This window comes from Canis lupus, chromosome 13 (genome assembly GCF_003254725.2).
Source record: "Canis lupus dingo isolate Sandy chromosome 13, ASM325472v2, whole genome shotgun sequence".
NCBI lineage: Eukaryota > Metazoa > Chordata > Mammalia > Carnivora > Canidae > Canis > Canis lupus.
The window spans coordinates 59,573,329-59,705,907 of record NC_064255.1 but is presented as its reverse complement, the minus strand read 5'-3'; the positions used below and the strand labels follow the sequence as shown (position 1 = coordinate 59,705,907).

The window sequence follows — 132,579 nt, the reverse complement described above, 5'->3', positions numbered from 1 at the left end:
TGTGTTTCAAAGACCAAAAAGTTTTTTTAATCTTCAGAATTCTAGTTTCTCAATTCTTCCTTTCATGGATTGTGTCTTTGGTGTCATAACTAAAAAGTTATCACAATGTGTAAGGTCGTTGACATTTTTTTCCTATGTTATATCCTAGAAGTTTATACTTTTCATTTTACATTTAGATCTGTGATCCATTTTGAGTTAATTTTTGTGAAGTGTTTAAGGTCTGTGTCCAGTAGTTTGCAATTTTAGAATAAAATTTATATCATTATTCAGTGATTTGCTTTTCCTTAGAAATGGTAGGTGTCTTCAAGTGTTTTTTAACTAATCTCAATATACTGAATAATTTTTTTGGATTAGTATTTTGCAGGTATATATATATATATATATATATATATATATATATATATCATCCTTTTATTTCTAGTCTTACCATTCTTTATGCTTTATGTATTTTCTTGTAAAAGACTTTTGCTACATCTTTTTTCCTGATCTAGTCATCTGTATTTTGATAGTAAATTTAATCCCTTTTTATTATAATTGCAAATACATTTGGATTTGTTTCTGCCATTTTATTTTATGCTTATATTTATTCTTTCTCATCTTCTTTCTCTGTCTCCTTTCAGTTTCTTTCCTCACTTCTTGCTTCTTTTGGATTGATTTTTCCTTATTCATGCTTCCACTTCTACTTGCTTCAAAATTATATGCTTCATTATCATTATTAATTTAGTAACTCTTCTCAAAATTTTTCATGCGGTAATTAACAAGATTTAAACATAATCAAAATCTTGAACTTTCCCCTCCAACTAATATAAGGAACTTAGATCCTTTTAAATTAATATGCTAATTTTGTCTTGTATTTAAGTTTTGTTATATAGTCTTAATCCTATAAATCCCAGATTGTTTTAGTTTTATACAATTAGGACTTGTTTATAATAACCGTCATGCTTTCTTAACATGCCTTCTTGAACATCTACCAGGATTGCTTTCTCTCTTTAATTTTACTCTTTAACATTTCTCGTAGTGGAGTTCCACTGGCGGTGAATGCTTGGCTTTTAAAATCATAAAATGTCTTAGCCTTGCTCTTAAAAATTATTTTGCTACACACAATTCAAATTGCACAGATATTTTCTGACAGCACTTCAGTATGTTATTCTATAGCCCCTACCTTTTATCATTGCTTGTGAATTTAATTGGCAGCCCAATTATTATTCCTTTATGTGTCATCTTTTTTTCTTGCTTCTAAGATATTTTCTTCCTTTTGATATTTGCAAGTTCACACCTGTAAGTTTTAAAAATATGTATCTTTTCTGCAACATGTTGTGTATCTTGAGCCTGGGAAGCCACATATTTCATTATTTCTGGAATTTTCATCCACAATTTCTTTAAATAACTTATCTCCCCTATTCTTTCTATTCTCTCCTGTTCGAACTTTAATTACACATATGTTAGAATTTCCCATTTTATCCTATTTTCTACATCTCTGTTCTTTTACTCTTCCTTTTCACAGGCTCTCTTGGGGTCATTCTTTTTTAGGACTCTTCAGTTATTTAGTGTCGTTCTGTTGTACTGTTATGTTGTTCGACAATCCATTGAATTTTTTATTTCTATGATTTTAATTTTTAAAATTAGTTTCAGTATTTTCTTGCAGCTGCAGAGTAATTTTGATAGTTTAATGTTTATTGATATCTTATTTCTTAAAATGTTTTATCTTAATTAGTTTAAACTCTGATAAAAGCAACACTGAATATTATTGAAAAACTTAGATCTTTCCACAAATCTCTTTTCTGTAGTGGATTATTTCCTCCGATATTACACAATTTTATTGTGAGGTAATAGTTGGACGAATTTTACAGATTGGAATCCAAAGACACTCATACTAAGACAGTATTCTGTAGAAAATATTTGTATTTGCAGTTCTCAGGCATCAGTAGCCACTACTAGCCAGGAGCTAGTAGTGCAGCTTAATACTAGGGCTTCCATTTGCAGGTCTGTGTAGACAGTGCACATTTGATCACAGACCCACATAGAGGCAGGCTTCTGATAACAAATCCTAACAAGGTACTATTAATATTATCAACTCACAGTCTTACCAGAGAGGGGTATCTTTCATTGCAGGGTTTCCCTGACTTCATTAGCTCTGCAGTATCTGTTGCTATAAAGGTTTTTCTAAACGTTAGTTTGCCACAGTGCAAAATCCTATTTTGTGTTTTCATTCTTTCCATCTGATTTCTCACGACTCCTGGTGACTAGAGGTTACTACATAATGGCACAAAATAAAATGTCTTATGTATTTTTTTTGCCAAAAAAATGAAAGAAACAAGGACCACATAAAAATTTAGAAATGCAGTTTGAAGAAGCACTGGCTTTGGCACTGTGGAGTTTAGGGACACTCCTCATTTAAGGAAATGTCAAAAAAGAGTAACATCTGTGCCCATACAGTTCTGACAGTCAAATAACTTGCACTGATATGCGTGATCCACTCACATTGCCTTGTTAGATATCTGCTAAAGATTTTAAATGAGACTGATATATCAAAACCATATTTTAACTCAGCAATCCATGAGGTACTTTTCTTTGGAGAGTGAATACACTCTCAATAAAACAGAAGTTATAATTTTTATTGCTGTGTCTTTCATAAGAGCCCTGTCCAAAGCACTATGAGGGCTTCGGAATTCCCATAAGCAATTTTGGTAACAGCAAATGTGAACAATGTGGGGAGCAGTGGATGCCTATAGTGTCTGAGTTTGGGGGGTTTGGCGGTTAAAAGAAAATAATAAGAAAACTAGAGAGAGGAAGGATACAGACAACCACTGACACCTTACACTGCCCATATAAGCACATAGTAGCAATCCCAGGTGTCCTGATGGAGCTTTCTGAGGCAATGGAATGGAAAACTTAAAACACAATTTCTAAAGCCTGCTCTCTAAAGCAAAGCAGATTTAGGACAGTTGAGACGGAAGCCAGTTGTGGATGACAGTTTCATGGGAATAAAGTTACTCTTGTTGTGGACAAAACTCTGAGCATAACTGCATCTGGCTTATTAAAAATTCAGTGAAATAGCTAATTTCTGTCTGTCACTGCTCATAAACCATATCCATTGTCCCAACCTATCCTGCTAGTGAATTAGAAAGTGAATGCTGGATGATTAATGATAAGAGTTCATATTTGCATAGTACTTCCTACCACTAGAGAATGGTACTAAGTGCTTCATGAACACATGTTGAAGTTTGCATAATTTTTATGAATTTAATACATTTCCCCTTTTTATATGAGACACGGCTGAAACAGAGATAATATGCAGCTTCCCTAATGTCCAACAGAACTGGTATTTGAATCCAGGCAATACTGCTTCACTACACAATCCTACTTCATTTTGAACAAAGTCAGTGCTTTATAAATTAGAAAATTGGCACTGGACAAATTAAGGAGTGTTTCCCAGACTATGCAGATAGCAAAGTGACAGCCACAAGCTTAGGAAATACCTTCAGTTCTGACCTTCAGCCTTAAATCTCTAATATAATTGGCTGAAAATGATGCAGACCAGATATTAAAGGGGATTTTTTTTATTTTTTTCAAAGACTTATTTTATTTATTTGAAAGAGAGAGAGAGCAGGGGGAGGGGCAGAGGGACAGAAATCTCAAGCAAAAACCCCACTGAGCACAGAGCATGATACAGCGCTTGATCCACAGCCCTGATATCATGACCTGAGGTGAAATCAAGAGTCCAACACTTAACCAACTATACTACCCAGGCCCCCCAGTGAAGAGGATTTAAAAAAGAAGTCATGGCATAACAAAACAGGTTATATTCTGGACAAAGGAGACACAGATAGTGTGAGTGAGGTAAGGTATGAGTTATAATACACCATTCTACACTTTCTATGCCTTTACCTCCTACAGATTTTTTTTTAAAGATTTTATTTATTTATTCATGAGAGACACAGAGAGAGAGAGGCAGAGACACAGGCAGAGGGAGAAGCAGGTTCCATGTAGGGAGCCCGATGTGAGACTCGATCCCAGGACTTCAGGACCACTCCCTGGGCTGAGGGCAGATGCCCAACCATGGTGTCACCCAGGCGTCCCTACCACCTACAGATTTTCAGTGGAGTCAGGTTGTCTCAGAGAGTTACAGTTCTTTAGGAAAAGTTAAAAATGATACCAAGAATAGTAAATACATGAGCCATGCATATTTACAGAAGTTTGAATCACCATTCTGTGTTTCTTTCCTGGTTAAATTTATTATTTTCTGGATACATTGAGATATTCATAGGGTGTATATTCAACTTGCCACATCAATTAATATACCGTATAGTTAGGGGACATGATGTTAAGCTCTTTATTTCTTTAGAAGTATACAAAACCATTCAAAGATATCAAGTGAATTTAAACTTTGTAAAGTTCAGTAACTATAAGACATAGTATCACCCTGATTTTACCAAAAGCAAAATGAAAAATTTATTATTATACTTTCTAAAGGAAAAAATTTTATTTCATGAAGGTAAAATAAAAGCAACCAGAACATTTGTTCATTAAGCAAACATCTTAGACTACTTGCTCTGATATGTTTACCTCATCCAGTTATGAAAGTTAAAATTCTTAAAAGCACTAATACAACTTCTTCTAAAGCAGCAAATAATGGCAATTATTTGCAAAAACAATTTGAGTAAAAATCTAGAAGGTAGGTGCCTAAGAGGCAGCAGAAAACTTTTCTAAGAACTTATTCGGCTATGAAATTACAATTTCTAAAAATGCCTTTAAAAATTGACTAGTATAGTATTTTTGACTCACTTGTTGATGTATGTCCAAAGAACTACTACTTAATCTAAAACACAAATTATTAAATATCTCTTTTATAAAAAACTTATACCAAGCAATGTATTCAATATTGCATTCCCAACAATGCATTCCCTGAGGTTGAGAGTGGACAAAGTTCAGATATGGGGTGGGTGTCTCAGAAGCCATAGAGATCAGAGAGGAAGAAACAATGGAGCAAAGGTTGAGATACTAAAGTTCAAATTAAATGTTAACAGAAACTGTCATTTCCATGTTTTGCTGAGATAGCTATGAGGTCTCAGGCCAAAAGTTTACTTCCTTAAGGCAGCTTTTGTTGTTTCTTTTTCAGGAAGTGGAAACCACAGGCAGAAGTATGGAGGGTGCAGGCAGTTGTTCTGCATATGGAGGGTGCAGGCAGTTGTTCCGTTCCGCTTTCCTAGGTCTGCTAAAGGAGAGTCCACCTGTGTTTCTTCCCCCACTTCCATCAAGAGGAGGGAAGGTCTCCAAATCAAGCCCTTTAACATTATAATGAACAAGGATGGGATCATGCTCTTTGTATCTTTCTGAATCAGACTGTGTGTGTGTGTGTGTGTGTGTGTGTGTGTGTGTGTGTGTGTGTTGGGGTAGGGTGGGATGGGGTGGGGTGTGAGTAAATGGGAAGAAGTTCAGGTCATCAAGTAGCAGGTTTTCTTATTTCCTTCTCTAAGGCCAAGAGAAGGCCGGGGGTTATACAAAACCCACAGCTATCAAACAGGACTTTTTTCCATCGCAGCTAAAAAAACCAACACTTCTATGGCACCCAAGATTGCAACTTTTGGTACTGAGAAATTCACATTCACTATCTATTGTTCTGTAAAATCACTGTAACTAACAAAGAGAAAGAAAAAAAAAAGAATACATATTCATATACACAACCCCAAGAACCTTGTCTTGCCTAACCAAAAAACCTCCCTTTCTTGAGAAAGAAAAGAATATATTTGATTGGTGGAAGTTATATATGAGAATTGACCTTTTAAAAAAGACTATTTATTTGAGAGAAGGATAAAGAGCATGAGTGGGGGGAGGGGCAGAGAGAGAAGCAGGCTCCCCACCGAGCAGAGGCTGGATGAGTGGCTCCATTATGGGACTCTGGGATCATAACCTCAGCCAAAGGCCAATGCCTAACTGACAGAGCCACCCAGAGAATTTACTTTTGTGCTCATTGTGGTTTCAGTAGAGTTTATCCAACAAGTGACAAACAAGTGGAAGAATTTGAACTTGTTCATGATCTTATCACTGTAGTATGTTCTTTTTATTTATTTTTGTTTTTGTTTTTGTTTTTGTTTCTGTTTTTGTGGTGTGTTCCCACTGTGTTCCCAAGGCTGATTACTTGGCCTTTGGACCAAATTAACAATTAGAGGTAAAATAATTGTAAGATTAATTACATGTTAGTATTTACCAAACACAATTGTCTAAATAAAATTAAGATACTTCTTATATTTAAGACTAAAAACTCCTATTACTATATCATATAACTATGGTTATTAACATAAATCTAAAAGACTTTCATTCATCAAGACATTTAGCAAGTGCATTCTAAGGGTCATGATTAGTGCTAGTCTATAGCACCAGCATATACATTGCGTATGTTGTGCACTCTACAATTCCAGGTCATTCATGTTGCAGTACACAACCTGGAGTCCCTAAGTGAGACCCTGAAAGACAACTGGCTTATGAAAAGGAATAAGACTCAGGTTTTGCCATCATCAAAGGACTTTGAACTACTGTTGAACAAGTTGACTCTTTTTCTTTCGAAGACATCTAAAGAAAAAAATCCAGATTCGATCAGCCCACTTTTGGATATTTTCAGTTAGTTCCCAATTTAATAACTTTTATTTCTTGTACATATTTCTAATCCAATAATGACCCTTCACTGCTATCATTCTTCTTGTTCATTAAAGATGACTGAGGTAAACAGGGATGTCAATATTCAAATGAGGGACTTCTCCAATTCTGAAGAGGGAAGTGAGGAGAAAGAACTTTGGTGACATGTGTCAGTGTAACCTGCTCTCAGACAAGGAAGTAGATTCATGGCTGTCCTAATCCCTGCCTTCTCACGTAAATGAGCTATGATGACACAAGGAATTTCAAGGAAGTGACTCTTACCATTTTTTTTTTTTTTTTTTATCATGGAAGGAAAGAGATGGCCTTATGCTCAAGAATTGCTGGGGAATTATAGGGAAACAGTAGTTGCACAAAAGATTGACTTCTTCTTCAGATTCACACATTCATAAGAAGGGTAACTGAGAAAAAATATACATGCAGAAACCACTGGTAGAAAAACAAAGAAATTTGGAGAATGTAGATAGATATTAGAATATTAATTTGCACACTCTTAAATAAGGAAAATAAAAATAAATGTGGTCAAAATGTAAAAGGGACCTAGGAAAAACATAATTTGAGAAAACTGTCACTGAATGAGTTAAGTATCACAAAATAGCACTTCTAGTTCTAACATTTCCTCTCACTTTCCATTTTTTAACTAGCTGTTTAAAACTTTTAGGACATGGGACACCTGGATGGCTCAGTTGTTGAGAAACTGCCTTTGGCTCAGGGCATGGTCACGGGGTCCTGGGATCAAGTTAAGCTCCTCAAAGGGAGGCTGTTTCTCCCTCTGCCTATGTCTCTGCCTCTCTCTCTGTGTCTCACATGAATAAATAAATAAAATATCTTTAAAAACCCTTTAGAATGTTTATACAGTATTACTAAGTTTACAATTTTATAATGTTATTTTTATAAATATGCAGTAAAAAATACCATGCACTGCAGTCATTATAAGCATGCATGGCTGCAACTTAGAGCCTCTTTTCCTTACCAATGCATATATAGAAAGCAAGTATGTATTCAGCATTTCTTTGTAATTGCCTTTCATATGCCATTTTTTAAAGTATAAGATACATTATTTGTCTCAAAGGAACTTACCTTCTTATAAAATAAGTAATAAAAAAGTAAAATTTAAAAAAAAATTTATTAATAAATACTAAGGTATTTTGCAAAGGTAAATTGCATGCCACAATTCCTTTTTTTTTTTTTTTTAAGATTTTAATTTATTTGACAGAGAGGCAGAGAACACAAACAGGGGGAGCAACAGGCAGTAGGAGAGGGAGAAGCAGGCTCCTGGCTGAGCAAGGAGCCCCATGGGATCATGACCTGAGCCAAAGGCAGACACTTAACCAACTGAGACAGCCAGGTACCCCTGAATACCACAATTCCTGTCAAGAAAATAAACACAATTAAAATGACAAGTTTGGGAAATATTTTTTTCTATTTATGGAAGAAAAATTATTATTATCCTTAATATATAGAGTTCCTAAAATGATTGGAACACAAATATTTTAATAGAAAAATAGGAAAAGATTAATAAGTTTACCCACTTCCTTAAAAACAACATTAAATCAGGATAGACTGAAAAAAAGTCAAGCTCAGACATAAGTAAGGAAATGCCAACTAAAATAAGGAGATGATTGACAGTTTTTGCCAATATGATTATACAATCCGATAAAGTTTGCCATGTCAAATGTTGGTCACTAGGATAGATAAAAGGCGCATTGGTATTTTGCTGATGAGTATTTAAAGTAGTACAAACTTGGGCTCAAGGCGTGATCTTGGGGCCTGGGATGGAGTCCTGCATTTGGCTCCCTGCAGGGAGGCTGCTTCTCCCTCTGCCTGTGTGTCTGCCTCTCTCTCTCTGTGTGTCTTATGAATAATAAATTACTTAAATTAATAAAAATAAAAGTAAATAAAGTGGTACAAACTTTACAAAATACATAACTTTGATTAGCAATTCTGCTTCTAAAATTATTTCTGAAGAAATGATTTTTGTTTATAGTAAAATTCAGGATGCCTGGGTGTCTCAGTCAGTTAAGTGACCAACTCTTGATTTTGGCTCCATCATTATCTCAGGGTCCTGAGATGGATCTCATGTCAGGCTCTCCACTTAGCACAGAGTCTGCTTAGGATACTCTCTGTCTCCCTCTGGCCTTCTCTTCCCCACTGGCATGTACCTAGGCTCTCTGTTTCTTAAAACAAAAACAGGGACGCCTGGGTGGCTCAGCGGTTGAGGGTCTGCCTTCAGCCCAGGGCATGATCCTGGAGTCCTGGGATCGAGTCTCACATCAGGCTCCCTGCATGGAGCTTGCTTCTCCCTCTGCCTATGTCTCTGCCTTTCTCTGTGTGTCTATCATGAATAAATAAATAAAATCTATAAAATATTAAAAAATTTTAAAAATTAAAAAATGAAACAAAAACAGCAAAATTCAGTTTAAACTTCTCTGTATAATATAATTTCATGTTGAGGGGAAAATATAAAGATTTTTTAGAATATTCTTTAAATACCCCAATTTTTTTTGGCTTTTTACCTTTCATTTTAATTTTTATTTATTTATTTATTTATGTATTTAAATTCAATTAACATATAATGTATTAATGGTTTCAGAGGTAGAGGTCAGCGATTCATCAGTCTATATAATACACACTGTAAATTACATCATGTGGCTTCCTTAATGTTCATCAGCCAGATATCCTATCCCCTCACTTCCTCCCCTCCAGTGACCCTTAGTTTGTGTCCTGTAATTAATAGACTCTTATGGTTTATCTGCCTCTCTAATTTCATCTGGTTTTATTTTTCCCTCCCCTCCCCTGTGATCCTCTGTTTTATTTCTTAAATCCCATATATGAGTGAGATCATACAATAATTGTCTTTCTCTGATTGACATATTTTGCTCAGCATAATATTCTCTAGGTCCATCCACATCATTGCAATGGCAAGATTTCATTTTTTGATGGCCGAGTAGCATTCCACTGTGTATATATGCCACATCTTCTTTATCCATTCATCTGTCAATGGACATCTGGGCTTTTTACTTAGTTTGGCTATTGTGGACATTACTGTTATAAACATTGGGGTGCAGGTGGCTCTTCACTTCAGATCACTACATTTTATCTTTGTGGTAAATACCCAGTAGTGCAATTGCTGGGTCACAGGGTAGCTCTATGTTCAAGTTTTCAAGGAATCTCCATCATGTTTTCCAGAGTGGCTACAACCAAGCTTGCATTCCCAAGCATAGTGTAAGAGGGTTCCCCTTTCTCCACATCCTCTCCAACATCTGTCCTTTCTTGACTTATTCATTTTAGCCATTCTGACTGGCGTGAGGTGACGTCTCATTGTGGTTTTGATTTGTATTTCCCTGATGCCAAGTGATTTGAGCATTTTTTCACGTGTCTGTTGGCCTTGTGTATGTCTTCTACATGTCTGTTCATGTCTTCTGCCCATTTCTTGACTGGATTATTTGTTCTTTGGGTGTTAAGTTTGATAAGTTCTTTATAGATGTTGGATACTAGTCCTTTATCTGATAAGACATTTGAAAAAATCTTCTCCCAATCTGTCAGTTGTCTTTTGGTATTGTCAACTGTTTCTTTTGCTGTGCAAAAGCTTTTTATCTTGATGAAGTCCCAATAGTTCATTTTTGCCTTTGTTTCCCTTGCCTTTGGACACATATCTAGCAAGAGGTTGCTGCAGCAGAAGTAAAAGAGAATTGTGCCTGTGTTCTGCAATTTTGATGGATTTGTGTCTCACATTTAGGTCTTTCATCCATATTGAGTCTACTTTTGTGTGTGGTGTAAGAAAATGGTCCAGTTTCACTCTTCTGTGTGTAGCTGTTTGATATTCCCAACACCATTTCTTGGACTGCCTTTTTTCCATTGGATATTCTTTCCTATTTTGTTACAGATTAGTTGACCATAAAGTTGAGGGTCCATTTCTGGATTCTCTGTTCTGTTCCATTTATCTATGTGTCTGTTTTTATGCCAGTATCATACTATCTTGATGATTACAGCTTTGAAATATAACTTTAAGTCCAGAATTGTAATGCCACCAGCTTTGGCTTTCTCTTTCAATAGTTGCTTGGCTATTCGGGGTCTTTTCTGGTTCCAAACAAATTTTAGGATTTTTTCTTCCATATCGGTGAAAAATAGTGATGGTATTTTGATAAGGATTGCATTGAATGTATAGATTGCTCTAGGTAGCATAGACATTTTAACAATATTCATTCTTCCAATCCATGAGCCTGGAACATTTTTCCATTTCTTTGTGTCTTCCTTAATTTCTCATGAAACAGAATTTTTTCATAAAATTTCTCATGAAAGAAATTAAGGAAGATACAGATCCTTTGGCTCTTTGGTTAGGTTTATTCCTAGGTATCTTATGGTTTTGTGTGCAATTGTAAATGGGATTGATTCCTCAATTTCTCTTACTTTTGTCTCACTGTTGGTTCTAGCAATTTGGGGGTGGAGTCTTTTGGGTTTTCTACATTGAGTATCATGTCATGTGAAGAGTGAGAGTTTGACTTCTTCCTTTCCAATCTGGATGCCTTTAATTTCTTTTGTTGCCTGATTGCTGAGTCTAGGACTTCTAGTACTATGTTGAATAGCGGTGATGAGAGTGGACAACCCTGTCATGTTCCTGACCTTAGGGGAACAGCTCTGTTTCTCCCCATTAAGAATGATATTCACTGCAGGCTTTTCATATTTGGCTATTATGATATTGCTGTACATTCCTTCTATCCCTACACTGTGAAGAGTTTTAATCAAGAAGGGATGCTGTACTTTGTCAAATGCTTTCTCTGCATCAATTGAGAAGATCATATGATTCTTGTCCTTTCTTTTATTAATGTAATGTATCAAATGGATTGACTTGTTGATGTTGAACTGCCCTTGCAGCCCAAGAATAAATCATACTTGGTCATGGTGAATAATCCTTTTAATGTACTAGTGGATCCTATTGACTAGTATTTTAGTGAGAATTTTGGCATCCATGTTCATCAGGTATATTGGTTTGTAATTCTCCTTTTTGGTGGGGTCTTTGTCTGGTTTCGGAATCAAGGTATTGCTGGTCTCATAGAGAGATTCTGGAAGTTTTCCTTCCATTTCTATTTTTTGAAATAGCTTCAGAAAAATTTCATTAATTCTTATTAAAATATTTTGTAGAATTCCCCTGGGAAACCATCTGGCCCTGGACTCTTGTTTTTTGGGAGGCTTTTGATAATTGGTTCAATATTCTTGCTGGTTATGGGTCTTCTATTCCTCCTGTTTTAGTTTTGGTAGTTTATGTATCATAGATACTTGCTTTTGCAACTCCAGACTTATCATCCCTTTTTAAAGGTAATATTGAAGATCTTCTAACAAAAGATTAAGGTAAATATGAGCCTAGGTATGGAGAGGAGGGCAAGTTCTGAAGCAGAGCCCAAATCATGTATGCCAAGAATAAAATTTTTTTAAAATATCATATTTCATCTTAAAATCTACATAAAGCCCTGGGATGGAATTCCATATTGGGCTTCTGGTGGGGAACCTACTTCTGTCTCTTCTTCTCTCTGTGTCTCTTGGGAATAAATGTATAGAATCTTAAAAAAAAAAAAAAAAAAAACTACATAAATTTTAATTCTACATTATAATATATATTTTAAAATTAAAAGAAATGACAAAGGATAAAATTGTATGCAATTTATTTCAATCCGTTGAAATACCATTGTATTGAGATATGACTCATCTCATTGAATCTATTTTAGAATTTGGCTGAATTGAATTGAAAAAGAATACACAGCAGATTCAAACTTCCAACCAATTTAACTTCTATATTTGGGCATAATAATATTTTGATATTATAATACATGTATAAATACATGTATAAAAATTAAAATATAATTTCTACTGGGATATATAGTGGTTCAGTGGTTGAGCACCTGCCTTTGGCTCAGGGTGAGATCCTGGAGTCCCAGGATCGAGTCCCACGTCAGGCTCCCTGCATGGAGCCTGCTTCTCTCTCTGCCTGTGTCTCTGCCTCTCTCTCTCTCTCTCTCTCGTCTCTCACGAATAAATAAATAAAATCTTTAAATATATATATAATTATATTTATATAATTTTATATAATTATTATATATAAATATATAATTAAATTATATAAAATATAAATGTCCAGAATTTTCCAGAAGTGGTGCATGAGTATTAATTGGAGACTCTTCAAGCATGTTTTAATGTTACTAAAAGTTATCTATGGGTCAGTTTTTATTTTCTTTAGAAATATTCATAAAAAAATTATTTTCAGAAAGTGAAGATCGTTGATGATAAAGTTCTTCATTTTATTCTAAATTTAATCTCAAACTTCTTATAGCTTCCACAATCAGTTTTCTTCCAAACCTGTAATTTAATTTGTTTTACAGCAATTTTCCCATAAAAAACAATGAAACAAAGACCATTTAGGTTTGCATTGTAGCAGTTGATTGAGATTTTATTCTTTAAAAAAACAATAAAAGTTCAATAAACATGCTTTGTAAAGACAAGTTAATTTGTTGTCTTAGAAATTTGTTCTTAGTTCGAACATTATTTTTGTGTGTGGAAAAAAACCCAAACAATTGAGAATTCATCCCAAATAAAGAAACCCTTACCAAATGAACATCAGTGTACTATAGTGTCCATGGTTTTGTTATTAAAGAGCAACACTGAGAAGTAGGGAATGCAGTGAATGTTGGTGCAGTGTGAAATGGCTTTGATGAGAGGTCTCATTCACAGTTTGTTTCTATACAAAATCTCATTAAATCAGTGCATATGCACACACACTTATTAGTATTTACACTTTTTACAAAAGCAAATAAACAAGAATAATAAAAGCTTTCTTTACCAGTACTCTTTTCTTCTTGTATATTTAACACAACAAACTAAGCTAGTTGGCACACTTTTCTCTTTGCAGCCCCAAGAGCCTGGCCCATGTCTACAATATGGAGCCTCACTTTCCCTTGTAATCCTATGATGCATGAACTCATGAGCTAATTCTAATATGGATTTCAAGTAATACTTACTCACTTTTAATTTGTTCTTTTAGAATTCATTTTTTTCTTGTATTGATGCTAAACCCGAATTCTTTCTTTCTCCTCCTCCTCCTTCTTCTTCTTCTTCTTCTTCTTCTTCTTCTTCTTCTTCTTCTTCTTCTTCTTTCTTCTTTCTTCTTTTTTAAAGATTTCATCCATTCATTCATGAGAGACACAGAGAGAGAGAGGCAGAGACAGAGGCAGAGGGAGAAGCAGGCTCCATGCAGGGAGCCCAATGCAGGACTTGATCCCGGGTCCCCAGGACCCACACCCTGGGCTGAAAGCAGGCACTAAACCACTGAGCCACCCAGGGATACCCCCTCTTTTAAGCACAAAAAATTCAGGTGATATTTTTTCTTTAGGTTTCATATAACTAGATTTTATATGCTACTAGTAGTATGATTAGGTTTTATTTAGAGAATTTTTACAGGACGGATACCAAGTTTTCAAGGTCTCATATCTCTGTAATAACAAATACTAAATTTTTTTTTTTTTTTTTTTTTTTTTTTTTTTTCTTTTTTTTTAATTTTTATTTATTTATGATAGCCACAGAGAGACAGAGAGAGAGAGAGGCAGAGACATAGGCAGAGGGAGAAGCAGGCTCCATGCACCGGGAGCCTGATGTGGGATTCGATCCCGGGTCTCCAGGATCGCGCCCTGGGCCAAAGGCAGGCGCCAAACCGCTGCGCCACCCAGGGATCCCCCAAATACTAAATTTTTAACAAACATGTTAATAATAATACAGTTTTTTTTAAAGATGCCATTGTCAGGCTATATTATAAGCATGTTGTTTGTGTTAACTCATTTAATAATCAGAACAACTCTATAGAGCAATTAGAACTCTTAGGCATTGTTAGTGGGAATCTAAAATGATGCAGATGTTATTGAAAATACAGCAATTCTACTTCTGAGTATATAACCAAAAGAATTGAAAGCAGAATTCCAAAGAAAAATGTATTCACCCATGTTCATTGCAGCATTATTCATAGCAAAAGACAAGAGCAGAACAAGTGTTCTTCAATGGATAATTTGATAAACAAAATGTGAATTATACCTCCAATGGAATATTATTCAGCTTTAACAAGGAAGAGAATTCTGATACATGCTACAGTATAAATGAAACTTGAGCACATTATACTAAGTAAATTAAGCCAATTTAATATTGTGTGATTCCACTCACATATAGTATCTAGAGTAGTCAAATTCATAGAAACAGAATGAAGAGTAGTGCAGAGGCTTGGGGAGGGGGAAGTGGAGAACTATTTTTTCACGTGTAGAGTTTCACTTTTATAAGATGAAAAAGTTCTGGACTTTGTCATGCTGCAATGTGAATGTACTTAATACTATTGAAGTGTATATTTAAAAATGGTTAAGGGGTGCCTGGGTGGCTCAATGGGTTAAGTATCAAGACTCTTGGTTGTCTCAGATCTTGATCTCAGGGTTGTGAGATCCAGCCCCACAATGGGCTCTGCTCTGGACATGGAGCCTGCCTGAGAGTCTCTCTCTCCCTCTTCCTCTACCCCTTCTCTCTCTCTCTCTTCTCCTGTCTCAAAAATAAATAAATAAATAAATAAATAAATAAATAAATTTAAGATAGTAGATTTAATGTGATGTGTATTTTCACAATTAAAGCTAAAGAAAAAATAAAGCTAAAGAAGATGGCATCATTCATATCAATGGTCAATGGAGGCATATAGAGGTTAAAAGTCTACCCTTATTCACTAGGCTGTTGGATTACTGATTTAAAGCCCAAGGAGTCTGGTTCTGTAGACCATCCTTTTTCTTTTCCCACAGCTTTCAATATGCTTTGATTATATAAAGTTTGGCAGGAAGGGAAGGTGATTTGTGGAGTCAGTGGTTTTATGTGTCATCAAAAAGAAAAGAAGTCCCAACCTTAGTTTACAGAGTCACAAAACCATACAAAAAATGAACAAACTAACTCAGAGAACATCTCAAGAAAAGCAAGAATTCTAGGATCCCCAATCAAAGATAAGAGAGCCAGATTAGTATTACTATGATCAATCTCGATGCTTTCCAGATTTGTGTGCATGATGCACTGAGGATTATGGTCCATTATACAGGCAACAAAATACAACTATACCATACCCTGAAGAGAAACATTTTTTCTCCATGTTCTCTCACACACTCCTACCCTTCATACAAACCAAGAATGAAATAACTCCAGCTCTCCAAGAAAACCAGGAATCTGTTGGGAACATATTTTAAAGACACAAATGCATTTTTAAAATGAACTTAAAGATCTGTAAGTAAAGTGGAGGATCTTAAAACAATTTGGATTAATTGAAATTCAATTCAAAAATTGAATTTCCCAGATCTGCAGAGGTATAATCTCCAGGGGAAGGGCTTGGTGGTTATAGCCATATCTGACTTGTTAAGAGCCCTTAGCTAAAGGATTGAACAGCAACTGACCATAAAAGAATCTCACAGGTAGCTGAGATAACAGGGGTAGAGAACAGGAGCATATTTCTGGGGCAAAGTTTCTTCTCCTCCATACACAAGCTTCTTGTTTAATCCTTCTTTGTGTGTATATGTGACTCAGCATGCAAAAAAAAAAAAAAAAAATACTGAGAGGTTATAGAAATGATTAGAGTGACAGAAACAATGGATCTCCCCTGTTTCTGCTTGCTAAAATTATTTAGTATTATCTTTAGTAAATGTTTGTATATATTTGCCCTTTCTAAGACATTAGAACTTAGGTTTCTTCCAGATGAACACACACACACAATGACTTTTCATTGTTAATAGTTAAAAGACATTCTTATAAACTGCAGAGGAGCAACAGGCTTCCATACACTGATGCTTCAGATTCTTCCCCTGTGCATTTCTCTCAGACCCTTTGAAGCCTTCTAGAACCTTCAAATCCAGGCAATCTGACTGTGCTTACTACTGGCCACCACCCTGATCCATTTCCTTCTCAGTGCTTCCTGGCTCTGCCAGCTGTTGAAACAGCAGTGCCTGCCTCTGTGTGTACCTGTGTTTAGTTCACACTTTTTGTGTCTTAACTGCCTGTCAAGTCACCGAGTGCTGCATCCAGATCAAATCCTGAACTTACTCTTTTTCCTGGAGATAGAATTGAGCCTCCTCAGATTCCCCTGGCCCCGTCCTCCTGGGACTACCATCAGCTCCCAGGGTTCTTGTCAACACCAGCACCATTGACTGAACGTGAAAACTGAAAAAGGAAATTAAATTGTGAGGTAAAATTTGCTTTTTAAAATCTCTTTTCTGGAAGTTTTTGTCTGACATCTGCAGAGCATTGGGCTTCTCCCATGATTCCCATTTTGAACACATGTTTGCAATTTAAATGTTTTTGCCTAATTCCAGTTTTCCCAAAGGAAACTTGGTATTGTTGTTTATGCTATGCACAATCTCTCAGGCTTCCCATGATCACTTTTATTTTTCTAGGTTCAATTGGACTTTACTGAAGCATTGGGGGTCTTCTTATGAAACTGTAAGCTTCATAAGGGAATAAAGCTGGACTTTATTAAGGTGAAACTAATGGAAGAAATACTTTTTTCATTAAAAGAACCACTAGGTTTTAATGTCCGATATTTCAGTTAGTTTTTCCTATGAAGGATGTTGCTTTTCATTTTTTTCTTGTTTACCATTGATCTTTTTAAAAGCCAATTCTGGACATTTTAATGTTCAGCTAGGAGGACCCGTGGTATCATGTAGACTATCATATATAACCACATTATATTGTTACTTTTTGGTAGAATTTGAGATTTTTTTAAAGATTTTATTTATTGAGACTGAGAGAGCACAAGCAGGGAGGAGTGGGAGAAGCAGGCTCTCAGTGAGCAGGGAGTCCTATGCGGGGCTGGATCTCAGGACCCTGGCATTACCCTAAAAGACTTTTTAAAGAGATTTTATTTAGTTATTTGAGAGAAGAGAGAAACAGAGAGAGTGGGCAGAGAGGGAGAGTGAGAAAGAGAAGTTAACACCTCTGAGCAGAAAGCCCAACATAGGACTTCATCCCAGGACTCTAAAATCATGACTTGAGCCAAAGGCAGACATTTAACCAGTTGAGGCACCCAGGTGCCTCAGGATTTAAAAGATTTTTATAAACTAATTTTTATAATTTTAAATATCACTCATAAACCATCTTCCAGGGTATCTGGCTCAGTGACATTAGTTATGTTATGTCTTATAGCCTTACCCGTGGGCATCCATCTGCCCATGTAATTCTGAACTCATCATCATCCATGGGTCAAAATGAGAAGTGCAAGTCAGGATTACTACTCCTAGATTCCTGAATTGGTTACACCCTTTCCTAGATGTGACTAGGATGTATTGAGAATCAGCTGCCTTATTTTCATCTTGTTACTCACATCCATGCTTCTCTGACAACATTTTTGCAGCATGAAAAGTCAGGTTTTTGTCAGAGGAAGTTTGCTTTGTCAAAGTAAAACTTCTTTATGAATTGCGAATGTCCTCATTTGGATAAGAGAAAATCACGGAGACTTTGACTCAGTTTCAGGCCCACCCATGCAAGATTCATGGTATGAGCAAATAAGTGTGTAGAGCTGGGAAAACTCGTCTATTTCTAGTTACCACTCACTTGTTGTGTATCTCTGGGCAAATTCTGAACTTGTTCCTTAACTTCATCCACAAAATGAAAGTAAGACTTATCATCAGCGTGGGTAGCCCAGTCAATACAATTTATTTTCTAGAAGATGTAGATTCATTTTGATAAATCACTTATACACACCCTATATTGTTAGAGAGCAGATGAAAGTGGTCTAAAGTCATGCTTCCCACATTTCCTTGTGTATACAATTACTCGGGGACTTTGCTGAAATATAAATTCTGATTCTGGATTGGGGCCTGAGATGCTGCATTTCTAACAAGCTCTCAGGTGTTGTCAGTATTACATGATGTTTGTACATGAACTGTATTTGAATAGCGATTGTGAATTAATCATATAAATATAAAACTATAGTACAAATAAATCAAAATTAATAAAGAAATAAAAAAGGATGAGTGAAGACATGAATGGACCCAGGAATGATGTTATAAATGTATAAAATAATGTTAACCACCTACTAGGTGGGGAGCAGATTTATTCATAGGATTTGTAGCAGACAGTATAGGAGATGGGGTGAGTTCAGGGTGGTGTGGCCATACATGAGTAGATAGTATAAGAAGGGGAACTGTGTCCTCAATATTTATTTGCTTTTCCCTATTAATCTGTATGCATTATAAGAATTGGTCAGTGCACCACAAAATTTTATATTCTGGAGCCAGAGAAGAAAAAGAGAGCCTCACTTACTTTCCTCAATTAATTTAGAACATATAAGCATTCAAATGTTATTTGGGCTCAATATTTACCTTTGTATAATCTGGGAAGAAACAATTAGGTAAGAAATTAGTAGACCAAAATGTTTCAAAGAAAACTGTTTCATTTATTGTATGTAACTCAGGTCTAATATCCACATATACCATGTTGACTTCCATTGTCACTCATTCCTATGTATATATCCAAACTGGGAAGTAACACTATCCTCAAGGTCTTAGAAGATTCTGGACACTTGGGTGGCTCAGCGGTTAAGCATCTGCCTTTGACTCAGGGTGTGATGTCAGGGGTCCTGGGATCAAGTCTCGAATTGGATTCCCCTCAGTGAGTCTGCTTCTCCCTGTGTCTCTCAGGAATAAATTTTAAAAATATATTTTTAAAAATTAAAAAAAAATGTATCTTAGAAGATTCTAAGTGGGACATGCAGATTCAGTCATTCATTCATTCAGTTCATTCAGCATCTACTTCATTCCCAGAGCAGAGCTTACTGACTCAATTTCACTTCTTTCCACTTCCTGCTCCTTACAAAATATTTATGGGATAAAATTATTTATAGATATACATTTAAGAATGTCTGGTTAAAAAAAAAAAAAAAAAAAAAAAAAAAAAAAAAAAAAAGAATGTCTGGTTAGCAATGTTTGAAGTCTAGAGATAGATTTTACTAGCAGCTGTAAGAGTTCATCTAAGATACTATATAATTCAGATTGTTGTTAATTCAAACTCTATTTGTATGTAGTATATATTGTGTGTTATTGTTAATTGACAGATTCTCAAAACTAAATGGACCAGTAGGTTATAAAGGATCCTATAACTTCTACATTTTACATTTCCTTCTATTTCTGGGATGTTTATATTCTGTGTTGGGAAGGGTGAGACGGTTGTGAAATGAGAAACAGTAGTAAAAGCAAAGTTAGAGTTTCACATCAGTGGAGATGAAGTGGAAAAAATAAACAATGAATAGCTCTCCAGGATCGTCAATTTTATGTCAATTTGATTGGGCCACAGAGAGCCCAGATATTTGGTCAAATATTATTCTACATCTGTGAGGGTATTTTTGGATGAAATTAACATTTAAATTGGTAGGCTGAATACTTCAGATTGCCCTTTCTAATGTGAATGGACCTTATCTGATCTGTTAAAGCCTGAACAGAACAAAAAACTGACCTTCCTGGGAATGAGGAAGAATTCATCCTGCCTGACTTTGAATTCAGACATCAGTTTTTTTCTGCCTTCACACACAAACTGAAGCACTGGTTATTCTTGAGTCTCAAACTTGCTGGCCTTCAAATTAGAACTAAACCATTGAGTTTCCAGTTTGCTATCTACCGATCCAGGGGCTTTTCAGCCTTCATAAAAATTGCACGAACCAATTCTTCATAATAAATTCTCTCTCTCCAAATATGTATATATAATATATATCAGAGAACTGAGAATAATGATATAGTCTCCTCCCAGGACTCAAAATTTTTGGAAGACTTAGCAGAGCAAGAAGATTCTAATTCAGAGATAGTATTATTAGTATAATTATGATTAGAAGAGTTACTAATCAAAGAGTTGGCAAAGCAATTTTTATTACAATACATATGTATATTATATAAAATATATAATATATATAATATATGTGTATGTGTGTGTTCTAAGATGTGCAGTTTCATTTCTTTAAAAAGCTTCCAGTAGAGACCTTTGTACTGCTTGTCACTGAGCCAGTTGCTGCTCTTGCAATCTACAGCTTTACACTCACAAAACTGCCCTTTGTATTTAGATCTCTGCATGCTGAGTTAAAGGCCAATTTCACTTTGTATGGAGTAGCAGTGTTTTAATAGCATTAGTTACTAAGCTGCTGATTTTTATTTTCTTTATTTTCCTATGATCAGATTGTCAGAAAGTATTCTGTTAAGTATTTGTACAATTTGGTACAAAAATGATTTCGCCAAAAGATTTTCTGAGAAAAAATCTGAAGATGATTCACGGCTATCCCATAATCTATACTTTTGCAAACAACTGGGAAAATATTGAACAATTCCACAGCAGACCAGATGATATCATAATAGCCACTTACCCCAAATCAGGTGAGTTTTGTGGTCTGACAGATGCAGATCTGGCTTCAGTATTAGTTTCCTGAAAAATCAACTTCTGTATAAAATCAGTAGCATACTAAATAAAATTAATATTCCTATCAGCAAGTCTAGTCATGTATTTTGAATATATTTAAAAAATTTTTTTTTATTTATTTTATTTATTTATGATAGGCACACAGTGAGAGAGAGAGGCAGAGACATAGGCAGAGGGAGAAGCAGGCTCCATGCACTGGGAGCCCGACGTGGGATTCGATCCCGGGTCTCCAGGATCACGCCCTGGGCCAAAGGCAGGCGCTAAACCGCTGCGCCACCCAGGGATCCCTATTTTGAATATATTTAAAATGAGCATTTGGGGCACAGAAAGGATAATTGCAGAATTAAGTTTCTAATAGAATGCATTCAGATGGCAGACTACCTGTAGGTACTTTTCCCCCCAGATTCAAGTGATGGGTACAAAAACGTTGTCTTTCACCACAGGTACCACCTGGGTTAGTGAAATTGTAGACATGGTTCTGAATAATGGAGATGTTGAAAAATGTAAGCGGGATTTTATAACAGTTAAAGTTCCAATGTTGGAAATGGCTGTCCCTGGACTAAGAACTTCAGGTAATTTTAAACCACCTGGGAATTACAATTTTATAATATTATTTATACAGCATATGAATTATTGTATTTGTGATTTTCATTCAAAGAAAATAGAGTCAATTTGGTAATAAAATAGAAGTTTGGAAGCAGTACAGTCACCAAAACGTATTGATAAACTGTAGTTTAATTTATGCATATCCAGGTATGATGACCTAAGATGAAAGAGTTTTGTTGTAGAAAATAACTAAAAATTTGGATGATAATTTTTAAAGTGTTCTTATCTATCAAATTCTACAGAACAAAAGTCAATAAAAGATAAAGATATCAGGAAAACTTCATTTAAAAAATGTAAAAGTTCATGTCATGGGCATTGAGACATAGTGAGTTGTGGAAGACAATGATTTCTCATTTCCACATGCTGGGTAAAGTGGCTGTAGCTACCAGGTCAGAAGTGGCATAATAAAATAGTTGGTGGAATTTTATAATTAATGTATAATTAATGTTTCCAGATAAAATTTTTCAGAAAAAATTCAAGATACCAAATTAAATTTGAAATTCAGATAAGTAGCTATCTTATTTAGCAAAAGTATATCCTAAACATTGCATGGATGATACTTACACTAAAATGTATCTGTTGTTTATCTGAAATTCAAATTTAACTAGGATTTTTTATTTTTATTTCCTAAACCAGGCAACCCTATCCACATTATAATTAAGAAATTCTTCCTAATACAACTGCGTGCTACACATTGTTCTCTACAGAACATTGATTGGTAATGAAATGAGCTACACCCCAGCTCTTGTGAAATCTCCATTCTAGTGTGTGTTTGGGGTGCAGGTGGGGATGGAGAAGAAGCATGGGAGCTGACAAAAAACAAAAAATAAATAGACTATAAAACAAAAATGAGCATTATATAGAACATTGTCAAAAGATGTTTTAGTAGAGACTGAGTGGCTTTTTGGCATATGTAATAACTTTTTGTGAATAAGTGCAGTATAAGATTGTTTTGAGTGAGTCAGATGCAGTTTTAAGCAGGTGTGCCTTTGTATGCAAAAGGTGGAAAGATAAAGTAGGATTAACAGGTAATCTAGATGTTAGACTAGATGTAAGTAATATTGCAAAAAAAAATGCATAGGACACTAAGAGTTATTGGATATGAAACCTGGAGGAGATTTTAGGTGTTGGTGACTCTATATCATATAACATCATTAAGAGATATATCTAAGATATAATAAAGGCTACTGAGTGCATTAAAAGAATAGTAAATTAAAATGGTTGGTCCCGCTCATCTAATCTATGTCAGGAATTCTGAGTGTGCCTTTATCCCAGAAGTGCCTTCAGACTAACCAAGTCACTTATATATTTGTGAGATTCGGGCCTCTGGAATCATCCTAGCTCTGAATAGACAAAATAAATGGATATTCTCTGTCTCGGGGAAGTTCACATATCCCTTATCCAAAGACTTGATTTGAAACAAAGTTCTCCCACATATTAGTTGTATGCCTTTGGTGAGTTCACTTAACACCTAAAAATTATACAACATTTTTATTTTGCACATATGTACACATGGCACATAAAGGAAATAATGAAAAAATGCAGGTGCAGCAGCTGATGCTCTACAGATGCAACACCATTTATACCATAACACCAGATACAAACAATAGCTGATATGAGAAAGAGTAGGAATCCATATCTCTTTCATTTGAGATACAGAAACTATTTTCATGATTATTTGTAATAATTCAAGGTATGATAAAACTCCAAATTGCTAAAGCTGATACTATTACTCCTCATTCTAGAGGTGGAGAAAGTGAGATACAGAGACTAGCAATCTTTCGAATGTCTCACAATGAGTAAGTAAGTGACAGATTTAGGATTTGAACCCAAGGAGGCTAACCTCACAACCATGCCCTTAACTATTATGCAATATTGCATCCTCAAATCCAGATAAACACTGTGTGATTGGTTCAAAATCTAGCAGCATTATATACTGCTCAAAAATATTTTAAAAGGTTAGAGAAAATCAGGAAATTGCTGGCTCCTTGAGAACTCTAATGTATCTATATACCAAACTAAAATTTTCCCAGGAATAGAACAGTTAGAGAAGAATCCATCACCACGGCTTGTGAAGACACATCTACCAATTGCTCTTCTTCCTAAGTCTTTCTGGGAGAACAACTGCAAGGTACACTCTACACTAGAAGTCTTTTTTTTTTACTGTGACCCTCTCTATCCCTTTACTCATGCATGTAGTAAGTGATTGTTCACATTTTTGTTTGTTGAGAACTACATAAGAAAGTGTTTGAATTAAAAATATATATTTCAGGCAACTTACATAATCAAGTTTGCCAAAGGTATATAGCAACAGGATCCCCATCTTAGCACTGTATTGCTACTGTTTTTCCCCAAATATCCCTAGATATTCTGGCCTTCTCTGAAAACTCAATATAAAGATGTCAGTTCTTGTTTGATAAAATTCTCCAGTGAAACATTTGTGCCTGATTATTTGCTTCTGGGGAACTTTTAAATGTGAAATTGAATTTCTTCAGTAATTGTGGGGCTATTCTGATTATCTATTTCAACTTTTGCTGTTTTTGATGTATGAGGAATTCTAAGCTGTTGAATTTTGTTTTTGTTTTGTTTTTTAATTTTTTATTTTTATTTATTTTTATTTATTTATGATAGTCACACAGAGAGAGAGAGAGAGAGAGAGAGAGGCAGAGACACAGGCAGAGGGAGAAGCAGGCTCCATGCACTGGGAGCCTGACGTGGGATTCGATCCTGGGTCTCCAGGATCGCGCCCTGGGCCAAAGGCAGGCGCTAAACCGCTGTGCCACCCAGGGATCCCTAAGCTGTTGAATTTTGTAATGAAAAGTGTTTCATAACTTTCTCCCTTTTTCTAAAGATTTTATTTATTTATTTGAGTGAGAGAGAACAAGGTGGGGAGGAGCAAAGGGAAAGAGATAAGCAGACTCTCCACTGAGCTGGGAGCCTAATGCAGGTCTCCATCCCAGGACTGTGGGATCATGACTTGAGACCAAGGCAGATGCTTTACCAACTCAACCACACAGGCACCCCCATATATCTATTTTTATTCTTTCTTTGAACAGACTATTTTTACAACAATTTTACTTTTAGAACAGTTTTAGATTCACAGCAAAATCGAGTGGAAGGCAAAGAGATTTCCCATATATCCCCTGCCCCTACGCATGCATAGTTACCTATCAACATCCCCCACCAGAGTGGTATACATTTGTTAAAACTGATGAACCTACACATCATTATCACCTAAAGTTCATAGTTTACATTAGGGTTCACTCGGTCTTGTGGGGTTTGGACAAATGTATAATGAAAACGTAGACCATTATAGTATCATTCTGTGTAATTTTGCTGTCCTAAAAATCTTCAGTACTTCACCTATTCATCCCCCTCTCCTCCCAACCTGACAACCACCGATCTTTTTAATTGCCTTCATGGTCTTGCCTTTTCCAGAATGTCACATAGTTAGAAACATACAGTATGTAGTTTTTCCAAATTGCATTCTTTCACTTAGTAATATGCATTTAAGTTTCCTCCGTGTCATTTCATGGCTTGATAGCTCATTTGATTTTAGTGCATAATATTCTACTGTCTGAATGTATCCTAGGTTATTCATTCATTTACTGAAGGACATCTTGGTTCCCCTCACATTTTGGCGATTATGAATAAAACTGCTATATATATCCACTTGCAGGTTTTTGTGTGGAGCTTATTTTTCAACTTTGGATAAATGCTAAGCAGTGTGACTGCTGGATTGTAGGTAAAACTATGCTTAGCTTTGTAAGAAACTGCCACAATGTCTTCCAAGGTACCATTTTTGCAATCCCACCAGCAATGAATTAGAGAGCTCCGGTTGCTCAACATCCTCACCAGGATTTGGCGCCAGTTATCTGGATATTGGTCATTCTAATAAGTATGGAGTAGTGTCTCACAGTTGCTTTAATTTTCACTTCTCTGATATATGATGTGGAACATCTTTTCATACTCATTGTAATTTTAGTGGCTATCAGATTTGATGTGAAACCTATTTTTTCTTGATATTAGTTATTTGTGTCTTCTCTTTTTTCTTTGTCTTGCTAGATGATTGTCAAGTTTGTTCATTTTTTTTTAAAGACAGCTTTCTGTTTCATTAATTCTAATTTTTCCTATTTTTAACTTTGTGGATTTCAAATCCACGTGGTTTTCTTTTTTTTTTTTCTCTGTAGATGATTTATTTGGCTCGAAATGCCAAGGATGTTGCAGTCTCATATTATCATTTTGACTTAATGAATAATTTGGAACCTGCCCCTGGTCCCTGGGAGGAGTATTTGGAGAGATTCATGACTGGAAATGGTAGGTAGGCCCGGGCTTGAAATTAGTAAGTTTTCTTTTTAATAATACTAATAACTATTATGGGTGTGACTTTTCCTACCAAAACACTTTTCTGGACGCCTGGATGGCTCAGCAGTTGAGCATCTGCATTCAGCTCAGAGCATGATCCCAGATCCAGGGATCCAGTCCCTTGTCCGGTCCCCTGCAGGGAGCCTGCTTCTCCCTCTGTCTAGGTCTCTGCCTCTCTCTCTGTGTCTCTCATGAATTACTAAATAAAATATTTAAAAATATATATTTAGGGGAGCCCTGGTGACTTAGTGGTTTACACCCTGGGCTGAAGCGCCACCTTCAGCCCAGGGTGTAATCCTGGAGACCTGGGATCCAGTCTCATGTCCGGCTCCCTGCATGGAGCCTACTTCTCCCTCTGCCTGTGTCTCTGCCTCTCTCTCTGTGTCTCTCATGAATAAATAAATAAAATCTATCAAAAAAATAATAAAAAAATAAAAAAATATATTTTAAAAACCCAAAACACATTTCTAAGCCAGTAAAAAGCACATTTAAATAACATTTAAATAATTAGATCAACTATCTAATATTTTACTATGACATTAATACATAAATTTGGTATTTAACATGGACTTAATGAAAATATTCTCAAATGTCTTTTTCAGTTACTAGAAATCCATTCTCATTTCCTGCTTACAATGCAAATTGTTTAAGTTGTCCAAATCTTGGTTAGATCTGTTATACATATATTTATAATATTTAGATAAATAGTTAATACGAGTACTTAGTAGAATTGTTTCCTCCCATGTGAGGCGAAGTAAAATTCATATGGAGGCCAATGTATTTTCAATTGAAATGCTTCCTTTGTACTTTATTATTTTTTTGTACTTTATAGTTTTTAATCTAACTACATCCATAAATGGTTGATTATATACATTTTAATTGGCCTTATATATTCAGTTTCCATGATTATTAATTCTACAAAATATTTGTACAATTTGGCTTACTATTTAGAAATAAATATTCAATTTGATGAATGCTTACAGTAATAGACTATTTCTCTGGTTTTAGTGGCCTATGGTTCCTGGTTTAATCATGTTAAGAGCTGGTGGAAGAAAAAGGAAGAACATCCAATACTTTTCTTGTACTATGAAGATATGAAAGAGGTAAAATGGTAGAAATCATTTTGAGTAATTGCCCCAATACATCCTGGGGTAAAGTGTTAATAAATATTTCCATTTAATCTGTGGAGTTAAAAAAAAAAATGTTGTGATTATTTTGCCTCTTCATGCCTGCATATCCAAATCTTGCTAAGATCGTTAGTGATTTCTAATGGTGAAATCCATGACATTTTTATCTTCTTATACTTTTTAACCATTGTGTTTATGAGCACCTTCTGTTGTTGAAATTCTTTCCTACATTTAATAGGTTATTATGCTCTCTTGGCTCCTGTAGATTTCCATCTGTTACTTAGCTTTCTTTGTAAGCTATTTGCTACATTTTGGAGATCATACCCATGCCTACAGTTACAAAAACTCTTTGTGTGCTAATGACCCCCCAAAATTCCATTTTATTTATTTATTTATTTTTATTTTTTTTAAGATTTTATTTATTTATTCATGATAGACACAGAGAGAGAGAGAGAGAGAGAGAGATTGAGAGAGAGAGAGAGAGGCAGAGACACAGGCAGAGGGAGAAGCAGGCTCCATGCAGGGAGCCCGACGTGGGACTCCATCCGTGGTCTCCAGGATCGTACCCTGGGCCAAAGGCAGGCGCTAAACCGCTGCACCACCAGGGATCCCTAAAATCCCTTTTTAATTTCTACCCTAATTCAGACCCAGGCTTTTATTTAAATGATCCTTAAATTTAACACATTCAAAACTAAACTCATCTTGCTTCTCTGTCTCTAACATGTAATCCTTTTCTTCTTTTATTCTCTCTTTGGTTAATGATGTTATTCGTCCATTAATTTTCTTTTTTTTCCTCTAAATTTTTATATAAATTTTGGTTAGTTGACATGCAGTATAATATTGGTTTTAGGTGTAGAATAAAGTAATTCATCACTTACATACATATTCATTAATTTTCAAAATCTGAAAATACATTGTCTTCATTGACTTTATACAGTGGATATAGCTCCACTATCTTATGGACATCTCATTGGTTCACATGCCCTACTTATTATAATTTTCTTTTTTTAAAATTTTTTTTTAATTAATGATAGTCACAGAGAGAGAGAGAGAGAGGCAGAGACATAGGCAGAGGGAGAAGCAGGCTCCATGCACTGGGAGCCCAATGTGGGATTCGATCCCGGGTCTCCAGGATCGCGCCCTGGGCTAAAGGCAGGCGCCAAACCGCTGCCCCACCCAGGGATCCCTATTATAATTTTCAAATGTGTTCCTCTCTTTTATTCTCCTACTAGTTTGGGGATTCATCAGCATTCATCTGTTTCCTACATGACCTAGTAGCAGTTCAAATACTTCTGCAAAGTTCCAGGCCTATTCTGAGGCCATTTTACTTAAATTTGGCAAACACACACACACACACACACACACACTCCTGAGAAATATCATTCTTGTAACTACATTCACAGTACAGAATATAGCACCTTACACATGCATCATAGAATCACTTGTATGAATAATTAATTGCTTGAAAGAATAAATAAATGAATGAGCAGTAACAACAAACATTTTAGAGACATCAATCTTACTTTGCATAACAAAAATCATGTCGCAGGTAAAATTTCCATTGATCCAAGTATTTCTGAGAAACCCCCAGGACATTCTCACATTTTAACAAAAAGAGTCTATGAATTTTTCTGCCCTGCCCAGGATCCCATCTTCCATCACACTTGTTTATAGCCCATAGAGAATCTACGGCCTAAACTTTACTACTGCCCATTTATACAGGGCTTGAGGCAATTAATTTCCAATTTGCTGGCAATATGCAGCTGTGAAACAGAAGAGGTTTTCTGAAAACACTTTTTATAAGTGGTAATATCCCTTGAGTATTTGATTAGCCAGAATTAAGTCATGAATTCTTCATAAGGAGAAAACTGTCCTGTACTATCTTTCTTTACTTCCTAGACACAAGAGTAGCCCTTAATAACTTTATGAAAAGAGCAATTTTAGCTTCTAGGTATAGTCCCTTTCCTCCATAGGATGGGGAAATACACTTTCTGGGCCTACTTGGTATTTGCATTCTGTTTCTGACATCATGCTATCCCCTATGTGACACTCATGTCAACCATTTCTCTCCTTATTCAGCTAAAATGCATTATTCAAATCCACTCATTCATACTGATTTACAGTCTGGCCCAATCAGCTTTATAAGCATATCTAGATATTTTGAAACCCACTCAAACCTGTTAAGTTCATCATACTTAATAGATGGTCTTTTTCTCCTGTCATACAGTCAGTTTTAGGCAATGTTATATAAAGAAGTTTAACAATAATAGAATAAGATTATAATTACATATCAATAATAAAATTCAAGGAGAACCCTAATAATTTACATTGGTTTATGAGCATCTGCATAATTTCTCAATCAATGCAGTGAAAGAGAAATACAGCAGAAGGAGATTCAGTAGTCACCATACTCTACTTTCATTTCTACAGCTCTATAAACTAACAAGCATTGATACTTTGGCAGTGGCCATATTATTCTCCAAACACTTGGAATCCCTAATAGAAATTGTTCTCTTTTTGCCTATCTGTGGTTTTCCTAATACCAGTATTAACTTTTCTTTGGCTTTTTCCCCACTATCATCATTTCTGACCTTTTACTTATTCCAAGCACTGACGTCCCTTAATTAGTCGGCTCATTCTGCTCTTATCAAGGTCTGAGACATAATATTTTGCCAGAACTTTCCTTGTAGGGAACTCCCTACCAAAACACACATATGTGTATACATGAGCACACACATAGTTAATGACATATTATTAAATGATGTTTCTTCCCTGAATAAGAGATAAAGCCCAAATCCTTCACAGGACATCCAAGGATTTTTCTCATTTTTACCCCAACTTATCTTTCCAGTTTTATAGCCTCTCTTACTTGTATGAACAACTCAAATCTAACTTCAACCACTTTGTGTTTTTTTCCTCCCTTCAACATATTATGAGACCCTGTACCTCCAAGAATTTTGACTATTTCTGTACTAAAAATTCACTCTCCAACAACTCAGCAGACTACATATCGTGGTAAATTCTGACTCACCTTTTTCAATTCAGCTTAGATATCACCTTATCAATATATTTCTAGACATATCCATATAGAGTTTAGTTTAACCTCCTAAAATTTACAAACATCAAGTTTATGTCATTTGAATCTGGAAAATTGGGGCACTTGAGTGGCTCAGTGGTTAAGCATCTGCCTTTGGTTCAGGTTGTGATCCTGAGGTCCTGGGATCAAGTCCCACACTGAGCTCCCTGCAGAGAGCCTGCTTCTCCCTCTGCCTATGTCTCTGCCTCTCTCTGTGTGTCTCTTATTATAAGTAAATAAAATCTTAAAAAAAAATAAGAATCTGGAAAATTATTTATTTCTCAGATTTTGTTCTTTTTATCCCCAACAGTTAATGAATTACTTAGGTCTTTATATCTTTGCATCTTTGTTGGAGTTTTTTAAAAAATATTGTTAATATTTAGCCCAAGCTTTGTTCTTATTCTACTTTTGATATAAGCTAAAAATATGAAACTTGGAATAAACAAAATATTTCATCTATTTTTGCCAAATATAAATTATGGATGTTTTCAGTTTTATGATTAATTTTTTAAAAACTATTGATGACCCAACAAAATATGGATTGGATATTCAGAACCAACATTTAAGAAAACAGATTATAAATATTATAGTTTTCACAATATGCTAATGATATGTTAATGATTTATCGTTTTCTTGGGTATGTCTCTTTATCCACTGATAGAATCCAAAGCGGGAAGTCCAGAAGATTGCTAGATTTCTAGAGAAGAATTTGAATGATGAAGTCTTGGATAAGATAATTCATCACACCTCATTTGAAATGATGAAGGACAATCCTCTGGTGAATTATACACATCTACCAAGTACAGTGATGGATCATAGCAAATCATCTTTTATGCGTAAAGGTAAATACTTTGCCTAGTTTAATTTCCCTTTTCACTTTCTTCTGAATTACTCTAAAATGAGGATTAGTTTTGTGACCTCTAACAATTACTTAGCCAGTTTGGGTACCAATTTCTTCATCTCTAATATAAGGACACTAAAACTACCTACCACAAAAAGTTGCTGAACTAGATTAGAAATGACTAAGGAAATAATGCATTATGAACTTGTTATCTGAATACCTTGAATATTTGATGCATGTTTATTTTTCTATTTACTGTGCTACTAAATGAGAGTAGTTTTGTCAATTCTGATGTGAGTCATTCCAAAATTGTTATTCCTAAATCTTAAATCTTTGCCTAAATAAGCATAGGCTTCCCTCTTCTCCTCAGTGATAAATTAATGTCACTCAATACAGGAATATTTCCTTTAAAGACTTCATATCACTTAGAGAACAGTGGTCACTTTGTTAAGGATTCACCAGGAGAAATCACTTTTTTTACCCTATTTTGCTCCCTAAAAATGCTGTCTGAATTATAGGAAACATGGAATCTAAATTTAACTTAAAAAGATAATAGAGGAATATGGCATTTGATATTGATTCCACTGATGCAAATCCTGCATATTGTGGCTTATTGTGTATGATTTGTGTCAACAATGTTTTATTAATGATAAAAATAATACATTTAACAAATTATTAACTTAGAAACAAATTTGGGAAGTTATCCATCTAATAATGTCACCCTCTGTTTTCAATATTCTTTATTGAAGTAGAGACAAAAGGGATAGAATTTCAATTGGTGTGCTACAAAGTAAACATAACCCTAAAAATGTACTGTACATATGAACATATGGCTGAAAACCCTTGATTTTCTTTTTTTTTTTTTTTTAAAACCCTTGATTTTCAAAAAAAGTTATATGGTTAAATTTTTTCTAAAATATTTTTCTACATTACTTCTCAAAATAGCAAACTGCCCTAGTGCTTTCAAATTGTTCTTTATTTTCAAAAACATTGCACTTAACTTTTCACAACTAACCTTCAGTATAAGAAAGTAAAGTTTTCATTGTAAATGGTGTCTAAAACAAGACTGATGCTCACATGCACATATTTTGCTGGTAGAAAAAAATCAGGGAAAAAAAAAAAAAACCTTTATTAAATAAGGCAAATTCTCATTTTGTCAGATTATCTGAATGTAACTTTCAGAAGGGTTTCATTCCCAGTCATGTGAAAATTGATACCACTCCATGATATTTCATTAGGGCATAGAGTTAGATGAAACAAGTTCAGTATCTGGATTCTATGGTTTCTTAAACTTCAAGCAGAAAAGAGTCCATTTGAGTCTCATAAGAGAGACAGTCTCTACATCCCCTCCAGAAGTGGAAAAAAAACATACCTTTTGTAGTCAGATTGATCTGCAATTTGTCCAGGCTGTGCCACTCCCTGAATCTATGACTTTGAATATGTTTATTCAATCTGTCAAACATCTGCTTACATCACTGAAAATATGGAGAAAGTAACAAGATCTCTGGCATAAGTTTTGGGGGAGGATTATGGTAAATAACATGTAAGCATTTCAAATATTTTTTCCCACCATAAGTAATACATTAAAAAGTAGCAAGTCTTATTAGTCTAAATAGTTCGAGATTTGTTTACCCGTTTATTCATTCATGCACTCAACAAACATGTAAAGAATGGCCATTTATTCATTCATTTATGTATAGGAAACACTTCATGAACACCTGCATGCAGCACATATTTCCTAGAACATGCAAGGATGAATGACACATACATTTGCTTTAAGAAGCTCGCAATGTAATGAGAGAGGCATGCATGTAAATGGATGCTAACCAGGGTTCAAAGTGATATATGAACAAAGGGCTGGGTACACTCAGTCTGGAAGGATGCCATGTTGGCTAAATCAATGTCATAATTTAGTCACACAATAGTAAAAGTCGTAGGGAGAGGATAGATGATGTCCAGTGTTTATACTTATGTTCCACATTGCAACAAAACAGAAAAATCTAGGCTTTAGCCAGCATTTACTTAATCAAAAAAAAAATTATACTTCCCTTACTCTTGTGAAGCAAATGTGTTTGTGTATATTATATAATTAATAGAAAATCATTGGAATACTTCATATATGACTCTTGATTGTTTAATTTGTGCTTTTTGTATTTACTGACATCTTTACAGATGGACTACTTCAAATATACACTACTGTCACATTTCAAAGAGCTCTTACCATCTGGTAAACACAGAAAAAAATATAATAACCAGGAAACAACATTGTTTATGGGGCTGTTTTTCATTAAAAGATTTGAAATCTTCATCAAGCCATCATGGATTAATGAAACTTGCAATTCAACAGGACATATTTTATATTTCATAAAATAACAAAACAAATGTTTATCTCCAGGCACACTTGCAGTGCATTAAGAATTTTTCAAATATTTATAAGCATCCAAGTATAAGAAATTTTTTTTTTCAAGTATAAGAAATTAAAAGCAAATCTGTTCCCAACAGTTTTGGTTTTGTAGAGATGATTCAGCATTGTTATATGTTTGACTTTAAATGCTATTCATCTCATCTAAAATGCAAATACAGTATAAAAGTCTAGGGAACTGAAATAAAATGGTATCCTTCAAGTATCACACCATCTTTACTAATAAATTCATGGGAAATGATACATCAATTTCCTAGTCATGTATTAATTGTGCTGATGACCAGTCCATTGTATGGTTTTTAAAACTAATTCGTGAAATAAAATCTGTCCTGATCACTGATGGAGTGTCCAACAGTAATCCTATGACCCATGACAAACAGGAACACTAAAACAATCTCTTTCAGGAAACTATTGTATGGTCCATAAGTTTAGATAGGAAAATTAAGCCTTCTCAGTATGTATCTTTAAAAGTCCATCAAAACCATAATGAGAGGGATGCCTGGGTGGCTCAATGGTTGAGCGCCTCCCTTTGGCCCAGGGCATGATCTTGGAGTCCTGGGATGGAGTCTCACATGGGACTCCTTGCAGGGAGACTGCTTCTTCCTCTATGTCTCTGCCTCTGTCTCTCTGTGTCTCTCATGAATAAATATATAATTTTTTTAAAAAAAATTAAAATAAAATAAAAACTTAAAAAAACATAATGAGATATCACCTCCAACCTGTCAGAATGGCTAGTATCAAAAAGACAAAAATAGCAAGTGTTGGTGAGGATGTGGAGAAAAGGAAACACTTGTGCACTATTTGTCCGATGTAAATTGGTACAGTCACTGTGGAAAACAACATGGAAGTTTCTCAAAAAATTAAAAATAGAACTACTCTATAATCCAGCAGTCCACTATGATAACAAAAGTGAAAACACTAATTCAAAAAGATATATGCACCTCTGTGTTCACTGCAAAATTATTTATAATAGGCAAAATATGGAAGCAACCCAAGTGGCCATTGTAGATGAATGGATAAAAAAGATGTGGTATATACACACAAGGGCATACTACTTGCCATAAAAAATAAATAAATAAAACAAAATCTTGCCTTTTGCAACAACATGGATGGACCTAGAAGGTATTATGCTAAGTGAAAGACAAATACCATGCAGTTTCATTTATATGTGGGATCAGAAAAACAAATAAATAAAATGGAAACAGACTCCTAAATACAAAGAACACCCTGATGGTAGCCAGAGGGGAGGGGGGTGGGGAATAAGCAAAATAAGTGAAGGGAATTAAGAGGAACAAACTTCTAGTTAGAAAATAAATAAGTCATGAGGATGCAGAGTACAACATAAGGAATATAGTTAATAATACTGTAATATTACAATATTGTATATCAATTATATTTCAAAAAACAGGTTCTATTTAGCTCTAAGCCACCTTCCTAGATGACAGGAATGACCAATAAAGGGGAAATGACATTTTATAGTATTCAAATACAAGGGAAGTCCTTCTTTAACTCTTTGAAACTTTTCTTTTGGTATACTAGGCTTCCTTCATAATGGAAATATGTTATTCCATATATTTTCTTATTTATTTTTAGGGATTGCAGGTGACTGGAAGAATTACTTCACAGTGGCCCAAAATGAGAAATTTGATGTCATTTACAAGAAGGAAATGTCTGGAACCACCCTTCAGTTTCGCACAGAGATTTAAAGATCCTAGTGACCAATCTGAAGAAGGAAGAACAGAGCTGTAATTTGTTAAAAAGGAGGCCATTAGGCAGTCAAATGGATTTATAAAGAAGGAGAAAATGTGCTTTTAAAATGAATTTGTGTGTGTGTCATTAATCAGGTCTCAATTTTGCTCCTGACTCTGAGCTTCCAAATTCCGTAGGGGTAGGGCCAATTGTTATGTTTTTGTAGGATATTCCTACCTTTTCCTAGACTAGTACAGATAGCAGAGTAAGCACTTATCTTACTCAACCTCTATGTGTTATGACTTAGAATGAAGTTCCCCTTCTATTAACATGGTCCAAGAAGTGTTGTTTACACACTGACACTACATTTCCTAGCTCTGCCCCAATTCCCTTTGCTGAAAACTTGACCCAGGACACTCTGATCCCTGCTGTCTTCTGGGTCTCAAGCTGTTCCCTGAGTCAGAGTTCATCTTCTCGCAGTGCCACTATTTGGATAACACAGCTCATGTCCCAGATGATGGGGCTCAGATTTTGGAAATGTTGTTCCTATATCTAATTTCTAAGCATCAAATTTTTAATTGCTGAGTGTCTAATTTCTGGGTCTCCACAGGTTCTTCTACATTGGTCTCCTGAAGGTTCTTCCATAGGAACTGCAGCTGTGTCTGCTCTGAGAGCCTGGACTGAGGTTGCAACTTGCTTCCTATGGAGAATCCTCCCTGATCTCAACAGCCTCTTCGAAGATTCTGAGAATCACCAATTCCTGTGGTCTGTTCCCAATTGGGGAACTTCAGATACTTCATTTTGTGAATTTGTTTGGTGCAATTTCCCAAACTGGCACCTAAGGGAGACTTTCTGGGCTGAATCTCCACTATGCTCTCTAGACCCCATATCCCTTCTGTGTATTGTCCATATATGTGCCTGTTAGCTTGGGCTCTTTGACGAATGCTTCCTTGGAACATTTGCTTCTCAGCCAGCTTTGTCTTAGAAGTAGTTATCTATCTCCCCATGTGCAGCAAGACCTTTTTGCCTGCAGATCCTACCAGCAAGTGCCAAGTTGTATGCTGTGCTCCCAAACTCAAGCTTGGTTCCAGTGCCCTGGGCCTTATTCTGAAGAAGAGTTCTGACATGTGATAGACCCCCTGAAATAGCTATAATAATTTGGGTGACAGTATTTTTCCTTCACAGGTGAATCTGCAACTGGAATAGCACCTCAAGCATGTAACTTCTCTCTTCCCTAGCCCCAGCAAAGGACTGGCCTAATACAACAGCAAACTCCTGGGAGTGAGATAGATATAGATATAGACATAGATATAAATAGATATAGATATAATGATTTTTAGAGATGTTTTGATAGGTTTATTATAATATGTATTATAAATTATTTCAGAGAATGAAACTTTTTTTTTGTATGTTCCTTAGAAATATGTTTAGAAGTAGTTAATCTTGAATACCTACGGGTATTGAGAACTACTTCCGACTTTCTAGAATACTCTAGACAACAAGGAAGTGAAGCCAATCACTTCAAATAAATCTATTTGATTTATTATTTTGATTAATAAGTTAATGTGATACATACTTTTGATTATAGGGTTTATTTTTGAAAAAAAAAGAAGTGTCTCTCTGAACTAGTCTTTAATCTGGGTAATAGATTGACTTCACTAATTGCCTTCACTAGCAGGATAGGATAATTTCTATTTTCTCTAGTTTTCCATAGTGAAAATAAGTTTCTGTAACTGAACTTTTTTTTTTTCTAAGATTTCATTTATTTGTTCATGAGAGTCACACAAGGACAGGCAGAGACATAGTTAGAGGAAGAAGTAGGCTGTCCACAGGGAGTCCGATGCGGGACTCAATCCCAGGACCCCTGGTTATGACCTGAACCAAAGGAAGACAACCACTGAGCCACCCAGGTGCCCCTTTAACTGGACTTCATTCAAAAAATTTGAGTAAGCTCAACTATGCCCCAGGTATTTTTTCAGGCACTGGAAATAGAGGGGAGGAACAAAGAGAATTTATATTTTCCTCTACTTTCTTATGGATTGTTGTTTCTGATCCAAATGTCAACATCCTGTTATCTCTCTCTCTCTCTCTCTCACTAACTCATGCTTTGCACTATATGGTAGCACTCCTACTAGAATTCCAGTTTCAGAAGGACCTGATAGCCTTTAAAATCATTAAAACAACTGCTGCCAAATTAATGTTCCTAAAATAATGCTTTTATCATTATTTTTCTTATTCAACAATCACCCATATAACATTCAAACAAAAGAATGTAGAATAATCACATTCTATTTTTCTCCTACCAAAACAATACTATAAGAATCTTGATAGCAAAAAAAAAAAAAAAAAAAGGAATCTTGATAGCAAATACCTGGAAATGATGAGATTGCTCCCATATTCATGGCCCTTCACTAATTAATTCAAAGACTGTTTCCCCAAGAAGCCAATATGTGTCTTGAAAAATCATTGCACATCATGGCATTTGAAGCAAGTACTAGCACTTGGTCAGAGACCATGCCTATCATAAACCTGCCATTATGGATAAAAAAAAAAGAGCAACAAAAACTTCCAAGGGAAAAACATTTTAATCAAGGCCCTTCCTTTAGTGAAATACTTGAACTTTAGAAAACTAAGCAAATAGGGGATGCCTGGGTGGCTCAGTGGGTTAAGCATCTGCCTTCCTGTCAGGTCATGATCTCTGGGTCCTGGGAATGGAGCCTTGTGTCAGGCTTCCTGCTCAGTGGGGAATCTGCTCCCTCTCCCTCTGCCTCTGCTGTTCCCCCTGCTTGTTCTCTCTCTCTCTCAAATAAATAAATAAAATCTTAAAAAAAAAAAAAAAGAAGAAGAAGAAGAGAACCAAGCAAATAAGATTTTAGTTTCTTATCTGTAAAATAATGTAATTGGTTTATGTTCCAAAACGCTATCGCTATCCTTCCTCCTGCTTTCCTAATCAAACTGTCTTCATCAGTGCCTGAATGTTATTGTGCTTCCTGTGCGGTTGCTTGTGCTCACAGCAGGTCTTTTTTCCTTCCAACCTCATTCCCACAAATACCCAGAATGCTTTATTACCACTTCCCTAGATTAAAAGCCCAATTCGAATTTCACTTCAATGAAGAGTTCTCTTACCATCCTCTCACAAAGAACCTTCTCCTTCCATCTAGGTCTTCTTGTATTTGTCCCCTGGATAGTTAACCTGACAGTCACTAACTGAAGTGTAATTATCTTAAAGCACCCCTATTTCTTTGGAGCTACCTACCAATCAACAAATTAAGCTATGTTCATTGAAGATAAGGATTGACTTTTACCTTTTAGTACTTCCACAATGCTTGGTGCAAGCTTTGTAGATACTTGGCTCCATGTTCTGAATGATGACATTTAGAGTCACTTGTACTCAACTAAGAAAGTTTATTTGCAAACCTCTCTTTTGCAAATTCACAATCTATTTCAATACACAATACATAACACCTCCTACTGACCCCTCAGCTCAGAGGGTGGATGCCTTCTCAGGGAACTTGTGTGCCCCATCTCACCCCTGGACTGTTCACAGACTCCCTTGCAAAATGTTGGAGGCCACGTTCAGAATTTTTGCCCTGAGGAAAGGCGGCAAAAGCTCCACAAAGTCCCCTCATCAATACTGACACTTGCATCTGAGGTTCTGGCAAAGGGTGGGGTTTCTCAAAATCATTAACCTGATTTGCAGAGGGCTGCTACACAGTGACACACACAATAGTGATCAGATGAATTTTGGCTACGTAATTCATTGTTGGCTGCAGTGAGAAGCACTGTGCCTTCAGGCCTCACTTACTCTGAAGGGGGACAATTAGCATAAAAATGTAACCGGGTCATGCAGAGTTTGTGCTGCTTCCATAACCAATACAGCCAAACATTTTCTCTGGAAACTATAGGGAGAACACTATTTCTAGCTTGGGCTGTGGGATATCTTTACAAGTCACTTTTGTTTCAAAGCCATTTGAATCAATAGAATTTTATTTCAAACTGTTCTTCTGGATTAAAACGTGACCATTTATAGCATGTGGCACTTTAAAAAAAAGGGGGGGGGCTTTAAGAGTAGAACTGAGATATCCCTGAGGAAGAAGAAATTCAGAAATTCCATTTAAAGAATGCAGTATTAGCTCTGTCTTAGAGTTTACAGTCTGAAGGTCTGCCTTACAGATTTCAGACTTGCTTAACTAGGCCCTACAATCATAAAGCCAACTCTTTGCAATAAATCTCTTGATATGTACGTATATATGCATGTGCATGTATGTATATACACACATATGTGTATACACATATGTACATGTATGTATGTATGTAGTGTGTGTGTATACATATATATCCCCATTGGTTCTGATTTATATGACAAAAATCAAATATCAAAACTCATTAAAAGAATCAGATACGTGAACAATCTATTGAATGACAACACTATTAGGTCTTCCTTCCTTGTTATTTCTTGAAAGCAAAGAACTGAAGTCCACCTGATGTTGAAAGAATTTTCTTCCCAGTAATCACAATAATACTTTGTCTCAATTTCTAAGAAGGATAAAAGATCTCTATGTTGAAAATTATAGTACATTGATGAAAAAAATCAAGACACAAATAAATGGAAAGGTTTATCATGTTCCTGGATTTGAAGAATTAATATTGTTAAAATGTCATTACTACCAAAAGCTATCTATAGATTTAAAATCCCTATTAAGATTCCAATGGTAAATTTTACAGAAGTAGAAAAAAACACAAGATTTATACAGAATGACAAAAAAGATCCCAAACAGCCAAAGCAACCCTGACAAAGAACAAAGCAGGAGATATCACTCTTCTTGATTTCACTCTATGCTATAAAGCTAAAGTTATCACAACAGGATGATACTGGCATACAAACAAACAAATAGACCAATGGACAGAATTGAAGTCCAAAACTAAAACCGAGCATATGTCTCAACTAATATTTGACAAAGGAGCCAAGTATATTCAATGGAGAAAAGACAGTCTTTTCAATAAGTGGTGCTGGGATAGTTAGTCACATGTAAGAGAATGAAACTAGACCCATATTTTATACCACTAACAAAATTAACTTGAAATGAATTAAATATTAAATGTAATATCTAAAATCATGAAACGCTTAGGAGAAAACATAGAAACAAAGCTCCTTGACATGGGTCTTGGTAATGATCTTTTGGTGATGACACTTAAAGCATAAGCAACAAAATAAAAATAAATAAGTAGAAATACACCAAACTGAAAAGCTTTTGCACAAAAAATAAATCACCAATAAAGTGAACAACCTACAGAATGTGAAAAAATATGTGCAAATCATATATCTGATAAAAGATTAATATCCTAAACTTATAAAGAAATTTAAAAAATCATACCACTCAACAGCAGAACAACAACAAACAAATAATCCAAATAACAAATAGGGAAAGAACCTGAATAGACATTTCTCCTAAAAGATATACAAAAGACCAATAGGTACATGAAAATATACTCCACATCACTAGTCATTAAGGAAGTAGAAATTAAAACAAGAATGATATATCACTTCATGTCTGTTAGCATGGCCATCATCAAAAGTATGCTAAGAAGTCTCATCAAAGGCAAATCTTTTCCCTTTCTTCTTTTTCCCCACTTTCTTCTCTTTCCTTTTTTCCCCTAATGTATCTATATGAGAATACAGATCTTAGCTGGACCCACTGTTCAGTTTTACATTTTATGTAATCAAACCAACATGCTATATGCTTTAAACTTACACAGGGATTTATGTCAATTATTGCTTAATAAAACTGGAAGAAGATAAAATGAGAAAACTAAACTTTAAATTAGGATTCAATCTAAGTTTGTTTTACTCCAAAATGTCATTCTTAACAATTCTGACAATATAGAGAACTATATATAAATTATCTCCTTCAGATATTAGATATTAATTAACTCTCAAAATACTATCATAAACATATTCAAGTAAAGATGCCCCAGTGGACAGTGTAAACGTTCCAAGCTCTATCCATTTTCAGAGACCTAATGTTGCACAGACATTGCCTGTAAGCCTGTGAAAGGTTAGATCTGTGAATGCCTTTCTCTTATAAGCTATGGTATAATTGATATTTTTTAATCATTTTTAAAAAGACAGCATAGTTCAAGTTCATCTAAATTAATGTACCTTTTGATTGTTGATTTAAAAGCTCACTAATTGAAAGGAATGGTTCTGGTACAATGCATAGAGTCCAAATACATGACTAACAAGATAGTTTTTATAATGCAGCCTATTCATAAGATGAGGACTGACTGTACTCTGTCCTGTTCTCTCCTAATCAGGGAGGAAGAGAACAAGCTGTAATAAATCTTATTGAGAAACTTCTCATGCAAATTTGAATGGGGGAGGAAAAGGAAGAGAAAGGACAAAATATTTTCTTTCAAATTGTATCCTTCATATCTCCTCTTCCTCCAGTCCTATTAATAGGAGTACCAAAATTCTTGAGCATAATGAAAGTATTTGTACAGAAAGTAAAATTCTTGTGGCTCTTCCTATAGATTGTAAAGTAGTTTGGACAGTGTCCCCAGATTATGCATTTTATATAAACAGCAAAGATAATTTAAATTTCTTTTTTTTTTAAGATTTTATTTATTTATTCATGAGAGATAGAGAGAGAGAGGCAGAGACAAGGGCAGAGGAGAAGCAGGCTCCCCGCAAGGAGCCCCATATGGGACTCAATCCCGGACCCGAGATCACACCCTGAGCCCAAGGCAGACACTCAACTGCTGAGCCACCCAGGTGTCCCAACACCAATGGTAATTCAATACTTATATTACTGACTGCTATTTCCAAATAATGCAGATGAGCTAGTCTTGTTTTCCAAGTAACTACCAGATGCATAGATGCTAGAAAGGTAGATCAGATGATAGATGATGACGATGATGATGATAGGTAGATGATAGATAGATAGATGATAGATAGATGATGATGATGATAGATAGATAAATAGATAGATAGATAGATAGATAGATAGATAGATAGATAGATAATAAATAGATACAACTGTCAAGGCACTCTTTTGTACTGACTGGATTCATATTTGGAAATGCAAAAAATTAACTAGATAAAATTTAAAACTGATCATTTAATATAATTTGAAAGGAAGAAGTTTAATGAATTACACAGCTCTACCTTGGGCTGTTAGCCAAATGTGTACTATATTTCAAAATAATAGAAATTAGTAACTTTTCCAACACAGTTTGCTCAATGTGTGACCTATTCTTTAGCTTAAACAATTGGTGCAAATTCCATTTCATTAACATTTTTGCTTATTTCCTGTGTATTATTCCTTCCATTGGATAAAAGCTAAATTTCTAAATAGATTGATATGTGTGAAAACTACTCTTGCATTTTTTTTTTTGCCTGAATTGTTCTTATTGACATGTTTTGAGGTCTTATGCTTGAAGCACACTGGGCTTCTGCAACAAAGCCAGAAGAAGAACACAAGGAAAGTAAACCAGAAAAAGGCAGGAATACATAACAAAGTCAATAGATATATGGTAAAAGTCAATGCAGTCTACCGGTGAAGGCATAACGTTCAGTGTTACAGAGGTTCCATGGCAATATGTGAATTTTCAATTGTCAACAGTTTTACATTTTGTGAAGTATAACATTCACTCAGAAGAGTTGTACAAATCGTATGTATTCAGATAGATATGCCAAGAACAATCGTAGCATACCAGAGCCTTCCCCTCCATTGTACTCCTTTTCAGTTAATATTCTCCATAATGAAAACCAAAATCCAGATTTCCAGCATTATAGGTTAGTTTTGCTTCTTTTTGAAATTTAAGTTATTGGAATTGTGCAGGTGAATTCTTTGATTTTTTGACTTTTTTCTTTCAACATTATAAATGAGTGATTTATCACACTGCTTGTACTATCAGGACTTTCTTTCATTTTCATTATATATATTTTTATTGTGAAAATATACTAATATTTATTTGCTTTTGATGGGCATAGAAAGGGTTTCCAGTTTGTTTTTTATGCATACTACTGCTATGAACATTCTTGTTCATGTATTTGGTATACATATCTTTGGTGCATTTTTCTTGAGTTCAACCTAAGGATTAAACTACCAGATATGATATGCAAAGGTTTAAGACATACTACAAAAGAGTTATAAGTCTATCTACCAATTCATAGGCTTATCTGTTTTGTTATTTATAAAATAATTTCATTCAGACAGAATGTAGGCCACCCATGGCTATGGTCTATAGAAAAGTAAAAAAAAAAATAAATAAATAAATAAATAAATAAATAAATAAATAAATAAATAAATAAAAGAAGGATAATGTTATTACCCCCCCCAAAAAAAAAGAAAAAAAAGAAAAGTCTATAGAAGTTCAGATGAATAAATTTTCAGCTTTGAAATACTATGAAAGAAAATAGCTAAGACATGTAAACACAGATTCACATGATCACGCACATAACAATTTATAACTTTGTTTTTATTTGCCAAAGATATGTGGAAATAATCATTTCCTTGATTAACCTGATAGAGAATATATTGAAAGTACTTGGGGCCTGAAGTAACTTTCTTAACTAACACTTGCACAGTGAAAATATGACTTATATTTCAAGGAAAATTTAGAGACTGCATACAGAAGAGAAAAACAACATATATACTAAACAGACCTATACCCACCTCACCCACGGTGAATTTATGGCACTCTTCTCACCTTCTATGTCTTTCTTTTTTAACAGTAGTTTGTAATTTGTCTCAGAGCTTTGAGTTAGAAGAAAGTCTGAAGATGTAAAAAATATCATCTTCAAAGCAAATAATTCTTCTTCAGAGAAATCTAATAATAGATTTTTTAAATTGTCACCATCTGTTATATACCCTGCCATCTGTCTCTAATGACTGGCTGCAGACTGTATCCAACATTCTCCCACTTTGTTATTTTTGTTACTATTATTTGCAATTTCTCAAATTGATATCTTGGACCCAAGATGTCTGTGTCACTTTTAATTGATAATTAGTACAATGGGCTCACAAGAATAACAACAAAAACCAACAGTTTGAGGAATTTCATATAGTTCTTACACTTTATGCCTCAGGTCTATGTGAACTCTTGCTAGATAGTCCTGGAAGACCTATTTGACCCTCTATTTTATTCCAATAGAATTTATTAGCCATACCTTTTTCTTCAGATACTTTTCTTCATAAAATCTATTTTTTAACCGTGCAAATAGAATTATATTATATGGGTTCAAAAAGTATCCTTCCAAGGATTTAGTAATACTAGGAACCAAGAAATATTTGAACTGCCGAACTCCTCCCAAATGTGTGATTCCCAGAACAATAGTACCTCTTATACTTTCCAGCTAAGCACCAGGAAATACCCTCTCAGGCTGGCCTGTGCCATGTTAGGGCTGGCCAAAATCCCAAAATGATAAAAAATTAGCTGCTACGATAGGTGAGTGAACTGATGAGTATTGCCCAGTGATAGGATACTTCCGAGATTTCCTAAACGTGAAAGGAGCTTGGTTATTTTAATTTGGAGTTGCTATTTTCTCCTTTACACACTCTGTTCCTGGAAAGGTGAAGTGTCTAACAAGTAAATTTGAGAGAATGGCTGGCATATTTGCTCATTACTGCTCTCTTCTCCTGCAAGTGAGCCTGCCCTCTTTTAAGAGATAAATTCTAATTCTGTGGTTTAGTAATTCTCTCTGGCTAAGACCCAAAGTTATATTTTCCAGTTTGGCCTCTGTCAATACTAAAGGCGATATTTTATATTCATCTTTAATAATTTGTTTTATATCTTAATATTGTACAGAAGTTGGGCCAAGAATAGTAGTCTTAGTTGGTCTGTAAAGGACCCAGTTATGCTTGGACTGAGAACATTGAAAAATGAAATAACAAAATTTTAGATAAAACACACATGAGGAGGCTTTTGGAATGAAAAGGGCATTTGTTTGTATTCCTAAATCTCTGATATAAAGGGAGAAATTTTTGACTTTTGTGATTTATTATCAACTCTCCATCTGGCTCTGTGCCTGAGGGGTGGTATGCAGATCTTCATAAAGAATCTGCCTGGCATGACCCCTGCAGGTGGAGTCCAGTGACACCATCAAAAATGTGAAGGCCAAGATCCAGGATAAAGAGAGCATCCCCCCTGACCAGCAGAGGCTCATCATTGCAGGTAAGCAGCTGGAAGATGGCTAAGCTTTCTGATGAAAACATCCTTTAAGAGTCAACTCTCCACCTGATTCTCTGTCTGAGAGGTAGTTGTTAATTCTTCAGTCTTGAATTCTTAGTGCCCAATGATGGCATTGCTCTGCACTCTAGCCATTTGCCCCAATTTAAGCTTAGAAATTACCAGTTTCAGTAATAACTAAATCACTAGTTGTTTCAATAACTGTTCAAAATGTAAGTTTTGTTGCATGGTAGAAAAAAAGGGGGGGGAGGGAGAGCAATTTTGACCCTTGCAGCCTTGGTAATAAGCTTTGTAGCAATCATATGGTAGAGTGGCCTTAGCAATAACTGTAGCTTATGTATGATTTAACTTTGAGTGGTTCTTTTCAAACAAGTCTTGGGCAAAGGTGGTATAGCCATGAAAATGGCCTTGATAAGAGCCAGAATGCCCAAGCCAAAGGTAGCTAAATGAGAACACATGCAGGTCTGAGAGACAGAGTTTGCAGATGCCAGCAGAACTTTCTAACTTTGTCTTAGTAGAGTCAAAGACTCAGTTATAGGGCCAGATACACAAGAACACCAAAGATAGGGCCTTAATAAAGTATGTCCTGGAGGCTCTGTAGCAGGCCCTGCTTTTCCTCAACTGGAATAGCTGAGACAAGTCATACAGAGAAAAGATTCTGTTAGGCTTTTTAGTCATTCACAGGACAATATTGGCTACTTCCAAAGTGCAAAGCAGTTGAGTTTCTTGTTATTTTAGAAATCAGGTTCTAGCAGGATCTAAACAACAGTAGAACCACTAATTCAAATTTTATTCTGTACTCAGGGCCACAAAGGAACTGTAGAGAAACTAACTTTGGACCCATCTGGTGACTAACACAAACTCAAGGCTATTCTCCTCCCATGATATGATCTTAAGTTGACTATAGATTTATTTAACAAGGGGAAGCTTAGATAGATTCCCCATGTACTCACTTCTCTCTAATCTTGTGTGAAAACCAACATCTTTCTGGGAGTTTATTCATAGCTTAATTTAAGTTCACAGAACATGGTGTGATCTTTAATTTTATATCAACTTGGCTAGGCTATGTTGCCCAGTTTGGCCAAACACTAGTGTAAATGATGCAGTGAAGATATTTTGTGATGTGATTAATGTTTCTAATCAGTTTACAAACTAAAGAACAAAAAACTAAATTTCCCCAAAAAAGATTTTTTTTTTTTTGACAGGGAGAGAGGAGAATAAGAGGAACAGAGAGAGAGGGAAGGAGAGAATATTAAGCAGGCTCCATGCTCAGTATGACACAGGGTTTGATCTCATTACATTGAGATCAAGACCTGAGCCAAAATCAAGAGTTAGATGCTTAATTGACTGAGCCACCCAGGTGATCCCCTAAAAAAGAATTTTGCTCAAGACTGTACATAGAAACTTTGCCCGAGGGACACCTGGGTGGCTCAATGTTTGAGCGTCTGCCTTTGGGTCCTGATTCTGGGGTCCTGGGGTCAAGCCCCATATCAGGCTCCCTGCATGGAGCCTACTTCTCCCTCTGCCTATGTCTCTGCCTCTCTCTCTCTTTCTCTCTAGGTCTCTCATGAATAATTAAATAAAATCATTAAAAAAAAAAAAAAAACAGGAGAAAGATGGTGGTGGCCATACTGGAACGTTTGGGTGCATTATGGATGCAGAATCTGAGGGGGAAGCTGGCCTTAGGGCTTCTTTCATCTCACAATGTTTTACCCCGGTCATATATCCACATGAGTGGGTCTCTGGACATTAATCGAAAATGGGAAAAGAAGAATAAAATTATTTATCCTCCACAGTTGCCTGGAGAACCTTGGAGGCCAGCAGAAATCTACCATTGTCGAAGGCAAATAAAATACAGCAAAGACAAGATGTGGTATTTGGCAAAACTGTTATGAGGAATATCCATTGACCAGGCTTTGGCTCAGTTGGAATTCAGTGACAAAAAGGGGGCCCAAATAATTAAAGAGATTCTCTTAGAAGTACAAGATATGGCAGTGAGAGACCACAATGTGGAATTCAGATCCAATTTATATATAGCTGAATCGACTTCAGGACGAGTCCAGTACCTGAAACGCACCCAATACCATGGCAGAGGACACTTTGGGATCATGGAGAAGGTTTATTGCCATTACTTTGTGAAGTTGGTGGAAGGCCCTCCACCTCCACCTGAGGCACGGAAGACGGCAGTCACCCATGCCAAAGAGTATATTCAGGAGCTTCGCAACTGGACCATTATTCATACCCTGTGATGGGGGATTCAGGCTCTACAGTGTATATATTTTGCCATTTATTTCTTAAAAACAAACAGAAATTAAAGATAAATGCCTTAAAAAAACAAAACAAAACAAAACCTTTGCCCTAGTGTTCAACCTGCCACCTACATTTCAGACTCAGGACTGCAAAATCAGCTCTTGTCTGATTTTTAGTCTGCCAACCTATGGACTTTGGGCTAGCCAGCCCCCAAAATCATGTGAGTAAATTTCTCTTTAGGGGTGCCTGGCTGGCTCAGGGAAGAGCATGTGACTCTTGATCTTGGGGTCATGGATTTTGTGTTACTAACTCTTTGAACTCCAACATGCAAAGCACAGCAGAAACTGTCCTTAGATTTTCTGAGACCCTGATGAAACTAAGTCCATTCTAATGACAAAATTTAGGTTATAACTGCTGAAAGATTCCCAGGATCTATAAAATTACTAAGAACTCATCTGGCTGTGACTCATGGGAATTACAAATTGAGAGAAATTTATGCTTTGGATTATGGATTTCTATCAGAAAGGCAAGAACATTTTATTTTGGTATTTAGTTTCTTTGGACTTGGAGTTACAATGGGATTTAATGTTTAGCCTTTAACTTGCCTTAGGAATTTGATAAGAGAAGTGAAAACATAGTCAAATTTGGGATACCTTTATGCTGTTAAGATTTTTTAGGATTCTCTTTTTGGCATTTTATCCTAATTATATCATTTAATTTCATTGTAGAAATATTTGATAACTTGAAGATAATCAGTAGGGCTGATTCATTTGGCTGAGAAATAGAATATGGAATAAATTATAGAATGGCCTTTCAGTTGACTTAATTCATGTGCTGTTTGGATAATTTCATAGATATCTAAAGGTAAAATCTAACTATCCACCAGCTCTCAAAGGATAGACTGGTATTAGAGAAGTGGTTTTGCAGAGGAGGCACAGGATAGTCCTGATTAAACTGCTAATCTCTTCTGAGAGGAATGACCTTATCCCCAGTAGATCATAGTTTAATGGTTAAGCCAAAGTTAAAAAGAGAACAAATATTGAAAGAATATTAGTATGAAGTGTTTCCTTTTCTTTACATTTTCTTTCTGTGGAAGGAATTCTGATAGTTTACTCAAAACCTCTTCTACTTTACTAATGCTAAAGCTGAAGTTAAGTCATATATCTAATTAGTAAATTTGGGGAAAATAACTGGGCAGGTTCTGTTCCGCTGTTCTCTTCTACCTTTTGACAGCTATTCTGGCCACTAAGATATTCTGCTCTGGTCCTCCAGGTATAGACTACCTGCCTTTCCTCACAATGGACCTATAGACCCCAGTTCAGAATTACCTGCAACTAAGTCTGCTAATTTCAAGTCCAGTATTAACAAGCCCATTTGTCTGACAAACATAAAATTGAATTCACTGACCTGGTTTCAATCAATGATAAAGTTATTTTAGCTTCTATCTTTACCTTTTATGTCTTTTCTCCGAACTTAGGTGAGGAACAGAGATTCTTTGATTGAGGTCTGTTTAGAGATCTTAATATCTGGTTTCCATAATTGCATTATTTTCCCAATTATTCCAGGTACAACTATTTAAAAAATGGTCCCCACATCCTCTACTGTTTTTTTCCCTGTATAGAACTTTTAGTCACATTTCTAAAGCATGAAATTTTTCAGAACAATGAACTATCTAAATAATTCTCTCAATACCACTGCATTGATCAGATCACCCTTCCCTCATTGATTTAACAAGCCCATCTTTTTTATGTCACATACTATACATATACACATTTCTCAATAGATAGAAGGAAATAAAAGGAAAGTCATAGTCTTAAGTCATGAAAGTTTCTATATACATGTATATATAGTGTGTTTATTATGTTATCATTTCCTGTTGAAACACAGAGCACATCTCTTGTATTTCTTGTATTTCTTGTATTTTAATCTCTTGTATTTCTTACCACTCTGAATTATGCATTGATGCATAAGTAATTTGTTTTAATTGTCTGTAAATGACAGTATATCTTACCTACCTCTGTTTTTTTTCCCCAGTTCCTAGCACAGTAAAGTCACAACCTAAGCATTCATTAAAGGGTTGTTGAATATATTTACATAAACGGTAAAACTTTTTGCAAATATAAACTGGAAAAGTGAGTATGGGTACTATGGATATAGTTTGTTGATTCTAGAATATAAGACAATTGTTGTTTTTGTTAAACCTTGGAATAAATATATTTTCAAATTTATGTTGATAAGGATCACAAAGTGGTTGGCTTTTTTTTTTTTAAGATTTTATTCATTCATTAATGAGAGACACCTCTAGAGGGAGAGAGAGGCAGAGACACCGGCAGAGGGAGAAGCAGGCTCCATGCAGAGAGCCCGACGTGGGATTCGATCCCAGGTCTCCAGGATCATGCCCTGGGCTGAAGGCAGCACTAACCCATTGAGCCACTGGGGTGCCCCAGTGGTTGGCTTTTAACTCATGAGTTGGAAGCTTTGTTTCCTGGTTTTTATTGGTAGAGGTTTTAAGAAAAGATGACACTAATTACCCCCACCCCCAAATCTTTCTACTATAATGAACCTCTAATATATGGTTATACTGATACTGCATTTAGACTTATCTGCAGGTTACATAGTTATGCCTGTAGTGGCATTAAAGATTTAAATATGCTTACTCAGGAGCAAAAGAGAATCCAAGCCCAAACTTTGGTTCTTAGGCAGTTTGGGCCAAAGTATGAGAGGTGAGCTAATTCTCTGTGCTGCATAGGAATTGTCATTTGGATATGCCTTTATCTCTGTCATTCAGAGTTTCACACCAGAAGGTCAAATACAACCAACTTCTTGGTTTCACAACCATCCACAAACTGAATATACAGGAGTCATGGCCTTTAGATGGCCACTGTAGATGATTCCAATGTGGACCTGGCATCAGAGGAGATAAGGCTCCATGAGCTGGAATGAAAAAAAGAAAATCAGAAACTAACACAGAAGCCTGCGACTAGATCAGAGACACTCCCTGACAATTCCCAGAAAAATCCTGGAAGAATTTAAGGGCAACTAAAGTTCTTGCAAAGTAGATGAAAACAAAAAATAATGTTTTCATAATGTGTACTACTTTTTCTTTACCCCTGTGTTATTGTGGCCTAAGATGGACATAATCTCTACTTACAGGTTTCATTGTAATAATTTTCATTTGAATCAAAATGATTACCAATTTTGAATATCATGGGAAGTAGCAGACCCTCTCCCTAGTTCATAGAAGATATGAAGTTATTTTAAACAAATTGGTATTCCTCTCACTACATTGAGGAACTTACACACACACACACACACACACACACACACATATATATAATGTATACTTTTATATATAATAAAGTCTTTTCACCTACTTCTTTTTGGATCCCTACTGTTTTTTTAAAAAATTTTATTTATTTATTCATGACAGACAGAGAGAGAGAGAGAGAGAGAGAGGCACAGATATAGGCAGAGGGAGAAGCAGGCCCCATGCAGGGATCCCGACGTGGGATTCAATCCCAGGACTCCAGGATCACACCCTGGGCTGAAGGCGGCACTAAACCGCTGAGCCACCCAGGCTGTCTTGGATCTCTAGTATTAATAATTCACCTTTGAAAATGAGATGTTCAAGATAAGAAGCTTCTGCACAGCAAAGGATACAGTCAACAAAACTCAAAGACAACCTACAGAATGGGAGAAGATATTTGCAAATGACGTATCAGATAAAGGGCTAGTTTCCAAGATCTATAAAGAACTTCTTAAACTCAACACCAAAGAAATAATCCAATCATGAAATGGGCAAAAGACATGAACAGAAATTTCACAGAGGAAGACATAGACATGGCAGATAAGCACATGAGAAAATGCTCTGCATCACTGGCCATCAGAGAAATACAAATCAAAACCACAATGAAATCCCACCTCTCACCAGTGAGAATGGGGAAAATTAACAAGACAGGAAACAAATGTTGGAGAGGATGTGGAGAAAGGGGAACCCTCATACACTGTTGGTGGGAATGTGAACTGGTGCAGCCACTCTGGAAAACTGTGTGGGGGTTTCTCAAAGAGTTAAAAATAGACCTGCCCTACGACCCAGCAATTGCACTGCTGGGGATTTACCCCAAAGATTCAGATGCAGTGAAACGCCGGGACACCTGCACCGGATGTTTCTAGCAGCAATGGCCACAATAGCCAAACTGTGGAAGGAGCCTCGGTGTCCATCGAAAGATGAATGGATAAAGAAGATGTGGTCTATGTATACAATGGAATATTCCTCAGCCATTAGAAACGACAAATACCCACCATTTGCTTCAACGTGGATGGAACTGGAGGGTATTATGCTGAGTGAAGGAAGTCAATCGGAGAAGGACAAACATTGTATGTTCTCATTCATTTGGGGAATATAGATAATAGTGAAAGGGAATATAAGGGAAGGGAGAAGAAATGTGTGGGAAATATCAGAAAGGAGACAGAACATGAAGACTCCTGACTCTGGGAAAGGAACTAGGGGTGATGGAAGAGGAAGAGGGCGGGGGTGGGGGTGAATGGGTGATGGGCACTGAGGGGGGCACTTGAGGGGATGAGCACTGGGTGTTATTCTGTATGTTGGCAAATTGAACACCAATAAAAAATAAATTTATTATTTGAAAAAAAAGAAAATGAGATGTTGATTATTACCTGCAATGAAGTGGAAAACTAGAATTTCATGGCTGGAATTTTACTTTCAAAGTATTTTGTTTGGCCAGCAGAATTCTTGATGCCATTATTGGTGCTGGGTTTTGTTTCTTTGATCTTTACTTTTTTATGAACTTGAATATTTTTAGCTGGAATGTATAGTCTCCAGTTCAGTACAAGCCCCATCACTCCCGCTTGTTGCTTTATACATTTATGTGGCTTGCCTAATTCCCAAACATCATTTTGGCCTTTTGTTTGCCTAGAAGTGTCTCATCTAGATTTTTTTCTAAGATATATGGTCCCTTCAAAGCAATATTTTCTATTTGCACAATGTGGTATCTAATTTAATTTTTTATTTGAAGCTGAAACCTATTATTTTATTTAACCATAAAGTCTTCCTTATTATCATGAAACACACACACAAATATAAAACAAACAACAAGAAATCACAAAGTACAAAGGTAAAATGACTTCAGTCTTTAGATTTTTCTGAAGAAAAATCTTAGATTAGCATTTGGGGGCAGCCCAGGTGGCTCAGCAGTTTAGTGCTGCCTTCAGCCCAGGGCCTGATCCTGGAGACTTGGGATCAAGTCCCACATCAGGCTCCCTGCATGGAGCCTGCTTCTCCCTCTGCCTGTGTCTCTGCCTCTCTCTCTCTCTTTCTCTCTCTCTGTCTCTCATGAATAAATAAATAAAATCTTTAAAAAAAGAAATTAAGAAAAAAAGGATGAGCATTTGGATGCTCCAATTACTAGCTACATAACCTTGGCCAGTTAGTATGTCTGATTCCATTTCACCATGGTTAACAAATAATAATGTCATAACATTATTTTGAGAATAAAATAAAATAATATGACATATGCAAACCTCAAATGTAATACATCAAATCTTATGCACAGCACATAAAAAGCATGTAAGAAATGGTAATTCTTAATACTAATAGTACTGTTATTGAAGTTATTCAATGAAATAATATGTTAGAGTTGTTAAAATTGTAAACTTTGGAGTTACAGTGCCTGTGTTCAAATCATGGCTGTGCTACCTATTGGCAGGATAATGATAGTCAAGTGACTTAATCCTTCTGCCTTAGTTTTCTCCTCTGCAAAAATGAGATAAATATAGTTCTTACTCATAGTGTTGTGATGAAGGTAAAATATGTGTGTCAAGCTCTTAGAACTGTGATTCACACATAGAGGACTCAAAAAATGTTAGATAGTCTTCTCATTAGTGAGTTCATTCTCAGAGGGAATTTCATTTCAGAAAGTGAATATATTGCTATCTTTAGACACTGGCTTGGCAAAAACATTTAATTTTGAAACCAATATAATTTTTCTAAAAGCAAACATGAAATAATATCTAAAACAAACATGGCAGAATGGGAAACACACACACTCACACACTCACATACACAGAGGCAGCAGATTCCCATGGAGAAAATGAGTATTAAAAGGAATTTTAGGGCAGCCCGGGTGGTTCAGCGGTTTAGCACCGCCTTCAGCCCAGGGCCTGATCCTGAAGACCAGGGATGGAGTCCCACATCAGGCTCCCTGCATGGAGCCTCCTTCTCCTTCTGCCTGTGTCTCTGCCTCTCTCTCTCTCTGTGTCTCTCATGAATAAATAAATAAAATCTTTAAAAAATAAATAAATAAATAAAAGGAATTTTAATCTCCATGCTACTAATTTATATTATGAAAGAAGAACCACATTTGAAAATGATATATTATCATAGTTTTTGTATAGTGTCTTGCAGCAATAAATTCTTACTAGGTTGTAATGGATGGAATTGTGTTTTAAATTTTTAAATTTAATATGTAAGTACAAATTACAAAATCCTTAACACGAAACCATGTCCAAATGCTTCATTCTGAAAAAAATATAAGAAAAATAAATAAATCTTAAAGAAACATACAGAGAGGATTGCCTCGTAATTGTCTTATCAAATTCATCCGTCACAGGTATACCATGAAAAACAAAATTAAATATGATTAATCTGGTGTAAATGTACACCTAAAATCACTTTCCAAAAAAAGAAGAAAGCAAAAAAAAAAAAAAAAAGAAAGAAAAAAGAAAAGAAAAGGAAAAAAGAAAAAGAAAAGAAAAAAAGAGGACAAACACAGGCATGCCTAAAACTGGGAGGCATTTCTGAACCGCCTCAGGCAGCAGCTTGTTTTGCCGCTGCGTTGAATCTGCCCTATTCAGCTACCAAGATGTGTTTGGTTGAAAGCATTTCTCCAGTGAAATTTCCCAGATAGTGAGAACATTCCAACATGAGCAATAATGAGATACTATGTGATGAGATTGCCAGAAAACAATGATATCGCAGCCAACTTTTAACACTCCCACTTGAATCCTCTGAAGAGTAAGTGAAACTCCCAAAATAAACAAATGTTGAACTTTATGTTTCATGATTTACATATCAGAGACAAAATAACTCTTGGATTCTGAAGGCCAATATGATAAGTTTGAGGTGAATATCTAATACATCACTACAGAGCTGTGAATGATTTCAAACTGAGTTCATGTATGTTCTTTTTGTCTTGATATTCAAATGCCATGTAAAATGATTTACAAAGTCATGATACAGATGAATAAGTGCTGTTTGTAAAAATTCTAAAATGGAAGAAAGTTTCTTCTTTCTTTTTCAAATTTCCTTTCTCACTAATATTAGTGTTAGTGTTTTCTTGTGCCTTCCATCTCACTACACATACATTTGACTCTACAATTAAGTTATAAACAGCTGAATTACTTATTGTAATAATAGACATATATTCATACATACTCAAAACACATACACACCGAGGCAATTGTTATCGACTATCTATTTTTAGGTAACAAACTATTAAAAAATGTACTGGTGGAAAACAACTATATAATCTTCAAAGTTCCTGTGGATCAAGGATCCAGAGATGAAGAGAGTATGGCTTTTTTCTGTTCTGTGATGTTAGGGCATTAAACTGGGAAGACTCAAATCTCAAGTGGCTGGGTGCTGACATTTCCTTGGGGCATTTTAAACCACAAGTTGGGAGCCTAGGTTGTGTGAACTTGAAGACCACACTCAACTTATAAGCAAAACCACGGAACTACATGTTCCTTCCTTGTAGCTTGAACTGAAGTTCTTCACAGCATGGCAGCCTCATTGTAGCTCAACTTCTTATATGATAGTGAAGGGCTTTAAGAGCAAGTATTCTAGTAAACAAGGTAGTGGTTACATATCATTTCATGATTTGGCATCAAAAATTAAATAGTGTCATTTCCAATGTCTTCTTAGCATTAAAAGCTAACGTTAGAGCATTCATAAACCTACATACTCAATGGGAGATAAAGAATACAACTCTTACTGAAATGAGTATTAAAAATTTGCATCCAGTTTTTCTAAAACCACTACAATAGTGTCAAAAATAAAAATTGAAACAAAATTTCCTATTATAGCTAAAATCTTGATTTCCCTTAATTTCATTCATTGAAGTAAAAAAAATGGGTTTTAAAGATATTTTATTAAAAAAAAAAAAAAAAGATATTTTATTTATTTATTCATGAGAGACAGAGAGAGAGGCAGACACATAGGCAGAGGCAGAGATATAGGCAGAGGAAGCAGATTCCATGCAGGTTCCAGGATCATGCCCTGAGCCAAAGACAGACACTCAACCACTGAGCCACCCAGGCATCCTGTAAATTTTAACATTTATAATAATTTTATTTTAACTAATTCTCTTCAATACTCTAGAGCGTATTCAAGGGCATGTAGCTTGATATCTAAAGATTGCAAAAATAAGTTCTCCTCAACAGTCCTCTGTGAATCCTGAGTAAGCTGGCATGTTAAAGGTACTCTGTGTCCCTCATGGATAAGAGACTGAGGGCGGCACTTGACGGGATGAGCACTGGGTGTTATACTATATGTTGGCAAATCAAACTCCAATAAAACAAATATATGTATATATATAATAAATATATAAAAATCAATATATATATATAATAAAAAAAAGATCTTACTCAAAGTGTCAACAAACAGTCCCTATGTGTACGTATAATCTATGTTTTACATTACCATGAAGTCCTCACAAAATTGAACCTGGCTGGATGTGCCTTAAAAGCTATGTAAATATATTTGCCACATGTTTGAGTTGATTGAATATATTGTTTAGTGCACCTTCTCCTCCATACTCTGAATAACATGAATTGAAACATTTTAACAAAAAGGAACATCAGGAGTGGGGGCTTAAAAAATAAAATGGAGAATACAGCAGAAGAAAATAGCAAAAAAGATGTGAAATGGCTTTCCAGAAGAGTAGGATAGTGGCAGGTAGAGAAATAGAAGGAGACAGCTGGGGGCATGGTCGTGGCCCTAAATTTAAAACAGTACCAGTTACGATGGTAGTGTGTTTTTTCTCTAGTCTTGTTTCAGCACAAAGCAGGTGGAATGTTAAATTTAATCAGGGTTGGGCTTTTGCAAAACTGGTTAGGTTAAGGGTGAAAGAAGCAACAAAGCTGAATGAATAAACAAGGGGTGATTAGAATGAGCTATCATTGTTTACTAAACGAAGTCTTCAGGACACAGTTATTAAAATCCTAAGTGTAGGGGACACCTGGGTGGCTCAGCGGTTGAGCATCTGCCTTCAGCCCAGGGCGTGATCCCGGATGTCCCGGGATCGAGTCCCACATTAGGCTCCCTGCAGGGAGCCTGCTTCTCTCTCTGCCTGTGTCTCTGCCTCTCTCTCTCTGTGTCTCTCATGAATAAATAAAGTTTTTTAAAAATAAAATAAAATAAAAATAAAAATAAAAATAAAAATAAATGAAATCCTAAGTGTAACAATAATAACTAGTATGGATCACTTTCTATATGCCAAGTACCAGGCTGACCTTGTATCATTTCATTTAATCTTTAAAAAAAACAAAACAAAACAAAACAAAAAACAACAAAAAAAAACTTTTAAATAGGTCCATTATCAGTTCCATTTTATAAAGAGAAAGACAAAGCAATTAAACACTAAATCAGGGCACTTTGGTTGACTTAGTCAATCAGGCATCTGCCTTTGGCTTGGGTTCATGATCCATGGGTCCTGGGATTGATTCCCACCTCAGGCTCCCTGCTTAGCAGGGAGTCTGCCTCTCCCTCTGCCCTTCCCTTCTGCTCATGATCTCTCTCTCTCTCTCTCTCTCTCACCCTCTCTCTCAAATAAATAAATAAAATTCCTTAAAAAGAAAAGAAAAACCTAAAAAAAAAAAAAAAAAGCACTAAGTCAGAGAGCTCATTCACTTAGCTATTAAGTATGACCTAGTCATAAAAACCCATAATAAATTGTACTAGGATAAAATCAAAACTGTAAAATTTTAAAACAACCAACCAAACAAAACTAATAAGATTTTGGTATATAAAAAAAAAAAAAAACAGATCTGTAAGAAGTGTAGAAAATAGGAGATATATGTAGTAGTCCTTAGAGTTCAAAGCAAAAATAGAGCAAAACACTTTTGGAACCAGTTAGCCAGTGATTATTGAGGGTGCTATAAGAAAATGGTCAGCATAACTAGCATAAAAGTAAGTTGTTATGAAAGAACACTCTTGGAGATTTAGTCTCTTCAAGCAGAAAGTCCACATAAAAATATACCAACAAGAAGGTCTTCCTTAAGTAATATTAAAAGAACCTACAGAACAAGAAGATCCTATTTAAGCAGACTTGATGGGGGAAACAAACAAACAAACAAACAAACAAACAAAAAAAACAGGAGATTTTTAAAATGTTGTGAAAAAATTCTTAGAAATGTAACAAAGAACAATTCAAAAAATCATAATTTCCAACCTTAAAAATTCAACAGCAGAACAGAAATAGACAATTATGAAAACCAAGTTATCTTAAAAGTTAAATGAAAGAGGGGCACCTGCTTGGCTCGGTCAGTTAAACATCTGCCTTTGGCTCAGGTTATGATCCCAGGGTCCTGGGATGGAGCCCCACTCATGTTGGTCTCCCTGGTGGTGGAGAGTCTGCTTCTCCCTCCACCCCTCCCCCTTATTCACGCTCTGTCTTCCTCAAATAAATAAATAAAATCTTTTTTAAAAAGTTAAATGAAAGAACTGTCCTATAAATAAAAATACCAAAGGAAAAAAAAAAAGAAAAATGTAAGTGACAAGATAAGATACTAGAGAGATGGAGGAGAAATAAGGAGCATTCTGTAAGGAACAACAAAGGACTGATAGAGGCATAAAGAAATGGGAAAACAAAATCAATCATAAAAAAATATTTAAAAAATACTTTACTTGTGTTGAAAATGAATTGAAATTTCAGATGAAGTATGCCAGTGAATTTAAGGCAGGATTTGAGAAACAAAGTCTCACACTGGAAAGATTTCAAAATTTGAAGAGAAAAGTTTATGTTCTGTCAGAATAAATTGGTTGCTTTGAATTCAAAGAGAGGAAAATCAGACCACTTTTGGATTCTTCATCCATACCACTGGAAACTATAAGGTTTATAGTTTGGTAGAAAAATAAATGTTTGTGCCCTAAGAATCTTAGCCCTTGCCAAAATGCTATTCATGTAGTAAGATCTAAGTAAAATAGCGTTCCATTCATTTACATTTTTGAAGAAATCATTAGAAGTAGTTATACCAAAAACAACTCAACCAATATAAAGATCTCAAAACAGGAGAGGATGAAATGAGCATTGCTGAGCAGAAACTAATGAAATGAGTGGTGAAGCATACATGTTAATATGCTTGGAAAGGATTCTTAAAATAGGAAAGGTAAATGTAATATATTAATAAAAATATTTGTAACATATATGAATGTTAAAAGACTATATACTTTTATACTATATATATATATATACTCAAAATATAAAAATTGACAAAAGTCTTCTTAAAAAATGTGAAGAGATGACTAGAAAATTTTTAAGAAGGAGATCTCCAAATGTTCATTAGACTCACCCTAGTTATAATTTCAGCAATCTTTGAACACACTGGGACAAACAATCCATTGATTTTGCCACTCATCACTGTCCATCATTTCCTTTCACATCGTTATTTACTTATTTACACAGCAGAGATTTCATGGTACATTATATTAATCACGTTGTTGTATTGACCATATACTTATTAGCTCCTCTACACCCTCCTCATATTGGTATGGCAAAACCCCAATCTTGGCAGCAGAAGGTGACTGGAAAAATCCATACAATTATGCTGAATAATAGCATTTATATTCATAATCATGATCATATAGATGACACTTCTGCAATATTCTGGTTTTGATCATTAAGCACTCTTCTAGAAAACAGTTTCATACTGTCTGTGTTGTTCTCATACCTCCAAACAATCTTTCATTTCATGACAAAGGCAATCGGAAGAGAATTTCCACAAACTCCAGTCAACCAGCCTGCCTGCAACTCTACATGTTCTTCCTACTTTTTCCTGTGGAGGTACAGTCCATGAAGTTATATGACGCCGTCCCTTCCAGAACTGCACCAGCGCCCATGCTCACTCACTCTTCTTGTCTCTTTACCAGTATTTCCCTCTGTCTTGCACAATAATCACTCCCTCATCCAAATGAATATTTCATCCACGTTGAAAAAAATACAAAAATCTCTTTCTCCTACGTTAGCCTCTAGCAATCACCTCATTTCTCTTCTCACTTAGCAAACTCTTGGAAGGAGTCGACTATCATCACAATCTCCTTATACCTACTCCACTGAGGCTTTCACCTCCACCACTTCATCAGACTGCTCTTGCCAAATTCACCAAAAGCCTTCACATTGCTAAATTATATGGCAAATCTTAATTGACTTATTATCAGCATTGGACACAGTTAATTGTTATTTTCTTCTTGAAAACTGCCATTTGGCTTTTGGAACACAACAGTTACACATCAGAGATATTGCAGGCTCGATTCCAGACCACTGCAATAAAGCAAACATCCAAATAAAACTATCAAATGAATTTTTTGGCTTCCCAGTGCATATTACACGTGCACTACATATACATTATATTATTGTCTATTAAGTGTACCATAGAATTATATCTAAAAAACAATGTACCTATCTTAATTTAAAAATACTTCATTGGAGGCACCGGAGTGGCTCAGTCGATTAAGCGTCTGTTTTTGGCTAAGGTCATGATCCCAGGATCCTAGGATCGTATCTTGCATCAGACTCCCAGTCAGCAGGAAGCCTGCCTCTCCTTCTGCCCCTCCTCCTGCTCATGCTGTCTCTCTCTCTCTCTCCTTTTCTCTCTCTCAAATAAATATAATCCTTAAAAAATTAGTAAAAATACTTTATTGACAAGACAATGCTAATCATCATCTAACCTTTTGGTGAGTGGCCATCTTTTTGCTGGTGAAGGGTCTTGCCTCAATGTTGATGACTGCTGGCTTGTCAGGGGGTGGCTGCTGAAGGCTGAGGTGCCTTTGGTGATTTATTAAAATAAGATGTCAATAAATTTTGCCTCACTGATTGACTCTTCCTTTCTCTTGAACACTTAGAGGCCATTGCAGAATTTTTAATGGGCTTAATTTCAATACTGTTGTGTCTTAGGGAACAGAGAAGCCTGAGTAGAGGGAGAGTCATGGGGGAATGGTTTACCATTTATCGATTAAGCTGTCTTGTACAGGTGTGGTTTGTCTCACCCCAACATGATTAGAATAGTAACATCGTTGATCACTGATCCCAGGTCACAATAAAAAATATAACAATAATGAAAAAGTTTGAAATATTGCACGAATGATCAAAATATGGCACAAAACAAATGCAGTTATAAAAATGGTATCAATACACTTGACAATATTAGCCATAAAATGGTGCCCAACTCAGGGTTGCCTTTTAATTTAATGCCTTAACAGTCCTTTTAATTTTTTTTTTTTAAAGCGCTCTATCTTCAGAGCACAATAAAGCAAAGTGCAATACAAGGAGGTATGCCTGTTTTCACAGTTGGTTCTTTTACCTCCCTGGCTGCTCCCTCTCCCCATCTTCTTTGCTGCTTTCCCCTCATCCTGACAACCTCTAAATACTGGAGTTTTCCAGAGCTCTCACTTCGAGGATCACTTATCTATTTACACTTACTCCATAGTTGAGCTCATCTGATTTCATCGCTTTAAAAATCATCTGCAGGCTGATGACTTCCAAGTTTAAATTTCATTCTGGATTTTTCCTTTGAACTTAAAACTTCTGTCTCTAAAAGTATGCTCAGTATGTCTACCTGAATGTTTAATAAGCATGTCAAATATAATGTGTCCCAAACTGAACTTTTGATTCCAACCTCCAGACCTGCTTCCACCACATCCTGCCTCATTTCAGCAAATGTCAACTCTGTCATGACATTGTTCAAGTAAAATAACATTGGAATCGTTCCCAACTTTTTTCCAAGATTTGTAGCACTGCCCTTAAAATATATCGCAAATCTGATCTCTTCTCCCCACATCTTCCAGTAATACTTTTCCCCAAATTTCTGGTACAAATGGCTTCAATTATAACAACAATTTCCTACCTGGTCTGTGTGCTTCAGCCCTTGTGCTCTACATTCAACCCTCAGCCCTCAACCCCGCCACCAGAAAGCTCCCATAAAGCTGCCATTCCCCAGCTTTAAACCCTCCTATCACACTGCACGCTTCACTCAGAGTAGAAACCAACGTTGTTGTAATGACCTTCAAGGATCCTTGTGTCTTTCCTTTTATCTCTCAGACCTCCTTGATTCTCCTCTCCAGTCTTGCCTGACCTCTTATTATTCTTAGAGCATTTTAAGCATTATCCTGGCTCAGGTTTGAGCTCTTCTCTGTTATTTGTAAGTAACTGCTTGCCTCAGACATCCAGATGACTCACTCCTTCAGCTGTTTCAAAGGTCATTTCATTAATGGACTTCTCTGAGCATCCTATAAACTTAGTAGCTCACTCTCCCTTTTCTCTTGACCAAATTTAATTTTTCTCCACACCACTTATTATCATCTCGCATAATCAATTTCATTATTTGTTTAGAGGCTGTCTTTTCCCCAAACAATATAAACTCCAAGAGGGTAGGAAGTTGATCTGGTTATATACTACTATACGCTCAGCAAGTAGAATAATAAGTAGCATGTGCTAAATCACATTCACTGAATGAACAAATGGACACAGAAAAAGATTCTCAAGCACCCTAATAAAAGACTGCTTTTTAAGACAGTACAAGATCATTTCACCTACTACACTGACAAAGAAAATTATTATGGAATCTACTGCTGAAGCTAAGAATATAACTATAACAGACTTTTAAAAAAATGTTTATTATAATTAAAAATGCCTCTCTTTAATCCACTAGTATCATTATTGGGAAATCCTTTCTAAAGAAATAGAAGCAAAAAAAAAGAAAGAAAAAAGAAAGAAAGAAATAGAAGCAAGAGTATATATTGATTGTAGCATTGTTTGCAGTGGTAACAAAAATTGCATTTTTATTGTCCCCTGGTATGGATTTGGTACAACAAACTGTGGTCAATCTAAACTACAGAATAAGTCAATTATATTGACTTTGAAGAGGCTCATGATGTACAGCAAATTAAAAAAGCAAATTGTAGAGTGCTAAGGGACACCTGCCAAAAAAGTGAGATCTGTTGGGGTTCCTGGCTGGTTCTATTGGTAGACCATGCAACTCTTGATCTTGGAACTGTAAGTTTGAGCCCCACATTGGGTGTAGGGATTACTTGTTTAAAAAATGAGATGTTATTTATTGCATCAAGAAACTGGTTGTGTTTGTTTTGAGTGGTTTGGACAAAGGGTTCAGGAAGTTGGGGTTTGTCCTGCACTGGGCCAGTTGGAAAATGGACGCAATTCTGTGAAGAATAACTTAATATTTTATTTAGGTAGTGGGACAGATGAAGTGAGCTGTCATTGATAGAGAACTATTGATCACCCACATTAGCTGAGAGAGAAGACTACTTAATTGTTTTTGATCTACAGTATTTTTGTTTTTGTCTGGGCTTACATACAATTACAGAGTGATGATGTTTTTGTCCCCCTTAGCTAGTCACATGACCTCATCTGATTTTGGTATTTTGTGAAATCTTTTGTGTTCAATAGGAAATTTGGCCACGGTGATAATGGTAGAAGAGATCAGCTGACAACTGTCAAGGCTACTTTTTTTTTTTTTTTTAAGATTTTATTTATTAATGAGAGACATGCACACAGAGAGGCAGAGACACAGGCAGAGGGAGATGCAAGCTCCCTGCAAGGAGCCAGATGTGGGACTTGATTCTGGGACTCAGGGATCAGGCCCTGAGCGGAAGGCAGACACTCAGCAGCTGAGCCACCCAGGTGTCCCAAGGCTACTTTTTTTGTTTCAAGATTAATGTGCATTATTTGATATCATTTTAATAAAAACATATCATAGACAGCGACAACATCAACAAATTATAAATAAATAATACATCATACATATATGCACATATACACATCCATATTAAAGTGCGTGGGTACACATGTGTAGGGGTGTGTAAGCAGTCAGGAAAAATACACAACAAATGGCTAACATTACCTCAGGGGTGAGGGAGTAGGAAAAGCTTGAGAAGAACATGAGAAGAAACTATCAGTTTTCATTAAATAACTTTGAAATCCTTCACTGATCATGTGTGTGTGTGTGTGGTAGTTTTTTTTTTTTTTTTTTAAGATTTTATTTATTCACGAGAAACAGAGAGAGAGAGAGGCAGAGACACAGGCAGAGGGAGAAGCAGGCTCCATGCAGGGAGCCCCACGCAGGACTCGATCCCAGGTCTCCAGAATCGCCCTGGGCAGAAGGTGGCACTAAACCGCTGAGCCACCCAGGCTGCCCTGTGTCTGGTAGTTTTAAATCCAAACAGGAAAGGTAACAACATTTGAAGACAAAAGAAAAGAAAAATTCAGAGGCCTTGAGAATGAGAAATATGTAATTGGTGGAAATGAGATATAATTCCAAACCTTTCAGTTGTCAGGAAACTGTGGTTTCTTCATCTATAACATAAAGGTCACAGAAATTTGTAATGATTCAACAAGAAACTGTGTATAAAGCACCTTCAAAACTATAAATTCACACATGTGTTTAGCTTGATAGCAGTCTATTGGGCCTTAGGTTAAACCTGGATCCCACTCAGGACTTCTTTTCCTGTGGCTAGTTCATCTAGTTTTAGGATATGCTGCCCCCACGTGGATGGTAGTTGATAACGCTGACCAGGGATCATAGTATGAGTGAATTATTGGGATTTTCCTAACCTGTTAATGGAGTAAAAAATTCCTCAAGATGTATTTCTGTATACCATAGATTTGTTATGTTTATGCAAACATATAAATATATGCTTAAATATAATATCACACAAATATGTAATATCAAATTATGCGTGTATGCCTGTATATGTACATAGATACACAAAACCAATATGAACATAAACAACATATTTAACAGACAATTTAATGACTTGGGGCACCTTGAGTGTCTCAGTCGGTTAAGTGTCTGCCTTTGGCTCAGGTCATTATCCTGGGGTCCTGGGATGGAGCCCGGCATCCGGCTCCTAACATTATTCTGTTTTAATATGGTTTTTGGAAATCATTCACTTTTGCAATTTAATAAAAGAGAAAAATTTTCAAGCCTTAGGAATTCAAAACTGTTCAGTTAGGAGTTTAAATAGATTCAAATTGCAGAAAAACTGGTTTGGATATTTTACTAGATTTAATATGCATGTTACATAAGTTTCACAACTCTATGACAAAAACATTATTTCACATGTAAAGAAATTAAAGCTCTCATGTTAAGACCTTGTCCAAGAAAGTGTGTGTGTGTGTGTGTGTGTGTGTGTGTGTGTGAAGAGGAACAGTAGTAATGGTAGTAGTATTGTAGTATAGTAGTATAGCATAGCTATAATTGGAGCATTTATCAACCGGCTGCATATATTGTTCTTTCTATTACATTGTGGGCCAGAATCAAATGTAAAATTGTCTCTTCAAACTGGACAGCCACATGAATAGAAAAATGGGTCTGCAGGGTAGTGTTCGTGTGTGTGTGTGTGTGTGTGTGTCGGAGTGGTTATAGGTCTCTCGAAAATATTTTGAGAGCAGGAAAATAAATAGAGCCAGAAATCCAGGAAGTCAAATTCATCAATCTGGCGGGAGATTTCATTGTAAAGCAGAGGGCATTGTCCCATGAGAACAGAGTGATAAAGATAAAAAATTTCTTCAACATTTCAAATTATAATTCTTAAATGTCCATCAATGGAACCACCCTTCATTTTAGAACTAGAACACTTCCAATAAAGAAGATCCCCTTATCACCAATCCTTTTCTTTTCCTTTTCTTTCAGAGGTTACCATTATCCTCAAGTTTTGATAATAAACCTTTTGTTTTCTTTTCATGATTTTACCAAATACAAATTCATCACTGGGCAATGTAGCTTTATTTTGCTTGTTTTTACATGTTTAGAAAGCTATTTAGAAGAGTTTGTTTTCTGTAGATAACATTTATCAGGTTAAAGAAGTTCCCTTGAATCCTAGTATTCTATATATACATATATAATATATATATATTTTTTTAAAGAATTTTTTTATTTATTCATGAGAGACAGAAAGAGAAAGAGAGAAAGAGAGAGAGAGAGAGAGAGAGAGAGGCAGAGACACAGGCTCCATGCAGGGAGCCCAAGGTGGGACTCGATCCTGGTCTCCAGGATCACACCCTGGGCTGAAGGCAGCGCTAAACCTCTGAGCCACCGGGGCTGCCCATATATATATATATATTTTTTTTTTTTTTTAATTTTAAATCAGGAATAGATGTTGAATTTTACTAATGGCTTTTTGTACATCTGTAAAAATTACTCTATTATTTTTCCTCCTTTAATCTGTTAAAGTTATGGATTATATGAATTGATTTTTGAATGTTAAAGTCGAGTTCCGAGTATAATCCTGACATGTACTTGAAGATTATTATGCATAATGGAAAAAGTGTTGCTAATATTTGTGTTATTAATTGCCTCTATATTTATCAGCCTCTAAATTTATGTGATTTTCCTGTCATTTCTCTTTTGTGTACTGTACATATTTTGGTATCACAGTTACGTACCCTCAGAGGAGAAATTTAAAATTACCTGTTCTTTAAGTATTTGGTAAATCTTGCTCAAAAATCTGGTCTGCACCTGGAGTGTTTTTGTAGGAATTTATTTAACTACTGATTGACTTTCTTATATAGTTCTTGGGACAAAATGATTTACTCTTCCTTATTGCATCAGTTTTAGTTGACTTCTTTCTTCACTTTTTATTTAACTTTATAATTAAATTTACCAATGCATAATAATCAGCATTTTCATTTTTCTCTTTTTTTGAAAGATTTTATTTATTTATTCATGAGACACACAGAAAGGGAGAGGCAGAGACATAGGCAGAGGCAGAGGAAGAAACAGGCTCCTTGCAGGGAGCCTGACACAGAACTCGATCCCGATCTCCAGGATCACATCCTGAGCCGAAGGCAAATGCGCTTAACTGCTGAGCCACCCAAGCATTCATCATTTTTCTCCTGAACAATAAATTATCCTGTGGTACTTTAACTCCATTTACCCTTCATAACTTATCTGCTATTAGTATCAAATATTTTATTTCTTTCTTTTTTATGTTTTTCAGTTTTATGAAGGTTTTTCTAATGTTTCATTCAATTAATGGTTAGATCTAGCCCCATGTTAACAATTTTCTTTATTCTACGTACAAAATATATATATACAAATATGCACACATATAACAAAAGTAACAATTGTATATAAAGACTGAAAAATATAAAATAATACCAAATGTTATTTAACAAGAAGAACAAAAATAATAATAGTATAAAGAAATTCAAGAGAATACAAAGAACTGAATTCATGGCTATAAGGGGCAAATGAGAAGGAAAGTATAAAGAATTGATTTAAAATATCTCATTTTTTTAGCTGACCATTATATAGATTAGTATTCGCTTATCTCACTTTATATGTGATATTACTTATAATATAGTATTAGAATTATTTTTAAAATACCTCTGAGGGGCAGCCCAGGTGGCCCAGTGGTTTAGGGCTGCCTTCAGCCCAGGTCATGATCCTGGAGACCGGGGATCGAGTCCCATGTCGGGCTTCCTGCATGGGGCCTGCTTCTTCCTCTGCCTGTGTCTCTGCCTCTCTCTCTGTGTCTCTCATGAATAAATAAATAAAATCTTGTAAAAAATAAAATAAAATAAAATAATAAAATAAAATAAAATAAAATAAAATAAAAAATAAAATAATAAAATAAAATACCTCTGAAATTAGAGTTAAAAATCCAACTTAAGGCTTTTTATAATAAGTTCATCTAAAAAACTTAAACAAAAATAATGACCTGGGCAAAAATGTATCAAAAAATGAAAGCAACTAGAAAGAAAAAGATTTTACAAAATTAATACTGGCAAAAAAGCATAGATAAAGTACCCTAAAGAGGCATGTTGTATATTGTAGACTATGACAGGGTTCCCTAATTTTCATAAATATTTTTGCCATGATTACAGTTTCTTCTATTTATTAATTTATTTTCTGTCAGCTTGTTCCATCAATTATTAAAAGAATATTACCATAATCATCAAATATAATCATGGATCTATTTCTTTTTTTTCCTTTCATGAGTCTGCTTTATGTATTTTGAAGCTCTGATGTTAGCTTCCTACACATTCAAGATTGTGATATCTTCTTGATAAATTGACACTTTTAATTATAAAGTGACTCTCTTAATACCCAATAATATCCTTTACTCTGAAAACCTACTTTATCTGATATTAAGAGAGCCACTCCAGCTTTATTATATTAACATTATCATGATGTGTGTATTCTTTTAATGTTTTTCTTTATAAAGTGAATGTCTGTGGATAGCATACAGTTTATCTTTCTTTTTTAAAAAATCCAATCTGGGAGGCCAGAAGTGCTGGCTTTAGGGGCTCCGGGAGTTGAGGAGACTTGGTGGCCGCAGCCAGGGCAGCGAGGGGGTCACCAAAGCGCTCCGATTCTCGTGGCTGTGCAGGGATTTAACCGCCACCATGTCAAGCAAAAGGGCAAAGACTAAGACCATCAAGAAGCGTCCCCAGCACGCAACATCCAATGTATTTGCCATGTTTGACCAGTCCCAGATTCAGGAGTTCAAAGAGGCCTTCAACATGATGGATCAGAACAGAGATGGTTTCATTGACAAGGAAGATTTGCGTGATATGCTTGCCTCCCTAGGGAAAAATCCAACCGATGAGTATCTGGATGCCATGATGAATGAGGCTCCTGGGCCCATAAATTTTACCATGTTTCTCATGATGTTTGGTGAAAAGTTAAATGGCACAGATCCGGAAGATGTCATCAGAAATGCTTTTGCTTGCTTTGATGAAGAAGCAACTGGCACCATCCAGGAAGATTACCTGAGAGAGCTGCTGACTACCATGGGAGACTGGTTTACAGATGAGGAGGTGGATGAGCTGTACAGGGAAGCACCTATGGACAAGAAGGGGAATTTCAATTACACTGAGTTCACGCGCATCCTTAAACACAGAGCAAAAGACAAAGATGACTGAAAAGACCTTCAAATTCCAGCCAAACGTTCCTTGTTGCCACTTTGGGTATTTCTGAGACTTTCTGTTAGAGACTGTTGCATGCCCTTAGCTTTGCAGCTTTTGCCTTTCTTGTTATATTTATTCTCAGCCATTTGGGGCACATGCATTTCTATAATCAGACTGGAAATGGGACATTTTATGAATTTTCAGAATAGAAAATAGAGAAATTTAACTTACCAGCCCCCCTCCCCAAAATAACTGCAGTCTACACAGAGTCAGTATATTTTTTCAGAGAAAGTTATTCACTCAATTTTTTTCTGAACCATAATTAAACTTTATGATAAAAACAAACAAACAAACAAACAAACAATCCAATGTGGATCTTAGAGTAGCTCTATTTTTAACTCTTTGAGGAACCTCCACACAATTTTCCAGAGTGGCTACACCATCTTGCACTCCCACCAACAGTGCAAGAGGGCTACCCTTTCTCCACATTCTCACCAATATTTGTTGTTTCCAGTCTTGTTAATTTTAGCCATTCTCATTTGTGTAAAGTCATACTTCAATCCATTCTAATTGGTGTAAAGTGATACCTCATTGTGGTTTTGATTTGTATTTCTCTGATAGCAGGAGATGTGGGGCATTTTTTTTCTTGTGCTTGTTGACCATGCTTAGGTCTTCTTTGGAGAAATGTCTGTTTATGTCTTCTGCCCATTTCTTAACGGGATTATTTCTTTTTTAGGTGTTGAGTATGTTGAGTTCTTTATAGATTTTGGATATTAGCCCTTTATTCAATATGTCATTTGCAAATGTCTTCCATTCCGTAAGGTGTCTTTTAGTTTTGTTGTTTCCTTCACTATGCAGAAGCTTTTAATCTAGATGAAGTCTCAGTAATTCATTTCTGCTTCTGTCTCTCTTGTCTCAGGAGACATGTCTAGGAAGAATTTGCTACAGATGAGGACAAAGAATTTGCTGCTTTTTTCTCCTCTGGGATAGTTTCCTGTCTCATATTTAGGTCTTTCATCCATTTTGAATTTATTTTTGTGTATGGTGTAAGGAAATGGTCCAGTTTCATTCTTCTGCATATGGCTGCCCAATTTTCCCAACAATATTTGTTGAAGAGACCATCTTTTTTTCCATTGGATATTCTTTCCTGCTTTGTCAAAGATTAGTTAACCATAGAGTTGAGGGTCCATTTCTGGGTTCTCTTTTCTGTTCCATTGATCTATGTGTCTGGTTTTGTGCTAGCACCATACTGTCTTGATGATTACAACTTTGTAATACAACTTGAAGTCCAGAATTATAATGCCTCCAGCTTTGGTTTTCTTTTTCAACATTACTTTGGCTATTCAGGGTCCTTTCTGGTTCTATGCAAATTTTGGAAATGTTTGTTCTAGCTCTGTGAAAAATGCTGGTGGTATTTTAATAGGGTTTACATTGAATGTGTAGATTGCTTTGGATAGTATAGGTATTTTCACAATATTTGTTCTTCCAATCCATGAGCATGGAATGTTTTTTCATTTCTTCGTGTCTTCAATTTCTTTCATAAATTTTCTATGGTTTTTAGAGAACAGATCTTGTATCTCTTTGGTTAGGTTTATTCCTAGGTCTCTTATGTGTTTTGGTGCAATTGTAAATGAGAGCAATTCCTTGATTTCTATTTCTTCTGTTTCATTATTGGTGTATAGAAATGCAACAGATTTCTGCATGTTCATTTTCTAGCCTGAAATTTTGCTGAATTCATATATTAGTTCTAGCAATTTTTTGATAAAGTCTTGGATTTTCTATATAGAGTATCATGTCATCTGTGAAGAGTGAAAGTTTGACTTTTTCCTTGCCAATTTGGATGCCTTTAATTTCTTTTTGTTGTCTGATTGCTGAGGCTAGGACTTTCAGTACTATGTTGAATGACAGTGATGAGAGTGGACATCCCAGTCATGTTCCTGATCCTAGACTAAAAGCTCTCAGTTTTTCCCTGTTGAGGACAGTATTCACCATGGGTCTTTTGTATATGGCCTTTACGATGTTGAGGTATGTTTTTTCTATCTTGCTTTCTTGAGAGCTTTTGTTAAGAAAGGATGCTGTATTTGTGGAATAAATCACACTTGATTATTGTGAATAATCTTTTTTAAAAGATTTATTTATTTATTTATTTATTTATTTATTTATTTATGATAGACAGAGAGAGAAAGAGAGAGAGAGAGAGGCAGAGACACAGGAGAGAGAAGCAGGCTCCATGCCAGGAGCCCAACAAAGGACTCGATTCGGGACTCTAGGATCTTGCCCTGGGCCAAAGGCAGGCACCAAACCCCTGAGCCACCCAGGGATCCCCAATAATCTTTTTAATATACTGTTGGATTTGATTAGTTTTGTGTCCATGTTCATCTGGGATATTGGCCTGTAATTCTCCTTTTTAGTGGGGACTTTGTCTGGTTTTGAAATCAAGGTAATCCTGGGCTCAAAGAATGAGTTTGAAGTTTTCTTTCTCTTTCTATTTTTTGGAACAGTTTCAGGAAAATAGGTATTAATTTTTCTTTAAATGTTTGGTAGAATTCCCCTGGGAAGCCATCTGGCTCTGGATTCTCATTTGTTGGGAGATTTTTGATAACTGATTCAATTTCTTTGCTTGTTTTGGTTCTGTTCAGATTTTCTAGTACTTCCTGTTTCAGTTTTGGTAGTTAATATCTTTCTAGGAATTTATCTATTTCTTCTAGATTGTCTAATTTGTTGGCATATAATTGCTCATAATATTCTCTTGTAATTGTGTTTCTGCACTGTTGTGTGTGATCTCTCCTCTTTCATTCATGATTTTATTTATTTGGGTCCTTCATCTTTTCTTGTTGATAAGTCTGGCTCAGGGTTTATTAATTTTATTATTTTTTTGAAAAGAACCATCTTTTAGTTTATTTGATCTGTTCTACTTTTTTTGTTTCTAGATCATTTATTTCTGCTCCAATCTTTGTTATTTCCTTCTTCCACTAGCTTTATGCTCTGTTTATGTTTCTTTTCTAGCTCCTTTAGGTGTCAGAGTTGGTTGTGTATTTGAGACATTTTTTGCTTCTTGAAGAAGGCCTATATTGCTATCTACTTCCCTCTTAGGATTGCCTTTGCTGCGCCCCAAAGGTTTTGGACTGTGATTTTTCATTTTAATTTGCTTCCATGTATTTTTTTTTGATTTCTTAATTTCCTGGTTGACCCATTCCTTCTTTAGTAGGATGTTCTTTAACTTCCATGTATTTGTGGTCTTTCCAAATTTTTCTTGTGATTGACTTCAAGTTTCATGGCATTGTGATCTGAAAATATGCATGATATTATCTCAATCTTTTTATAACATTTGAAGCCTGATTTGTGACCCAGAGTGTAGTCTCTTCTGGAGAATGTTCCAAGTACATTAAAAAAGAATGTGCATTCTGCTGCTTTAGGATGAAATGTTCTGAATATGTCTGTAATGTCCATCTGATCCAGTGTGTAATTCAAAGCCATTGTTTCCTGTTGCTCTTTTGCTTAGGTGATCTGTCCATTCCTGGGAATGCAGTGTTAAAGTCCCCTACTATTACTGTATTATTACCAATGAGTTCCTTTAAGTTTGTTATTAATTGATTTATATATTTGGGTGCTCCTAAGTTGAGAGTATAAATATTTACGATTGTTAAATCTTGTTAGATAGACCCTTTTATTATGATATAGTGCCCTTCTTCATCTCTTATTACAGTCTCTGGCTTAAAATCTCATTTGTCTGATGCAAGTATGAATACTCCAGCCTTCTTTTGATGTCTGTTAGCATGATAAATGGTTCTCTATCCCCTCATTTTCAATCTGGAGGTGTCTTTGAGCCTAAAATGAGTCTCTTATAAGCAGCGTATCAATAGGTCTTGCTCTTTTATCCATTCTGACACCCTATGTCTTTTGATTGGAACATTTAATTCATTTACACTCAGAGTCACTATTGATTGATAAGTATTTAGTGCCATTGTATTAACTGTAAAGTCATTGTTCCTGTATATTGCCTCTGTTCCTCTCTAGTCTTTGTTCCTTTTGGTCCCTCTTTCCCACTCAAAGGGTCCTCTTTAATATTTCTTGCAGAGCTGGTTTAGTGTTCATAAACTCTTTTAGTTTTTGCTTGTCTTGAAACTGTTTATCTCTCCTATATTCTGAAAGACAGCCTTTCTAGATAAAGTAGTCTTGGCTCTATATTTTTCCCATTTAGCATGTTAAATATATCTTGGCACCCTCCTCTGGCCTGTCAAGTTTCTGTTGACAGGTGTGCTGCTATCCTTATGTGTCAACCATCTTTTTGTCAAAGATCATTGTAGGTCAAAGATCTTTTGTCCCTAGCTGCTTTCAGATTCTCTCTTTATCTTTGTAGTTTGCAAGTTTCACTATGATATGTCTTGGTGTTGTTTTTGTTGATTTTCTGGGGAGTTCTCTATGCTTCTTGGACTTGAATGCCTGTTTCCTTTCCCAAATTAGGGAGATTCTCAACTATAATTTGTTCTGCCCCTTTTTCCTGCTCTTCTTCCAGGACTCTTATATGGATTATTACACTTTATGGAATTGTTGAGTTCCCTAAGTCTATATTCACGATTCAATAGCTTTCTTTCCCTCTTCTTTTCAGCTTCATTATTGTCCATACTTTTATTTTCTAGATCATCTATTCATTCTTCTACATCTTCCATCCTTGTTATGATTACATTCAGTCGGTTTTGCATCTCAGTTATAACATTTTTTATTTTGGTCTGACCAGTTTCTATGCCTTTTTATCTACAGGAAGGGTTTCTCTGGTGTCTTCTATGCCTTTTTCAACTCCAGCTAGTATTCTTATGACTGTACTTCTAAATTCTTGTTCAGATATATTGCTTATATCTTTTAAGCAAGTCTGTGATTTCTTCTCAATCTTTCTTTTGGGGAGATTTCCCCCATCTTGTAATTTTGGCTAAGTTTCTGCTTTTTTGCATGTTATGAAAGCTTGCTATATTTCTTGCTCCTAAGAGTAATGTTACATCAAAAAGGGTCATACACTGTCCAGGGCCTGGTGCTTCAGAAAGTGTTTCTGGTGTATGCTGCATATACTCTGCTATTTTGTTTCGGCTGCTCTTTCCCACAGGTCAGTACCCTACAGAGTTCCTCCTTGCTTGCATTGGGGAGTGTTTGGACCATAATGAGGTGTGCTTTGATTTGTTTGTTAAGCCTGATTTAAAACAAACAAACAGACAAACAAAAATAGGAAAAACCTTGTCCAAAAAAAGAGAAAAGGAAAAAGAATAAAAAAGCAAACAAACAGATAAACAAAAAAACTGTCAGCCTGATTCCAAAGAAAAATTAAAAAAAAAAAAAAAAAAAAAAGGAAGGAAAAAGAAGCTTTATTCAAAAAATGGGCAAAGGTAACAAACAAACAAATGAACAAAAACTATAAGCCTGATAGAAAGAAAAAAGAAAAAAAAGGTGGGGAGGGGAGAGCCTCGTCCTATTTCTGCCAGAACTGGAGCTGATGCTTTGGAACACTCTGTGATCAGTAGACTTGGTACATGGAGGGGGTGGGGTGGGGGAGTTGTGTTGCTCCTGTTTGAGAGAGCCCCACAGTACAGGCTCACAGTTGGACCTGCCCTGGTAAGGATGCTCCTGTAGGATTCAGGGAGGTGACATCTGATGTAATCAGCTCTAGCCTCCACTGGAGCTGCTGTGTTTCTCTTTGAAGCCCAATTATACTGTGGGGAGTGTTAGAAGATGGCATCACCCTACCCTATTGTCCCTGGGGATGGGAACTCAAGGCTGCCACTATTCAGGAGGCCCTCACAGAAAAATGAACAATCTCCCCTCCTATGTCCCAAGAATCAGTCAGATTTCTGCCCTCAACCTGTCCATGCCCAGGCCGTCATCTGGTGCCACTGTTTTCCTGTGTTTTATATCCGTCTGGTGGCTGGGATTCAAAATGCCAAATCTTAAAGGACCCCGCAAGGTATGAACTTGCTCCCTTCCTCTGGAGGAAAGCCTCACAGTACTAGGCTGGGCATGGTTCTCTCCCAGAAAAGCAGTCACATGTCTGCTCAGATGCCTGGAGTCTATGGTGAAGCACAGCGAAAAGCTGCAACCAGACTATCTGTCCTCTGCACATGCCTCATGTTGCATGCCCACTCAGTGGCGCCCCTCCAGGGCCCTTGTCCTTGGAAAGGCAATATACCTTTCTTCAAATGTACTCCAGTAAGGGGAATATTCTCCCCCAGTGTGACCCAGAAGATCTACACACCATGTTATGCACCATCTACTCCTGGGCTTCTGTCCTACCTCTTCTCAGGAGTGCTGCTGCCTACCCAGCTGGACTCCTCAGTCAATTTCTTAGTTGTTTAAAATGTTTTGATGCTAGTCTAGCTGTGTTCAAGGGACGAGGCAGAAACCTGATATACTTCCATAGAACTGTATAGCTTTTTGTAGTGTACAGAGTGTTCCTCCAACGAGAGCCTCTCACACAGCAATGGATGCAGCAGCAGTGGGCTGAGCTCGGAGCAATCTGGCAGATGCTTAGTTGTTAACTCTTTGCATTGACAGTTGGGCTGTTCTAAAGGGACTAGCCCTATGGCTTGGACAATGGAAAATCGAAGCATGGATGATCATAAGCAAGCCTTTGTGGGGGAAAAATGTGTGAAAAGACATTTGAGTCTGCAGGAACCTGAGTCAGCCTTTACTTTTTTCCCATCACATCTCATAAGGCACTGACAGTCCAGAAGATGATCCATTAGCTCAGGTACAAGTCTACTGACCCTTCCATAGATACAGCAGATTGGGGGCATCAGAGTGCCTGAGTAGGATTGTATATTGTCCTTGAGATTCAAGGACTTAGCTAATGCAGTAGAGCCTGTGTATTCTGAACAAAAGCCAAGGCAACTGCCAAAGAATCTAAGACATCCTTTTTAGTTTTTAGTTCAGCTGGTGAGGGTTTGACGAATTCATCATATTGGCCCTCTCCCTCTGAGTGCAGGTTCTAAATATGTTTTGGTTTGTATCTGGCCTAACCCAAGATTTCCCCTGCCACCGTGCAAACCAGGCTGCCACCACTAGGGATCGGAGAAACTGACTACCATATATGGATAGTGATCGGTGGTCACATTTCAGAGGTCATATTTTGCAAGAGTGGGTAATAGCATATTGATTTTAAATGGAGGTTCTATCTTCACTATAATCCACACTCAGCAGGGTTGATAGAAAAGGTAAATGAGGGCAGCCCGGGTGGCTCAGCCATTTAGTGCCACCATCAGCCCGAGGCGTGATCTTGGAGACCCGAGATCAGGTCCCATGTCGGGCTCCCTGCCTGGAGCCTGCTTCTCCCTCTACCTGTGTCTCTGCCTCTCTCTTTCTCTCTCTCTTTCTCTCTCTCTCTGTGTCTCATGAATAAATAAATAAAATCTTAAAAAAAAGAAAATGAAAATGAAATATTAAAGCAGCAAGTTAAATTGTTAACAGATAAAACCACTTTGGGTAAACTAAAATACAGTTCCAGGCTTTAATACATTTGAATGATCAACCAGCAGAGCCTGTTGCTCTATGTGCCAGACCAGGGACCCCTGCCAAAGTGTCTGATACTGTAAAGTTATAGAAATCATGGGAAACAGACTGCCCCAAATCTCACAGTGGATCAGTGGGGTATGCTACTGAGAAGCCAAACCCCATCACCCACTTGGGAAAGTCTACTGGAATTTACAATGGAATATCCCACCAAGATGGTTGTGTTACTTCCCCCTCCTGAGATAGGGGGATCTACTCAACCTCTACTGGGATCCTATTATCCTACTGCAAGCTGCACCTGCTAAAATGCCCAATGCCTGGAATGTAGCATGTGCCATCAAAAGAAAGAAGATGGGTGCTCTCATCTGGCATACCTACTCCCAGTCCATCTTCTCCTGCCTGACAGTGTTGTCTCCCCTGGCCAACCTGTATTGTATGTACAACCAGCTCAAGTTTCTAAAGCTGCCAACTTCCCTGTTCTCAGGACCAGTGGGGAAACATTCTGTTTTTTCACCACTATGATAATTTGGCTGCTTTTCCCCCCTCCATTGGCCTGGAGGACATTTTAACACACACAGAAGCCTTTACTAAATTCATCCAGTAAGCCTTAAGGGATAGCCAACAAAGCCTGTCCTCACTGAATACCGAAAAGTCTCTGATGAGAAAATCTCTCCAAAATAAAATTACCTTAGACATTATCACTGTCTCACAAGGACAGCTATGCCATTATCCAAACAGAATGTTCTTTGTTCATGCCTGGTAGATGAGCCTACTAATGTATTATATTTATTAAATTTCATGAGGACACAAATGAATGCCCTGAATGATCTGACCCACAGGTTCAGGTAACTGATAAATCAATGGTTCAGATCATGGGTTTCTGTAGAAAAAGTTGTCACTGATTTTGGAAATTATTATTCTAATCTGTGTTTTCTCTTACATGTGTCTATATCATAGCTATGGCATTTGCTTTCAGTGCAGCCAAACAGCTGCCAAACGAGCAACTCCATGCTAGTGAAACCCCTGGCTGCCTGCCCAGGGCCCACTGCAGACGAGTGGGTCATGTGAGATTGTAAGATCCAGTCATGATGGATGGAATGTTAGGGAAAGTCAGTGAAAAGGTATGACTGCCAGTTGACCTATGAGCTGGAACTTAACGCTCAAAGGCTCCTCATCCTCTCCCCTGTAATGTGGGTTCCACTTACTGTTCCAAGGACGTTGCTTTGAGATAATTATGTGGTATTGGAAAATCTACAGAGTATATGTGACTGAACTCAGTTAAAATCTCTTTCTAAACTTTTAAGATTTTGCAGGTGGGTGCAAGGATCCATTCATACTGCTGCCACCCAAAGGATACTTCATATGTAAATTCCTTTGCTTATTAAAACTGCCACTTGCTAACCTGAAGTGGGCTGCCTCTTTCTTCTCTCCCTGCCCTCTGAACACAGGGGCCAATTTCAGATTATGCCAAGGAAGCTCCTGAGATGGTTATGAACCAACATAAATTAGTACCTTTAAAAAAAAATAAATACAAAGATCAATAAAAATGTTGGAATTTTTCTGAGATGTTTCTTCCTTATACAGAGCAATTCAGTTCTGTTGTAGCTCCTAGCCCTCTCGTCAGAAAAAATCAGAAAAAAAATCAATTTAAAAAATATTTTCATAATTAGTACTGATAATAATAATTCTATGTTGCATGGGCATGAGGGGTATTTACCATACTTCTTAATAATAATGAATGATTATTAATTATTACCAATCATTATTTCAGATATATCCAGACATCCTTGTCTGGGTGGGGGAAGGTGAAGGGCTGCAGAGTTCATAATAGCAAAGGCAATATTTAATGCAAATAGTTGCCAGAAAACCAATAGAAGGGAACAACTTTAACTCAAGGTTAATCTGCTTAGTCATGTAATAGAAATCGAATGCCTTAGGAGTAAACAAATCTGTACAACCTCTTCCTTATTTAAGATCATATTTCTCACCACATTATGCTTACCCACCTAGGATATACTTAAATTCAACTTTCAAATAGCAAACAAGTGCTATTAAAGCTCTCACTGAAAACTTCAGGTAAGAAATTTAAAAATCTTATGACAAGCAATATGTAAATAATGTATATTTAGATTCATGTTTTCTTCTGAAAGAAATATCAGTTATTACAAGGTTGTGGGTTTTACTACTTAAAAAGGTTTCCAGTCCTATTTTTAAATAATTTGGGAATTTTTCCCATCTAGGTGTTATACTTTAGATAATTTGATAGATACTGAAGGAACTGTATTATAGAGTAGTCAAGTGAAAGTTTTATCCCAGTGCAAGCTCAATGGCCTCCTTAAAGGTAGGTCTGTTATTTTTAGTTCCTACCAGTGGACAGTTGAATCGGTCCTTCACATAAAGTGAATACATAAAAGCAGAAATGATTCTCTCAAGTGACTGCTAGTCTTTAAGATAGCATGTGTATAAGAAGATTTCATCCTTTGGTGGTTATTTTATTTTCTTAATGTTGCATAATGGATTTTTTATATTTATGTATTTTAAATTCATATCAAATAAGTTTTATGCAAAGTGAAATTTATTTATTAAAAAAAAAAGGGATAGTTAGGGCAGCTCCGGTGACACAGCGGTTTAGCGCCACCTGCAGCCTGGAGACCAGAGTCCTGCATCAGGCTCCCTGCATGGAGCCTGCTTCTCTCTCTGCCTGTGTCTCTGCCTCTCTCTCTCTCTCTCTCTTTCTCTCTGAATAAATAAAAAAATAATCTTTTTTTTAAAGGGATATTTAAAGTTTCTATAAAGAAAATCCTGTAGTAAAGGCAATAATCAATTTTGGTAATGTAATACCATGTGTGTTCCCTTTTTGTGCAATTAATTGAGGCACATCTTTTATTATCATAATCTAAATTCTTCTCATGCTAGCATGCTGACACAAATATACTATGCTGATTTTTATTACAGTTATATATGCAATTGTCTTCATTGAGAGCATAAAATGGATATAAGAATTATCTCTTTGATTCATCTTTCACTTAGCAGGCAGTTCTCTGCCTATAGAAATACAAATAAACTGAATAAAGACTCTATTTTAATTGTTTAAAACTGAATCTGATTCCCTGATAGTGAATAAAATGAGTAAAATGACAGTGAATTTTTACCAGTTGTTCATTCTAGTGAATCATAGCAAGTGTTTTTAAAGGATCTTGTAACTATCGATCAGGTTGGCAGCAGCAGGCAGAAATTTTTTGCATACTGTAAAATCTTAGTATAAAGAAGCATGCATTGAAATCCGCACAACGATCTGTGTGATTAGTCTGCTAAACTCTGAATAGTACTTTGTAAAAGTTAGCAGTTGTTTTAAAGGAGCAGTCAGTGTTTCACTATAGATTATCTTCAGTAACGGGGAGTTTAGAAAAGATATCACTAAACATATATAAGATTTCTAATTTCAACAGATTAAAACAAAAAGTCATTTCTGCTTATTCACAAACATATGCACACATATGCACAATTTTAATAGAGATTATTTTACTCGGATGATTTATCCTACATTGTCCAGGATGGGTTACACAAATTGGTATTGTGCATTTTATATTGTGTCAGCATGTTTGGGGCACTTTACGGTTTATATGGATGGGTTCCTTATAGTGATGAAGGGGCAATGTACACTCTGATAGGACAATCTATCCTAGTGATTAATACAATAGGCTCTGGGAGCCAAAGACCCTGAAAGCTTATTCTATTATATGAATTTGGCAATTACTAAACTTCTCTAAACAATGGTTCTTTCTTTGATGTGAGAATATAGGTTCTACTTCATTGGGTTTTTTTTTTTAGAGAAGAATAAATGAGATTAACATATGTAAAACATTTGCACAATGTCTGACACACAGGAAGTGCTTAATTAATACTAGCAATTATGAGGGACTCCTGGGTGGCTCAGTGGTTGAGCGTCTGCCTTCGGCTTAGGGCGTGATCCTGGAGTCCCAGGATAGAGTCCCGCATTGGGCTCCCTGCATAGAGCCTGCTTCTCCCTCTGCCCATGTCTCTGCCTCTGTCTGTGTCTCTCATGAATAAATAAATAAAATCTTAAAAAAAAATACTAGCAATTATGAAAGGTTTGGTCTAAATGTAGTTATACTGCACACAGACCAGCAGCTTTTGAGCAACACTTTCCATAGAAGCAAGTTTGAATTAGTAATTCTCTTCAAAGAATTCCTACTGATTAGTAATGTTACCCATCTCTTGCATGTATATTTGTACACAATTCATTCATTTACTTATAATCTTTTCTCAGTGATTTTTAATACAAATATTTTCCTAAACATGGGGTGCCTAGGTTGCTCAATGGTTAAGCATATGCCTTCTGCTCAGTTCATGATCTTGGGTCATGGAATCAAGTCCCAAGTTGGGCTCCCTGCTCAGCAGGGAGTCTGCTTCTCACTCTCCCTCTACCTCTCCCTCACATTTGTCCTCTTCCTCGCTGTCTCTCTCAAATGAATAAATAAAACCTTTTAAAAATTAAAAAAATTCCTAAACATATTATTAAAGTAGTAACAAACATTACACATCCTTTATTTGCTTGTATTTCACATTCTTGTAAATATTCTCCTTGTAATAATCCTATCTATTAAGAAATAGTAACTACTATAATAATATTTAATTGTTGTTAATGATATTATATTAAATGTATTAAATATTGGAAAATCTATAGCCTTGGCATCTCTACATTTCTGAATAAGTTCTGACCCAATCTGATATTTCAGTACCCAGGCCTGAAGGTAGACTTGAGATATACAGTAGCTTCAAAGAATTCAATAGTAAGAATTTCACAATTATGAGACGCAATGAAAGATTTGAAGGATCAAGCTTTAAAAAACAATCATAACCCAAGCTAAAGGAACAAATTGAGAGATAAGACACATGTTACCCAAGCCTGTAATTACCATAAAATATGATGCTACCATGAGTAATATCATTTGGTTGAAAGGATGCTCTTGAGGGTATCAATTGTTTTGAATCAAAACTGAAAAATAATTTGTCTTTCTTTTTTGTTTGAAAAACAGATTTCAGATCTCATCAATCTTCTACATCAAGCCACATCATGTTAAATAAGAATATTCTGCTGCTGTCTCTCAAGATTAGTCTCCTAGGAATCACCCTTGGTGGGAATGTTCTGATTTGGCCAATGGAGGGTAGTCATTGGCTGAACATTAAGATAATTATAGATGAGTTGATTAAAAAAGAGCATAACGTGACTGTCTTAGTTGCCTCTGGTGCACTTTTCATCACACCGACCTTTAACCCATCTCTGACATTTGAAATATATAAGGTGCCCTTTGACAAAGGAAGAGTAGAAGGAATAATCAAGGAATTTGTATTGACATGGATGGAAAATAGGCCATCTCCTTCAACCATTTGGAGATTCTATCAGGAAATGGCCAAAGTCATTAAGAACTTCCACATGCTGTCTAGAGAAATCTGTGATGGTGTTCTCAAAAACCAAAAGCTGATGGACAAGCTGAAGAAAAGCAAATTTGAAGTCCTAATATCAGATCCAGTGTTCCCTTGTGGTGATATAGTGGCTTTAAAACTGGGAGTTCCATTTATGTACTCTTTAAGATTTTCTCCAGCTTCAACAGTGGAAAAGCATTGTGGGAAGGTACCATTCCCTCCTTCCTATGTTCCTGCTATATTATCAGAACTCACTGACCAGATGTCTTTCACTGACAGAGTAAGAAATTTCATCTCCTACAGTCTACAGGACTACATGTTTGACACTCTTTGGAAATCATGGGATTCTTACTACAGTAAAGCTTTGGGTATGTAATTTTTTTTATTATTATCTGAATTTGAACAGAGTTTTGTATCTTCTCTTTATTTCCCTGTGGCTATTATTTTTCAACCCTACATATTGATCTATTAGTATCATTTGAGAACAGGAAGATGAAAGACAATATGCTTTGTAACTATAGTGTGTCATTTTCTAATTTTGTGGATTCATATATACCAACTTAGTTCTTTTATGAATAACATACAGCGACAGTTTAAAAACAGGACTGAATTCTAATTTAATTATTACACTGGCAGTAGAAATTGCCTAGAAATTTCAATGATGTGTAAAGAAAACTGGAAGAGTTTAAGCTTTCTATAAGTCCATTACTAATATAGGCGTTTGTGTGCGTGTGTTTAAAAACACACATGCGTACAGATAATCTCTGATCATCGTTCATAGATTTCCTATTGTTTACTAGGCACTCCCTTAGGTAGGGAGGTTACAACAAAGACTAAGATGAAGTTCCTGGCTTCAAGAATTTCAGTCAAGCAGAGAAGTCATACAAGAAAGGGAATGTTTACAGTATGAATAATGTGGGTAAAGAAGAACAGAGATAGTTAAAGGAGATAGGCAGTATGTAACAGGAGAGAATGATATTCTGAGAAACTAGAGTTGAAGTTGATACACAAGAAAAAATTTCAAAAGTGAATATGAATTTTCCTGCAAAATAAGTAGGGGGAAGAAAGTCTGAATATGAGTATAGAATTAGATGTAGTTGAGGACAACATCCAAATTTATGCTTTGGATACCTGTGCCCAATGTTGTGGAATATCAAAATAGCATATGTGTGCTGGGCATTACTGATGATTCTTTATTTATGAAGGTCAAAGTGCAAGGTGGGGAGGTACGAGAAAAAACATGGAAATGTCAGGATTTCCATAATGAATTAATTCAATAAATATTTTCAAAGCCAAGTATTTTAGTTTTTACCTACTAAACAGAAAAAGTTTAAAGGGCTGTATTGTATAAAATTGCATCTTACATAAAATATCTGGACAGATATGGACATGGAGTGAAAAGATTGTAGACTCAATATCTGATCAAGTTTATACTCCACTCTCAGGTTTGTACATCCGTCAAGGCAGAAGCAAAAATAAACTTCTTTCTACAATCTTTATCTCTTAAGGAAAATCTATTGCATAGGTTCTTTCTTCCCATATCCTAAATGAAAATTTTCCATAGGCTTCTGTATAACTCTAGGAAAGAAGTGATAAGAGCATGGAATAGTGAAGTAGCTTATAAATGGAGAAAAATAATGCAGATGAGACTACATAGTAAGGTAATCAAGACCATAGGCTCTTGATAAACAACTTCCGCCTACAAGTATGTGACCATGGAAAAGTAATTAATTCTCTTTATATCCACACTTATTCACCCCATCTCTAACAGGACTACTGTGAGGACTAAATTAGTTAACATATAAAAGGATTTTACAATGGTGTCCAGGAGATAGAAACCATTCAATTTGTGTTAGCTGTTTATCATGTGAAATTAATAAAAGCTAATGGCTAATTGGTTAAGACATGTTAAGAGGCATGAGAAAGAGATTAAGATGTTTTCTTTTTTATTTATTTATTTTTGTTTTCTTTTTTAAATTGAGATATAATTGACATATATTAGTTTAAGTTATAAAACATAATGATTCTACATATTATATATAAAAAAGTGATCACCACATTAAGTCTAATTAACACTTTGTGACCATACATAAATTATTTCCCCTTGTGATGAGAACTTTTATGAGCTACTCTTTTAGCAACTGTCAAATATACAATACAGTATTAACTATAGTCACTATGCTATATATATTGCATCCCCAGGATTTATTTTGTAACTGGAAATTTATGCCTTTGACCCTCTTCAACCATTTCACTCTCCCACCCCTCACCTCTGGCAACCGTCAATCTGTTCTCTGTATCTATGAGTTGGTGTGTGTTTTTTTTTTTTATAATCTATATATAAATGAGATTGTACAGTGTCTTTCTCTGACTTATTTCACTTAGTGTAATGCCCTCAGGGTCCATTTACATTATCATAAGTGGCAGGATTCTCTTCTTTTTCATGGCTGAATAATTCAATATTCCATTGTAGATATTTATGCCACAGCTTCTTTATTCATTCATCCATCAATGGTTACCTAGGTGGTTTCCATGTCTCAGCTATTATAAATAAATAATACTGTGAGGAATATCTCTTAGATATATCTTAGAAATAATGATTTTGTTTCCTTTGGGTATAACCCAGAAGTAGAATTACTGGATCATATGGTTATTCTATTGTTAACTTTTTTTTAGGATTCTCTATACTGTTTTCCATAGTGACTGTACCAATTTATACTCCCATCAACAGTGCACAAAGGATCCCTTTTTTCCACATCCTTGCCAACACTTGTTATACCTTGTTTTTTTGATAATAGCCATTCTAACAGGTATGAGGTAATTAACAACACAAGAAACAACAGATGTTGGCGAGGATGTGGAGAAAGGGGAACCATCTTATACTGTTGGTGGGATGGAGACTGGTGCAGCCATTCGAGAACAGTATGGATGTTCCTCAGAATGTTAAAAATAGAACTACCCTATGACCCAGCAAATGTGCTACCAGGTATTTACCCAAAGGATACAAAAGTACTGATTCAAAGGAACGCATGCACCCGTATGTTTATAGCAGCATTATTAACAATAACCAATATCTCACTGTGGTTTTGATATGCATTTCCCTGATGATTGGTGATGTTGAGCCCTTATTCATGTACCTGTTGGTCATTTGCATGTTTTCTTTGGCAAAATAACTATTCATATCCTCTGGCCATTTTTTAATCCATTTTTTGTTATTGAGTTATATGACTTTTTATATATTTTGGTATTAACCTCTTATCAGATATATGATTTACAAATATTTTCTCCCATTAGGTAGGTTGCCTTTTCATTTGTTGATGGTTTCCTTTGCTGTATAGAATCTTTTTTATTTTATTTACTTGTTTATTTTTCTTTTGTTACCTTTGCTTTTGGTGTCAAATCCAAAAAAAACCATTGTCAAGACTGATGTCATGGAGCTGACCACCTATGTTTTTTTATTCAAGGAGTCTTATGGTTTCAGGTCTTATATCAAGTCTTTAAACCATTTTCAGTTAGTTTTTGTGTATGGTATAAGAAAGTGATCTAGTTTCATTGTTCTGCAAGTAGCTGTCCAGTTTTCCACCTATTGAAGAGGCTGTCCTTTCCCCCTTGCACATTCTTGGCTTCTTTGTCATGAATTAATTGGCCATGTAAGTGTGGGTTATTTGGTGAGTATTGTTAAGAGAAGCATTAATTACAAGTGGCTCATCATCTCCTCTGAGTATGTTAAATAGTCCCCAAATTCAAAGATAGATGTTTATCTCCTGGGATATAAATGAAGACTGAGCTGTTCTGTTACTTAGAGAGAAGAACATAGCTACTATGTTGATTATAAGCTATCCTATGAAGATGGAAGTGAATGGTCAACATTGTAGAGCTGAAACTGGTTCTTAAAAATGAAGAAACAGGAATGCCTGGGCGGCTTAGGAGTTGAGCGTCTGCATTTGGCTCAGGGCATGATCCCGGGGTCATGGGATCCAGTCTGTCATTGGGCTCCCCATAGGGAGCCTGCTTCTCCCGCTGCCTCTGTCTCTGCCTCTCTCTGTGTGTCTCTCATGAATAAATAAATAGATTCTTTAAAAAGAAAATGAGAAAAATAATTTAAAAATGGCCATTTTATGAAACAATCAAGTTGTCAGGATCTGCAACAACTCACATGTGTAGTAAACAGAGACATCTGAATAAGTGCAGCATCTTAATGAAATAAAGGGGTGTGTACATAGAGAACACCTTAGTCATGATATAGGTTTACATTTTTATCTCATTACATTTGTTTTTATCAATGGCTGTTCTCAATCTCCAAAAAATAATTATCATGATCACAATGCTTCTTATTCTCAGATAAGAATTGGTAAGATTATTCTCAGATAAACCTTCCTCATGCTGGCAGTCTCAGAATCACATGTTCCATTGTATTGTGCTTGTAAGTGAATACTGGTAATAAAACCACACAATTTTCCCAGTCATAAGACATGATCCTAATCTTTCTTAACAGTTTGTTCATGGGAATGTAATGAAGATTTCTAAAAATGTTCTTATTCTCCAATTTTGATAATATCATGTTTCTAAACAAATTACACTCTTTTGACTTAAAATGACTATTTAAAGTTTGTCTTTACGGATGTTATTCTTATTGATGCCAGAGACATGAACACTCATATTCAAAAGACCAGGTAAGAAGCAAAAGTACTGAAATGACAGAGTAATTCATTTTTGTGTAAGCCTTCATACATGTAGAATGATAAATGAAAATGATAAATGGAACTGGCTTATAAAAATCACTTTTTTCCAATGTGAAGTGATTTTTCTTTTCTTTTTTACTTTAGTTTAAGTGCTCTAAACAAGTCATTGCAATGAATCCATATCCACTCAGGTCTCAAACTATCACACCTAAGTAAATAAATAGGATAACTTTCTGTAAGATTACTTTTCTGCAGTGGAATGCAATAATCTCAGACTGAGTCCTTAATCTCTGCTAATTGCTAAGAATCAGATATTATATTGTCTAAATTACTTCTTTTATTTCAGCATAAGGTATCTGGTTGAAACTCATGGTTCAATATCATGATAGCAATTACAGTTAATATTTGTTGATGTCTTCCCATGTGCTAGACACTGTAATAAATCTTTCATATGTTATATCTCTTAATATTTACAGTGAATTTGTGAAGAAAAACTACTATCACCAATGGGAAATACCAAGTGCTAAAATAAAATTATATAGTGACTAATAGAAGAAAATAGTTTTCAAATGAAAGTCTGACACCAAACCTTCCAGAAAAACTTTTCTCTCCTTTAAAAATTTTGGGGGCAAATTCATGAATTACTCAGAATATTTTAGGTTTAAACTTTCTTCGGTCCTCTTCCTCTTAGTGGATTTAGCTTTTGATGTCTACTGTTTTATTTCTTACTTATACTAAGTTTCTAAGTTTGCTAACTGGAGTTTAATTGGCTGATGTTATCACTAGGTAACTTGCTGTTTAGGCAAAGGTTTCCATGTGGCTGTTGCCTGCAGCCAGTTGCCTGAGGATAAGTACCTGGTCCCAAGGCAACTTAAAATGCAATGTTGAACTGAAAGTAAGAAAAGGCTTCCGTGGATTTCAAATGTATTTATTTAAAGTTGAACCAGGTAAATTTTATTTTTATGTACATATTAACAACAACAAAAAACCCACCAAGATTGAAGAACATTTAAGAAAAAGAATAATGTAGCATTTTAATACCAGTAAAATATTTATAATCCATAAACATTACCTATTGCTACCAACAATTTTACCCTTCAGAAAGTATAGAAACAAATAGCTTTTTTTGAGTGAATAATCCTTATATATTGTATTTATATGAATACAAAATGTATTGTTGGACATGAATAATTAGGTGAATAATCTCCAAGAACTAATGTCATCTATAATAACAGCAGATTTTCCTGTAAATATATTAAATAGAAAAAAACAATAGATCTTAAAAAAATTATGACTATAATATTCAGATCTTTATGTGAACTGAACACAGGTAATTCATGTAAGATAAAGTGCTAGAAATGAAACAAATGTGAATGTATATCTCCAAAATGGTTGATTTCCAATAGTCATTTTAAAGAAGAAAAAATATATTGGAGTTCTTTCCCTGAAGAGTAATGCATGTTGGTTTGGAACTTTTTTTTTCTTTCTTCTCAATCTTTTTCTGGCTTCCTTCTACCTTCCTTTCTTCCTCTATTTTTTTTTAAATGTAAATTAATTGTTTGGTTACAATCTTTCAAATCACCTCTGGTAGCATCCTTCTTTACATAATGACCCTTGAGTGGGATGACAGCCATTAACATAACATCCAAGATGAATTTGCTATGGGACATGCGCAATTTCAAAAGCCTTGTCACTCTTTTGCTCCCACTCAATGACAGGAAATGGAGATGATCATTTTTATGGATATAATCTTGAATTTTATATGTTTGTATTTCTTAAAATAAATCACTAGTGAACTTTGTTACTGAATACATTGTTAGTAAGATATCATTTGTGATGTGCCTCAAGATTAAGCATGACTGGCACCTGTAGAGGAGCCTGTGGTGTTTGGGAATAGCTGCACCAAAGTTCAGGCACCCCAGAGGACCATTATCTGAGAAGTAGAAGGGAGATGGGTCTAGGTGATGAGATCTGGTTAAATTGGTAATTTTTAAAGTAAGATTCTCTCTCTACATTATCATATATAGCTAACATTTATTGAGCATGGATGTTGTTCTGAATAATTTACATGAATTTTTTAAATTCAGTCTTCACAATGATAAGAAATAGGCTCCAGCATTCTTCACCATTTTATAATAAGGAGGCAGAATAACTTGCCTGAGGTTACAATAAAGCATTTGTCATGAAGCATTGATGCTAGACCCTAAGCTAAAAGGAAAGTTTGAGAAAGAAACTCAGTTTATATAGAATAAAACAATGAGGGAGGAAAAGTGCATCTAATTTTAAGCTTTCAAAAGAATTAACTAAATGCAATCAAGGAACTAAAAAAACAAAAGTTGAAGCTCTACTGTGAAGCTAAAACTCAAAGGTTACTAAGGAGTTGATTACTCTGTTTTTAAAAACAGTATGAAAGATAGTTTCCAAGCTTTTATGGCCTTTGGGACCACCTCCAAATCCAAGAGATAATGAGAAATGAATAGCACAATTAAATTCTAGCCATTCATTGAAATGCTCAGGCAGCACACAGGAAGAGGACACTTTTAACTCAGGTCACGTCATGAGGGAAAAATTCTAAGAAAGAACTTGCAAACCAAAATGTTGTTTTAAGGATTCTTAATTCAGGGATCCCTGGGTGGCTCAGTGGTTTAGTGCTTGCCTTTGGCCTGGGGTGTGGTGCTGGAGTCCCAGGATCAAGTCCCACATCAGGCTCCCTGCCTGGAGCCTGCTTCTCCCTCTGCCTGTGTCTCTGCCTTTCTCTCTCTGTGTCTCTCATGAATAAATAAGTAAATCTTAAAAAAAAAAAAAAAAAAAAAAAAGGATTCTCAATTCAAACTGATAGCATTATACATATTTTAAAGAACTTTAATTTCAGTTTAATTTTATATAAATGAACTAGCCATTCTCCTGTGAGATATATATATATATATATAACACATACATATATACACTTAACAGTGTTAAACAACACAAATTCAGCTGAGTAAATATGGATATCCAATTGGCTTTATTAAACAATTCAGAGATTGGACAGCATATCATCTAGTAAGTAGAGGGGAACTCTGTAGAGCCGTAGAAAAGGAAAGATTTAAACAGGGTGAGTTGGAGGGAATTACTAGCAAAGAATGCAATGTTTAGGCAAAGTTTCCTTCCTAAGGGGAAGAAAAAGTTTAGCAGATTACCTTCTGGTGTTCACCAAGAGATTTCAGTTGGCAGATTAAAAGTTATGAGGGGGTGAGCCTAATACCTTAGGTTAGGTATTAAGTCTTGGTTTAGTGACATGGGACCTTAACATGACTTCATTTTGGGCCTGTGCCTCTTTTAAAAGCACATGGCTTATTAAATATGATTCTGAAAACTTTATCTGTTTTATTACTATTTGGAGAACTTCCTTTTGAAGTAAGCAGAGTGAGAATGAGAATTTTGATTCAAAGTACAGGGACAATATTCTAATTAGTACAAACTTTCTCTGGCTGACTTATTTTTTACTCATGCTATTCGTATATTGATGTTTCATAGACATATTTAAGAATATTATTTTCTGGGCTCTTTAATCATGTTTAAGATGTCATCTTATCAAATAGTCACAATTATGAAACGTAATGGTTTTCTAATTTTCGCTGTTATAAAATGTATCTCACATTTTAAAAAGTAAAAGAAAGAAGAAAGAATATTGGGCTGGAAACTGGAATCCCTAGGCATTCATCTCATCTGCCACTTACTGGCAATTGTGACTTCAAGATAATATAAACCTTCCTCGATCTGCGTTCTTACATATAAAATGATGGAGTTGGACAAATTGAACCATGGTTTCTCTCTTCTTCTTTCATGAAGAAAATAAACATGTTTAATCATTTTAAATCCCTGAACTTCATTTTTTCACGATATCAGGCATATTTGGCAGGAGTTGTTATTTATCCCATTGATGGAAAATTAAATCTAAGCTTATATCTACATGTCCCTAAACACAATTTATTTTTTATCTTCTTAAAATGTTTGAATTTGCATTGCTATATTGCAGGCACACAGGGAATTGGAAAATAAATAAAACAGACACCTACATTGACACCAGTGAAATTAAACACTGTAACATCCAAGTATAATTCGAAAACAAAAAACATATACATTAGCTATTAATAAATTCTATTATCTGCTATTGTCCTTCAGTAAATTAGATAGTTATGTTATTGTCCTGAAAAGGCCACTTAACTGGGACAAAGGGACTCCTTGAATGCCACAGATACGGACAGTCAGAGGATAGGACGAAAGACTCAGAGTCTCACTGAATTTTAATCTTAGGGACTCAGACTTAGAGCCTGAGGCTTTGTTCCTCCAGTTTTTAAGAGAGCTAGCAAGTTGGCTATCGGAATGATTGACTTTGGGAAGCAGAGAAAAACATATTTACTTCAAAAGGCAAATAGGCTAGTGGCTCCAAGAAGGGGAAGGGGAGGAACTCTGTTTGGAGAACAATGTGGTCAAAAGTCAGTGTTTAGGACCTTCAGTAACCCCAGTGTGTTGAAGATTAGGAGATTCAGTTCTCAGATAGGCTCTGCTACTGGCTGCCCACACTTAAACTGTTTTTTTTTTTTTTCTTTTATTCAGGGTAAGTAGGGCTGCCTACATGCATTTAATTCAAGGATATATTTTGATAAGATTTTAAGTGCTAATGTCACTATTGCTAATGACTAATCCCTACTTAATTATTATATTCCACTTAATGAACCTCAATAATTGGACAAGTCTAAGTATTTTATTGATAAACCTTTGGTTATGCCTTGTATGTTATATTTTGTCTCCTTTTTATTGAAAGGTCATGATAGCAACAGATTTATGAAGATGCATCAAATTCTTTTCATTAGGCCTATTTTAATGGTCATCAGGGTGTTTGCTGTTGGGCTTCAAAATCTAAATAATTTCTAAAGTATAGACATTATATTCAAATTGATGCTGACTCTTGAAAGGATGCAATTTTAATAATTCTAAAAGCATCGCTTCTCTCTTTCCTCTTTCCTTTTCTCTTTCTGGTCTTTTTGTTACTTAAAGGCCTATAATTAGTCAATTCAAGGACAACAGAGTGGGAATAGAAAACAAACCACTTAATTTACATTCTCAATTCCTGATTTCTATCCTTTTAATGACATTATTTGTTCTTATTTTCTCTTTTTAATGGCAATCTCTAATGATTATAACTTTTAAAATAGCATCATTACATAGTTGTCCTTGTTCAGTTTGGCATTTACTAAGAATCTCAACAGATAATTATTATTGTATCTATGTCTAGTTGTCATTCTCTAGCTAGCCTATTGGCTTACTGATCAATCGACAAATTTATTAAACTACAAATATTATCAAACTTTTGTTCTGAATCAAGCAGTTTACAAAGAAACTTTACAGATCATATTGCTAATCCACAAAGTAATATAACAAATTAACATCATTATTTCTCACGTATGCATGAGAAGGCTAAGGGTAAAGGTAATTTCCCAGGGTCACAAAACTTGTAAAAGAACAGTTTTTTGAATAAAGAAAAAGAAAAAAGAAAAATTTTTGAATCTGGGGTTGTTGAATTCTAGTGTCTAGCTAATTTAGGCTACTACATAGCTCTTAGTGAAAAGCTTGTGGTACTAGGCCCTAATCTTCTTGATCTGTATATGGACACGTCATGAAAGAAAGTGACAAATTCCTTGCAATGAGGAGATGATTATCAATATGCTTTATCAGAGAAGAAAATTCTCCTCTGCCAAATGTGTAGTAATTTGCTCTATAATTCAATTAATCTAAAACATCTTGAAATGTTTGAGAAAAACTTCTAAGTGAAGATTATTTTTGGTTTTTCTTCCTAAATATGAGCCATGGGGAATTAATAATAATGCTGGTCATTATACATTGCCAAAGTTGCAAAAACTTACAAAGATGAGACATAATCCATAGAAATCCAGCAACTTCTCAAATGATGTTATGATAATAGTCCCAATTGCCCTACTTTGTCATATATTTTTGGGTATGCAACTCAACAATAATTTCATTTTCTATGAAATAGAGCAAGTAATTTATGCTACACAAGATTCTGGAAAGGACTGAATTAAATAATGTATGTAAAAATGCCTTGTAATAAGACATCTATCTTGAAGTTACAATAAGTTTTGAGAAAGTGGCTTTAGCAGTAAGAACTATTATTTTTGTTTAACCTAATTTTAGGAAAGATAAAGATACATTTTTATAATTATTGTCACATAGTACACAGACACCAGGCTTATAAATTGACTTCCTTTCAAATGGGAATTTATTTATTTCTGTTGTTAAAATAATAACTTTAATGCACATAAAGGTTTGAATTATATTGTTTTCCTTTTAACCTATAGATCAATTGACTTATGAATGAGTGTATCCATCACTTTAAACATTATTTTATTTGAAAAAAAAACCCTAAATATACTTTGAAAATTTCTTTTTATCTTGAAAGATCTACAGTAGGATGGTTTTAATAATGGATATCACCATGCCTAAGAAGTTTGTCCAGCTGCTGGTTTTTAATTTGACTTTGACTGAAATTGTTTTAAGTGGAAATGTGCTAATTTGGCCAACGGATGGTAGCCATTGGTTAAATATTAAGATCATTCTAGAAGAGCTGATTCAAAGAAATCACAATGTGACTGTACTGGCTTCATCAACAACTCTATTCATCAATTCTAATCCTGATTCTTCTGTGAATTTTGAGGTAATACCTGTCTCCTTTACAAACGACAACTTAGATTCCTTAATTGAACACATGATAATGCTATGGATAGACCACAGACCAACTCCTCTCACACTCTGGAGTTTCTATAAAGAACTAGGAAAACTTCTAGATACTTTTTTTCGAATCAATATACAAATCTGTGATGGAGTATTAAGCAACCCCAAGTTAATGGCAAGACTTCAGAAACGTGGTTTTGATGTGTTAGTAGCAGACCCAGTAACTATCTGTGGGGACCTCGTTGCTCTGAAATTAGGAATTCCATTTGTGTATACATTGAGGTTCTCTCCAGCTTCCACAGTTGAGAGACACTGTGGGAAAATCCCAGCACCTGCCTCCTATGTACCTGCAGCTTTGTCAGAGCTCACTGACCAGATGACCTTTGGTGAGAGGGTTAAAAATACTATCTCTTATCCTCTGCAAGACTACATATTTCAGTCCTACTGGGGAGAATGGAATTCATACTACAGCAAAGTTCTAGGTAAGTCTCTAAACTATTTTCATATTAATGTCTCCATATACTTCATTTATTCTTGTTGGTAATACAGCAGAAGTTTTCCATCCCACTGCACATGCCAGGCTGAAGTAAATACACACATTATATATAAAACCCTCATATAAGATCATCCTTTTTGGATAAATTCCAAATATAGAAAATATAATGGTGATACTAATATGTATTCTAATGCTTCAGTGCAAATAATCTTGTGCCTATTTAGGTAATGTCTTTTCAATGAGTAAATCAATCCTTGAATATAAATGAAAGTGCCTCTACTAGGATGAATCGCGACACAGATAAAAAAATACCTGGCAAACATTTTGAAGTGATACATGATTTCCTTTCCCTCCGTCATTCCTCATTCTCTTCTTTGTCTGCAGAAAACTTTCAAAAAGCCTAGGACTGGGCATTGGAAAGCTGACTTTATAACCCCCCAGCCCCCCAAGTCCCCCCAAGAGCCACCACTCTCTCCCCAGTATCTCTCCAGCCTTAAGCTCCTCTGGGTGCTTACACTAGCATGGCTCCAACTTAAATTTCTCTGTATCCAGGCACCTGGGTGGCTTAGTGGTTGAGCGTGTACCTTTAGCTCAGTGCATGATCCCAGGGTCCTGGGATCCAGTCCTGAATCAGGCTCCGTGAAGGGAGTCTGCTTCTCCCTCTGCCTCTCTGTGTCTCTCATCAATAAATAAATAAAAGTTTTTAAAAAAATAGATGATAGATGATAGATAGATAGATAGATAGATAGATAGATAGATAATAGATTTCTCTGTATTCTTCAGCAATCCTCAAGTCTCCTTGCTTCACACATTCCTTATGAGGATCAAATAAAATAATGCAAAGGGCTCTGGTTTATTTATCTTTTTGATCTCTTTCTGATCCTCATGAACCTTCCTTCATTTTTCTATTTTCTTCTCTCCCGAATGGTTTTTCTCAGATTTATCAGGTATTAATTAACAAGTATTAATTAACAGCAGAAATTAACCATTAATCTTACCAACACTAGTTTCTCAGCTTTCCTCCCTCCCACTCTTTATTTATTTTCCTTTCTTTCTCCTTCCTCTCTTCTATCCCTCTCTCTCTCTCCCTCTCCCCCTTCCTTCTTTTCTTCTATCATGCTTTCCTTGTGAAAAAAAAAAAAAAAAGTATTTATTGAACACCAACCTGGTACCTGCCTCTTTTTTAGGTACAGTTGGCAAACATCAACATCTACACTCCCCATAGAGCTTACATACTAGTAAGAGCATACAGAAAATAAAGAAATAAAATGTAAGGTGTTAGACTGTGATATATGCTATGTAGTAAAATAAGAATAGGTAGTTCTGGGAGCAGGGTTACACTTTTAAATACAGTAGCAAGGAAGTTCTCAAAGGGTGACATTTGAATGAAGACCTGAGGGCAATGAGTATGAGAGCCATTGGGATCCCTGGGGGAAAAGTATTTTAGACATCCATAAGAACAAGTAGAAAAATCTGTGGCAAGCCATAGAAGCAGGAATATCCTCACTGTTATGTGACCTTTATCTTACTTTTCACAAGCAGAATTTGTATATATATATTTTTCTTTCCTGGATTTTGGAATATTCTTCATCCAATTTTCCATCACTTACACTTTTAAACTTCTTCATAGAGTCATCTAGAAGGAAGAGATTAAACATACCACGCATATATAAATAAAATATATGCAAGATAATTAAAATTTGTGTATACTTTTGAAGATACTATGATTAGAATTTTGAAAGCAAAATTCTGTGTTTTTATATTCATCATAATGTCACATAACTACATTTTCTTTTTCCTGGATTCCAAATTTCATGACTGAATGACATATTCTGATTTAAATTTAGATATTAACTTATGATTATTTTCTAAGGCATTTGAAATGTGTCCTATAATAATTGTCTCTGCTCATATATGCATCACATACCAACTACTATAGGTATTGAGTGAGTTAACAGTCTCTATTCCTTAAATAAAGGAATTACGAAAAGCAAGGTGGTGAGGGTTCTTGGAAAGTACCTGGGATTCTGAGTTCACATTCCATTTACTGTGTAATTTCAGGCAAGTGACTTAAATTCTGAGTCACAACATTTCTACTCTTTTAAAAGGGGATAATTATATCACTGTGCCCTTTAGGATGATCATATGACACCATATAGATGGATGTCTTATGTCAATTATAAAGAACCACACTAATGTTAAACATATTTTGCATATATGTGTGTGTGTGCCCGTGTGTGTGTGTGTGTGTGTGTGTGTGTGCATGTGTGTATGCAAAGAATAAATGGCCTCTGGGGTATACTAAATCTTCCTTCTCAGAAGGAACCATGACAGGTTATATAATGTATGGAAAGCCTTTGTAAAACAGAATGTTCTCAACTTCTCATTTTCACAGGATCATAATCTAGTTTCAGAAATCTCACATTCTGAGAGATTAGATATCTTATTTACTTAAATCCTCTATACGCCTCATGTTACTAAACATACTTGAAGGACAAGGAACTGCCTTGGATATTTTATTTCAAATTAAAGCATTGGGGGTGATATAATCCTATTAAGTCTTTTGTTCACATTTTTAAAGTATTAGGGACACCTGATAGCTGTAAACTGATACTGAAATAGAGAAGGTAGTTTACATTTGATATTATTAGCAAACATAGGAGAACACAGGAGATTTAATAACATCAAATTTCTGAAATTTTCCATCTCCATGTCTATTCTTTAGTCTGTGGGAAAAATTGACTGGAAAATTAGCATGTTTATAGTGATACAGGAAAATCCCAAATATCTATTCTGAAGGAAACAAGTTAGAAGGAAATATCTAACTGTACTGGTTAAAAATCTTACCTCCTTCTCTGATGACTTTCAGTCATCATTCAGTTTTCCCTCCCTTCCCCTCTGATCCTCTGCCCTGTTTCTTATATTCCACATTTGAATGAAACCATATGATAATTGTCATTCTCTGATTGACTTATTTCACTAAGCATAATACCCTCCAGATCCAACCAGGTCAATGTAAATGGTAAGTATTCATCCTTTCTGATGGCTGAGTGATATTCCATTATGTACATATATATGCTATAGTAAAAGAAGCATATAACAAGTTATAAATAAAATTCTTTTCCATCTTCTTTATCTATTCATCTATCAATGGACATCTCAGATCTCCACAGTTTGTCTATTGTGGACATTGCCTCTATAAACATTGGGGTGCAGGTGCCCCTTCGAATCGCTACATTTGTATCATTGGGGTAAATACTTAGTAGTGCAATTGCTGAGTCGTAGGTTAGCTCCTCTTCCCGAGGAAACTTCATCTCATTTTCCAGAGTGGCTGTACCAGCTTGCATTCCCACTAACAGTGTAAGAGGGTTCCCCTTTCTTTGCATCCTCACCAACATTCGTTGTTTCCTGTCTTATTCATTTAAGCCATTCTGACTGATGTGAAGTGGTATCTCATTATGATTTTGATTTGTATTTCCCTGATGATGAGTGATGTGAAGCATTTTTCATGTGTCTGTAGGCCATTTGTAGGTCTCCTTTAGAGAAATGTCTGTTCTGTTTTCTGCTCATTTCTTGACTGGATTATTTGTTCTTTGGGGGTTTAATAAATCTTTATTGATCTTAGATACTAGCCATTTATTTGATATGTCATTTGCATATATCTTCTTCCATCCTGTAGGTTGCCTTTTAGTTTTGTTGACTGTTTTCTTTGCTGTGCAAATGCTTTTTATCTTGAAGAAGTCCCAATAGTTCATTTTTTCTTTTGTTTCCCTTGCCTTTGAAGACATGTCTAACAAGAAGTTGCTGGCTGAGGTCAACGAGGTTGCTGCCTGTGTTCTTGTCCAGGATTTTGATGGATTCCTATCTCACATTTAGGTCTTTTATCCATTTTTATTCTATTTTTGTGTATGGTATAAGGAAATGGTCCAGTTGCATTCTTCTGTATGTGGCTATCCAATATTCCAAACACCATTTGTTGAAGAAACTGTCTGTCCTTTTTCCACTGGATATTCTTTCCTGATTTGTCAAAGATTAGTTAACCATAGAGTTGAAGGTCCATTTCTGGATTCTCTATTCTGTTCCATTGACCTATGTGTCTGTCTTGATGATGACAGCTTTGCAATGGAGTTTGAAGACCAGCATTGTAATGTCACCAGCTTTGGTTTTCTTTTTCAAAACTCCTTTGGCTATTCGAGGTCTTTTCTGGTTCCATATACATTTTAGGATTATTTGTTCCAGCTCTGGGTAATCTATCTTTTGAAGTAAGACATAAATCATAATTTTACAGCTTACTGAAGTTTCAAAGCGTGAAACTACCCATGCAACGAGCGCCCAAATCTAGAAACAAAACATTATACCCATAACTCCTCTTTCTTCTCATGCCAGTCCTTACAACTCCTAAGGATAACCACTTTCTTAACTTCTAACAATACAAGTTAGTTTGGCGTGATTTTAGACTTTAACCACACATTGTGTACTCTTGTATTTTGCTTCTTTTGCTAATGTTTTTATATTCACCTAAGTTGTTGGATATAGATATAGTTTGTTCATACTCAAAGTTACATAGATTCTATTGAATTAATATGCTACATTTTATTTACCCATTTTGCTGTTGACAAACATATGGACTATCCTGGTTTTGGCTATTTATGATAAACATTGCTATGAACATTCTTGTACATATCTTTTGGTGAATATGCGTGTGTCATATCTGAGTGGAGTGCTAGGTCATAGGATATGTATTTGTTTAGCTTTAATACATACTGCTAAAATCTAGTTTCTCTCAAGTGCTTGTGCCAATTAATAATCCCATCAGCCATTTACTAGGATTCCAATTGTTTCTTATTCTCACCAACACTATGTATTTTCTTTTTGCCTTCTGTAAAAGAGTATAACCATGCGGTTAATGTGCAGGGTTATCTCATTTTTTAAAAAGATTATGAGCTAATTTATACGTGGTAAAAGTTAAGTGCATAAAGTTTGCAGTGTGATGTGTTTTGTCAAATTTAAGTATCTCTGTAACCAGCACATGAATTAATTTCTGGGATCTCTTTTCTAAAAAAGCTGGTCTCCAAATCTTTTCAGAGTGAGTAACTCCTATCGTTTGGTTTTCATTCTTCATTCTGATTGACTTTTATTTTCCTTTTGTGAGCTTTTTAAAAGCATTCTCTAATAACTTGAACTCTAAAAGCAACACGATTACATTGCCACTCATGTTCAGTTTGTGCTCTGTCAAGCAGCTCTGGTCTAGCTCTATTTAGTGATTCTGCAGCAAATGCTCTTGCTAATTGTACCATCTTTACTATTAACTTATTAAAGTTACTCTTATTAAACACGTACCAAGAGCTTTGATAGGTACAATACAGAGATTATTACTAATACACACACACACACACACCAAGAATGATCATTATCTTTTACATTGGAGCCTTCAAAATTCAGAAAGATTAGGCAACTTTTCTGAAATCACAAAATATGTAACTTAACCAGATAAAGACCGCATGTATATTGAATCCACTACATAAAGAAATTTATATTCCCAGGAATAATTACCACCCCCTAATTTCCAGGATTTTAAATTGAGAAGTCATAGATGGGGAAGAGAAAGAAACAAGTCTGCCAAACTCCCACTGTTTGCTTGGTGATCTGGTGTTTCCTATGAGCATTCTCTCCCCCAACTTTCCTGAGGGCACTGTTGTGACATTATTTCAACTTGACAGATTTTGTTTTGCAAGTTAAAAATCTTTGAATATTTTGGTAACATACTGGCTGTCTTGTCACAGAGAAGTGTGTGGTCTCAAGTTTACAGAACTTTGCTCTGTCTTCATTGAACAGCATACAGGTCCTGGGTACCCTTGGCCTCTTCTGCTTGCTTATGTTGTTATAAGAATTTTGAAATAATTTTAACTAGCTCTAGAGGAGAAAAAGAACTAATTATTTTCACTGGCATACAATTAAGTGCAAATATTTGGTTTAAACTCACATTTTTATGAATCACCATTTCAAGAATATATTAATAATAATAACAATTATTATTTTACTTTAAAAATCATCTGTGTGTCTTCTGGAGTGCTTACCGATGTTTCTTATATAAAGGTTTTACATATTTGTTGTTAAATTTCAGCCAACTGATTTGTTTTGTTGGTGGTGCTATAAATGAGTTCCCTCTTCCTTTTCTCTGCCACTGGCCATTGTATGTATACAAAAATCCTAATTATCATTCAATTTCAATTTCATATCCTCATATTTGTCCATATTATCCTGTACTTTACAATAGTTATCTAGACACAGGTTCATTAAACTGATACTAGAAATAAATTACATCTCCCTTTCTAATTCCTATGTCACTGGTCCCCTTCTCTTGTCTAATGTTACTTCTAATAAATTCAGACTTTTTAAATAATAGTGAAGATAATTGTCTTTATCTTTTATTTTTAAATTTAATTGAAATAACTAAATTTTATTCATATCATTTTTGTATATATCATTAATATTTTGCTGGATATATTTTTATTGATAGACAAAGGGCTGGATAGAAACAAAATTAAAAATATTCCACTTTTAGGCATTTCTTTAAGATTTTAGTACCATATCATAAACATTTCATGAAAATAACCTCTGTTTTCCTTCTTTTCCCATGCCTGTAATACTTTAAGAGCTCTTTTATTTTTGATATTTTAAGGTTGAGTATAATTTTCTATTTTTTTCTCCAAATTTATTGAGATACAATTGACAGGTAATATTATGTAAATTTAAGGTGTACAAAGCAATGGTTTGATAGATCAACATATTGTAAAATGATTATTACAGTAAAGTTAGTTTTAACATTTCTATCACCTCATATAGTTAGCAGTTGTGTGTGTGTGTGTGTGTGTGTGTGATGAGAACTTATTCTTTTTTTTTAAAGATTTTATTTATTTATTCATGAGAGACAGAGAGAGACAGAGAGGCAGAGACACAGGTAGAGGGAGAAGCAGGTTCCATGCAGGGAGCCCGACATGGGACTCAATCCCGGGTCTCTAGGATCAGGCGCTGGGCCGAAGGCGCTAGACCGCTGAGCCACCCGGGCGTCCCCAGAACTTACTCTTTTTTTAAAAAAATATTTTTTATTCATTTATTCATGAGAGACACAGAGAGAGAGGCAGAGACACAGGCAGAGGGAGAAGCAGACTCCACACAGGGAGTCCGATGTGGGACTCGATCCGAGGACCTCAGGATTATGCCCTGGGCTGAAGGCAGGCTCTAAACTGCTGAGCCACCCAGGCATCCCCAGAACTTATTCTTTTTTTTTTTTTTTTAAAGAGAAACCACTGAGTATATCATTTTATTCTCCCTTTTTTTTTTTCTTTTTTTTTATGATAGTCACAGAGAGAGAGAGAGAGGCAGAGACATAGGCAGACGGAGAAGCAGGCTCCATGCACCAGGAGCCTGACGTGGGATTTGATTCCGGGTCTTCAGGATCGCGCCCTGGGCCAAAGGCAGGCACTAAACCGCTGCGCCACCCAGGGATCCCCCAGAACTTATTCTTTTAGCAACTTTCAAATAGATGATGGAATATTGGTAACTATAGTTACCATGTTGTACATTACATCTCCAGAACTTACTTATCTCATAACTGGAAGTTTATAACCTTTGGTCACCTTCACTCATTTCTCTGCCTCTCAGTATCCATTCCTGGCAACCACCATTCTACTCTCTGATGAGTTTGGCTTTTTTTTTTTTTTTTTTTAATTTCCATATACAGGTGAGATCATATAGAATTTATCTTTCTCTGTTTGACTTGTTTCACTTAACATAACACTCTCAAGTTTCATCCATGTTATTTGGTCACCTTCACTCATTTCTCTGCCTCTCAGTATCCATTCCTGGCAACCACCATTCTACTCTCTGATGAGTTTGGCTTTTTTTTTTTTTAATTTCCATATACAGGTGAGATCATATAGAATTTATCTTTCTCTGTTTGACTTGTTTCACTTAACATAACACTCTCAAGTTTCATCCATGTTACTGAAAATGGTACGTTTCCCTTCTTTCTTATGTCTACTTTTTTTATTATGTCTACTTTTTATTTCATTGTGAGGCATATATATATATATATATATATATATATATATATATATACACACAATCATAACTTCTTCATTCATCTGTCAATGGACACCTCAGTAGTTTCCATATTTTGTCTGTTGTGAGAATGCTGCAATAAACATGAAAGTACAAATATCTTTCCAAGACAGTAAGTTAATTTCCTTTTGATATATACCGAGAAGTGAAATTGCTGGCTCATATAGTATCCCTATTAATTTTCTATTTAATTTTCTGAGGTACATTTCTACATTTACTTTTCCCACAGTGGCTGAACCAGTTTACATTCCCACCAACAGTGCATAAGGGTTCCTTTACTAAAACTTTGCCAACACTTATTGCTTATCTTTTTGATAATAACCATTTTAACAAGTGTGAGATGATAACTCATCATGGTTTTAAGTTGCGTTTCCTGGTGATTAGTGATATTGAGCACCTTTTCATATACCTGTTGGCCATTTTTATGTTTTCTTTGGAAAAATATCTCTTTAGGTCTTCTTCCCACTTTTAATTGGATTATTTGAGGTCTTCTACTATTGAGTTACATGAGTCTCTTTCATATTTTGAATATTAACCTTTCATCAGATATGTGGTTGCAAATACTTTCTCCCATTCTGTAGTTTAGGTTTCCATTTTGCTTCTTTTGCTTTGCAGAAGCTTTTGAGTTTGATGTGGTACCAATGATTTATTTCTGCCCTTGTGGTTTGTGCTTTGGGTTTCATCCATAAAATCATTGGCAAAACCAATACCAAGAAACTTTGGTTCTATGTTTTCTTCTAGGACTTTTATGGTTTCAGGTCTTATATTATTTTGAGTTAATTTTTGTGAGTGGTGTGAGATAGGGATTCAATTTCATTCTTTGGCATGTGAATATCCAATTTTCCCAGCTTCATTTATTGAAGAGACTATCTTTTCTCTATTAAGTATTCTTGGTTTCCTTGTCAATTGTTAAGTAACCATATATGTATGGGTTTATTTCTGAGTTCCCAATTCTGATCTATTGATCTATGTGTCTGCTTTTATGTCAGTATCATATTATTTTAATTACTGTACCTTGTAAATATAGTTTAAAATCAAGAAATGTGAGGCCTCCAGCTTTGATCTTTTTTCTTGGAATTACTTTGGCTATTCAGGGTCTTTTGTGGTTCCATACAAATTTTAGTATTGTTTTTCCTATTTCTATAAAAAAATGTGATTGGAATATTGATAGGGATTTTACTGAATCTACAGATTGCTTTGGTAATGTGGACATTTTAACAATATCAATTTTTATAGTATGAACACAAGAGATCTTTCCCTTTATTTGTGTCTACTTCAATTTTTTTCATTGATGTTTTAAAGTTTTCCATGGTCAATTAGAGGTCTATATGTGAGACCTGAAACCATAAAAATCCTAGAAAAGTGCACCATTTGAAATTTCTCAGACATTAGTCATAGCAAAATTTTTCTAGATATGTCTCCTAAGGAAAGGGATAAAAAGCAAAAATAAACTATTGGGACAACATCAAAATAAAAAGCTTCTGCATAGCAAAAGAAACAATCAACAAAACTAAAAGACAGCCTACTGAATGTGAGAAGGTATTTGTAAATAATATATTCAATCAAAGCTCAGTATCCAAGATATATAAAGAACTTATACAACTCAAAACCCCAAAAACAAATAATCCAATTTAAAAATGGGTAGAAAACATGAATATCTCCAAAGAAGACATACAAATGGTCAAGACATATAAAAAGATGCTCCACATCACTCATCATCAAGCAAATGCCAGTTAAAACTAGGTGAGGTGAGGTATCATTTCACATCTGTTAGAATGGCTAAAATCAAAACCACAAGAAAAAAGTCTTGACAAAAAGGAACCCTCATGCACTGTTAATAAGAGTGAAACTGGCATAACCACTGTGGAAAACAATATGGAGTTTTCTCAAAAAATAAAAAAATAGAATTACCATATGATCTAGTAATTCCACTATTGAGTATTTACTTAAATATTTTATTTTATTTATTCAAAAAATATATGTACCCCTATGCTTATTGAAACATTATTTATAATAGTCAAGTTATGGAAACAACTGATGTCCATTGAAAAATGAATGGATAAAGAAAATGTGATTTATTATATATATATATTATATATATATATAATATATATATATCATATAATGAATGTAATACATGTATACACATACACAGTGGAATGCTATGCAGCCATGGGAAAAAAATGAAATCTTGCCATTTGCAACAATCTGGATGGTTCTAGAGACTATAATGCTAAGTGAAATTAGTCAGAGAAAGATAAATACCATATGATTTCATATACATGTAGAATTTAAAAGAGAAAACAAAGAAAGAAAGAAAAAGGAGACTTTTAACTATAGAGAACAAACTGATGGTTACCAGAGGGGAGTTGATGGGGTGGGGGAGGATGGATGTAATAGATGAAGGGAATTAAAAGTACACTTTTCATGATGAATACTGAATAATGTATAGAATTGTTGAATCACTATGGTATACTTGAAACTAATATAATACTGCATGTAAACTATACTGAAATTAAAATAGAAAAATAATACAGTTTTCCAGGTACAGATCTTTCACTTCCTTGGTTAAGTTTATCCCCAAGTATTTCATTATTTTTGATGCTATAGTAAATAGCATAAAAATAATATTTTTAAATTAATTTTACAGCTATTTTGTTAGTATGTTAAAACAACTGATTTTTGTATGGTGAGTGTGTATCCTGCATCTTTATTAAATTCATTTATTAGTTTTAACAGACTTCTGGTGGAATCTTTAAAATTTTCTATATATAAAAGGATGTCATCTTCAAGCAGAAAAAAATTTACTACTTCTTTTCTAATTCAGATGTCTTTTATTTATTTTTCTTGCTTGACTGCTTTTACTAGGACTTCCAATATTATGTTGTATAGGAATGCTGAGAGTAGGCATCCTTCTGATCTTAGAGGAAAAGCTTTCAGTCTTTCACTATTGTGGATGATGTTACCTATGGGCTTGTTATGATTTTCTGTAAAATATCTTGAGCTGGGGAACTTATTGCAGGAGAGTGTTTGTCAATATTTATACTTCCTAAAATTTAGAAGTTTCTTTTTCTACTTCTGTCAATTTTGGTTAATGTTAAATAGGATAGATAGGTAGATGATAGATAGATAGATAGATAGATAGATAGATAGATAGATTATAGATAGATAGATAGATAGATAGATAGATAGATAATATAATTTTATCCATCTTTAAGTTGTCAAATATATTTTCTTAGAGTTCTAGCTTAAGTGACTAGCTTTTTAGTGTCTTCTTTTTATTATTTTTTAGATTTATTTATTTGAGAGAGAGAAGAAAGAGAGAGAGAGAGATGGCACATGAGCCAGGGGAGGGGTAGAGGGAGAGGAGGCAAGAGAGGGAAAAAAATCTCAAGCAGACTTCTTGCAGAGCATGGAGGCCAATGAGAGGTTCAATTTCATGACCTTGAGACTATGTCCTGAGCTGAACTCAAGAGTTGAGTTGCTCAACCAGCTGAGCCACCCATGAGCCCCTTAAGTGTCTTCTTTACATCTTCTTTCTTTACATTTTTAAAGTTCTTTTTTATTATGATTTTTCTGCTTCCCCTATAATGCATTCCCATTTGCAGTCATCTCCCACACTGACTCTAGTCTTGGCTATTTGCCTTGCTTTGGCCTATGTGACTTTAGTGAATGTAATACATGTGGCAGTTTACTCTCTTTGTTCTGTGATATTTAAAAATATGTATATTAATGCAAATATTTATTCAGAATAAGAAATCTTCACAAAGGATTCATTTTGTGAAAAAAGACAAATGCCATAAGTATCACAGAATTCAGAAAAATAACATATTTTTGAATTTACTTCCTGACATTTCTTTATAATATTTTTCATTACTTTTTTGGCTGAATATTCTTTAATTGCCATATTCACATGACATTTTATAATTCTGTTTTCTATAGAGAATAAGGATAATTCAACATGCTCCGTAGCATGCTTGATCAAAATTTATTTTACACTATTGATAATTAAAGAAAAAAAATTTTCTGCTTCACAACTTGCTTTTGGGTCCTATCAGTTGAACTTTCAGGATTATTGCCAAATTTGAGAAGATATTTGTAAAGTTTCTTTTAAAAGAGTTGTAAGGTTTGAAAGAACATTCCATAGACCAAATTCTGGCTTGCTCTGTATAATTTTTTTAAATTTAAAACATTTTTATTTTTATGTTTTTGTTAAGGTATAATTAACATTCAGCATGTTAATTTCAAGTATACAATATATTGATCTAATATGTATATATTGCAAAGCAATCACCACAGTAAGTCTTGTTATTTCTGTCACTATACATACTTACAGAATTTTTTTGTGTGATGGAAGATTTACTTCCTTAGCAAGTTTCAGATATGCAGTACAGATTACTAACTATAGTCGCTGTGCTATGCATTACAGCCTCATGACTATTTATTTTATAACTGGAAGTTTGTACCTTTTGATTCCCTCTACGCATTTCACTCACCCCGTCTCCAGCAACCAGCAATTGTTCTCTGTACCCATAGGCTTGTTGCTGTTGTTGTTGTCGTTGTTGTTAGATTCTACGTATAAGTGAGATCATATGGTATGCGCCTTTCTCTAACTTGATTCATTTAGCATGATGTCCTCAGGGTCCATTCATGTTGCTGTGAACTTTTTGTGTTGTGATTTAAACTTCTAGCATGCTGAATGGTGAGGGACACACAACTCAGAATACTCACCCACAAAGATATCAGCCAAAACATCCATATGACCCATAGGATCAGCTAGCACTTGGATAACTCAGATTCACATGAGCATGAACAAGGTCAGCCCAGGATAGCTCTGCCTAGCTAGATCAGAATTGTGAGCAGAGTCAAAACTAAATAGAAAGTTGTTGCTTTAAGACTATAAGGCTTTGGGAAGTCTGTCATTTGATAATAGAAAACTAATAAAAAAGACTTCTAGTTTTGAGATACTCCATCTGTTAAATCCTGGGCCTGTACTTTGCTTCTACTTAGACATATGCACTCTCTTTTTTGCACTTCGTTATCCAGCGATCTGCTCTAAATGTTTAACAAGTGGCTTTCTGTGGTGTAAAAAGGGGAATAAACCACTTTTATATAGCATTTATTAATATCTGTGGTGTAACTCCTCCTACCTTGACTAATTTCAAGCTCTTGGTGATGTAATGACCAGCTTAGAAAAACACATACAAATTAACAATTAACTTCCATTAGCCTGTAATAGTCAGGTCTAGATAACTTTTGGCAGATCCATTGATACCAGCTTTGATATGCACAAAGTTCATGGACACAAGTTTTATTATGCTGGAAAATGTTATACTCTCCAATACATGCTGCAGACAAGCATTAGGGCCTATAAATATTATACCCAGAAACAAACATAAGCACATACAAATTCTTTGCTTAGTAAAACAGAAGCTTCTCTCTCGGAGAAATCTATTCCCCAGGAGAAATCTTGGGCAATAAGTAAATGCCCCTCTTTGTTGTTCATTTCTATAGCTATGACACTCCCATCTCTACTCATATATATTATCAATATACGCATTTCCAACATACATCGTTATTTACTCTTCAGGAAAATTGTTAGTTTTAAATATTTCTGAAAGGTCAAATGGGTAGAATAGCTCTCCTTTCTCAGCATCTTCCAAGATACTACTAAAAAAACATGCTTCTGGAAAGATCATTTTCTAGGGGAAAAAAATATGCCATCTAACAATCTTTCTTTCTATACCACGGAAATCCTATTTATTTATTTATTTTTAATGATTTTATTTTTATTTATTCATGACAGATACAGAGAGAGGCAGAAACATAGGCAGACCAAGAAGCAGGCTCCCCAGGGGGAGCCCAATGTGGGACTCTATCCCAGGACACCGGGATCATGCCCTGAGCCAAAGGCAGACGCTCAACCACTGAGCCACCCAGGCATCCCTCAAGTCCTATTTAGAAGCTAGAATAGTTTCATTATAGGACACATATGATCATTTTCTGAATCTCATTTGCAAATCTGAGTAGACTTCTTTAATGGAAATTAAAATGGAACCCAAAGTACAGCACACAAGGCTCTCCAAAGTGTCCTGCTTTAAATAATATTTTCCTTGTCTGCAGTGTCCTATGTTGGCTTTCACTCTAAACATACTGAACTGATAACTATATACATAAATGGTCATGATTCCCATATCAGCATTCTTTTTTTCCTTTTCTTCCATTTACCTTCAGAACCCTCCTTCTGTCACTTTTGCTTCTGGGCTCCGGTGAAATGCACCCTCCATCCTGCAGCTTTGTGTGAATTTTTTCACATTGGAGTGACGGCATCTTCTGGGGCCCTGAAATACTGTACTTTAATATACTATTTAGCATTATCCTCCTGTTACTACGTGATGTATGCATCTTATCCATATACGAGCATGTCAAAGCTTACATTTTTGTTTCCCAAATTATCAATCATCATGTTCCATAAGATGTACCACATTATTTACTAGACTTGCTTAATTGGGTTCTTCTATTACATTTAAACATTGTCAATTAAAATATATTATTTTTATTTTAATATATTTAAAATGAACTCCTAAAATACTGCAGCCATTTCTTCAAAACATTTAAATATTTCATATCTCCTCTTGGACAAATACTCTATAGGACTGTGCCTCGTCAACAATGACAAAGTGCTCTACACATAGTGTCATTTCTTAACTCTAGAAATTAATTTTTAACTTGATCTGTATCTAAATTGCCTCTTCACTCTGTGCCCAGCAAACATTTAACTTCTGTAGAGCAGTGTGTAAGGAACCTACTGTCATGATGTCTACAAAATGGATTTCAGCAATTGTGCTGCTGCAGCTCTGCTACACTGGCTGTGGATTCTGTGGGAAGGTCCTGGTGTGGCCCTGTGACATGAGCCATTGGCTCAATCTAAGGATTATTCTGGAGAAACTCACAGAAAGGGGCCATGAGGTGACTGTGTTGGTGTCTCCACAGAGTTTCATCATTGACTACAACAAGCCTTCCACACTGAAATTTGAGGTGATCCCTGTGCCACGCGACAGAGAGGCTGCTGAAAAATCACTAAATGACTTTTTAGACATAGCTACTAATGTTATGCCAACATTGTCACGCTGGCAGTCAGCATTAAAACTGCAAGAGTTCTTTCATCAAATAACAGGAAACTTAAAACTCCTATGTGAGACTGTAGCCTACAACCAGTCAATCATGAAGAAACTCCGGGAAGCTAACTACAACGTAATGGTCATAGACCCTGCATTACCCTGTGGAGAGCTGATTGCTGAACTACTGGGGGTCCCTTTTGTGTACACACTAAGGTTTTCTATGGGTGACACTGTGGAAAAACACTGTGGGAAGCTTCCAGCTCCACTTTCCTATGTTCCTGTTACCATGGCGGCACTAACAGACAGAATGACTTTTCTGCAAAGGGTAAAAAATTTAATGTTCTCCATTTTCTTTAACTTATGGATCCACCAATATAACAATCAGTTTTGGGACCAGTTTTACAGTGAAGTATTAGGTAAGAGACTGCTTTTCATTCTAAAATAGTCATGTAAAGAAACAGGTGGTTTAAGAAAGTCTGGGAAAATGAAAAGGGCATATTCTTAAGAGTTTCAATTCCACATAAACCTTTATAAATAATAGCAATGAACATTATCCATATTCAATTGAAAGGGGTGAGGCAAGAAATATCTTGGTATGGTTACCCTTTCTTTACAGTCATCTAACCAGTTTGTACGGTACCCTGATACTTAATAGATTGTTATCAAAACAAAATACAAAACACACTAATAAGTGTCAATCTAATGGAAGATATATTTTTTTATCAGATATAGGATATCACAAATGAATCTTGTATACTGAGTTTTCATAATGGAGGAGATTTGGCTTTTTATTGGTCAAAGAGTGCAATATTTGTTGTAAGAGTAAGATAATCCTCTTGCCTCATTACAGCCATAAACTGAAGCCTAAACTATATGAACAGTGGGATTAACTTTGGCATATATAATTTCCTTTGTCTGAATTTTGACCCACAAATTTTGAGACTCCTGGATTATTACATTTAAAATGTATATTATTCTCCTCTTGGACCAGAGTCTTTGCCATTCATATCTCTTTTTTAAATGTTGGTTGAAACTTCATTAGTCATACATGAACTGTTTGATCATAGCTGGTCATACTGAAAAGTTTTCCAGATGCTTTATACTCCTTAAGTGAGTACTACACAGAACCTGAAAAATTCAATGGAAAACTAAGAAACCTAATGCTTGAGTTGTTGAAAGATAGCATTTTTTTAAGTTATTAATTAACATATTCTATTTTTAACTGCTTACTTTTTCTAATAAGGAGTGGTTTTGCTTTGCAAGTTTCATATGTTTGGCTGTCATTTGATTCCATCAACTGAGGTTGGCTTCCACTTCCAACTATTTTTGAGAATCTTGGTGTTGCTAGGGCTGGTTTCTCTGGAGGCCTGTCCTCCTGGATTGTATGTGGCCATTTTGTTTTTGTTTTGCTATGTCCTCTCATGGTCTTTTCTCTGTGCCTATGTAAACCCAATGTTTCTTCCTTTTCTTATAAAGAGACCAATGACACTGGAGTAAGCCCCACTCTTGGACCTCATTCTAATATAATTACTTCTTTAAGGTATCTAACTCAAAATATAATCAGATTTCAACATGAATGTTAGAGGAACACAAGTCAGTCTGGAACACTGACTTTCCAATAGATACCTTGTTTCACAAACAATATATTCAAAGGAATCCACTTTAAAACTCCATAGCTTTATACATGATTTAAATTTATACTGTGCTGATTTCACCACAAATAATTTGAGAACCAGGAAGCACAACCTGGGTGCAGACAGTGCGTTGGGTTCTATGGATTTAAAGTAAAGAAGAAAGGATTTTGACCTCAATTCCATTCTCATAAATAAATGCAAGACATAGAAAAATAAATATATTCTGATAATAAAAGAAACTTTTCCAGTGCTATCGATAAATTTTTAGTGCATTTGTCATATTATGCATAAAGAGGGGAAAGTTATAGGATTCTCTGTGCATAAATATTATGGAATAGATGTAATCCTTAGGATCTATGGCAAATTTTTAACTCTGTCATCTTTAGTAGGCTTGTTTGTTTGTTGTATGTACTTTTGTTGATTTTCAGTCCTGTATTCTCTTATCTTCTTTATTAGGAAAATCTGAATATACCATGACCATAACTTCCTTGTCAATCTCGTAACAAAAATAACTAATAAAATGGCTGAAAAATTTAAACAGAACAAAATTATATATAATGAATAATAATTGGCTTCGTATTTCTCTACATAAGCACTATGAATATTCTTGTCTTTACGTGAAGATATTCATTAAACATATTTATTAAATACATCTGGGATCCCTGGGTGGCGCAGCGGTTTAGGCAGGCGCCTTTGGCCCAGGTCGTGATCCTGGATATCCGGGATCGAATCCCACATCAGGCTCCCAGTGGATGGAGCCTGCTTCTCCCTCTGCCTGTGTCTCTGCCTCTCTCTCTCACTGTGTGCCTATCATAAATAAATAAAAATTAAAAAATAAAAAATAAAAATAAATAAATAAATACATCTTTTCTTTCTTCTTTATCATTAGGAGGAATGACTAAATATTCAGTTTTGCCTTTCTTTTCACCAAATCTAGATTTGACATCTTTCTGCAGAATATTTTAAAATTTACATTATTCTTTACATTCACTTAATAGCATTAGTTTTAATGGATGTAAAAATCATTGAACTAGTCTAGTCATGATAACTACTTGGGTTGTTCCAACTCTGGTATTACAAAAAAAGTTGTCCTAAATTTATTGCACTTATATCCTTGCCACAATGTTCTCTAAAATTGCTGAATCATTTAGCCTTTATCCTGAGACCTTTTCTGAAGTGGATAAAAATTATTCCATTTTCCTCAAATCTGTTTATCTTAGTACCTGTAAGAACGTTTTAGGGAATTTAAGCCTTTTTTCTATAATATGTGTACAAATATATTTTAAACCCATCAATTGACATGGAAATTTTCAACTAATTTACACAGACAAAAATATTTTGTATCTACTTCAAATATGTGTACAAATATATTTTAAACCCATCAATTGACATGGAAATTTTCAACTAATTTACACAGACAAAAATATTTTGTATCTACTTCAAAATATTACACATCTACGTTCAGATCTTAGAAAATATCATACCAACAAAAGAATATATAAAATGTAAGTGTACCATTGAAAGAAATAATAAAATAAACTTCTGTGTACTCTATAAGTAAGTTAGGAAATAGATTGTTATCTATCTTAGAAACACCCTTCTTTTGTGGAAACTATAAACCTGACTCTGGTGAACATTTTGAAAATTTTACATCTGCCATCTATATGTGACTCTCTCAAAATTATATTGTTTAGTCTTTCGAATAGTGTACAAATACAAACAGATTTGCTATTTATGCTCAATATTCTTTGGTGATGGATAAATAAGGTATAAACTATAAACATTTTCCCCTACCAGATAATCTCAGAGCTTCCTAAAAAATTTATACTTCAACAAAGATTATACTTTAACTGTTAACAGGGCATTTTAGTCACCACTGCTCCATGTCTATTTTCTTTGAGTTTATTTATCTGACTGACCTACAACTAATATTTTAGGGAATTTAAGCCTTTTTTTCTATAGTGTGTCTTGCAAATATGTTTTAAGCCCATTAGTTGACTTGGGGATTTTCAACTAATCTACCCAGACATAAAAATATATCTCTCTCCACACCTCTTCAACACAATACTGAAGGTTCTAACTAAGGAAATAAGACCAGAAAAGGAAATAATACAGTGGCCAGAGATAGACCCAACCAAGGTAGTCCAGTGATATTTGACAAGGAAACAAATGTGGTACAATGGATAGTCTTTTAAGAAATGATGCTGGAGGCAATTGGACATCCACATGCAAAAAAAGAACATAAGTACAGGACTTACTCCCTTCACAAAATTTAACTAAAAATAAATCATAGATCTAAATGTAAAATGCAAAACTATAAAACTCCTGGAAGATAACCTAGGAAAAAACCTAGATGATCTTGGACATGGCAATGAGCATTTGTACACAACACCAAAGGCACAAAATAGAAATAATGAATATGTCAGACTTCATTAAAATTAAAAACTTCTGCTCTGTAAAAGACAATTTCAAGAGAATGAAACAATAAGACACTGATCGGGAGAACATACCTGATAAAGAATGTTATCTAAAATATTTTATAGGAGCCCCTGCGTGGCTCAGTTGGTTAAGCATCCAACTCTTGATTACAACTCAGGTCATGATCTCAGGGTTGTGAGCTTGAGCCCTGAGTCTGGCTCCACACTGGGCATGGAGATTGAGCTTCCTTAAGATTCCCTTTCTCCCTCTCTCTCTGATCCCTCTCAAAATATTTATGTGTATATTAAACTCTTAGAAAGCCATAAGGAGACATACAACACAATTAAAAATGAAGCGAAGCAGAAACCTCAACAAAGAAGATACACAGTTGGCAAACAAATATGTAAAAAGATGCTCCATATCATGTGTCATGAGGTGAATGCAAATTAAAATAATGATACAGCACTACACATCTGTTAGAGTGGCCAAAATGCAGAATAGTGACAAATACCAAAATCTGGCCAGTTGTGGAACAGGAATTCTCATTTATTGCTAGTGGGAATGCAAAATGCTATAGCCACTTTGGAAGACATTTTGATGGTTTCTTACAAAACTGAGCATACTCTTACCATACTATCATACTCCTTGGCATGTACCCAAATAAGCTGAAAACTTTTGTCTGTACAAAAATGAGGCATGGATATTTATAGCAGCTTTATTCATATTTGCCCAAACATGGAAACAACCAAGCTGTTCTCCAGTAGGTGAATGGAGAAACAGGTAGATCTAGATAATTAAATGTTATTCAATACTAAAAAGAAATGAGCTATCACGCCAGAAAAAGACATTGAGAATCCTAAAATGCATATTACTAGGTCAAAGAATGCCACCTTAAAGGATAAATACTGTAGAAGTCCAACTATATGACATCGTGGGAAAGGCAAAACTAAGGAGACAATAAACCATCAGTGTTTTCTAGGAGTGGGAGGGGGTGGGGGAAGAGGGATGAAAAGGGAGAACACAGAGGACTTTTAGGGCAAGGGTAAATACTCTGTTACCAGAATGATGGATAGTCAGATAGATATCATCCTACCTGTGTCTAGACTCACAGAACGAACAATATCAAGAGTGAACTATAATGTAAACTACGGACTTTATGATTAGAATGTGCCAGTGTAAGTTCATTTCTTATACCTGAAGTACCACTATGTTTGCGGATATTACTAACAGAGAGTCTATGCATGCGTGAAGGTGAGGACATGTGAAAAAGTTCCGCCTTGGGGCACCTGGGTAGCCCAGTGGGGAGTGTCTGTCTGCCTTTGTCTCAGGTCATGATCTCGGGATCCAGGGATTCAGTCCCGCATCAGACTCCCCGCGCGGAGCCTGCTTCTCCCTCTGCCTGTGTCTCTGCCTCTCTCTCTGAGTCCCTATGAATAAATAAATATTTATTCTTATTTATTTATTTATTCTCATGGTCTCAATTTTACTGTGATCCAGAAACTGCTCTAAATAAGTAAAGTATTACTTTTTTTAAACAGTGATTCAGATATAATATTTTTCCTCACATGTCTTCAAAGAGAAATTAATAATCTTAGCCTAGAAAAGCTGTCTCTAGGTATCAACCCAGCTAATATGACTTACCTCTGAGAGACTGGTAACTGTCCACTGAAATTCCCTCCTATCTATCTTGCTTATAGTAAGACATTTTGCTATAAATTCAGGCTCTTTGAAATTAAAAGCCACCTTAGTAGACTCATCATGTAGGTTTATAACACTCTATTCAAACATTAGCAGTATTTACATAGTAACTCCAATTTAATAGCTCATTTATGTAATTCTGCACTGTGTTCCTAACTCAGTGTGTGTGAATCATATAATTATAGGAAGAAGTTTGATTGGTAAATTTTAATTCTATATTTTCGTTTTGTAATTCCTCAATATATCATTTAAAATGTGTTATGAAATTATATGCCAATATTTGCATGCTTTTTAATTTTATTCTCTTTACTTTTGTTTGATTCTATATTTGTAACTGTGCACCACTGCTTCAAATATAGAATTTTAGCAAATATTTAAGTTAGGTACTTCTCAAAATGTGGCCTATAAATTATATGCAATAATTTCACCTAAGGAGGCGATAATCAAGACAGGACATCACATGCGGTACAAGACCTCTAATGTACAGAAGTATTTTGACGTGGAATCTGTGAAGTGACGTGTTTATCCAAACTCTGATAATTTCAAGTTGAGTGTCCTTCAGAAATTCTTCTTCATTATCAAATTAAGGCATTTGACCATATAACATCAGACATAAATTCAAACATTACAAAGTAATGACTAAAAAGAGGCTCTCCTGTCTGTGTTATATATGATCACCAATTTTGGTTATGATCTTTAGGAAAGGAAATTCTCATAAGAATTTTTATTTGGTTAGGTGGAAAACATGTTTTTTGTTTGTTTGTTTGTTTCTAAATACGGTTGATTTGGTCACTTGCAAATAATCATTCCTCCTCTCTACAGATCTTCTAAAATTCATACTTAGAATCTCCCTTTCAAAAAACGTCTTTTAAAGGTAACACCAAAATAATTGTGTTATGTTGATGATATGTACATGTATATTTCACATTCCAAAGGGGTTTGTATTGGGTATGAATTATTCAGAGAATTCCTACTAATGAAATATTGGCAAATCAATTGTGGTGGAAAGTGATGGGATTTGATTTAGGAGGATAAACAAATGCTGATGGGATTTTTAAAATATTTTATTTATTTATGAGAGACACAGAGAGAGAGAGAGAGAGAGAGAAGCAGAGACACAGGCAGAGGGAGAAGCAGGCTCCATGCAGGGAGCCTGATGTGGGACTCGATCCTGGGTCTCCGGGATCAGGGCCTGGGTTGAAGGTGGCACTAAACCGCTGAGCCTCCCGGGCTGCTCCTGGGATTCTTTATCATTATGAGTAAAGCAGACAGGCTGGAAGTTCATTATGAGTGAACTATAACAGACTGGAAGGTAGAGATACAATACTAATTGGGAGTTAAAGATCCATTGAGAGGGAATTTGTGTTGATACAATGGGGCTAATCTATCACCTGCCATTTAACTGGAGAGAAGCAAGAAGTATTAAATTTATCATACATGGAGTTGTGGTTAAGTTTTTTATTGAATTTGTTTTTGTGAAAGTACACTTGCACATTACTTTCCCTACCCAAATATCCTTGACCCACCTTCCTTCTCATCTCTCATCCTTCTCTTTCTTACCTTCTCTTTCCTCCCTCCTGCTCTCCCTCTCTTCTTCTCTGTCTCCCTTCCTTCCTCCCTCTCTCCACCTCTTTCCCTCTCTTTTCCTGTCTTCCTTCCTTTTCTTTCTCTTTCCCTCCTTATCATTTTAATTTTCCCTTCCTTTTAACATCCCGATGTGATAAATAATCTAGGAGACAGATTTATCTTTTTCCTTAATAACTTGTCAGTAAATTAGTGTAGATTGTATTCCAACAAACATAAATATGGATAACCTTCGCTTGACTTTTTTTTTTTTCCTCCAGGAAGACCCACTACATTATGTGAGATTATGGGGAAAGCAGAAATTTGGCTAATCCGGACATATTGGGATTTTGAATTTCCTCGCCCATACTTACCCAATTTTGAGTTTGTAGGAGGGTTGCACTGTAAACCTGCCAAACCATTACCTAAGGTAGGTCTATTACATTGGAGGATTTCTTTCGTATCTTATGATATATAATGCTGAGTTTTCTTTAAAGTATACTTCCTTGATAACAGACATATGCTGTTTTCTGCTCCAAGTCTATTTTGTAAGTCATAAAGTTCTCTCATGACTGATAATTACCTTTTTGGACTTCACTTTGATATTTTGGCTGAAGAAAAGCAATTCAAGGGGCAAGTTACGATATCAGTGTGTCTACAGTTTGGGTACTGAATTGAAGTAACAGGAAGCTAGGGACTTGAAAATCCCCCAGAAGATTGCAATAGTCTTCCTAACACACATGATGGAGTTACGAATTGGGACTGTTAATGACTGGTAGAGTGATAATGATTTCATGAGAACCCTCAGGTAGATTCCAGAATTTTGTAAGTAGGAAGAAAATGTTGACAGAAGACGTGGACTCAGGTAGCACTTACTGGATAAAAGCGATCATTACCAAGATAAAAAAGAATTCATGGAAAAAACTTTTTTTGCGATAATAATGATGAATTTATTTTGGACCTACTAACTTTAAAGAACCAAAAGAGTATTCAGGTGGATACTTAGAGGAATCATTTGGATAATATAAGGTCTAGGTTTTAGTAGAGAGCATCAGAAACAGATTAGGAGTCATCAAAATAAAGAAGTCACAGAACTAAGAGACCTAAACACTGAATTCATTCTTTTTTTAATATTTATTTGTTCATGGGAAACCCACAGAGAGAGGCAGAGACATAGACAGAGAAAGAAGCAGGATCCCTACAGGGAACCCGATGCAGGACTCAATCCCAGGGCCCCGTGATCACCTGAGCCAAAGGTAAATTCTCAACCAATGAGCCACACAGGTGCCCCCAAACTGAATTCATTCTTTAAGACCATGATGTCAGGTTTTTCTGAAATGAAAGGAAAATTGTATACCACAACCTAAATAAATAAATAAATGTGGACAGTCAAAAATGCTGGAAGAAGACAATATGAGAAGTAATAGAGAATAATAGATAAGCATGATAAAAATATTGTATTTAGCAATCTTTATCAATAACTACCTTTATCAAGGAATTGAGGAGGTAGAGACTCATTTGCCTAGGATGTAGGTGAGTGAACATAATCTCTGTAGAAGACTGAGTTGAATAGTATTAGCAGGAGAGTTCTTGATTTCTGTTTCGGGTAAGATATACATTTAAGTTTAAATTTTATTTTAGGATTTTGAATATGCTTTTCTTACCAGTCAAGTTATAGCTACATGTAAGCTCAATTGAGTATTATTATAGCAGATAGTAAACCAATATGAAGAGAAAGTATGGAAAGAGACAGGACATATTCCTTGGCTCACAAGATATATTATATTTATATCATTACATATTATATTTATAATATATTATATTATATACACACTATTATATTCATCATGCCATTCTTACTTTTCATACACACAATTTCAAAAACAACTCAGACATGTTTTACAAGTGAGGGGATTATTCCATTTCAAACCCAATTATTAATACAAACATTTGGGCAATATGAACACCATCATACCTTATATCTCTGATGAAAAAATTGTGCCAGGGACTGCATACACAGAAAAGAAGCAATGGGGATCCCTGGGGGCTCAGTGGCTTGGTGCCTGCCTTCGGCCCAGGGAGTGATCCTGGAGTCCCGGGATCAAGTCCCACGTCAGGCTCCCTGCATGGAGCCTGCTTCTCCCTCCGCCTGTGTGTCTGCCTCTCTCTGTGTGTGTGTCTCTTATGAATAAATAAATAAAATCTTTAAAAATAAATAAATAAATAAAAATAAATAAAAATAAATAAATAAATACATACATACAAACTGTATTGCTATATGTGTCAATTCTAAAACAAATTCATTTTTAGTCCAATTCATCAGGCAAAGAATAAACATGAGAAAAATATCCTGAAGGCCTAACAGAGAGTTGGATTGATTTATTAATAATCTAACGCATGTAAACTGACCTGCACATTTTAAAAGTCTAGTTAGAACCCTTTTTTGGGTTTCCTTACATGGAATATTTTTGAGTTTGCAAATATCCCTGCTGGTTCATAAAATTAAGCCTTGAATATAAGAGTTCCATAAGCCATGGGAAGAGATGTCTCTTATTGCCTATTCACTTTGTATAATGGTTCAGTTTTATGCCTTTATTTGTAATCACTCATTAGATATTTAAGTCATAGTTTTCAGAAACCTATTTCCTCTTAAAGATGTTAGATGGTTCTTTGTGGCAAAAAGTAGAACCAGTCTAACATCTCGGATACTTCTCATGACTGTCTATTTTAGAAGTATAAGTGAAATCTTTTTCCCCTGTGATCCTGCACATTTGTAATAAAGATAATTTTATCACTGTAGGAAATGGAAGAATTTGTCCAAAGTTCAGGTGAAGATGGTGTTGTGGTGTTTTCTCTGGGGTCAATGGTCAAAAATCTCACAGATGAAAAAGCCAATCTCATTGCCTCGGCTCTTGCCCAGATTCCACAGAAGGTCAGTACAACTTTGGGGCCTGGTGGATAGCCACTCTGCCAATTGGAGAGAAAGTGTGATGAATAGGACTCTTTCTAGATCAACTCTGAAACACTGAGTGTAACTGATACCACCTTCAGGTAAAAATTTCTTAAAACATTAAATAGTATACTGGGGCACATTTAATCATTTTCTGAGTAAGTCTGAATTACTATGGAAATACATCTGTTCATACAATTATTTATTTTCAGTGAAATAGAGACGACAATGTTAAGATCCCAAAAATCTTTTACTATGTGAAATCTTATGACCTGCACTGACTATTCCCCCTAAGTGTCAAGTATGTTAGTGCCAAGGTCCAGGAAAAGAGAGATAGTGTACGTAGAATAGACAGGAATTATGCTCAAGGATATACTTTATATTTCTAGGTTTCATTGAGACTATATCAATATCTAGTTGGTTTAAAAGTGGAAGCCTAATCTTTCTAACTTGAAATTTCTACAGTTAAAAACAGTTAAAAATCCTAATATTATTATCAAACAATATATATTTTCTGATTTATTATATTCAATTAACTTGAAGTTTGTTGTCATTATAGTTCTAGATTTCTACTCTTTATAGATTCCTCTTCATGAAATACCCTAGGACTTTTTATGTTTGTATATTAGTTAAAATATATAAACCTCCATAATGGTAAGCTTTACTAATTAGGGCTGTTAAGTCTTTGCTATTTATTTCTGCACTTTTTCCCACCCAAGGATGTGGAGAAAAATGCACTCTTTTGCATGGCTGACAGGAATGCAAACTGGAGCAGTCAATCTGGAAAACAGTATAGAGGTTCCTCAAAAAGTTAAAAATAGAACTATGCTATGATCCAATAATCATGCTACCGGGTATTTACCAAAAGAATGCCAAAAGACTAATTCAAAGGGGTACACATCCCCGATGTTTATAGCAGCTTTACAATGGAAGCAACCCAAGTGTCCATGGACAGATGAATGGATAAAGACATGGTATTATTTAAGTGATGAATCACTCAATTATACTCCTGCAACCAACATCACACTGTATGTTAACTAACTAAATGTAAATAAAAATTGGAAAAAAAAAAAGATGTGTTATACATATACAATGGAATATTTTTTTCAGCCATACAAAAGAATGAAATCTGGCCCTTCGTAAAGACATAGAAGGAGCTAGAGAATATAATGCTAAGCAAAATAAGTCAAAGAAAGACAAATACCATATGATTTCACTTGTATGTGGAATTTAAGAAACAAAACCAATGAATATGGGGAAAAAGAGGGAGAGACAGAGAAACCAAGAAACAATCTCTTTTTTTTTAAAAGATTGTATTTATTTATACACACAGAAAGAGAGGCAGAGACACAGGCAGAGGGAGAAACAGCCCCCATGCAGGGAACCCAACGTGGGACTTGATCTCGGGTCTCCTGGATCACGCCCTGGACAGAAGGCGACGCTAAACCGCTGAGCCCCCCGGCTGCCCTGACTCTTAATTAAAGGGAACAAACTGATGGTTACTAGAGGAAATGTGGGTGGGTGGATGAGTTCAATAGGCAGTGGGGATTAAGGCTTGCACTTGCCATTATGACTACTGGATGAAGTATTGAATTGTTGAATAAACTAAAAACTTGAAAAAAAAAAGTTCACTACCTGGGATTCCTGGGGGGCCCAGTGGTTTAGCGCCACCTTCAGCCCAGGGCGTGATCCTGGAGTCTAGGGATCGAGTCCCATGTCGGGCTCCGTGCATGGAGCCTGCTTCTCCCTCTGGCTGTCTCTCTCTCTCTCTCTCTCTCTCTCTCTCTCTCATAAATAAATAATAAAAAATAAATAAAAATAAATTCCTTTATAATATTTAATCTGAACTTAGTTTTTACAGAGCTCCTCGTCCTGCAAAAGTATGTGACAAAAGGTTAACATCCTAACAAGATATTTCATTAAATAGTGAAATAAAGCAAACCTCCAGCTCTTCCTCCCTCAAACACTACAGAAGAGGAGAGAGAGAGACAGAGAGAGAGAGAGGAAGGAAGGAAGGAAGGAAGGAAGGAAGGAAGGAAGGAAGGAAGGAAGGAAGGATAAAGAGGGATGGAAGGAAGAAGAGAGGGAAGCAGGGAAGAAGCATACACTCATTCAACAAGCATACAATAAACACTTAAAGCTAAGTATATTTTTGGAAAACATTATGTTTGAAACATGAGAGTTAAGATGGCCTTATGACATTAATAAATTACCAGTTTTCATGTTCATTTCAATGCTATTTAAAAACCCCCATGCTCTGATTAAACTAGTCTTTTTATTTTTTTAATATCTCTTCACTTATAATGTCACACCTCAAAACTTTTAAGTGAGAAATACAAAAATGATGAAACTATACTTAATAAACTATTAGTACAAGCCCCTTTGACAGGGTTAATGTAAACAGTCCTCCTATATCTCTGTGTTTGCAAACGACCCCTTATGTCCACTTCTCTCACTATCACATAAAGTAGTGGTGGGCTACCTAACTTACAAATAATTCTACAGCCCTAAGATGCCTTCACTGTGCGTTTTTACTTGCAAAATTAAAGCACTGTCTTTGACAGGTTTTATGGAGATACAAAGGAAACAAACCAGCCACGTTGGGAACCAATACTCGGCTCTATGACTGGATACCCCAGAATGATCTTCTTGGTAAGACTGAGGGGAAGAAAACCTGTACAGTTGGATAATGGGCAAGTAAAGTGGCTATTTAGCAGCAAATACATTCAATGAATATTTAATAGATAAAATGTCACGTTTTAGGCTAAAATCAAAAACACACAAAACGAAAAATGTTGCTGAAGATGTGAAGAAAAAGGACCTCTCTTGCACTGCTGGTGGGAATGCAAACTGGTGCAGCCACTCTGGAACACAGTATGGAGGTTCCTCAAAAAGTAAAAAATAGGACTACCCCATGATCCAGTGATCACACTACTGGAGGTTTACCCAAAGAATACAAAAGAACAAATTCAAAGAGATACATGCACCCCTATATTTATAGCAGCATTATTTTTTTTAATTTTTTTTTTTATTTATTTATGATAGTCACACAGAGAGAGAGAGAAAGAGAGAGAGAGAGGCAGAGACACAGGCAGAGGGAGAAGCAGGCTCCATGCACCGGGAGCCCGACGTGGGATTCGATCCCGGGTCTCCAGGATTGCACCCTGGGCCAAAGGCAGGCGCTAAACTGCTGCGCCACCCAGGGATCCCTATAGCAGCATTATTTACAATAGCCAAGATATGAAAGCAGCTTAAGTGCCCATCGATTGCTGAATGGATAAAGAAGAAGTGGTATGTGAATACAATGGACTATTGTTCAGTTTTAAAAAGAATGAAACCTTGCCATATGCAAGGATATGGATAGAGTGGGGAGTATAGTGCTAAGAGAAATAATTAAGTCAGAGAAAGGTAGATACCATATGATTTCATTCACATGAGGAATTTAAGAAACAATAACAACAGAAGAGGAAATGAGCAAAGGAAAAGTAAAAAAGAGAGGGAGACAAACCAAGAAATAGACTCTTAACTATAGGGAACAAACTGCTGGTCCCCAGAGGGGAATTGATTGGATGGGGCAAGGATAAATAGGTGATGAGGACTAGGGAGTGCACTTGTTGTGATGGGTACTGGGTGGTGTATGGAGGTGTTGAATCACTATATTGTACACCCCAAACTAATACAACATTGTATGTTAACTACACTGGAATCTAAAACAAAATTTAATAAATAAATAAATAAATAAATAAATAAATAAATAAATAAATCTAGAAAAAGAGAATCAAATGTCACATTTTACTTGCCGTCTTAAAGCAGAAATAATTCGAGAATTGGCAGTTCATTTTAGAGAGTCGGTGCTTCCTTCGATTCACAAAAGAGCATCTTCAGCTGAGACTCCCATCACTCTTCAAGTTTCAGTCTCAGTTCAGGTATTTCCTCCTCAGTAAAGTCTTTGCAGACAATGCAGAGGGAACTACTGCCTGCTTTCCTGGGATCATAGTTTTCTGAGATAGGCATAGCCCAGACGCTCTTGGCTTTTGTAGAAAACTGCTGCTCTCTTCATTGAGTTACCCCTGTAGTCTTTTCCCTCTCTCTCCAATTCTGTTAACCCATGACAATGAAATCCTCATCTACTTCTCACCCAATTCCAAACTAGGTCATCCCAAAACAAAAGCTTTTATCACTCACGGTGGAACCAATGGGATCTATGAAGCTATTTATCACGGGGTTCCTATGGTGGGAGTGCCTATGTTTGCTGATCAGCCTGACAACATCGCTCACATGAAGGCCAAAGGAGCAGCTGTGGAGGTGAACATCAACACAATGACCAGTGCAGATCTGCTCCATGCCCTGAGAACAGTCATTAATGAACCTTCGTAAGTACGACTGCTTTAAAGGCCTACCGTGGATTAGGCTACCCATCACACCTGGAAATATTCAGCGTTTCATGCCTTGTAACTGATTTATTTCAAATAACAATCATAACATGACCAATATCAAAACCACTTTATTTTTTCATTTTCTAAACACTAAGTGATTTGCTGAAAATGGGGTAAAAGACTAATGCTTCAAATATTTTATTAATATTTTTTTCAGAATGAATCATTTAATGATGATGTGAGTTCTCAGACATATTTTGAACAATATGCTTGTTTGTATAAACACACATACATATGCTTATTTAAATATTATAACCATTAACTAAGTACCAAATTGGAAGTGATAATTAACTCTATCATTCAAAAGTAACCATCATTAACACTTACAATACCATTGATCAATATATGCATATACACAGGGAGGAGAGATACTGAGTAGGTAATAATTTTATAAATATTGTTTATTACTATGATTATATATATATATAATCAAATCTTCTTTGATGAAATATGTATATATAATCTCAAGTGAAGGAAAGGAGAAAATGTGAGTGGGAAATAACAGAGAGGGAGACAGAACATGAGAGACTCCTAACTCTGGGAAATGAACAAGGGGTGGTAGAAAGGGAGGTGGGCGGGAGGTGGTGGTGACTGGGTGATGGGCACTGAGGGGGCCACTTGATGGGATGAGCACTGGGTGTTATTCTATATGTTGGCAAATTGAACACCAATAAATAATAAATTAAAAAAAAATCTCAAGTGAAAAGCTGTATATATATTACTAACATTTCAACCCGATTGGAGAATATTCTTTCTCACCACACACAAAAATGAACATAAGTGAATTATCCTCTCCTACTGCATCTAGCATACCGTGTTCACTGGTGAATAATAACCACATTTCTCCTTCTCCAATCCCAACAATATGTAAATCACACTAGGACATCTCTTCCCAAGTCATTTATATTCTACCATCTTCACGTCATCTGGTCGAAACTTTTATCTCTAACACAAAACCCAAAGGAAATATACTAATTCTGGCTCATCAACCAAGAAATGGTTGGTCATGATATTACTTGCCTTTCAAATACATACTTCTATCGATTTTTGTTTGAGAGATTAGAGTTGTCAACTCCATATAACTATTGCTACTGTCATGCCACATGATTAGGGGGGTTTAATTCTAGCAAGATATTTCTATTTATCTAAAAAACTCAAAGTCCATGTCCTTGCCATTTCCAAAATTATCCCAGTATCTTTACCAACCTTGATATTGTCAATAGAGACACTGTCCTTTGCATCATAGAGACACAACTGTGTGCACTGGAGGAATTATCACAGTGCCAGGGTCTTAGACACTGCAGAAATTGTTTATGAATGTTGATTATCAGCTTGTCTATAATCATGATTATATAATGCCAGATATTAGAGACCATGCTTGTGAACCTACTTATGGGAGTTTCCCCACTATATTGGGTTACTCCCAGTCTTGGTTTTGGAACAACCCTGGAAACTATACTTTACGCAATCTCAAAATTCCTCCTTGGAGAAATTAGGACATACATTTGCAATAAACTTAGTCCATTTTTTTGTGTTTGCATTTCATCACATTCTGTTAAGAATATATTTCATCTACATATTCCCTTCCTGACTCTTAAGATGCTATGCAACCAACAAAGTTTATGTCTCAGCAAGAATGAATTTTTTTCTCCGTGTATCTATGGCCTTTGGCTTACATAACCTATAACGTGTATCACATGTTACCTGTAATGAAAACAGAAACGCTCTAATTTCTATATTTTTGCCTGCCAGTTATAAAGAGAATGCTACAAGATTATCGAGGATTCACCATGATCAACCTGTAAAGCCCCTGGACCGAGCAGTCTTCTGGATTGAGTTTGTCATGCGCCACAAAGGAGCCAAGCACCTGCGGCCAGCCTCCCATGACCTCACCTGGTTCCAGTACCACTCCTTGGATGTGATTGGATTCCTGCTGGCCTGTGTGGCGACTGCTATATTCTTGGTCACAAAATGTTGTTTGTTTTCTTGTCGAAAATTTAGTAAAGCAGGAAAGAAGAAAAAGAGGGAGTAGATCTTTCTAAGCTGGGAAGAGGCCTTAATGGGCAATCCCGTTCAGTCTAACCACCGTGACCTTAATGAAAACACAGTATCTCCATCTCATTTTCAAAATTCCCGTTCTTCTGCTCTAGCCTAGAGGTAAAGCCTAAAAATTCAACATGATCATTAACTAGTGAACATGCCCCAGTATTCCTTTGTCTTTTCCCAGGTGCCTTTACCCTTTCCTCTCATTTTCCTGGCACAAGGATACTAATAATTTTATTATCCTTTTAGTCAAAATATCATTATTTTTCATTATGCTTAACCTTAAGAGTATGCTGACTGACCACATGCTGAATCCTGAGGAACTCACAAAGTTTCTTTTTCATAAAAATAAGGCCTTCTGCTTGCCCAAAGTTGCTGGGGTCAGAGCCTAAATTGATAAGTACTGTAATGGTGCATCATACTAGAGAAGGTCTGCAAATTCCTATTTCATACATAGATAATCATGGCCTTTGCTCTTGCCTATAATCAATAAGTACTCATGTGTACCTATTTTTGAAACAAGGGTATGGGGACTGCCCTCAAACAAAAGAGATTAATTGAGTCATTATTTTTCCTCAGGGACAGAGAATGTCAGCAGTATGTTAAAGGTGAATAGGTCATCTATTGAGGAAATTATTAAGAAATATGGAAAAAAATAGTACTTTTATGAGATGTTTAATTAACAGTACAAGTAATAACATTAACTTTAAATATCAATTTTTTATATTGTAAAATCACTAATGCTCATAGTCTGTAATCAGTCTTTATAATCCAAGATTTAGTTCCCTAGCAAAAACAAATATTTCCTTGGAATGTAAGACCATCATATTATTTTTCAGTCTGTATATCTTGCAAATTTAAATGTATCAATTAAATATTATGCCAAGGATGTAAGATATTAGCAGACCTGCTTGACTAAGAGTATGTTTTAGTAAATACTTATGACACAAAACACTAATTAAAATCATATTTGAATCAGCTTTGCATTAATTTAACAAATAAAGACTGCACTTTCTTTATCCCTTATACACTTAATGACATATTCTAATTAAAGTTTTAATTTCAATAGTTGATGTATAATTGAGGTGATAAATTACAGCCGTTGGCTTACTGAAATTTTTGAAATTCATATTTATTTCAATATGGCATATTGAAAATTACTTCCAATTTAAAAATAAATGCATGATATGTGGTATATAGGAATATGTGTTTCTTTTGAATATGTACATTCCTGAAAATGCAAATAAATTCTTAAATCTTTTTGTGAAGGCTAAAGATGTATTTCTTAAATGCTAGTATTTTTATTTTTATTTTTTTAATTTTTTTTTAATGCTAGTATTTTTAAAGGTGGTTCATGTTGATGTGTTTTGACTTTTACAATTCGATTATGTCCTGAGAGGAGCTCTTTATGCTTGCTCCATGCAGTTTATTCCTATTGGAATATAGCAAGTGGCTTAAGATCCAAGAGAGATGGGGTAGCCATTCATGGTGTTGAGCACCACCCAATTCAGGCACCCATTTGGTTTCTGAGAGTGGCCACCCACAACATAGAGATTTGTTTCTTCTCAATAGCCACTGTTCACCTGCTTTCTCCTCTCTTGCTGACTACCTGCTGATTTCTTCCTTTGCCTAAATAACATCCAAAGGCAGCAGGCAAAAATTCCTGAGTGATACCACTGCATTAGTTGGTCTAACTGCAGCATATATATATATATATATATATATATATATATATATATATATATTTATTTTTTAAATTTTTTTATGTATTTATGATAGTCACAGAGAGAGAGAGAGAGAGAGGCAGAGACACAGGCAGAGGGAGAAGCAGGCTCCATGCACCGGGAGCCCGACGTGGGATTCGATCCCGGGTCTCCAGGATCGTGCCCTGGGCCAAAGGCAGGCACCAAACCGCTGCGCCACCCAGGGATCCCTATTTGGATAATAAACAGATAAAAAATAACACATACATACATATACAGTGAGAATGGACTTTCCTTAACAGTCACTCAAAAAACTGCTCAGATGAGGAAACACTCATCCCTAAAGAGCAGAAACCAATTCCCATTAGCTGGAGCACAGACACACAGCTCTTACATTTCAGGCCTTGGAGCTATTCAGGAGGCGGCAGCTAATACTTTTACTTATTTTGTTCAGTAACCTTCCCTGTTTCCCTTAAGCCTCAGGGAGCATCTCCTCTGGTTAGGGTTCTTTACCTGATAGGATGATCCAAAACTTCATCCACTCCAAATAAATGTCAGTAGCCTAATTAATCTTCGGTATTTTGAATTCATGATCACAGCCAAGAGAGTAACACCTTCTTTGAACGAATTCTGAAGCAGAGGATCTCAAACTTATCAAGCTCAAAGTAATTCACAGTTAATAATCTAATAAGAATCTGACATCCTGGCTATATTCCTGGGTGGAATCCTTCCTTCCATGATAAATGTAACCTCCAAACTGCCTGACTCCAAGTGGTAATAATGAAAAACAAACCTGCTAGGGCAATAGTGAGGCATACTTGTTAGGGGACTCATTCTCCCTTTCAACGCCTTGAGATCTGAACCCATGTTTTCAAACGAAAATACAGAAGGCATATATATGAGGTTATGCTCTGACCCATACACTGCATATTTAAGACAGCCTCTAAAATATATACGGGTGTTATTCTGTATGTTGGTAAATTGAACACCAATAAAAAATTAATTTATTAAAAATAAAATAAAATAAAATAAAATATATAGGATATTGTCTCCCAGCTAAAACCCTGAAAAACTCTCATTAGTTAAGGAAGAATTTGGTAAAACTCAGTAAACTCCATGAATATTAGGCTTTGTTGAATTTCCTTAATTGGTTATACACGATGTTGACATCAACACCAAGATATTCCTTTAGGGTTCATGTGCATAGTTGGTTATCTGGCAGAAATAATACAGAGAAGGGGAGGGGGAAAATCTGTCATTTGGAAATTTTTTTTTAATAATTATTTTTTGCTTTATTCTGTTCATACGTGACAGCCCCAAACCCAACACGTGGTTTTTCTCTTTTGACTTTACTACTCTGCCACTACCTAGGTCAACAGTCTTCCTCCCAGTAGTATATATGGTTTGATCCTCATCACGTGGGTATAACACAGGTCCTCAGAGGTCAGGGCTCTCCAGCACCAGGACCTCCGTCATCTCCTTTGACTGTACTCTCGGTGCTGGGGCTCTGCCCAGGTCCTGTCACCCCTGAGGTGTCCTTAGGCCAGAAACACCAAGCAGGCTACATGTTCTGTGCCAACTCTGAATAAACGTGGGGATTGCTTAGAGCCTAGGGTTGAGGGTAGTGAGGCAGGCTGTGTCTGGGCCCATTACAAAGGGATGCTGTGCTTGATTAACGAAGTCTGCCACGGGGATACCCTCTAGACATGTCTGGAATGGGGACCCTAGGGGGAGAGACTGCATGCGGGCCACAGGCTGCTCAGACAGGGACAAGGTATGCACTACATCCCTGCATTTGGCGGTTGTTCTGCTTCCCAGGCTGCATTGTCTCACACACCAGGTGGCTGAGGAGGCATTCTGAAGGCCATGAAGGTTTAAGTGGATTCCCTAGGCTCTGGAAGGAAGAGAATAAGCCTCAAGCTAAAGGGTGCTTGGGAGGACAGCTCACGCAGGCCCCGCAGGCCCCGTGGGGTCTGTAAGCTCAGGCTGTGCTGGCATTAGCTCCTTATCCACTGGAGTCCATGCTGACATTAACTCCTTAGCCTCTGGAGTCCGTTTCTTCCGGGTAAAGACAGCTCCTGGATGACTGTCGGAATGAGATGCAACTGGGGTGTAAAGGCACTTTTCTGTATGTGACACAGAAATAACCTTAATCTCTAAATAAACCTGTACAAAATTTCCAGTCCAAACTAAAAAAGTTTACCTTCTATGCTACCAACAAACTGAAATGGAGTAAAAGAACAGTCTTAGTTTAATCAAGTTCCAGCAAGAGGGCACGCTGCTTTGGAAAGCATCTGTCCCAGCAGAAAACACAAGGGTGTGTGTAAAATAATGTTTCTAGAAAATACCAAAGGCACCAAACAGAACCTTAACGTTGCCTTCCAATTCCCCTCGATGCCACTGCATACCCTGGGTGGGGAGGCTACTTCGTCCAGCTGACTGTGGGGATGTCATAATGCTCCGTAAGGGTGTCCAGGTGTCTGTTGAAGTCCTCCACTCTCTGCTTGTGGGTTTTGGATGCTTTCTTCAGGATTCTTTCCATTTGCTGCTTCTCCTGCATCTTCTCGAAGGCCGCCTGGGCTGGGGTTCCCTTGTCCAGGCCGTGCTGCTAGTCCTCCTCGTTCTTTTTGCTCATTCCCATCACTTCCAGGAGTTTCGCCTTGTCTTTGTCCTTCTTTTTCTTCTTCCGCTTGGTCACACCGAGCTCTGCGATGCCTTTTAGTTTCAGGGGCCCCTTCTGAACCTGCTCATAGGCCGTCTTGATGCCTCTTGCTTTTCCGTAGGTAAACTGCCTGTCATTTGGAAATGATAACGACTTTTCTGAAGGAAAAATCATGCATCACCGACGATGGAAGGTGACCAATGCAATTTTTCTACTTTGTGGCTAGAACCCTTGAGAGTTTACCATATTGGGAAGAGGGTGGGGAAGATCTCTGCTATTAACAATCTGAGCATGTAACAGCTGGAGTATCCAAATGAGCCCTGGTGAGGTGAAGTCCATGCTGTGCATCATATTCCACCACAGTCTCCATTGTTCCTTGGTGCATGGGCCTTAAGATCAAATTCAGAAAGTCTGGAAAAAGACACCGACATTCACAGGACTGATCATCCAAACCATCTTATCATTTTTAAAAAAGATTTTATTTATTTGAGAGAGAGAGAGACAGAGAGAGAGAGCACAAGCATGGGGAGGGACAGAGGCAGAGGGAGGGGGAGAAGCAGGCTCCCTGCTCAGGAAGGCTTGAACACATAAGTCTCATGCTCTACTGACTGAGCCCTCAGGGGGCTCCATCCCAGACCCTGAGCCCTGAGCTGAGCTGAAGGCAGATGCTTAACCGGCTGAACCACTCGAGCATTCCCAAACCACCTTACTATTGTATTGAGATAGTTGTCTGTAGAACATGACTTCTGGAGGGAATTTCCACAGAATGGGAGTATCTTCATAATCCATGCAAACACCAAGAGGTTTATTCACATACTTCTACCTGAAACCTTCTTACCTACAGTGACTGATTTAATAAGAGAACTCTATGCAAATGTTCATATGCCCCTGGGCTATTCAGATTTAGGTAGATGATAATCTACCTTAATCTTCCCTCTGGTTAGTCCCAAATCCTTGACAACCCAGTCAATCCATTAGTCTTTGCCTATGAATCTATAGGTCTGTAAAGAAGGTCACCATTTTCCCCACAAAAATGGAGTGACCTGGATCTATGCTTGATATTCTACCCATTGGGAAGATTTTGCTCCACCACTGCGTTTCAGAGACACCCTTGAGTGGGGCTGTAACAATGGCTACAGCCATTGAGGGATTATCCAGACAAAGGAATTACAAAATGATATTGAGGACATTATGTCTTTCTGCATCTGTCTACCGTAAACACGGCTATTCTTAATTCATTTACCAACAACAGAAATTTGGATATGTGTCCTTTAAGAGCTTCTACTAAATATTAAGTTCTCATATGGAAAAGTTCAGTGACAGGAATGTCTTCAGGGAAGAGAAAGAATTAAGGGAGACTCCAGGGTTTCCACCTTGTGAGTGTATTTGAACAGAGTCAGCTTTTACAGAAATAGGAAACAACTGGAGGAGCAACTTCTTTGAGATTAGTATACTGTGCTCTCTTTTGAATTTATTTGCTTCAAGGAGCCAAAGTGACATTTAGGTGGAGGTTTTGAGAAGTCATTTGGAAAATACAAGGTCTCAACCTCAGACAATAGCAAGAGAAACAAACTGAGGGTCAACACATAAAGGAGACTTTATAGAAATGAGAGACCTAAACATCATTTGGTTCTTTGTGAATATGATGGTAGGTTTTTTGTTTGTTTGTTTTTTGTTTTTTTTTTTTTAGTAAAAAGAAAGGTGTACAACACGTTTTGAGTTTTCAAAAAAAAAAAAATGAAAGAAATGTGGAATGTTAGGGATTTGGGAAGGAAACCGTTTTGAGAAAGAAAAAGATGGTTATGTTAAATAAGGTAACAATATTGTAGTTAGCTAATACTAGGGACCATGAGAGGGGCCATCTTTTGCTTGGGTTGTAGCATCTGAGTAAAATCTCTTTGAGAAACTTGCAAGGTAAAATAGTGTTCCTGGGGGGGGGCTCTTGATTTCTGCTAATGGCAATACATGTATTGATGCTTGAAATTTTATTTCAAGATTCTGAATATCCTCTTCTTTCCCCCAGTGAAGTTATCATTGCAATCCAACCTCAATTGTGAGTTGCTGTTGCAGGAGTAATGAATCAATGTTTATTAGACATAAAAAGTGAGATATGACATCATGGGTCTCTAATCTCCCATTCCATGTTTTTTTTTCTACTTCCATTTTTCACACATCAATACACACAGATGTTCAGAAGCATGTACATATAACACAGAATGGTTCACGATTCTTCACAGTCGTCTCAGTGATGGAAGAGGAGAAAAATTATACTCTTCACCTCTTCCAAATTCATCTATTAATGTAAAAGCTTGTGCAGTTTGAGTACCCATCATAACTCCGGGCAAAACTTTCACTTAGTAGGGGTAGAAATTGTTTATTGAATGTGTTAAAGAAAAGGATTTACAGTGATGTACATTAATTATTAACATAGAGGGACAGATAAATGAGTACGTGAAAGATTACCCACTACATATCTTGAAACATTATCATCTACCTAAATCTGAATAGCCAAGGGGCATATGAACATTTGCATAGAGTTTTCTTATTAAAT

General features: G+C 35.7%; 3 protein-coding genes and 2 pseudogenes across 6 annotated transcripts; 4 read left to right on the top strand and 1 right to left on the bottom strand.

The window, feature by feature from the left end:
* Positions 1-16,607: 16,607 nt before the first annotated feature.
* On the top strand, positions 16,608-35,354 carry LOC112652303 (sulfotransferase 1B1). The gene is made up of 8 exons (XM_025435825.3): positions 16,608-16,885; positions 20,859-21,053; positions 21,540-21,668; positions 23,736-23,833; positions 25,893-26,019; positions 27,076-27,170; positions 30,932-31,112; positions 35,127-35,354. Exons 2-8 carry the CDS (start codon positions 20,906-20,908, stop codon positions 35,237-35,239), a joined length of 891 nt encoding a protein of 296 aa, XP_025291610.1. The 5' UTR covers positions 16,608-16,885; positions 20,859-20,905; the 3' UTR covers positions 35,240-35,354.
* A 6,382-nt stretch (positions 35,355-41,736) lies between these two features.
* Positions 41,737-126,938, top strand: LOC112652247 (UDP-glucuronosyltransferase 2A1). Of its 4 annotated transcripts, XM_025435753.3 has the most exons (9): positions 41,737-42,011; positions 45,308-45,398; positions 81,379-82,132; positions 93,031-93,662; positions 116,516-116,664; positions 119,035-119,166; positions 121,749-121,836; positions 123,338-123,557; positions 125,373-126,938. In XM_025435753.3, the coding sequence occupies exons 1-9, from the start codon at positions 42,009-42,011 to the stop codon at positions 125,650-125,652; spliced, it is 2,349 nt and encodes a 782-aa protein (XP_025291538.2). In that variant the 5' UTR covers positions 41,737-42,008; the 3' UTR covers positions 125,653-126,938. The 4 variants fall into 4 exon arrangements, with proteins under 4 accessions (XP_025291538.2, XP_025291536.2, XP_025291537.1 ...); XM_025435751.3 differs by lacking the exon at positions 93,031-93,662 and having other exon boundaries at positions 41,747-42,011; positions 81,379-82,134; XM_025435752.2 differs by lacking the exons at positions 41,737-42,011; positions 45,308-45,398; positions 93,031-93,662 and adding an exon at positions 78,273-78,394 and having other exon boundaries at positions 81,379-82,134.
* Positions 47,030-49,863, top strand: LOC112652249 (39S ribosomal protein L22, mitochondrial-like; annotated as a pseudogene).
* LOC112652250 (myosin regulatory light polypeptide 9-like) lies at positions 68,263-69,031 on the top strand. Its single transcript, XM_035710488.2, has one exon. The coding sequence runs from the start codon at positions 68,324-68,326 to the stop codon at positions 68,840-68,842; it is 519 nt and encodes a 172-aa protein (XP_035566381.1). The 5' UTR covers positions 68,263-68,323; the 3' UTR covers positions 68,843-69,031.
* Positions 126,939-129,489: 2,551 nt separating the features above from the next.
* Positions 129,490-130,202, bottom strand: LOC112652158 (protein FAM32A-like; annotated as a pseudogene).
* Between the last annotated feature and the right edge of the window lie 2,377 nt (positions 130,203-132,579).

Bases quoted from the DNA above. Each gene is read 5' to 3' on its own strand.
- LOC112652250 (XM_035710488.2), top strand. From the start codon at position 68,324: ATGTCAAGCAAAAGGGCAAAGACTAAGACCATCAAGAAGCGTCCCCAG.
- LOC112652303 (XM_025435825.3), top strand. From the start codon at position 20,906: ATGATTTCGCCAAAAGATTTTCTGAGAAAAAATCTGAAGATGATTCAC. The intron at 26,020-27,075 runs GTAGGTAGGCCC...CTCTGGTTTTAG, and splicing joins GAGATTCATGACTGGAAATG to TGGCCTATGGTTCCTGGTTT. The intron at 27,171-30,931 runs GTAAAATGGTAG...ATCCACTGATAG, and splicing joins ACTATGAAGATATGAAAGAG to AATCCAAAGCGGGAAGTCCA.
- LOC112652247 (XM_025435753.3), top strand. The intron at 45,399-81,378 runs GTAAGCAGCTGG...TTTGAAAAACAG, and splicing joins GCAGAGGCTCATCATTGCAG to ATTTCAGATCTCATCAATCT. The intron at 121,837-123,337 runs GTAAGACTGAGG...ATTCCAAACTAG, and splicing joins ACCCCAGAATGATCTTCTTG to GTCATCCCAAAACAAAAGCT.